Source organism: Salmo salar, unplaced genomic scaffold, assembly GCF_965601325.2.
Source record: "Salmo salar unplaced genomic scaffold, fSalSal1 ptg000335l, whole genome shotgun sequence".
NCBI lineage: Eukaryota > Metazoa > Chordata > Actinopteri > Salmoniformes > Salmonidae > Salmo > Salmo salar.
The window spans coordinates 472,379-597,918 of record NW_027675353.1 but is presented as its reverse complement, the minus strand read 5'-3'; the positions used below and the strand labels follow the sequence as shown (position 1 = coordinate 597,918).

Sequence of the window (125,540 nt, the reverse complement as noted above, 5' to 3'; positions counted from 1 at the left end):
CACTTATGAAATGTCTATGACCTTAAATGTAACATGTAAATCGCAAAATTTATAAAATACTTACTACAACTTAATACTACTCCCTTCAAACCTATCCGCTCATTATAATTCATTAGATTTCGGTAACTGTCTCTTCAATTTAAACTAAACAAGCCATCAAAACGTTTGGTTTATACCTTAAGTCATTTAGCAGACGCTCTTATCCAGAGCGACTTACAAATTGGAAATGGAACTCACAATTATGACTCTATAATATTTCTTATCTACTCATAATAATTCTTAATTTGGTTCACTTACATCGAACAGGTGCTTCACAAAATTAATTTGGTTAAAGCCAATATGCAGATCTTTAGTTATTATAACAATAGGTGTCTGCTTACCTGTTTTTAGTTGTCCGGACTCTTTGTGAAGCACACCGTTCCACGATAGCGATGTCCAATTGGCTGATCAATACTCAGCGAAGTCCCTTTACCAGATCACGTCGGGGTCACCATGTTAGGTCGCGTCAATTCGAATCTGGTATCAGAACAAAATAGTCAGCACATAGTAACTTCTGATTTCTTTGTACTTTAATTAATGCAAACACTTGAAGGGTAAATAGGTGGTTCGTATATACGGGCTCCCTGTAACACCTCGCAGGGCAAAACAGAGAACTGAGTTTCACATCCTTTGCTTTTCATTAAATACTCTGACAGAGATAGTTCCCGCTCACTGCTGGCCTGTCAGAGGGAGGATGAGTGTGGTTTAAACTTACTCATCCTATCGTTGGCGTGCAGGTTGGTCCCAACCTCAAGACGCCTCCTGTTGCCGGGCGTAGTTATTATCTTTGGCAGTCGATTTATCTTGTGACTGCACAATGCACAGTTCTCTAAAACCCCGACACCCCTCTGCATATACATTTCACCCATATCCTGCCCTTATCTTTTAACAAGCTCTTCCACATCCCTGATTTACAGCATCTGCATTCTTTCCATATGACTCAACATCCCATGAGCCCCTTCCTCTCACACAGCAGTATGCTCTTATCATATAGAGTATAAACTTAATATTATAGCATAGCTTCTTTGTTATATTATATAGGTTATGCAAACAAATAGTTGGTCAAACCCTAACACTCACAAGGGGGCATAACGTTACATGTACAATACTATCCCATTTTGGAAACGTTACATGTACAATACTATCCCATTTTGGAAACGTTACATGTACAATACTATCCCATTTTGGAGACGTTACATGGACAATACTATCCCATTTTGGAAACGTTACTTGTACAATACTATCCCATTTTGGAAACGTTACATGTACAATACTATCCCATTTTGGAGACGTTACATGTACAATACTATCCCATTTTGGAAACGTTACATGTTCGCCCCCTTGTGGAGGGAAATTAATATCTTAGATGGTAGCTGTAGATGGGATTCAAATGCATAATGGTATTAATACAGTGTCTAGACTACCTCTTTTGTATGAATGCCCTTCAGAATCCAGACACAGTATTGCCACGCAGCAAAATGTTGCGTATAATCTTTCAAGTCAGCCTGATAAAATATTGAACAATTTGTGTACAAAGATATCTTGAAATGTGATATTAGGGCTGTATGGCAGTACTGTTACTGTATGGCAGTACTGTTACTGTATGGCAGTACTGTTACTGTATGGCAGTACTGTATTGGCTAGTGCTTTCTCCAATATGTTCTTCTATTTTACATTACATTGTATGTTGATGCCATTAATCTTTAAATATTTATTTAATATATGTATATATATATATACATTACGTTTTAATGCTTGTAAGACTGTTCTTTGACACATTTTCTCTTCCTTTGAAATTCTTATAGGACAGAACATGGACACAATGCAATTGGGATCAAGAAGAAGGTACAGATATGTTGTAGGACAGCTGCATTTGAAGTGTACATTTAACCTGCATAGCAGTCAATACAAACTGACATCTATTAGCATACAAATGTGTGCAAATGATCTTTTCAGATCTTCTCAGAAATTAATTACGTCCATGGAATGGATATAGACAAAAATATAATTCAAGGACTATCAGAGGTAGAGAGGCGAGGCAGGGGTGAGGACATCATCCTGCTATTTTGACAGTCCCTGAAGGACAATACAGAAGAGGGATTTGCTCTTATTCCTTCCCTTTCTCTAATGTATTTTCTAGTAAAATTAGCAAGTGTAGTAAGATCATTGCTTTACTTTACTAGGACTGGAGACCACAGCAGCGATTCTGCTCTTGCCCTACCTCTTCAATGAGTGGCCTTTATGTCCGTGACAAGGTATGCCTATGCACCAATCATCTGTTTCTTCATAAACATAGGTGTGCATGCTTATATAAAACTACAGCTGAACATTTGTTATGTTCTTTGTTAATTGTATGTGTATTAATCTTTTCTTACTTTTGTTGACACAGATTTCGCCGCTCTTCACTCCTTTACTGCACATCGGTGGAAATCCATTTCACCATGAGAGTGAAATCCCGCTGGCCTTTGATGGGGAGAACATCCAGGCCCTAGAGGACGTCCCCATGGGACTTGGAGCTCTGCTACGACTGGATTTTTTATTTTCCCTTCAATTTCCCAAAAATGTCAGAAAAACAGTTATGTTAAGTTACTGTGTTCTGGGGATCAGAGAAGTTGGGGTGAAGTTACCAGGGCCGGTCATAAAGATGGAAAACTTCCTAACATAACTAAGTGAATATGATATACACACTAAAGCTGAAAAATCTGTATTTAGCATCAAGTCTACAATATTGTTAGTTGACCTGTGATTCATTTTTTATGTTTTTATTGTACATCATTATTATTTTTTTAAATGTCATGAAAATCACTATACAAAATAAATGTATTATTTATTATGGTCTGACATGTCTGCAGAAATGTTGCAATTTGGTAATGTGTTTTGTTTGGTAAATTGTTTTGTAAATATTTATTCACATTTGTGGTGCCACTAAATAAACAATGAATTATTTAAATCTGTCACGGTTTTCGTCGGTAATGGAGGACCAAAACGCAGCAGGTATGTGTAAGCTCATCTTGACGTTTATTAACTTCCCAAAATAACAAAACAAGTGAACGAACGATATACAGACAGTCTGGCAAGGCACAAGGCTAAACACAGAACAATCTCCCACAAACACACAGACAAACACACCCAACTAATATAGGACTTCCAATCAAAGGCAACACCACACAGCTGCCTTCAATTGGAAGTCCACCCCAATTAACTCTACATAGAAACACACTTACTAGACAACACATAGAAATACATAAACATAAACCAAAAACCCGGAAATACTAAATCAAACACCCTTTTTCCAAAACACCACCCCGGACCACATAAAACAAATACCCTCTGCCACGTCCTGACCAAACTACAATACCAATTAACCCTTATACTGGCCAGGATGTGACAAAATCAATATTGTCAATATTGTTATTATAATATGTTTTTATAATGGAGGGAGGGTGGACAGGGAGTTAAAAAATTAACCCCAAAAGGTTCTTTGAGGAACCATGATAAGGGGTTCTTCAAAGAACTTAGAGGTTCCCACAAAAGGTTCTTCAAATAACTTATAGGGGTTCCCCCACAGTTTCAATTTGAAGAACCCCTACAGGATACTCCAGGAACCTTTACTTTTTAGAGTGTATATTGATAAAAGTCACCTGGTCCGAGAGACATTTACATAGTTACCTTGGCTCACTCTAATTTTATGGAAAAAAGTTTATTCAATAAATCTAGCAACTCCTCTCATACTGGGAAGACCCCCCAGACCTTAAGGGCAGTTTATTTCAAATGTAGTACCCGGATGGAGAAAGTCCAATAAGCGTTTTATAGTTTCATCCAACTGCCCAGACTTTGTAGACTGTTTAATAATGCTTAAACCTCATCTTTATCAAATGATCCATTAAAGATACCAACTCAAAACCTACGTTTGTCTACATATGGGTTGTTTAAATTGTATCTAATTATATTCCCAGTATTACTTCATCAAATCTCTAGTAATCATTATACACACATACAATTCATCATATTTTCATATATTCACAGAATCCATATAAAACGTAAGAAATTCTCAGGTAGTCACGACAACCATTCCATTTGCTTTTTCAAGGACTCTCCAAACATACTCCCAGCAGAACAAAAAATAAACTTTTGTTTCCCAGACAATGACCATGCGATCCTCAACGGTTCTCTAACCTCCCAGAGACCACGGCAAAATCAAGCCTCCCAGGAACTATAGACCTTCCGCTGCTTTCTAAAATATCATCATTTATTATCCACATTTCAATCATCTGATTCAGCATATTTCTATATGTTACTATCCAGACGTCAGATTAAGACTCATTTCCACAACTCTCATATCACAGTCACACAACTCTCATATCAGTCACACAACTCTCATATCACAGTCACACAACGCTCATATCACAGTCACACAACTCTCATATCACAGTCACACAACTCTCATATCACAGTCACACAACTCTCATACCACAGTCACACAACTCTCATATCACAGTCACACAACTCTCATATCACAGTCACACAATGCTATTCCCAAACATACCTAATCAATTAATTGTTTTTCAACAATATTTTAACCTGCAGGAATATTTTCACATTTCTATCTCATGGTTAGTTCCTAGGATAATGTAACTCGTACATTTACATCTTTCAATACTTCTAAAATGGGGTCCAGATATAAAACAATTTTAGGTGCACCTTACTATCTTATACTATATCATAAATGGTCTTAACTAGTAAACACAGATTCTAGTTTTCATCCAGTTCACACAGATAGCTGACTCAGCCTCAGAGCCTCCCTGTTTACACCTCTACACAGGAATACACACTCAGGGCCTACTGACTGGGCCCTGTTTACACCTCCACACAGGAATACACACTCAGAGCCTCCTGACTGGGCCCTGTTTACACCTAGACACAGGAATACACACTCAGAGCCTCCTGACTGGGCCCTGTTTACACCTCCACACAGGAACACACTCAGAGCCTCCTGACTGGGCCCTGTTTACACCTCCACACAGGAATACACACTCAGACCCTCCTGACTGGGCCCTGTTTACACCTCCACACAGGAACACACTCAGAGCCTACTGACTGGGCCCTGTTTACACCTCCACACAGGAATACACACTCAGAGCCTCCTGACTGGGCCCTGTTTACACCTCCACACAGGAATACACACTCAGAGCCTCCTGACTGGGCCCTGTTTACACCTCCACACAGGAATACACACTCAGAGACTCCTGACTGGGCCCTGTTTACACCTCCACACAGGAATACACACTCAGAGCCTACGAGGCTTTTCTAAAAACTCCACTTTGCGTGTTTCACTCACCTCTTTTTTTTTTTTAACTAGGTTTGAGATGTGGTATCCACTATATATACTATACTGATGGTATCCACTATATATACTATACTGATGGTATCCACTATATATACTATACTGATGGTATCCACTATATATACTATACTGATGGTATCCACTATATATACTATACTGATGGTATCCACTATATATACTATACTGATGGTATCCACTATATATACTATACTGATGGTATCCACTATATATACTATACTGATGGTATCCACTATATATACACTATACTGATGGTATCCACTATATATACTATACTGATGGTATCCACTATATATACTATACTGATGGTATCCACTATATATACTATACTGATGGTATCCACTATATATACTATACTGATGGTATCCACTATATATACTATACTGATGGTATCCACTATATATACTATACTGATGGTATCCACTATATATACTATACTGATGGTATCCACTATATATACTATACTGATGGTATCCACTATATATACACTATACTGATGGTATCCACTATATATACTATACTGATGGTATCCACTATATATACTATACTGATGGTATCCACTATATATACTATACTGATGGTATCCACTATATATACTATACTGATGGTATCCACTCGGCTCGCTGCCTCTCAGATCAAAGGTGGGTTCATTTGCTCTGTTCCCGAAGTGTGGTCTCCCTGAGATCCCAAGTTAGAGGGATCCCTGGTGCACCATTTACCCAGGTCACCAGGAGCGGTTTTAACATCCCCAAATGTGGTTAATTTCTTTCATATCAAATGAAGAGACAAACTTGTCACACAAGTCAGAGTTATTCTGAAACTAAATCTTTATTCACATATTAATACAGGAGCAGGTCAATACAACAGACACATATAAAGTGAATCAATTGAGTGTTCTACGAAAATGATGGCTGGTCGACAAATCACCCCCAGATGATTCGTTGAGAGATGAATCACCCCCAGATGATTCGTTGAGAGATGAATCACCACCAGATGATTCGTTGAGAGATGAATCACCCCCAGATGATTCGTTGAGAGATGAATCACCCCCAGATGATTCGTTGAGAGATGAATCACCCCCAGATGATTCGTTGAGAGCCCCGAGACAAAAGTACAAAGGTCTTTTACTGCCAAGATACACCCCTTTCAACCTACATGACGAACAACAGATGTATAGAACGGGTCACAAGGTTAAGATTTGTATGAAAGATACTTATAATTCTCAGCAGACAGTATCTGCTGTAAAAACAGTACTCTTTGTGTAGAGACCAGGGTCTGGCCCTGAGGTCATCTCTCCCTGGTACCATATAGAACAGAAACATTAACTCATGTTCTGGAATGCGGTCTCTTTAGGTTTTATCACCCAAAAGACATTGTAAATCTCCTGTCAGTGTTTTCTCCCAGAGGCCCATCCTCAGTAGAACACAGACACAATAGTTCTAAGAACCCTCTATTCTGTTGCATAAAACAACCATTTGATGCAATAAAAGTATTATAACATAATCTTGCAGTTTTGCTCTCAGTGTCCACTGGAAGTTGACTAGTAACAACAACTGGGAGCTAAAAGACACCCACCATGAGACCCACTAAATCTGCCCAAGAAGAGACAAACAAAAGAAAAACCCACAAGGTGGAGCAACTAAAGGTGTTGACTGGAGCACTCAATTTATTAGGATTGTTAATAAAACGTATTATAGACGTCCATGTGTATAAGCTGCAAGTACATTGAAATTAAATCGTTTTCTTTTCAACTAAAACCAAACTTATATTGTACGTCGGGCATAGTCTTAGTTTCAATTACATTTTGCTAGGTGGGATATCGCCAATGTCACAGTTTTAACGTGTCCAAATCAATAGTCCAAATGCAGAAACAGTTTGTGATAAATTGAAAACGATATCGATGAGTGATGACAAATAAGTGTTGTGTTCCTTTGTTTAGTGACCCCTACATTTAAATGCATCACTCCAAAATGTAGCTGACTGTCTTCTGCAGGTTGTCCTCTAACCAGTGAGGTAAAATATATCTCCCATTTCCATGTGTTTTTTTAGTTATGTTAGTTTCAACAGCACGTACAACCTGATTTCCCCCCTAATGGATATCAGTGATTTATTGCTACTTGTCAAAACAACAGTGTTTTTGGCACAACTAAAAAAAACACATGGAAATGGGAGATATATTTTACCTCACTGGTTAGAGGACAACCTGCAGAAGACAGTCAGCTACATTTTGGAGTGATGCATTTAAATTTAGGGGTCGCTAAACAAAGGAACACAACACTTATTTGTCATAACTCATTGATATCATGCTAAAATCATTTGTGTGACAGAAGGGAGATGAGGTTGCACGTCCTGTTAAAACTAACAGCTCAAAAAGCACACGGAATCTGGGAATAATGTGTACATCCCTGGTTAGAGGACAACTGGTAGAAAACAGCTCGCTACATTTTGAAGTGTTGCATTTTGATTCAAGTGGGTCACCAACATGGTAAGTACTCTTTCAATTCAGAGCCTGGATTTTTCCCAAGGCTAATATCCATATCACGCTGAAATCAATTGAATGGGGCAAACGTTTAGGGTTCTAAATTGTGAAATTCCAAAAAATACTCCTACTACAATGTTAAAAACATTGACATTTTTTCATTGATGTCATGAAACAACTCCTTCATGTATGTATTTTCTGATGTTTGATCAGAGATCTTTTATCAGAGTATCTCTTCCAACATAGATCACAGCTATAAAGTTTCTCTCCTGTGTGTGTTCTCTGGTGTCGAGTCAGAGAGCCAGATGTAGTAAAACTCTTCCCACATTGATTACAGCAAGGTTTCTCTCCTGTGTGTGTTCTCTGGTGTATTGATAGATAGCCAGATGTAGAAAAACTTTTCCCACATTGATTACAGCAAGGTTTCTCTCCTGTGTGTGTTCTCTGGTGTATTGATAGATAGCTAGATGTAGTAAAACTCTTCCCACATTGATTACAGCAAGGTTTCTCTCCTGTGTGTGTTCTCTGGTGTATTGCTAGATAGCTAGATGTAGTAAAACTCTTCCCACATTGATTACAGCAAGGATTCTCTCCTGTGTGTGTTCTCTGGTGTTCAGTCAGAGAGCCAGATGTAGTAAAACTCTTACCACATTGACCACAGATAAAAGGTTTCTCTCCTGTGTGTGTTCTCTGGTGTGATATCAGGTTGCTTGACTGAGTAAAACTCTTCCCACATTGACCACAGCTATAAGGTTTCTCTCCTGTGTGTGTTCTCTGGTGTGATTTCAGTTTGCCTGACTCAGTAAAACTCTTCCCACATTGACCACAGCTATAAGGTTTCTCTCCTGTGTGTATTCTCTGGTGTGATTTCAGTTTGCCTGACTCAGTAAAACTCTTCCCACATTGACCACAGCTATAAGGTTTCTCTCCTGTGTGTGTTCTTTGGTGTACAATAAGATTGCTAGATGAATTATAACTCTTCCCACATTGATCACAGCTATAAGGTTTCTCTCCTGTGTGTGTTCTCTGATGAATTTGAATGCCTGTTGATGAGGTGAATCTCTTCCCACAGTCATTTTAGCGGTGAGTTCTCTTCCCTGTGGGTCTCTGCAGGTGTTTATTGAGGTGTTCTGATCTGGAGAGACTCTTCTCTGCCTCTTCAGCATCATGATGTTGTTGAGGCTCCCCAGAGGATCCACGATAGTCACATCTCTCTCCTGTGTGAACAACAAAGTCAGACAGATGGTTAAAGGCCCACAACAGCGGTAATCCACTGTAAAAGGTGATGCCAACAGCGTTGCCATGATGTTGTACAACAATTGACGTCTGTAATGAACGTTAAAATTACTTGACAATTGTCTTAAAATGAGCAAGAACAGTCATATTTGTCTTGTTTTCACATTAGTAGTAACATCGATGATTGTAGGCTAGAGATAAGTTATTCATGTTGTTGAAACTCTTAAGCACTGTGCCAGATGACTAATTGGTCTCCAATGTAGGGCCCTTTCTGTGTTTCCTAAAATTGTGGCATGAGGGCGATGCACATGCAATTTGATTGCAGAAACTCCTCCCTGCTAATGAGGAAACCACTAGTTATGGATGTAGTATATCTGCCTGGAGCAAAAATGGTGAGCAAAGATTTTAGTTTTTCACAATGTATTCTGAATGTGAATGGGGGAAACTCAGGGGAGTAACCTCCATTACCAGGTTGCTTATGAGTTCATTTCACACTACTTTGGATTATAATTGTAAGGCTCGCTTGAATGTCCTGCTTAATATAATGTTTGCTACAGTATTAAGAACAGCGTTATCCATTTGGGTGTTGTTAACCTGTTGGGGATAGGGGGCAGTATTTGCACGGCCGGATAAAAAAACGTACCCAATTTAATCTGATTATTACTCCTGCCCAGAAACTAGAACATGCATATAATTATTAGCTTTGGATAGAAAACACTCCAAAGTTTCTAAAACTGTTTGAATGGTGTCTGTGAGTATAACAGAACTCATTTGGCAGGCCGAAACCTGAGAAGATTCCAAACAGGAAGCGCTCTCTCTGACCATTTCATGGCCTTCTTTGATCATCTCTAACCAAAACAGGGGATCTCTGGCATGACGTGACATTTTCTAACGCTCCCATAGGCTCTCAGAAGGCGCCAGAAATTTGAATCTTGGCTTTGGAGCCCCAGGCTGAAACACATTAGCGCCTTCAGTAAGTGGTCGATCTGAGAACAATGAGAATGGAGGGGCGTGCAAGGGGCGACTCCATTTTTACTTTCTCTCTCTTTGAGCGTATACAGGGTTTCCCGGTCGGAATATTATCGCTTTTTTACGAGAAAAATCGCATAAAAATTGATTTTAAACAGCGGTTGACATGCTTCGAAGTACGGTAATGGAATATTTAGAATTTTTTTGTCACGAAACGCGTCGGGCGCGTGACCCTTATTTACCTTTCAGATAGTGTCTTGAACGCACGAACAAAACGCCGCTATTTGGATATAACTATGGATTATTTTGAACCAAACCAACATTTGTTATTGAAGTAGAAGTCCTGGGAGTGCATTCTGACGAAGAACAGCAAAGGTAATAACATTTTTCTTATAGTAAATCTGACTTTGGTGAGTGCTAAACTTGCTGGGTGTCAAAATAGCTAGCCTGTGATGGCCGGGCTATGTACTCAGAATATTGCAAAATGTGCTTTCACCGAAAAGCTATTTTAAAATCGGACATAGCGAGTGCATAGAGGAGTTCTGTATCTATAATTCTTAAAATAATTATGTTTTTTGTGAACGTTTATCGTGAGTAATTTAGTAAATTCACCGGAAGTTTGCGGGGGTTATGCTAGTTCTGAACGTCACATGCTAATGTAAAAAGCTGGTTTTTGATATATAAATATGAACTTGATTGAACAAAACATGCATGTATTGTATAACATAATGTCCTAGGGGTGTCATCTGATGAAGATCATCAAAGGTTAGTGCTGCATTTAGCTGTGGTTTGGGTTTATGTGACATTATATGCTAGCTTGAAAAATGGGTGTCTGATTATTTCTGGCTGGGTACTCTGCTGACATAATCTAATGTTAGTCCATAGAGGTTAACTGACTTGTATAGTTAAATAAAGGTTACATTTAAATACATTTAAAAAAAATAGAGTTTCATGACAAACCTTTTTTTACAAATCCGGCAAGGCACCAATTTTGAGAAGGGTTTAAAACAAAGGTTTCAAACCAATTCATGAATGTAATTGAATCTAGGTATGTCTTGCCTTTAATGTAATGACATGAAAAACAATTGGCTGAATATTATACAATGACTTATCAACAGCTCTAATAATTTGCCTCCAAAGGAAATCTACACTGGCAGTTATAGAATATACTATATAGCCTAGAAACCTGGTTAAACTATCATTATGACATCATGGATGAATTCCAGAATATACTATATAGCCTAGAAACCTGGTTAAACTATCATTATGACATCCTGGATGAATAAATTTGAGTGGTTACACTCCTCCTTCCCCCATCCCTCAGCTGTTTACCAAACCAAGCCTCTGGGCAGCCATTTTGTTACTGTTGAAAAAACCCACACAACCCTGCAATTTGCAGTTCATACAATAACAAGCTGTCATTCCACCACTGTTTTGGTTATAAGATGATTATGGGGTTGGAGAAATGTAACTACTTTCAAATTCATAGACAGACCTATGGATGCAAGGACTGACCATCCATGATATCAACATTATAGTTTTAACTAAGTCACAATATGGATGTAGCTATTGCATATTTCCGCTTTAACACCACACATCAGTTCAACAACTGCAGAGTTTGTGCCTCTGTATTTAAGACAGTACTTACTAGTGTTAATCAGGGAACGGTTTCTCAAAACCATCTTATGGCTAAGTTCACCGTTAGAACCATTGGACGCCTTAAGATGCGTTTGGGAAACCGGGCCCAGATGTCCAGTTTCCTCCTTTATCGATGTAACAGTCATCTCCTCCTCATCTTTCACTCCATAAACTGCATCCTCCTCTTCTTTTACTGTAACATCCTCCTCCTCTTTCACTCTGAACGAGTCTTTTTCTTCTTTCACAGTAACGGCCTCACCCTCTACTTCTTGTTTTACTGTGATGTTCTCTTCTTTAGCAGGAGAGTAGCTCAGTGACCGCATGGTTGGGAATGTTAGCTAGCTAGGCTAATGCTAACTTAACCAGCCTGCTAGCTGAATAATAACAACAACACCGTAAATATGAAATTAAATCGGATAACTAACTAGACGACAGAAGAGGGTTTAAAACACAGTGGCTAATATACACTAACGCGTCTAAAGAGCTTTATTGTTCGGCTATTTTGTCTAGCAAGCTACCGTGGTGTCCGACTAACTGTTGCTGCTGTTGAAAGAAGAGTTCCGTCCACTACATTATACGTCACACCAACAGCATCGCGTTAAATTCCCAGACCGCCATCTGCTGACTGGAGTGGGTAACGCAGTTGAGTAAAATGTATATTTTGTCAGACAAAAAGTTAAAGGGTAGGAATAAGGGACATCGCTGGTCATAAAATATTCATTACTTTCTTCAGCAATACTAGGAGAGAGGGGTACCCCTACACAGAACTGAACTGGATCAAAGATGGCGGACAGAAATACTAGGAGAGAGGGATACCCCTACACAGAACTGAACTGGATCAAAGATGGAGGACAGAAATACTAGGAGAGAGGCGTAACCCTACACAGAACTGAACTGGATCAAAGATGGCGGACAGAAATACTAGGAGAGAGGGATACCCCTACACAGAACTGAACTGGATCAAAGATGGAGGACAGAAATACTAGGAGAGAGGGGTACCCCTACACAGAACTGAACTGGATCAAAGATGGAGGACAGAAATACTAGGAGAGAGGGATACCCCTACACAGAACTGAACTGGATCAAAGATGGAGGACAGAAATACTAGGAGAGAGGCGTAACCCTACACAGAACTGAACTGGATCAAAGATGGCGGACAGAAACACTAGGAGAGAGGGGTACCCCTACACAGAACTGAACTGGATCAAAGATGGAGGACAGAAATACTAGGAGAGAGGGGTACCCCTACACAGAACTGAACTGGATCAAAGATGGAGGACAGAAATACTAGGAGAGAGGGATACCCCTACACAGAACTGAACTGGATCAAAGATGGCGGACAGAAATACTAGGAGAGAGGGGAACCCCTACACAGAACTGAACTGGATCAAAGATGGCGGACAGAAATACTAGGATGGAAGCAAATGTAAGGGATTATAACGTCATAACGAATCATGCAGAAACATGTACAGTTGACAGAAATGTTAGTTAATGTAGAGACAAACGATTATGCTTTTTCTTATCATAAAGTTTATTTACGAAAATCGCGATTTAGCCAGCTAGCTGAATAGCTAACATTAGCCAGCTAACGGACTAGCTAACATTAAACAGCTAGCTGACTAGCTAACATTAACCAGCTAGCTGACTAGCTAACATTAACCAGCTAGCTGACTAGCTAACATTAGCCAGCTAGCTGACTAGCTAACATTAACCAGCTAGCTGACTAGCTAACAATAACCAGCTAGCTGACTAGCTAACATTAACCAACTAGCTGACTAGCTAACATTAGCCAGCTAGCTGACTAGCATTATGGGTGTTGTGACATGAGTATGTAATTGTCATTCTGGTTGTTTTAGGGACTCCTGAAACAACCAGCAAACCAGGCGGTCGTTTTGTGAAACAGTGAATGTATAGAATCTAGCCAGCTGAAGAATTTACTGAAAATTGAATGTACAATTGTGTTAGCTTGCCTTGCTGATATTTGCCATGCAGATAGATGAAATAACGTAGCTAGCTATGTTCTTGCTTATTGTGCAGTGGATGATTAAAATACCTGTATGCCTATGGATGTGTAGCTAGCTATCTAGCCGATCTGTGTATGGACCCAAACGTTTGGTATACATATTAGTTCAAAACCTATGAACCTCAGCTATCATAGCCAGTTGTATCAACTTCAAAACAGCCTGAATGACATTAATGAAGCCTATGGATTGAGTAGAATATAATATCATGTTGTGCCAAGGATGCAAGTCGTATATACATGTAGTTATTACCATGCATGAGATCCCCACATTGTAGCCTGTACATTTAACATATTCACTGATCATGTACTCTACCTTGGCAAATAAAGGTGCAGTTTAGGTATGAATGTCTTTGAGATTATTTTTCAGTCATATCCAATACCAGGAGTATCAAATTCCAGTCTTTGAATGACGCTGTGTCTGCATGCATGTATTACAATTATACACTTCAACAGTGTTTACCAATCTTGGTCCTGGGACATCAATGGTTACACATTGTAACTAATAGACTAGAAACAGGATTTAACTAGTTAATTCATATATACAGAAATATAATGTTAAAAAACAGTACACTACACTTCCTATGCATCATGTAAATAGTCTAACACTGGTTCATCTCAACATCTAATGCCCTTCATCTGCATTGATCTGATAAACACAGGATAGGTGGAGTATTTCATCACATTACACTTCATTTCAACCAGTAGAGAATGTGAAACGCTTTATTGAAAAGCTCATTATCCAAGTGTTATAAATACAAGTTTAATCTGTACTTCAATGCACATCTGTTGTGCATTATAAAAACAGAGGAAGAAAGAGGAGGTGGTGAGAGAGGTGTAAAAGACAGAAAGGGAAAGAGGTAAGCACATAGGAGCAGGGAAGGCAGCACATGATTAATGAATCACAGTGCTACATAAATATTCTCTCAGTTCATCACAATTACATAATAGTGTCTCTCGTCGGCACAAAGGTTCTTAAAAGCAGGTGAGGTGGTGATGATGGGACTGGGGGTTGGCATCCTCTCACATCAAAACATATCTGCAGACGAGAGACAGATGGAGAGAAAGAGAGCATGTTTAAACCTTGTTTATATTTTTTATTCTAACATTGTTAGTCATCAATCAGGAGGTGAAATGCAAAACTGACCTGGGATCATTAACTCTGGGACTACTGCATCTCTATCTGTATTTCAATGTAAAGCATCTCTTTAATAATACTTCCTGTATAATATAAACTGACCTTGGATCATTAACTCTGGGACTACTGCATCTCTGTCTGTATTTCAATGTAAAGCATCTCTTTAATAATACTTCCTGTATAATATAAACTGACCTGGGATCATTAACTCTGGGACTACTGCATCTCTATCTGTATTTCAATGTAAAGCATCTCTTTAATAATACTTCCTGTATAATATAAACTGACCTGGGATCATTAACTCTGGGACTACTGCATCTCTATCTGTATTTCAATGTAAAGCATCTCTTTAATAATACTTCCTGTTGACCTGACCAAGTGACCTCTCACCTCTGATCATGCTGTGCCCTCTATGTAGCCAGTTCAGATGCAGGAGGTGTTCGTCGACACAGCTGATATAACCTAGAGGATTTAGGGAGAAGAGGAGAGAGGGATGAAGTGAAGGAGAGAGACTGTTATTGAGAAAATAAGGTCGTAAAAGCGACAGTGTTCAACAGGAATCTGTGTTTGGCCTCACCTGGTGTCCACCCCACACTAAGTGGCTGCAGAGTACTTTATGCTGAAAAACATGAACGGACCCACAAGGATAAACAATACAGCGTAGTTATAGAAATAATGAAGTGTCTTACTATTCTCCATGGTTGGCCCTCTTGCCTATTCTTTGAAGGTGGAAGGAGCCACAGTTATACACCTGAACCTGCTTACTGCACAACACAATCCATCAATCAGATTGATACATGAGTGTGTAGGTGTGGGTTATAGGGTTTCTAATTGTTCTACATTTTTTCAATATGGGTGATTTAAAAATAGTCTGTTTTGTTTTTGCACAGACATCACACCCTTACCTAAACAGCACCCTCACCTGAGAAGTAGAAATCAAAGGGAGAGAAATTGTGAATTGAATAACTGCAGTTGACATAGCTCAGTAAATGGAAGAATACTCTTATTGCAATGTGAATGGCTCTTAAAAGAGCCTTTGGTTGTGCATAGTGACATCTATGGTGTTGTCAGGGAACAGCACCCTCTTTGAAGAAGTAGGAGGTGAAGATCTCCTGCACACGGATTGCCTCTCTTGCTGCGTTGTTTGACCCCATCCTTGAAACATCCTGCAGAGCAGCAGACTCCTCCTCTGGCACACGGCGGCGAGCTGCAGATCCCCTCCTGGTCCTCGTGTCCATCCTCATGAAGTTACGCAGGACACAGGTAGCCTTCACACACCTGAATTCCTCCAGGAGGCAGTCCCAGATGACCCTGGTCACCCAACCTTGCAGTGCCCTACACGGTAACTGTAGGCAATCGTTTTGAAGGAATCTCCAGTTACAAGGTCTCTGTAGGAATATGGAAGACAATGTAATTAGACTGTTACATCACCAGGTCATTGTGGATTACTAAAGTATAATATCCCTGATAACAAATCATGATAACATTGGATTGATAGATGCATGGGCACACATATGTACATGTGTAGCATGTGACAATAACAGGATCATATCAAGGATGGCATCACAAATGAATATATAAATACCACTTGAAGCTTGATGATGAGTTTGAATCATTTGAATCAGCTGTGCAGTGTGAAGGCAAAAACCAAAATGTGCCCCTCTGAGTCCCCAGGACTGAGAACTACTGCTCTTCATTGGGACCTCTTCATATGTAGACTGGCTTTCATAGAGCTCTTTATCTGAGGACAGAAAACCTCACAAGAAACAGACTTCATTATAGTCAAATTACACCACACTGAATATTATGTTACTATTATCTCCGTCCTCACTTCTAGGGACAGGAACTACACAAAAGTACCAGCCCTATCCAGAATAGCCTCCTCTCTCACTGACAGTTGGGGCTGCTATCCTTTCACCCTCCTCCATGGCTGTTCTACATTTGGAGTTTGTTTTTTACAGTGATAAATAGATAGCTGGTCAGATGTGAAGGAGGAGGTTGATCATCAGGAATCAGATGTGAAGGAGGAGGTTGATCATCAGGAGTCAGATATGAAGGAGGAGGTTGATCATCAGGAGTCAGATGTGAAGGAGGAGGTTGATCATCAGCAGTCAGATGTGAAGGAGGAGGTTGATCATCAGGAGTCAGATGTGAAGGAGGAGGTTGATCATCAGGAGTCAGATGTGAAGGAGGAGGTTGATCATCAGGAGTCAGATGTGAAGGAGGAGGTTGATCATCAGGAGTCAGATGTGAAGGAGGAGGTTGATCGTCAGGAGTCAGATGTGAAGGAGGAGGTTGATCATCAGGAGTCAGATGTGAAGGAGGAGGTTGATCATCAGGAGTCAGATGTGAAGGAGGAGGTTGATCATCAGGAGTCAGATGTGAAGGAGGAGGTTCATCATCAGTGAACCTCTAGGATTGTGGCTGGGCTGGTGTTTCCACTTCCAGCTTGGTCATATATTTTGATACATTGAATGTTGATATTGTGAACCTATGTTATATATTTGCACCTCCTGTTTCAGGAAGTGATGTCACTAAGTACTGCCCCAAAACTGTTGGTGTCGTGAGTATTGTTTTGTTTTTTTCTGTGGATGCTTTACTCTTGTTTTTGTGAATTAAAAGAATGAGTATCCACAACTCTGCTGCATTTTGGTCTTCCCTGCAACACCATGACATTTTTTGTGACAAAAGGGTTAAACAAATCAAAATATATTTTATATTTGAGATATTTCAAAGCAGTCACTCCTTGCCTTGATGACAGCTTTGCACACTCTTGGCATTCTCTCAACCAGTTTCATGAGGTAGTCACCTGGAATTAATTTCAGTTAACAGGTGTGCCTAGTGAAATGTTAATTTGAGGAATTTCTTTCTTTCTTAATGCGTTTGAGCCAATCAGTTGTGTTGGGACAAGGTATGGGTGGCTCTCATGAGGATTGCCACAGGAAATGAAGACCCAGAGTTACCTCTGCTGCAGAAGATCTGTTCCTTAGAGTTAACTGCACCTCAGATTGCAGCCCAAATATATGCTTCACAGAGTTCAAGTAACAGACACATATCAACATCAACTGTTCAGAGGAGACTGTGTGAATCAGGCCTTCATGGTCGAATTGCTGCAAAGAATCCACTACTAAAGGACACCAATAAGAAGAAGAGACTTTCTTGGGCCAAGAAACATAAGAAATAGACATTAGACCAGGGAAATTTGTCCTTTGGTCTGATGAGTCCAAATTTGAGATCTTTGATTCTAACCGCCGTGTCTTTGTGAGACGCAGAGTATGTGAACGGATGATCTCCGCGTGTGCGGTTCCCACCGTGAAACATGGAGTTGTGATGGTGTGGGGGTGCTTTGCTGGTGACACTGTCTGTGATTTAGTCAGAGACTGGGTGAATCAGGCCTTCATGGTTGAATTGCTGCATGCAACAAACACTGTTTACAAATAATGTGCTTTTCTTAAAAAAACAAGGCTATTTCTAAGTGACCCCAAACTTTTGAACGGTAGTGGTGTATTGTTACACCATGTAGGAGCAGTATAGACCTAGTCTGTTCATTATATACATCTACATGATGTATTGTTACACCATGTAGGAGCAGTATAGACCTAGTCTGTTCATTATATACATCTACATGATGTATTGTTACACCATGTAGGAGCAGTATAGACCTAGTCTGTTCATTATATACATCTACATGATGTATTGTTACACCATGTAGGAGCAGTATAGACCTAGTCTGTTCATTTTATACATCTACATGATGTATTGTTAGTCCATGTAGGAGCAGTATAGACCTAATCTGTTCATTATATACATCTACATGATGTATTGTTACACCATGTAGGAGCAGTATAGACCTAGTCTGTTCATTATATACATCTACATGATGTATTGTTACACCATGTAGGAGCAGTATAGACCTAGTCTGTTCATTATATACATCTACATGATGTATTGTTAGTCCATGTAGGAGCAGTATAGACCTAGTCTGTTCATTATATACATCTACATGATGTATTGTTACACCATGTAGGAGCAGTATAGACCTACAGTAGCTGGCTACTTATTTATATGTTGTTTGACTGAATGAAACTGCCTTAAATGTGCTGTAGTAAACATTTTTTATTCTCACTAATCAATCACCACATTCCTGTCTTTGTATGTCTCAATAGTATTATTTAATTAAATCCATGTAAAATAATCTTTGTCTGAAAATAAAATCTGATCCTCAACTGCGTTTCCCTCCAGTCAGCAGACGGCGATGTGCGTCTTTCAGGCGATGCTGCAGCGTGACGTATAATCTAGTGGACGGTTCTTCATAAACAGCTCGTCAACCACCTCGGTAGCTTGCTAGCCGACATAGCCGAAAGAATCAAGCTATTTATACGCTTTCGGTCTATATTAGCTACTGTGTTTTAGACACACTTCTGTCGTATCTACTTGTTAACCTATTTAATATTACGTTATTTTTTATTAGTCAGCTATAGTAGCTGACTGGTTAAGTTAGCATTAGCCTAGTCGCTAATGATAGCTAGTTAGCTAACATCCCCGAACATGAGCTCCCTAAACTACTCCCCTCCTGTTAAAGAAGAGGAGGTCTGCTGGACGGAGAAAGAAGCTCTGGGGCTGAACATTGTCGAGAAAGAGGAGAAGGAAGAGGAGGATGTTACAGTAAAACAAGAAGTAGAGGGTGAGGCTGTTACAGTGAAAGAAGAAGAGAAAGACGTTTCAGTTAAACAAGAGGAAGAAGAGGATGATGCTGTTTTTGGAGTGAAGAAGGAAGGAGAGATTACTGTCACATTGAAAGATGAAGATGAAGATGAAGAGGAGGAGACGGGAGATCTGATTAACACCAGTAAGTACCGCCTTCAATTAGTTTTTAACTTTGGATATTCGGAGTTGGCTCGTCAATACCTCTTCAACGGAGGGTCCTGGGATGATGACTGATATGTCTAGAATCAGACGACGTAGAGACAAGCTACCCCTTGTTTTCTCCGTTCCGTTTCCAAAAAGTGACTTAACATATATATTTGAGGAGGGTCTATCTGCTGACCGCAGACTGGGGGGCCACGGCATGTAGTGATTTTAATGTAGTGATGTTTTACTACACACCGTGACCCCCAATAGAGCCATGTGAGAGTTGGGTTGGCTACACCAAAGATTATGGATATACTGACAAGATGTCTCTCCGTCCTGACAAGGGGAGTCGTTGTCCACAAAGCGGCACTGTGGGTTGTCTCGCTCCCGCCTATCCTGTCTTTGGATTGGTGGATACATCTTATTATTGTAATCTATTGTTTATATTCTATGAGGGTTGTTGTCGTCAACCGCCTGTATTCAATGGAGAGAGATGCTAAGCTACTAGCATGAATATGCATAGCGATCTGGAGACAACTCCTATAGTGTTTTTATCAAAGTTGTCGGTATGACACGTGTCCACGTAACAACTTAATCATTACGAAACTTCTGTTAGATCAAGTAAACCTCACGTAGCAAATAAGCCATTCATTTTGTTGTTGACCAAATTCAACACTTTCCACATTGGGTTGATAATTGTTTCCACTTGGATACAACCTACTGTAACCTACTGGCATGACCTAGAGAGATACAACCTACTGTAACCTACTGGCATGACCTAGAGAGTTACAACCTACTGTAACCTACTGGCATGACCTAGAGAGATACAACCTACTGTAACCTACTGGCATGACCTAGAGAGATACAACCTACTGTAACCTACTGGCATGACCTAGAGAGATACAACCTACTGTAACCTACTGGCATGACCTAGAGAGATACAACCTACTGTAACCTACTGGCATGACCTAGAGTTACAACCTACTGTAACCTACTGGCATGACCTAGAGAGATACAACCTACTGTAACCTACTGGCATGACCTAGAGAGATACAACCTACTGTAACCTACTGGCATGACCTAGAGAGATTCAACCTACTGGCATGACCTAGAGAGTTACAACCTACTGTAACCTACTGGCATGACCTAGACAGATACAACCTACTGTAGCCTACTGGCATGACCTAGATATATATATATATATATATAAGCATTTCTAAACTTTTTTTCTCACTTTTATGGGGTATTGTGATGTCTTTATGAGGTATTGTCTGAAAATTGATAATTAAAAAAAAAATCTATTTTATAATAAAAATGTGTAAAAAGGGAAGGGGTCTGAATGCATGTATGTTGTATGTTCTAGGGCAGATTTTAAAAAAATTGTATTTTCTTTCTACCAATTGATTGGTTGAAATGTTATGACGTGTATTTGTTCATATAGACACTCCCCATGTGTTTAATAAAATCAACTGTATGTGCAGAACTTGAACTGAACTGATGCTTCAAGCGTTTGAATAAATAATTAACACACACAAATGACTTGAGGAAGCCAGAGGTCAATATAACCAGAAGAAAATAACCAATTCCCCACCTGCTGCTGGCCTTCGTTAATTCTGACGTTATGCTCCTGAAGTTTCCGGTAAAATAGGCAAACTTTTTCCATTTCCGTTTGAAGTGCCAATTTATCTGACCATTTCTACCGATCTGCGTGCCAGTTATGAACGAGTTACAACACCTGTTTGGCTCCTCCACTTCCTGGGTCGGTGAAGTGTGGTATTAAATTTAAGGATTAAATCATTTAAGGAATATATCCGAGTCTCACGCTCATCACCTGTGGAATGCGGGGCTTCCAGCGAGGTGTGGATTTAATAGTATGTTGTACCTAGCTTCCCTCCTTCAGGGAACAGTAGTTATAGTCATAACATGTGGATTTAATAGTATGTTGTACCTAGTTTCCCTCCTTCAGGGAACAGTAGTTATAGTCATAACGTGTGGATTTAATAGTATGTTGTACCTAGTTTCCCTCCTTCAGGGAACAGTAGTTATAGTCATAACGTTAAGCTTGACATATTATGAACTTTAACTTAAATACTGGATCTTGCTGTGGGACAGTTTTTTTGTATTCAGATCTCTGAAATGCTCTCTAACTACGTAACATTTATATCTCCTTATATTATGCTGGGAAAACAGTTTTCATGGGCACAGAAATCCTAAATCATTTCAGTTTACTAAATCCAATGGTTCTAACCGAGAGTCACCTTAACTTTATTGACAACTCCCAAATGGATACTGTCATTAATGCAGTTCTTAAATAATTACGCATAATACTTAATACTGTAGCTGTTTAGTTACAGTCACATGTTCAACTGTCATCAGCTGATCCAGGAAATAATTTTCTGCATGCCAGTCAAATGTAGTTCTTCATTCATTACACCGGTAAAGACAGTTATGCCGTGCTCCACGTTGGATCCAACATCCCAAACAAATCAATGTTCATAATGTGTTATTGTCTGGTTGATTTACAGTAGGGTCTCGTTAGTCCGTTTGGAAACGGAGATACTTAGCTCATAATGTGTAGAGATCTGTTCCTTGATGGATAGGCTATTGTACAACACACAGAGCTATTTTCCTTTATTCAGGACATTTAGAATGACAACACATTACAGAATAGCCTAGTGGGATTAATCACAAAATTATCTGGTGATCAGGTTATGAATTGTCATGACAATGACATTTTAGTCTCCTTGTTTCACCTAAAATATTAAATGATTTATAGTCCTAGGTCTATGTTGTTGTTAGGTGAAGTTATGGGTCCTACAGTAGGTCTATGTTATTGTTAGGTGAGATTATAGACCATTTTGGCATACACTTAGTGGACAAAACCTCATTGTCAGGCTGATGTCAGGCTGATGGAAAACTAGCCAATGATCATTTTACTGGTTGAAGTCGTTTTTAAATATAAAGTAGTACATTTGACAATAACACAAACATTATATTAAATCAGGACATTCAAACGAGCCTTACAATTATAATCCAAAGTAGTGTCAAATGATAATAATAATCATAATCAACCTGGAAATGGAGGCTTTATTTGCTGTCAGCCTATGAGAACTCCCCTGAGTTTCCCCCACGGTGGTGAATTAGTGAATAGACACAGAGCTTAATGTGAGTTTCCTTGAGTAGCATCCTGATCTAGTGCTGTAATATTCAGAATACATTGTGAAAACTAATCTTTGCTCACCATTTTTTAAATATATATATTTTTTTTCACCCCTTTTTTCTCCCCAATTGGTACTTACAGTCTTGTCTCATCGCTGCAACTCCCATACGGACTCTGGAGAGGCGAAGGTCGAGAGCCATGCGTCCTCCGAAACACAACCCAACCTAGACGCGCTGCTTCTTGACACAATGCCCATCCAACCCGGAAGACAGCAGCACCAATGTGTCGGAGGAAACACCGTACACCTGGCGACCTGGTCAGTGTGCACTGCGCCCGGCCCGCCACAGGAGTCGCTAGTGCGCGATGAGACAAGGATATCCCTGCCGGGCAAAACCTCCCCTAACCCGGACAACGGTGGGCCAATTGTGCGTCGCCCCATGGGCCTCCCGGTCGCGGCCGGCTGCAACAGAGCTTGGACTCGAACCCAGATCTCTAATGGCACAGCTTAGGCCACTTGCTCACCATTTTTGCTCCAGGCAGATATACTACATCCATAACTAGCGGTTTCTGCATTAGCAGGGAGGTGTTTCTGCAATCAAATTGTGTGTGCATCGCCCTTGTCGCAATTTTAGCAAACACAGAAAGGTGCCTATATTTGAGAACAAAAGTGGCCTGGCACACTGCTTAGGAGTTCAACACCTTTTACTTATTTCTGGTTACTACTAATGTGAAAACAAGACTAAATATGACTATTGTTTCTCACTTGACTGTCTTAAGACAATTGTCAAGTCATTTTAACATTCATTACAGACGTCAATTGTTGTACAGTATCATGGCTACGCTGTTGGCATCACCTTTTTCAGTGGATTTCTGCTGTTGTGAGCCTTTAACTATCTGTCTGACTTGTTCACACAGGAGAGAGACGTGACTATCATGGATCCTCTGGGGAGCCTCAACATCATGATGCTAACGAGTCAGAGAAGAGTCTGTCCAGATTCTATCACCTCAAGAAACACCAGCAGAGACCCACAGGGAAGAAATCTATCTGCTGCTCTGACTGTGGAAAACATTGCAAATCTTCATCAGAACTTAAAATACACCAGCGAACACACACAGGAGAGAAATCTCACCACTGTTTTGATTGTGGGAAGAGTTACTTAAGATTAAAAGCACTAAAAGTACACCTGAGAATTCACACTGGAGAGAAACCTTACAGCTGTGATCAATGTGGGAAGAGTTTTACTACATTTAGCTATCTGATTATACACCAGAGAATACATACAGGAGAGAAACCGTACAGCTGTACTGAATGTGGGAAGAGTTTTACTCAGTCAAGCAACCTGTTATCACACCAGAGGATACACACAGGAGAGAAATCTTTTAGTTGTAATCAATGTGTGAAAAGTTTTATTTCATCTAGTTACCTGACTGTACACCAGAGAACACACACAGGAGAGAAACCTTATAGCTGTGATCAATGTGGGAAGACTTATATTTCATCTTGCCATCTGACTAGACACCAGAGAACACACACAGGAGAGAAACCTTATAGCTGTGATCAATGTGGGAAGAGTTTTACTACATCTGGCTCTCTGACTTTACACCAGAGAACACACACAGGAGAGAAATCATAGCTGTGATCAGTGTGACAAGAGATTCTCCGATAAGACATCTGATCAAACATCAGAAAATGCATGAAGGAGTTGTTTCATGATATCAATGATATGTCACAATGTAGAATGTTTTAACATTGTAGTAGGAGTATTTTAATAATGTCACAATGTAGAACCCTAAACGTTTGTCCCCTGTTCTATTGATTTCAACATGATATGGAAATGGAAGAGTTACTATTTATGAGATTTAATAAAAAGTGACTAACAAAAAAAGAGTTGTGTTACACTTACCATGTTGGTGACCCACTGGAATCAAAATGTATCTGTCTGTTTTCTACAAATTGTCCTCTAACCAGTGATGTACACATTATTCCCAGATTCTGTGTGGTTTTTGAGCTGTTAGTTTTAACAGGACATGCAACCTCATCTCCCTCCTCTCGGCACAATTGATTTCAACATGATATCGATGAGTTATGACAAATAAGTGTTGTGTTCCTTTGTTTAGGGACCCCTAAATTTAAATGCATCACTCCAAAATGTAGCTGACTGTCTTCTGCAGGTTGTCCTCTAACCAGTGAGGTAAAAGATATCTCCGTTTCCATGTGTTTTTTGTTTTGTTGTGTTAGTTTCAGGAGCAGATTCAACCTGATTTCCCCCCAAATGGATATTAGATTTGTGTTTAGCTAGTGCGTTGCTATGGATCTTTATTTATTTTGACTGCACGTTTTTCCGTATTGGAGATACATTTTGTTTGGGCTCGTTCCAAGGGGACAAGAGTTCTAGAAGCTAGTGAGTTTTAGGAAGACGAGAGTTCTAGAAGCTAGTGAGTTTTAGGAAGACGAGAGTTCTAGAAGCTAGTGAGTTTTAGGAAGAGGAGAGTTCTAGAAGCTAGTGAGTTTTAGGAAGACGAGAGTTCTAGAAGCTAGTGAGTTTTATGAAGATGAGTGTTCTAGAAGCTAGTGAGTTTTAGGAAGACGAGAGTTCTAGAAGCTAGTGAGTTTTAGGAAGACGAGAGTTCTAGAAGCTAGTGAGTTTTAGGAAGACGAGAGTTCTAGAAGCTAGTGAGTTTTAGGAAGAGGAGAGTTCTAGAAGCTAGTGGGATTTAGGAAGATGAGTGTTCTAGAAGCTAGTGAGTTTTAGGATTCTATAGAAAGAAAAAGGAGAAACAAATAATACTATTGTATATTATTATTTAGAAATACGTGTTTTTTTCTTGTTTTTAATTGTTGACAGCCAGTGATTATATTGTAGAAGGTGAAGCATTGTAGTTGATTTAAAATGTGAAATGGAAGTTGTTTTCTGTTGGTGGTGAGCAAACTTGTCCAACAAAAATATAGGATATATTTGTCTTAAGGGGGAAGGTGTTACAGGCTTTGGTTTTGAGGTTGGACTTTAGGTCTAGCCCGTTAGCACGTTTAGCTCGTTAGCACGTCTAGCTCGTTAGCACGTTTAGCTCGTTAGCACGTCTAGCTCGTTAGCACGTCTAGCTTCGTTAGCCCGTCTAGCTCGTTAGCCCGTCTAGCTCGTTAGCACGTCTAGCTCGTTAGCACGTCTAGCTTCGTTAGCCCGTCTAGCTCGTTAGCCCGTCTGGCTCGTTAGCACGTCTAGCTCGTTAGCACGTCTAGCTCGTTAGCCCGTCTAGCTCGTTAGCACGTCTAGCTCGTTAGCCCGTCTAGCTCGTTAGCACGTAGGACGCACTGATTGGTGTCACCTCGTTAGTCAGTATGTGTTACACCTGTGCTGGCTTGTCCATCTCGTTAGTGGGAAGGTGTTTCACCTGAGCTGGTCCAGGTTCTATTTAAGAGTGTCTGGCCCAGTGCTCCAGTTGTCTTGATACATGTGGAGAGTCAACACCTTTAGTTGCTCCACCTTTTTGGTTTACTTCCTGTCTTTAAGTTTGGTGTGGGTTTTTCTTTTGTTTTCCTCTTCTTGGGCAGATTTAGTGGGTCTCATGGTGGGTGTCTTTTAGGTCCCAGTTGTTGTTACTAGTCAACTTCCAGTGGACACCCCCGTAGTGTCTTTCAGATCCCCTCCTAAAATCAAGTTATATTTTGGGTTGGATATTGCATCCAATTAATATTTTAATCAATGGCATTTCCTTACAATGCTCATTAGTCTTTCAGTTGTTATTATTGTTTTTTATCCTCATATTTGTGTACTAAATATTTCTGATTATTTTCATAGTTTTTTCCTATGAAGCCATTGTGTTGCATCCATGTCTGACATGTGCTGTATAAATAAAGCTTGATTTGATTTGAACATATTGTAAAACAAATTAACCCGATGACTGACCAATCAACAAACTATTGGTCCACCTTAGTATGAAAAACTGTATCAATCCCACTTTTCCAGCCTGCTGAAGGCGTGGTGGAGTGGTAAACACCACCCCCGGCTCTACCAGGGGCTTGAGGTGGTCTCCCACAGCTCTGCTTATGTCATGTTCTGTGGCCTTGCTGTTCCATTTATTGACTGCAACACAGAAATAAACACATTTAGTCATATTATATAAAACACTCAGGGCCGGTTTCACAGACAAGGCTTAAGCTTAGTCCCAGACTAAAATGCTTGTTTGAGCTGTCTTAACTCAAAGCGACTTGCACAGACTTATCTTAAAATAGTCGTAGATTTAGACTTTTCTGGACAAATCAAAGGCGATTGCAAGAGGGAGGATTAGAGCTACTCCAGGACTAAATGGAAGATTAAATGAATCTTTCAAAGAGGCAGGTTTAACTTCTACTTAGTGCTGTTTGTGAGGGAGCCTGGATGATGTGGAATGTCTAAAGGAAGACCAGCATGCACTACAGAGGCCAGACCAGTACTTGTGGATAGGAGGAATCCATTACATTACCTTGAGACCGCTTTCTTATGTACAAAGAAAATGCATTGGAGATAATATCTCTCCTTGAGCCTAGACTTTCCTCTCTGTCTCAAAGAGGAAGGCCTTTACCCAATTCTCTCCAAGTTCTGATCACTGTGAGATTTTTGGCATCTGGAATCTTTCATTGTGAAACTGGTGATTTGTGTCGGTGCCAGTGAAGCAACTGTGTGTTTAATAGTTCACAAAGTCTGCAGGAGGAGTCTTTACATCTAGTTTCCTGATGCTGCTGGCCAAGCCAACTATAAAGTCTGCAGGAGGAGTCTTTACATCTAGTTTCCTGATGCTGCTGGCCAAGCCAACTATAAAGTCTGCAGGAGGAGTCTTTACATCTAGTTTCCTGATGCTGCTGGCCAAGCCAACTATAAAGTCTGCAGGAGGAGTCTTTACATCTAGTTTCCTGATGCTGCTGGCCAAGCCAACTATAAAGTCTGCAGGAGGAGTCTTTACATCTAGTTTCCTGATGCTGCTGGTCAAGCCAACTATAAAGTCTGCAGGAGGAGTCTTTACATCTAGTTTCCTGATGCTGCTGGTCAAGCCAACTATAAAGTCTGCAGGAGGAGTCTTTACATCTAGTTTCCTGATGCTGTTGGCCAAGCCAACTATAAAGTCTGCAGGAGGAGTCTTTACATCTAGTTTCCTGATGCTGCTGGCCAAGCCAACTATAAAGTCTGCAGGAGGAGTCTTTACATCTAGTTTCCTGATGCTGCTGGTCAAGCCAACTATAAAGTCTGCAGGAGGAGTCTTTACATCTAGTTTCCTGATGCTGCTGGCCAAGCCAACTATAAAGTCTGCAGGAGGAGTCTTTACATCTAGTTTCCTGATGCTGCTGGTCAAGCCAACTATAAAGTCTGCAGGAGGAGTCTTTACATCTAGTTTCCTGATGCTGCTGGTCAAGCCAACTATAAAGTCTGCAGGAGGAGTCTTTACATCTAGTTTCCTGATGCTGCTGGTCAAGCCAACTATAAAGTCTGCAGGAGGAGTCTTTACATCTAGTTTCCTGATGCTGCTGGTCAAGCCAACTATAAAGTCTGCAGGAGGAGTCTTTACATCTAGTTTCCTGATGCTGCTGGCCAAGCCAACTATAAAGTGCAATATGAATATCTGAATGTGGGCAGCTCCCAGGAGTGATTGGCTGGTTAGATGGATGTCATGTTCCCATCAAGTGTCCATCAACTCCTGATGCTGCGGGGTACCGTAACCATAACAACTGGTTTTCCATCAACTCCTGATGCTGAGGGGTACCGTAACCATAACAACTGGTTTACCATCAACTCCTGATGCTGAGGGGTACCGTAACCATAACAACTGGTTTACCATCAACTCCTGATGCTGAGGAGTACCGTAACCATAACAACTGGTTTTCCATCAACTCCTGATGCTGCGGAGTACCGTAACCATAACAACTGGTTTTACATCAACTCCTGATGCTGAGGAGTACCGTAACCATAACAACTGGTTTACCATCAACTCCTGATGCGGAGGAGTACCGTAACCATAACAACTGGTTCTCCATCAACTCCTGATGCTGAGGAGTACCGTAACCATAACAACTGGTCAACCATCAATGTTCAGGGTGGATGCTAATCCTCATTTAGAGTTCTCACACATTGTTGCCTGTTGGAAAGGTGCAACTCACCATTGAAGGATTTCCCTCAACTCTTCATTGGTCTCAGTTTCAGAGAGGACAACATAGTGGACTACTAGAGTAACTTTTTATTCACTCCAGACATAAATCCCACAACAGCTGAGCAGCAAAGATACAACAGACCTCATATCCACACGAGAGGGATGGTCCAGCGTGTGTTTGGCGTATGGAAAAATAGATTCCAGTGTTTTCGCAATACACTTGGTTTCAAGCCAAGAAGTTGCTGCAAGGTGATCATTGCTACAGCTGTGCTGCACAACTACCTGAAGCAGCATGGCTGTCCTGATCCTCCCATGATCAGCATCAAGCAGATGTACCCATGACTGTCCTGATCCTCCCATGATCAGCATCAAGCAGATGTACCCATGGCTGTCCTGATCCTCCCATGATCAGCATCAAGCAGATGTTCCCATGACTGTCCTGATCCTCCCATGATCAGCATCAAGCAGATGTACCCATGACTGTCCTGATCCTCCCATGATCAGCATCAAGCAGATGTACCCATGACTGTCCTGATCCTCCCATGATCAGCATCAAGCAGATGTTCCCATGACTGTCCTGATCTTCCCATGATCAGCATCAAGCAGATGTTCCCATGACTGTCCTGATCCTCCCATGATCAGCATCAAGCAGATGTACCCATGGCTGTCCTGATCCTCCCATGATCAGCATCAAGCAGATGTTCCCATGACTGTCCTGATCTTCCCATGATCAGCATCAAGCAGATGTTCCCATGACTGTCCTGATCCTCCCATGATCAGCATCAAGCAGATGTACCCATGACTGTCCTGATCCTCCCATGATCAGCATCAAGCAGATGTACCCATGACTGTCCTGATCCTCCCATGATCAGCATCAAGCAGATGTACCCATGACTGTCCTGATCCTCCCATGATCAGCATCAAGCAGATGTTCCCATGACTGAGGCAGATGTGATTGAGGCAGATGTGTCCATGACTGAGGCAGGCAATGACCAACGAGGACTTGCACAGTTGCACAGGGAGATGCTTCACATTGCAGCACTTCAACTAGATGAGATGCATTTAAATATGGAATGTATTCATTATGGATTATTTTTGCTTTGATAATGTTTGTTCTGTACACAATTCAAATAGTGTGGAGCAAAATGAAATGAGTGACTAAACCAAGGCTGGTTTAAAATGTAGTTTGTGGTGTTTAAAATACTCTCATGAATATCCAATTGACAAAACATGTATTGTTTTACATATCATATTGTTCACCATGGCTGGTCATCACTATTGTCTCATTACTGTCTCTTTATTGGATCATACCTCTCTCTTCCAACTTCATATCCAATTCAACCTGGACAATTCTCATCTCATGTTCTTCCTTCAGATATTTCATTTTATGCTCATGGAATTCTTTGGTTAACGTTTCATGCCTGGTCATCTACTTTGTTCTCTGCTGAAAGGTGGTGGCAGCATCTTCTCTCAGGGATGTTATAGCAGATGTGGAGGGAACACACTCACTGTGTACTGGCTCTTCCAACCTGTTCACATTACACCCTCACTGTGTACTGGCTCTTCCAACCTGTTCACATTCCACCCTCACTGTGTACTGGCTCTTCCAACCTGTTCACATTACACCCTCACTGTGTACTGGCTCTTCCAACCTGTTCACATTACACCCTCACTGTGTACTGGCTCTTCCAACCTGTTGGTCATCATCTGGTATACCATCTAGAGGTTGGTCATCATCCGGTATACCATCCAGAGGTTGGTCATCATCTGGTATACCATCCAGAGGTTGCTGCTGCTCTATTATTCCAGACAGGAAGTCACTCAATTCATCAGTGTTGTCTTGTTTTGGTGGTCCACCACCAGTAGTAAATCTCTCTCTTCTGATCTCTGCTTTCTCTCTTTTTAACGTCAGTTTAAGGTTCTTCCACAAAGTCTATAGAAGGCAGATATAATTTTATAATAGAAATCATGTCACAAAAATATGAATATGAGAAATGTGAAATCCTGATAATAATGCAGATATCTCACCTCTAGTTGTTGTTTCTTCCTGTAATCCTGATAATAATGCAGATATCTCACCTCTAGTTGTTGTAATCCTGATAATAATGCAGATATCTCACCTCTAGTTGTTGTTTCTTCCTGTAATCCTGATAATAATGCAGATATCTCACCTCTAGTTGTTGTTTCTTCCTGTAATCCTGATAATAATGCAGATATCTCACCTCTAGTTGTTGTTTCTTCCTGTAATCCTGATAATAATGCAGATATCTCACCTCTAGTTGTTGTTTCTTCCTGTAATCCTGATAATAATGCAGATATCTCACCTCTAGTTGTTGTAATCCTGATAATAATGCAGATATCTCACCTCTAGTTGTTGTTTCTTCCTGTAATCCTGATAATAATGCAGATATCTCACCTCTAGTTGTTGTTTCTTCTTGTAATCCTGATAATAATGCAGATATCTCACCTCTAGTTGTTGTTTCTTCTTGTAATCCTGATAATAATGCAGATATCTCACCTCTAGTTGTTGTTTCTTCTTGTAATCCTGATAATAATGCAGATATCTCACCTCTAGTTGTTGTTTCTTCCTGTAATCCTGATAATAATGCAGATATCTCACCTCTAGTTGTTGTTTCTTCCTGTAATCCTGATAATAATGCAGATATCTCACCTCTAGTTGTTGTTTCTTCCTGTAATCCTGATAATAATGCAGATATCTCACCTCTAGTTGTTGTTTCTTCCTGTAATCCTGATAATAATGCAGATATCTCACCTCTAGTTGTTGTTTCTTCCTGTAATCCTGATAATAATGCAGATATCTCACCTCTAGTTGTTGTTTCTTCCTGTAATCCTGATAATAATGCAGATATCTCACCTCTAGTTGTTGTTTCTTCCTGTAATCCTGATAATAATGCAGATATCTCACCTCTAGTTGTTGTTTCTTCCTGTAATCCTGATAATAATGCAGATATCTCACCTCTAGTTGTTGTTTCTTCCTGTAATCCTGATAATAATGCAGATATCTCACCTCTAGTTGTTGTTTCTTCTTGTAATCCTGATAATAATGCAGATATCTCACCTGAAGTTGTTTCTTCCTGTAATCCTGATAATAATGCAGATATCTCACCTCTAGTTGTTGTTTCTTCCTGTAATCCTGATAATAATGCAGATATCTCACCTCTAGTTGTTGTAATCCTGATAATAATGCAGATATCTCACCTCTAGTTGTTGTACTCTTCTTGTAATCCTGATAATAATGCAGATATCTCACCTCTAGTTGTTGTTTCTTCCTGTAATCCTGATAATAATGCAGATATCTCACCTCTAGTTGTTGTTTCTTCCTGTAATCCTGATAATAATGCAGATATCTCACCTCTAGTTGTTGTTTCTTCCTGTAATCCTGATAATAATGCAGATATCTCACCTCTAGTTGTTGTTTCTTCTTGTAATCCTGATAATAATGCAGATATCTCACCTGAAGTTGTTTCTTCCTGTAATCCTGATAATAATGCAGATATCTCACCTCTAGTTGTTTCTTCTTGTAATCCTGATAATAATGCAGATATCTCACCTCTAGTTGTTGTTTCTTCCTGTAATCCTGATAATAATGCAGATATCTCACCTCTAGTTGTTGTTTCTTCCTGTAATCCTGATAATAATGCAGATATCTCACCTCTAGTTGTTGTAATCCTGATAATAATGCAGATATCTCACCTCTAGTTGTTGTACTCTTCTTGTAATCCTGATAATAATGCAGATATCTCACCTCTAGTTGTTGTTTCTTCCTGTAATCCTGATAATAATGCAGATATCTCACCTCTAGTTGTTGTTTCATCTTGTAATCCTGATAATAATGCAGATATCTCACCTCTAGTTGTTGTTTCTTCCTGTAATCCTGATAATAATGCAGATATCTCACCTCTAGCTGTTGTTTCTTCCTGTAATCCTGATAATAATGCAGATATCTCACCTCTAGTTGTTGTTTCTTCCTGTAATCCTGATAATAATGCAGATATCTCACCTCTAGTTGTTGTTTCTTCCTGTAATCCTGATAATAATGCAGATATCTCACCTCTAGTTGTTGTTTCTTCCTGTAATCCTGATAATAATGCAGATATCTCACCTCTAGCTGTTGTTTCTTCCTGTAATCCTGATAATAATGCAGATATCTCACCTCTAGCTGTTGTTTCTTCCTGTAATCCTGATAATAATGCAGATATCTCACCTCTAGTTGTTGTTTCTTCCTGTAATCCTGATAATAATGCAGATATCTCACCTCTAGTTGTTGTTTCTTCCTGTAATCCTGATAATAATGCAGATATCTCACCTCTAGTTGTTGTTTCTTCCTGTAATCCTGATAATAATGCAGATATCTCACCTCTAGTTGTTGTTTCTTCCTGTAATCCTGATAATAATGCAGATATCTCACCTCTAGTTGTTGTTTCTTCCTGTAATCCTGATAATAATGCAGATATCTCACCTCTAGTTGTTGTACTCTTCTTGTGGTCACATTTCCATTGAATTCACAGCAAATTGCAGCCCAACCCTCTTGTTCTACTGCTCAGTAGCAGCAGTGTGGTTTTTACCTTCAATAACTGGATGGTTTGACAACATTTGTTTTGGAGCGTTTTTTCATACACACTAAAGTGTTTTTGAACAAATTATTTTTGCCTCTGCCATTGTTTCGTCTCCAGATTCACACCAGTATTGGTGTTTTCTATTCCGGGTTTTAATGAGCACCACTAGACCAACAGCATGTGTTCATACTGAACCTAATCAGGATTAACCCAGGTGTTCATACTGAACCTAATCAGGATTAACCCAGGTGTTCATACTGCACCTAATCAGGATTAACCCAGGTGCTCAGACTGAACCTAATCAGGATTAACCCAGGTGTTCTCATTTAGGCTTACTTACCTTACTCCAGTCTCCGACTAACTAAGCCAAATTTATGCCACGTTCAGGAAAGCTACTTAAATGTCCTAGTTTAACAAGTCCTGGCTGAATCTAAGCCCTGCAGGGTCTGAATGAAACCTAATGTCCAGTGGGATTGGTCTGTTTGATCCAATTGTTTGTTTCAGTTTACAGTTGTTGAATCCTTTGACATATTGTTGATTGCAAAACTTTTCAGTTTCAACAAATGCATTGGGTTGGTTGAAAAGTGGTACTGTTTTGACATAGTGGAAGATATACTGAATTGATACTGTTTTTCATACTAAGATGGACTAAAATATGTGCTCATTGGTTATGCAAGAGGGCCGCAGGTAGCCTAGTGGTTAGAGCTGACAAGGTAAAAATATGTTGTTCTGCCCCTGAACAAGGCAGTTAACCCACTGTTCCCTGGTAGGCAATCATTGTAAATAAGAATTTGTTCTTAACTGACTTGCCTAGTTAAATAAAGGTTAAATAAAATAAAAATACAAATTAAGTCTGTTGATTGGTCAGTCATTGGGTTCCTTTGTTTTGCAATATGTTCAAATCAAGATTTATTTATACAGCACATTTCAGACATGGATGCAACGCAATGGCTTCACAGGAAAAAACAATGAAAATAAACAGAAATATTTACTACACAACAAACAGAAGATTAACAACTGAAAGACTAATGAGCACCCTAAGGAAAATCCATTGATTAAAATATTAACAATTGGATGCAACATCCAACCTTAACGAGATGGACAAGCCAGCACAGGTGTAACACATACTGACTAACGAGGTGACACCAATCAGTGCGTCCTACGTGCTAACGAGCTAGACGTGCTAACGGGCTAGACGTGCTAACGAGCCCTACGTGCTAACAAACTATACGTGCTAGCATCCAACCTCAAAACATAAATGGAAAAACCAAAGCCTGTGCAACACCTTCCCCCTTATGACAACAAATATATCCTATATTTTTGTTGGACAAGTTTGCTTACCATCAACAGAAAACAACTTCTATTTCACATTATAATCAACTACAATGACTTGGTCTTCTACAATATACACATGGTGTCTACTGACTGTCAACAATTAAAAACAAGAAGAAAAAAAACATATTTCTAAATAATAATATACAATCATATAATTTCTATAGAATCCTAAAACTCACTTGCTTCTAGAACTCTCGTCTTCCTAAAACTCACTCGCTTCTAGAACTCTCGTCTTCCTAAAACTCACTAGCTTCTAGAACTCTCGTCTTCCTAAAACCCACTAGCTTCTAGAACTCTCGTCTTCCTAAAACTCACTAGCTTCTAGAACTCTCGTCTTCCTAAAACTCACTCGCTTCTAGAACTCTCGTCTTTCTAAAACTCACTAGCTTCTAGAACTCTCGTCTTCCTAAAACCCACTAGCTTCTAGAACTCTCGTCTTCCTAAAACTCACTAGCTTCTAGAACTCTCGTCTTCCTAAAACTAACTAGCTTCTAGAACTCTCCTCTTCCTAAAACTCACTAGCTTCTAGAACTCTCGTCTTCCTAAAACTCACTCGCTTCTAGAACTCTCGTCTTCCTAAAACACAATAGCTTCTAGAACTCTCGTCGCCTTGGAACGAGCCCAAACAAAACTCACCTCCAATATGGAAAAACGTGCAGTCAAAATAAATTGTGTACCATGGCAACACAATGGCTAAACGCAAAACACAAAACTTTTTGACTGCCAACCCTTGAGACAATCAGCAACCAAGTTGTCCTTAACTCCTGCAATATCTGTAGTAACTTTCCACCTCACTGCGGAGCTTCTCTCTCTTCTCAGGGTTCACTAGATAGGCATGTTGTTGGATCGGGGCCCAGTCCCCAATGTCATGCTCTAGTACATTTGGGTTGGCACATCTGAGAATGAAATCACATGAGAGAACACACTTAGGAGAAAGGCCTTTCCAATGCTCTCAGTGTGGAAAGAGATTTACCCGGTCAGGGAATCTGAATATGCATTTGAGAACACACACAGGGGAGAAGCCTTTCCACTGCTCCCTGTGTGGGAACAGTTTTACCTATTTAGTGACACTGAAAAAGCATGAGTTGACACACACAGGAGAGAAGCCTTTCCAATGCTCCCAATGTGGAAAGAGTTTTACCCAGTTAGTGAACCTGAAAAGGCATGAAGGAACACACACAGGATAGAAGCCTTTCCAATGTTCTCATTGTGGAAAGACATTTTCCCAGTCAGAGGACCTGCAATCACATGAGAGAATAGAGAGGCTGTGTTTTGACATACAGTACCAGTCAAAGGTTTGGACACACCTACTCATTCAAGGATTTTCTTTATTTTTACTGGCAGAGCTTGAGAGGATCTGCTGTGAAGAATAGGAGAAACTCCCCAAATACAGGAGTGCCACACTTGTAGCGTCACACACAAGAAGACTTGAGGCTGTAATCGCTGCCAAATGTACTTCAACAAAGTACTGAGTAAAGGGTCTGAATACTTATGTAAATGTCATATTTTTTTGTGTGTGTAGATTGATGAGGGAAAAAGCTGGTTGAGAGAATGCCAAGAGTGTGCAAAGCTGTCAACAAGGCAAAGCGTGGCTACTTTGAAGAATCTCAAATATAAAATATATTTTGATTTGTTTAACACTTTTTTGGTGACTGCATGATTCCATATGTGTTGTTTCATAGTTTTGATGTCTTCACTGTTGTTCTACAGTGTGGAGAATAGTAAAAATAAAGAAAAACCCTTGACTAGGGTTTGAATGAGTGGGTGTGTCCACACTTTTGACTGGTACTGTATACAGTTGAAGTCAGAAGTTTACATACACTTAGGTTGTAGTCATTAAACCTCATTTTTCAACCACTCCACAAATTTCTTAACAAACTATAGTTTTGGAAAGTCGGTTAGGACATCTACTTTGTGCATGACACAAGTAATTTTTCCAACAATTGTTTACAGATTATTTCACTTATGATTCACTGTATCACAGTTCCAGTGAGTCAGAAGTTTACATACACTAAGTTGACTGTGCCTTTAAACAGCTTGGAAAATGTCAGAAAATGATGTCATGGCTTTAGAAGCATCTGATAGACTAATTGACATCATTTGAGTCAATTGGAGGTGTACCTGTGGATGTATTTCAAGGTCTACCTTCAAACTCAGTGCCTCTAAGCTTGACATCATGAGAAAATCAAAGAAATCAGCCAAGACCTCAGAAGAAAAATATACATTTGTTGTTTTTTCTTCTCAAGACATGATTTTAATTATGAGGTTTGATTGATTGTATTAACCCTTAGATGTTCATTGTAGGATTTGGATATTGGTATTTCAAAATGTAAATACTTTTTTCCAGATGAATAAAATGCATTTCTTGATTTTATCCTTGTGCATTTCTTGATTTTAACCATGAAAACTCTTGAATTTAGTTGCATTTCATTGAGTTAATTTGTGTAGCAGAAATCAAGGTGAAAATGTAATGACTTTGCAACATTTATATCTGAGTAAAAGTGTAAATGAATATTTGTTTAACTGTGTTAGTCACTAGTGAACGTTCATTATACATCTACATCTATTTATTGTTTTTGTAGGAGCAGCATAGACCCAGCTGCTTATTGTTACACCATGTAGGAGCAGTATAGACCCAGCTGCTTATTGTTACACCATGTAGGAGCAGTATAGACCCAGCTGCTTATTGTTACACCATGTAGGAGCAGTATAGACCCAGCTGCTTATTGTTACACCATGTAGGAGCAGTATAGACCCAGCTGCTTATTGTTACACCATGTAGGAGCAGCATAGACCCAGCTGCTTATTATTACACCATGTAGGAGCAGCATAGACCCAGCTGCTTATTGTTACACCATGTAGGAGCAGCATAGACCCAGCTGCGTATTGTTACACCATGTAGGAGCAGTATAGACCCAGCTGCTTATTGTTACACCATGTAGGAGCAGTATAGACCCAGCTGCTTATTGTTACACCATGTAGGAGCAGTATAGACCCAGCTGCTTATTGTTACACCATGTAGGAGCAGTATAGACCCAGCTGCTTATTGTTACACCATGTAGGAGCAGTATAGACCCAGCTGCTTATTGTAACACCATGTAGGAGCAGTATAGAACCAGCTGCTTTTTGTTACACCATGTAGGAGCAGTATAGACCCAGCTGCTTATTGTTACACCATGTAGGAGCAGTATAGACCCAGCTGCTTATTGTTACACCATGTAGGAGCAGTATAGACCCAGCTGCTTATTGTAACACCATGTAGGAGCAGTATAGACCCAGCTGCTTATTGTAACACCATGTAGGAGCAGTATAGACCCAGCTGCTTATTGTAACACCATGTAGGAGCAGTATAGACCCAGCTGCTTATTGTTACACCATGTAGGAGCAGTATAGACCCAGCTGCTTATTGTTACACCATGTAGGAGCAGTATAGACCCAGCTGCTTATTGTTACACCATGTAGGAGCAGTATAGAACCAGCTGCTTATTGTTACACCATGTAGGTGCAGTATAGACCCAGCTGCTTATTGTTACACCATGTAGGAGCAGTATAGACCCAGCTGCTTATTGTTACACCATGTAGGAGCAGTATAGACCCAGCTGCTTATTATTACACCATGTAGGAGCAGTATAGAACCAGCTGCTTATTGTTACACCATGTAGGAGCAGTATAGACCCAGCTGCTTATTGTTACACCATGTAGGAGCAGTATAGAACCAGCTGCTTATTGTTACACCATGTAGGTGCAGTATAGACCCAGCTGCTTATTGTTACACCATGTAGGAGCAGTATAGACCCAGCTGCTTATTGTTACACCATGTAGGAGCAGTATAGACCCAATCTGCTTACTGTTACACCATGTAGGAGCAGTATAGACCCAGCTGCTTATTGTTACACCATGTAGGAGCAGTATAGACCATAAGTCGCTCTGGATAAGAGCGTCTGCTAAATGACAAAAATGTAATGTAAATGTAATGAACCCTGATATTATAAAAGCAGGGCAACAATGTCATTATAATTGTAGCAAAAAATTGTCAGTTGGTTGCATAAATAATTATCACTACTAAATGTTACATGAAATGTAAATATGAAATATTTGATTGCATAGTCATATTTTCAACGTCATTTTGCTAGGTGGGATAGCCCAATGTCAAAACACAGTTTTAACGTGTCCAAATCAATAACTAATATGCAGAAACAGTTTGTGATAAATTGAAAACCTAAACATAAAATGTGCTATGTACACAAACATCTGCCACAATAATCATATTACTTGTATTTTTTAAACAAGCTCCTTATAAACTGCACAAGCACCAGAAACACTGTTGTTTTGACAAGTAGCAATAAATCACTGATATCGATTAGGGGGGAAATCAGGTTGTACGTGCTGTTGAAACTAACACAACTAAAAAAACACATGGAAATGGGAGATATATTTTACCTCACTGATTAGAGGACAACCTGCAGAAGACAGTCAGCTACATTTTGGAGTGATGCATTTCAATTTAGGGGTCACTAAACAAAGGAACACAACACTTATTTGTCATAACTCATCGATATCACGTTGAAATCCATTGTGCCGAGAGGGAGATGAGGTTGCACATCCTGTTAAAACTAACAGCTGTGTACATCACTGGTTAGAGGACAATTTGTAGAAAACAGCCAGATACATTTTGATTCCAGTGGGTCACCAACATGGTAAGTGTAACACAACTCTTTTTTTGTTAGTCACTTTTTATTAAATCTCATAAATAGTAACTCTTCCATTTCAGAGCCTGGATTTTTCCCCTGAGGTTAATATCCATATCATGTTGAAATCAATAGAACAGGGGACAAACGTTTAGGGTTCTACATTGTGACATCACTAAAATACTCCTTCTACAATGTTAAAACATTCTACATTGTGACATTATATCATTGATATCATGAAACAACTCATTCATGTATTTTCTGATGTTTGATCAGATGTCTTTTACCGGAGAATGAGATCAGAGTATCTCTTGTCACACTGATCACAGCTATAAGGTTTCTCTCCTGTGTGTGTTCTCTGGTGTCGAGTCAGACAGCCAGATGTAGTAAAACTCTTCCCACATTGACCACAGCTATAAGGTTTCTCTCCTGTGTGTTTTCTCTGGTGTTGAGTCAGATGGCCAGATGTAGTAAAACTCTTCCCACATTGATGACAGCTATAAGGTTTCTCTCCTGTGTGTGTTCTCTGGTGTGATATGAGGCTGGTTGACCTAGTAAAACTCTTCCCACATTGACCACAGCTAAAAGATTTCTCTCCTGTGTGGATTCTCTGATGAATTTTAATTCCTGATGAAGAGGTGAATCTCTTCCCACAGTCAGAGCAGTGAGTTCCCTTCCCTGTGGATCTCTGCAGGTGTTTCTTGAGGTGTTTTGATCTGGAGAGACAGCCAGATGTAGTAAAATTCATCCGACATTGACCACAGCTATAAGGTTTCTCTCCTGTGTGTGTTCTCTGGTGTAGAGTCAGAGAGCCAGATGTAGTAAAACTCTTCCCACATTGATCACAGCTATAAGGTTTTTCTCCTGTGTGTGTTCTCTGGTGTAATATCAGGTTGTCTGACCGAGTAAAACTCTTCCCACATTGATTACAGCTATAAGATTTCTCTCCTGTGTGTATTCGCTGGTGTCTAGTCAGATGGCAAGATGAAATATAAGTCTTCCCACATTGATCACAGCTATAAGGTTTCTCTCCTGTGTGTATCCTCTGGTGTGATAACAGGTTGCTTGACTGAGTAAAACTCTTCCCACATTGATCACAGCTGTAAGGTTTCTCTCCAGTGTGAATTCTCAGGTGTACTTTTAGTGCTTTTAATCTTAAGTAACTCTTCCCACAATCAAAACAGTGGTGAGATTTCTCTCCTGTGTGTGTTCGCTGGTGTATTTTAAGTTCTGATGAAGATTTGCAATGTTTTCCACAGTCAGAGCAGCAGATAGATGTCTTCCCTGTGGGTCTCTGCTGGTGTTTCTTGAGGTGATAGAATCTGGACAGACTCTTCTCTGACTCGTTAGCATCATGATGTTGAGGCTCCCCAGAGGATCCATGATAGTCACGTCTCTCTCCTGTGTGAACAAGTCAGACAGATAGTTAAAGGCTCACAACAGCAGAAATCCACTGAAAAAGGTGATGCCAACAGCGTAGCCATGATACTGTACAACAATTGACGTCTGTAATGAATGTTAAAATGACTTGACAATTGTCTTAAGACAGTCAAGTGAGCAACAATAGTCATATTTAGTCTTGTTTTCACATTAGTAGTAACTAGAAATAAGTAAAAGGTGTTGAACTCCTAAGCAGTGTGCCAGGCGACTTTTGTTCTCAAATATAGGCACCTTTCTGTGTTTGCTAAAATTGCGACAAGGGCGATGCACACACAATTTGATTGCAGAAACACCTCCCTGCTAATGCAGAAACCGCTAGTTATGGATGTAGTATATCTGCCTGGAGCAAAAATGGTGAGCAAGTGGCCTAAGCTGTGCCATTAGAGATTCTGTGTTCGAGTCCAAGCTCTGTTGCAGCCGGCCGCGACCGGGAGGCCCATGGGGCGACGCACAATTGGCCCACCGTCGTCCGGGTTAGGGGAGGGTTTGCCCGGCAGGGATATCCTTGTCTCATCAAGCACTAGCGACTCCTGTGTCGGGCCGGGCGCAGTGCACACTGACCAGGTCGCCAGGTGTACGGTGTTTCCTCCGACACATTGGTGCTGCTGGCTTCCGGGTTGGATGGGCATTGTGTCAAGAAGCATCGCGGCTAGGCCGTGCAGCACAGCCTTTATGTCATTATTATAGATGACATCCCACACCGTAGCAGCATAGCCTTTATGTCATTATTATAGATGACATCCCACACCGTAGCAGCATAGCCTTTATGTCATTATTATAGATGACACACCGTAGCAGCATAGCCTTTATGTCATTATTATAGATGGTATCCCACACCGTAGCAGCATAGCCTTTATGTCATTATTATAGATGACATCCCACACCGTAGCAGCACAGCCTTTATGTCATTATTATAGATGGTATCCCACACCGTAGCAGCATAGCCTTTATGTCATTATTATAGATGGTATCCCACACCGTAGCAGCATAGCCTTTATGTCATTATTATAGATGGTATCCCACACCGTAGCAGCATAGCCTTTATGTCATTATTATAGATGACATCCCACACCGTAGCAGCATAGCCTTTATGTCATTATTATAGATGACACACCGTAGCAGCATAGCCTTTATGTCATTATTATAGATGGTATCCCACACCGTAGCAGCATAGGCTTTATGTCATTATTATAGATGGTATCCCACACCGTAGCAGCATAGCCTTTATGTCATTATTATAGATGACATCCCACACCGTAGCAGCATAGCCTTTATGTCATTATTATAGATGGTATCCCACACGTAGCAGCATAGCCTTTATGTCATTATTATAGATGACATCCCACACCGTAGCAGCATAGCCTTTATGTCATTATTATAGATGACATCCCACACCGTAGCAGCATAGCCTTTATGTCATTATTATAGATGACATCCCACACCGTAGCACCATAGCCTTTATGTCATTATTATAGATGACATCCCACACCGTAGCAGCATAGCCTTTATGTCATTATTATAGATGGTATCCCACACCGTAGCAGCATAGCCTTTATGTCATTATTATAGATGGTATCCCACACCGTAGCAGCACAGCCTTTATGTCATTATTATAGATGGTATCCCACACCGTAGCAGCATAGCCTTTATGTCATTATTATAGATGGTATCCCACACCGTAGCAGCATAGCCTTTATGTCATTATTATAGATGGTATCCCACACCGTAGCAGCATAGCCTTTATGTCATTATTATAGATGGTATCCCACACCGTAGCAGCATAGCCTTTATGTCATTATTATAGATGGTATCCCACACCGTAGCAGCATAGCCTTTATGTCATTATTATAGATGGTATCCCACACCGTAGCAGCATAGCCTTTATGTCATTATTATAGATGACACACCGTAGCAGCATAGCCTTTATGTCATTATTATAGATGACATCCCACACCGTAGCAGCATAGCCTTTATGTCATTATTATAGATGACATCCCACACCGTAGCAGCATAGCCTTTATGTCATTATTATAGATGACGTCCCACACCGTAGCAGCATAGCCTTTATGTCATTATTATAGATGACATCCCACACCGTAGCAGCATAGCCTTTATGTCATTATTATAGATGGTATCCCACACCGTAGCAGCATAGCCTTTATGTCATTATTATAGATGACATCCCACACCGTAGCAGCATAGCCTTTATGTCATTATTATAGATGACACACCGTAGCAGCATAGCCTTTATGTCATTATTATAGATGGTATCCCACACCGTAGCAGCATAGCCTTTATGTCATTATTATAGATGGTATCCCACACCGTAGCAGCATAGCCTTTATGTCATTATTATAGATGGTATCCCACACCGTAGCAGCATAGCCTTTATGTCATTATTATAGATGGTATCCCACACCGTAGCAGCATAGCCTTTATGTCATTATTATAGATGGTATCCCACACCGTAGCAGCATAGCCTTTATGTCATTATTATAGATGGTATCCCACACCGTAGCAGCATAGCCTTTATGTCATTATTATAGATGGTATCCCACACCGTAGCAGCATAGCCTTTATGTCATTATTATAGATGGTATCCCACACCGTAGCAGCATAGCCTTTATGTCATTATTATAGATGACATCCCACACCGTAGCAGCATAGCCTTTATGTCATTATTATAGATGACATCCCACACCGTAGCAGCATAGCCTTTATGTCATTATTATAGATGGTATCCCACACCGTAGCAGCATAGCCTTTATGTCATTATTATAGATGACGTCCCACACCGTAGCAGCATAGCCTTTATGTCATTATTATAGATGACGTCCCACACCGTAGCAGCATAGCCTTTATGTCATTATTATAGATGGTATCCCACACCGTAGCAGCATAGCCTTTATGTCATTATTATAGATGACATCCCACACCGTAGCAGCATAGCCTTTATGTCATTATTATAGATGGTATCCCACACCGTAGCAGCATAGCCTTTATGTCATTATTATAGATGACATCCCACACCGTAGCAGCACAGCCTTTATGTCATTATTATAGATGACGTCCCACACCGTAGCAGCATAGCCTTTATGTCATTATTATAGATGGTATCCCACACCGTAGCAGCATAGCCTTTATGTCATTATTATAGATGGTATCCCACACCGTAGCAGCATAGCCTTTATGTCATTATTATAGATGGTATCCCACACCGTAGCAGCACAGCCTTTATGTCATTATTATAGATGACGTCCCACACCGTAGCAGCATAGCCTTTATGTCATTATTATAGATGGTATCCCACACCGTAGCAGCATAGCCTTTATGTCATTATTATAGATGGTATCCCACACCGTAGCAGCATAGCCTTTATGTCATTATTATAGATGGTATCCCACACCGTAGCAGCATAGCCTTTATGTCATTATTATAGATGGTATCCCACACCGTAGCAGCATAGCCTTTATGTCATTATTATAGATGATGTCCCACACCGTAGCAGCATAGCCTTTATGTCATTATTATAGATGGTATCCCACACCGTAGCAGCACAGCCTTTATGTCATTATTATAGATGGTATCCCACACCGTAGCAGCATAGCCTTTATGTCATTATTATAGATGACATCCCACACCGTAGCAGCACAGCCTTTATGTCATTATTATAGATGACGTCCCACACCGTAGCAGCACAGCCTTTATGTCATTATTATAGATGGTATCCCACACCGTAGCAGCATAGCCTTTATGTCATTATTATAGATGACATCCCACACCGTAGCAGCATAGCCTTTATGTCATTATTATAGATGGTGTCCCACACCGTAGCAGCATAGCCTTTATGTCATTATTATAGATGGTATCCCACACCGTAGCAGCATAGCCTTTATGTCATTATTATAGATGGTATCCCACACCGTAGCAGCATAGCCTTTATGTCATTATTATAGATGGTATCCCACACCGTAGCAGCATAGCCTTTATGTCATTATTATAGATGGTATCCCACACCGTAGCAGCATAGCCTTTATGTCATTATTATAGATGGTATCCCACACCGTAGCAGCATAGCCTTTATGTCATTATTATAGATGGTATCCCACACCGTAGCAGCATAGCCTTTATGTCATTATTATAGATGACGTCCCACACCGTAGCAGCATAGCCTTTATGTCATTATTATAGATGACATCCCACACCGTAGCAGCATAGCCTTTATGTCATTATTATAGATGACGTCCCACACCGTAGCAGCATAGCCTTTATGTCATTATTATAGATGGTATCCCACACCGTAGCAGCATAGCCTTTATGTCATTATTATAGATGGTATCCCACACCGTAGCAGCATAGCCTTTATGTCATTATTATAGATGGTATCCCACACCGTAGCAGCATAGCCTTTATGTCATTATTATAGATGACATCCCACACCGTAGCAGCATAGCCTTTATGTCATTATTATAGATGACATCCCACACCGTAGCAGCATAGCCTTTATGTCATTATTATAGATGGTATCCCACACCGTAGCAGCATAGCCTTTATGTCATTATTATAGATGGTATCCCACACCGTAGCAGCATAGCCTTTATGTCATTATTATAGATGGTATCCCACACCGTAGCAGCATAGCCTTTATGTCATTATTATAGATGACATCCCACACCGTAGCAGCATAGCCTTTATGTCATTATTATAGATGACATCCCACACCGTAGCAGCATAGCCTTTATGTCATTATTATAGATGACACACCGTAGCAGCATAGCCTTTATGTCATTATTATAGATGACACACCGTAGCAGCATAGCCTTTATGTCATTATTATAGATGGTATCCCACACCGTAGCAGCATAGCCTTTATGTCAATATTATAGATGGTATCCCACACCGTAGCAGCATAGCCTTTATGTCATTATTATAGATGACATCCCACACCGTAGCAGCACAGCCTTTATGTCATTATTATAGATGGTATCCCACACCGTAGCAGCATAGCCTTTATGTCATTATTATAGATGGTATCCCACACCGTAGCAGCATAGCCTTTATGTCATTATTATAGATGGTATCCTACACCGTAGCAGCATAGCCTTTATGTCATTATTATAGATGGTATCCCACACCGTAGCAGCATAGCCTTTATGTCATTATTATAGATGACATCCCACACCGTAGCAGCATAGCCTTTATGTCATTATTATAGATGGTATCCCACACCGTAGCAGCATAGCCTTTATGTCATTATTATAGATGGTATCCCACACCGTAGCAGCATAGCCTTTATGTCATTATTATAGATGGTATCCCACACCGTAGCAGCATAGCCTTTATGTCATTATTATAGATGGTATCCCACACCATAGCAGCATAGCCTTTATGTCATTATTATAGATGACATCCCACACCGTAGCAGCATAGCCTTTATGTCATTATTATAGATGGTATCCCACACCGTAGCAGCATAGCCTTTATGTCATTATTATAGATGACATCCCACACCGTAGCAGCATAGCCTTTATGTCATTATTATAGATGGTATCCCACACCGTAGCAGCATAGCCTTTATGTCATTATTATAGATGGTATCCCACACCGTAGCAGCACAGCCTTTATGTCATTATTATAGATGGTATCCCACACCGTAGCAGCATAGCCTTTATGTCATTATTATAGATGACATCCCACACCGTAGCAGCATAGCCTTTATGTCATTATTATAGATGATGTCCCACACCGTAGCAGCACAGCTTTTATGTCATTATTATAGATGATGTCCCACACCGTAGCAGCACAGCCTTTATGTCATTATTATAGATGGTATCCCACACCGTAGCAGCATAGCCTTTATGTCATTATTATAGATGGTATCCCACACCGTAGCAGCATAGCCTTTATGTCATTATTATAGATGACATCCCACACCGTAGCAGCACAGCCTTTATGTCATTATTATAGATGGTATCCCACACCGTAGCAGCACAGCCTTTATGTCATTATTATAGATGACATCCCACACCGTAGCAGCATAGCCTTTATGTCATTATTATAGATGGTATCCCACACCGTAGCAGCATAGCCTTTATGTCATTATTATAGATGGTATCCCACACCGTAGCAGCATAGCCTTTATATCATTATTATAGATGGTATCCCACACCGTAGCAGCATAGCCTTTATGTCATTATTATAGATGACATCCCACACCGTAGCGGCATAGCCTTTATGTCATTATTATAGATGACATCCCACACCGTAGCAGCATAGCCTTTATGTCATTATTATAGATGGTATCCCACACCGTAGCAGCATAGCCTTTATGTCATTATTATAGATGGTATCCCACACCGTAGCAGCATAGCCTTTATGTCATTATTATAGATGACATCCCACACCGTAGCAGCATAGCCTTTATATCATTATTATAGATGGTATCCCACACCGTAGCAGCACAGCCTTTATGTCATTATTATAGATGACATCCCACACCGTAGCAGCATAGCCTTTATGTCATTATTATAGATGACATCCCACACCGTAGCAGCATAGCCTTTATGTCATTATTATAGATGGTATCCCACACCGTAGCAGCATAGCCTTTATGTCATTATTATAGATGACGTCCCACACCGTAGCAGCATAGCCTTTATGTCATTATTATAGATGGTATCCCACACCGTAGCAGCACAGCCTTTATGTCATTATTATAGATGGTATCCCACACCGTAGCAGCATAGCCTTTATGTCATTATTATAGATGACACACCGTAGCAGCATAGCCTTTATGTCATTATTATAGATGACATCCCACACCGTAGCAGCACAGCCTTTATGTCATTATTATAGATGGTATCCCACACCGTAGCAGCATAGCCTTTATGTCATTATTATAGATGACATCCCACACCGTAGCAGCATAGCCTTTATGTCATTATTATAGATGACATCCCACACCGTAGCAGCATAGCCTTTATGTCATTATTATAGATGGTATCCCACACCGTAGCAGCATAGCCTTTATGTCATTATTATAGATGGTATCCCACACCGTAGCAGCACAGCCTTTATGTCATTATTATAGATGGTATCCCACACCGTAGCAGCATAGCCTTTATGTCATTATTATAGATGGTATCCCACACCGTAGCAGCATAGCCTTTATGTCATTATTATAGATGGTATCCCACACCGTAGCAGCATAGCCTTTATGTCATTATTATAGATGACATCCCACACCGTAGCAGCATAGCCTTTATGTCATTATTATAGATGATGTCCCACACCGTAGCAGCATAGCCTTTATGTCATTATTATAGATGGTATCCCACACCGTAGCAGCATAGCCTTTATGTCATTATTATAGATGGTATCCCACACCGTAGCAGCACAGCCTTTATGTCATTATTATAGATGACATCCCACACCGTAGCAGCATAGCCTTTATGTCATTATTATAGATGGTATCCCACACCGTAGCAGCACAGCCTTTATGTCATTATTATAGATGGTATCCCACACCGTAGCAGCACAGCCTTTATGTCATTATTATAGATGATATACCACACCGTAGCAGCATAGCCTTTATGTCATTATTATAGATGGTATCCCACACCGTAGCAGCATAGCCTTTATGTCATTATTATAGATGGTATCCCACACCGTAGCAGCATAGCCTTTATGTCATTATTATAGATGACATCCCACACCGTAGCAGCATAGCCTTTATGTCATTATTATAGATGGTATCCCACACCGTAGCAGCATAGCCTTTATGTCATTATTATAGATGGTATCCCACACCGTAGCAGCATAGCCTTTATGTCATTATTATAGATGACATCCCACACCGTAGCAGCATAGCCTTTATGTCATTATTATAGATGGTATCCCACACCGTAGCAGCATAGCCTTTATGTCATTATTATAGATGACATCCCACACCGTAGCAGCATAGCCTTTATGTCATTATTATAGATGGTATCCCACACCGTAGCAGCATAGCCTTTATGTCATTATTATAGATGGTATCCCACACCGTAGCAGCATAGCCTTTATGTCATTATTATAGATGGTATCCCACACCGTAGCAGCATAGCCTTTATGTCATTATTATAGATGACATCCCACACCGTAGCAGCATAGCCTTTATGTCATTATTATAGATGACATCCCACACCGTAGCAGCATAGCCTTTATGTCATTATTATAGATGGTATCCCACACCGTAGCAGCATAGCCTTTATGTCATTATTATAGATGACATCCCACACCGTAGCAGCATAGCCTTTATGTCATTATTATAGATGGTATCCCACACCGTAGCAGCATAGCCTTTATGTCATTATTATAGATGACATCCCACACCGTAGCAGCACAGCCTTTATGTCATTATTATAGATGACATCCCACACCGTAGCAGCATAGCCTTTATGTCATTATTATAGATGGTATCCCACACCGTAGCAGCATAGCCTTTATGTCATTATTATAGATGACACACCGTAGCAGCATAGCCTTTATGTCATTATTATAGATGGTATCCCACACCGTAGCAGCATAGCCTTTATGTCATTATTATAGATGGTATCCCACACCGTAGCAGCACAGCCTTTATGTCATTATTATAGATGACATCCCACACCGTAGCAGCATAGCCTTTATGTCATTATTATAGATGACATCCCACACCGTAGCAGCATAGCCTTTATGTCATTATTATAGATGGTATCCCACACCGTAGCAGCATAGCCTTTATGTCATTATTATAGATGACACACCGTAGCAGCATAGCCTTTATGTCATTATTATAGATGGTATCCCACACCGTAGCAGCATAGCCTTTATGTCATTATTATAGATGGTATCCCACACCGTAGCAGCACAGCCTTTATGTCATTATTATAGATGACATCCCACACCGTAGCAGCATAGCCTTTATGTCATTATTATAGATGACATCCCACACCGTAGCAGCATAGCCTTTATGTCATTATTATAGATGACATCCCACACCGTAGCAGCATAGCCTTTATGTCATTATTATAGATGGTATCCCACACCGTAGCAGCATAGCCTTTATGTCATTATTATAGATGGTATCCCACACCGTAGCAGCATAGCCTTTATGTCATTATTATAGATGGTATCCCACACCGTAGCAGCATAGCCTTTATGTCATTATTATAGATGACATCCCACACCGTAGCAGCATAGCCTTTATGTCATTATTATAGATGGTATCCCACACCGTAGCAGCATAGCCTTTATGTCATTATTATAGATGACGTCCCACACCGTAGCAGCATAGCCTTTATGTCATTATTATAGATGGTATCCCACACCGTAGCAGCATAGCCTTTATGTCATTATTATAGATGGTATCCCACACCGTAGCAGCATAGCCTTTATGTCATTATTATAGATGGTATCCCACACCGTAGCAGCACAGCCTTTATGTCATTATTATAGATGACGTCCCACATTGTAGCAGCATAGCCTTTATGTCATTATTATAGATGGTATCCCACACCGTAGCAGCATAGCCTTTATGTCATTATTATAGATGGTATCCCACACCGTAGCAGCATAGCCTTTATGTCATTATTATAGATGGTATCCCACACCGTAGCAGCATAGCCTTTATGTCATTATTATAGATGGTATCCCACACCGTAGCAGCATAGCCTTTATGTCATTATTATAGATGGTATCCCACACCGTAGCAGCATAGCCTTTATGTCATTATTATAGATGACATCCCACACCGTAGCAGCATAGCCTTTATGTCATTATTATAGATGACATCCCACACCGTAGCAGCATAACCTTTATGTCATTATTATAGATGGTATCCCACACCGTAGCAGCATAACCTTTATGTCATTATTATAGATGACATCCCACACCGTAGCAGCATAGCCTTTATGTCATTATTATAGATGACATCCCACACCGTAGCAGCATAGCCTTTATGTCATTATTATAGATGACATCCCACACCGTAGCAGCATAGCCTTTATGTCATTATTATAGATGACATCCCACACCGTAGCAGCATAGCCTTTATGTCATTATTATAGATGATGTCCCACACCGTAGCCTTTATGTCATCTACTAAACCACTGGCCGTGTTCGAGAGCATGAAATCCATGCTGAATTGTGGGTAAATGGACTGGCTGACTGATTTATAAATAATAATGAGTAGTTATTTATGATGTATAGTGATTTGTAGATCAGTCAGTCTGCAGTCGCCTGCAATGTCGAACAAGCCCAATACCAAACCAATCAGGTGGTTGCTTGATCAAATGAAGCTTCAGACGTCATTGATGACGTGCTGCTGATAAAGTGATACAGGCATCGGTACACTGCTTTGAAGTTTACTGCTTAGCGATTTGGACGCAGGCCTCGTAGCTCCGGTATCAAACATAACATCCCTACTGAAAAGTTGTCAAAACAAAAAGTAGCAAGCAGGTTGATTTCCTCTGTCGATTTGAGCCCACAGCAAGAAGGCACCAGAGCCTACCGTGCTAACGGGTTCCCTCTAGATAACCCAATCACACAGTACATGGAAAGGTGTGGTTAACGTTTGTAAGCTTGAGCAATATATCAACCTAGTGTGACCTTCCTGTTCCCGTCCCTCAAGTCAGTGAGTCAACACAGGAAGGAGCAATGGATGGATAGTTCATTTATTTCCAAAGCTGCAATGATGGGACACACACAGTATGGATGAATGATCAGTAGTGACGGGATATAAATAGCACTCCCATAGCAATTCTCCATAAATCTGCCCTATAATATACTAACAAAAAACAATCAAGATGTCTGTCAAAGTTATTGTGATCATATAGTGGATTTAACAGTTCCTAATAATTCCTAATTTACTATAATAAAATAAATACATAGTTTCCATGTGTAATCTCATATTCACAACAGAATAAACTGTCATCCATTTTAGTATCAAAATATATCAAATTAACCTGAAATATTACTCAATGTCCCCCTCTGGTGGTGAAGAAGTATAATCCACCTAAACTAACAGAACCGGGCAGATAAACTGGCTGGTGTTCATGAGTTTATAAAACACATACTTTATACATGTCATAAATTACCTGCATTGATGAGACACACAGTGTGGATGAATGATCAGTAGTCGACAGGATATAAATAGCACTCCTATAGAAGATGCAGTGTGGATGAATGATCAGTAGTGACAGGATATAAATAGCACTCCTAAAGAAGATGCAGTGTGGATGAATGATCAGGATATAAATAGCACTCCTATAGAAGATGCAGTGTGGATGAATGATCAGGATATAAATAGCACTCCTAAAGAAGATGCAGTGAGGATGAATGATCAGGATATAAATAGCACTCCTAAAGAAGATGCAGTGAGGATGAATGAACAGTAATGACAGGTTATAAATAGCACTCCTAAAGAAGATGCAGTGTGGATGAATGATCAGGATATAAATAGCACTCCTATAGAAGATGCAGTGTGGATGAATGATCAGGATATAAATAGCACTCCTATAGAAGATGCAGTGTGGATGAATGATCAGTAGCGACAGGATATAAATAGCACTCCTAAAGAAGATGCAGTGTGGATGAATGATCAGGATATAAATAGCACTCCTAAAGAAGATGCAGTGTGGATGAATGATCAGGATATAAATAGCACTCCTATAGAAGATGTAGTGTGGATGAATGATCAGGATATAAATAGCACTCCTAAAGAAGATGCAGTGTGGATGAATGATCAGGATATAAATAGCACTCCTAAAGAAGATGCAGTGTGGATGAATGATCAGGATATAAATAGCACTCCTAAAGAAGATGCAGTGTGGATGAATGATCAGGATATAAATAGCACTCCTAAAGAAGATGCAGTGTGGATGAATGATCAGGATATAAATAGCACTCCTAAAGAAGATGCAGTGTGGATGAATGATCAGTAGTGACAGGATATAAATAGCATTCTGAATATGATGCATTTTCCAGTTTGCTACCAACTTGAAAGAGGGAACTTTAGCATAAAACCCACATGGAAAACTGAGATTCGGCAAATTACATATAAAGAGAGGCCAAACCAACAACAGAAGTTACTAAAACATAAATTGCTAATTTATGATGTAATAGGTGGATTTTATGATGTAATGTCAACTTTATACATTTCTATCCCAGGACCACTCAATTTCCAATTTCTCCAAAAATCTCCTGTGGGTTACCCAGAATCACATTGGGTTACCCAGAATCACATCCTTTATCACTGACTGTAATGTAAACACACGAACAGCGATTTTAGGTACTGCATCTCAGTGCTAGAGGTGTCACTACAGACCCTGGTTCAAAACTAGGCTATATCATAACAGGCCGGATTGGGAGTCCCATAGGGCAACGCACAGTAGCCCAGCATCGTCTGGGTTAGGGTTTGGCAGGGGTTTGGCCGTCATTGTAAATAAGAATTTGTCCTTAGCTGGTTTGCCTGTTTAAATAAAGGTTAAATACATTTTTTAAAATGTAACTTCATTACACCGTTATACTGGCATACAAACTCGGTAGCATAGAGTTCATAATACATATGACGTTGGGAAATAGTGCATTGTGGGTAGTTTAGAAGATTTCCCGAAATAAGTTAATACATTTGTAATAATGCAAAAACATAACTGTTTGTACTTATAGGTAACCATATCGTGACTACAACTAGCTTACTAGGTCTTTAACCACACTGTGTTGTTACGCTGGTGAGTAAAAACTCATGCTTCCTACACTTTAACTTTTTGTCTGACAATAAAATAATCATTTTACTCAACTGCGTTACCCACTCCAGTCAGCAGATGGCGGTGTGGGAATTTAAGGTAATGCTGTTGGTGTGACGTATAATTTAGTGGACGGAACTCTTCTTTCAACAGCAAACAGTTACTCAGCCACCTCGGTAGCTTGTTAGACAAAATAGCCGAACAATAAAGCTCTTTAGATGCTTTAGTGTATATTAGGCACTGTGTTTTAAACCCACTTCTGTCGTCTAGTTAGTTATCCGTTTTAATTTCATATTTACGGTGTTTTTGTTATTATTCAGCTAGCGGGCTGGTTAAGTTAGCATTAGCCTAGCTAGCTAACATTCCCAACCATGCGGTCACTGAGCTACTCTCCTCCTGTTAAAGAAGAGGAGGTCTGCTGGACGGAGAAAGAAGCTCTCGTCAAAGAGGAGGAGGAAGAGGAGGCTGTTTCAATACAACAAGAAGTAGAGGGTGAGGCTGTTACCGTGAAAGAAGAAGAGAAAGACGTTTCAGTGAAAGAAGAGGAAGACGCGTTCAGAGTGAAAGAGGAGGAGGATGTTACAGTAAAAGAAGAGGAGGAAGAGGAAGAGGAGGATGTTACAGTAAAACAAGAAGTAGAGGGTGAGGATGTTACAGTGAAAGAAGAAGAGAAAGACGTTTCAGTTAAACAAGAGGAAGAAGAGGATGATGCTGTTTTTGGAGTGAAGAAGGAAGGAGAGATTACTGTCACATTGAAAGATGAAGAGGAGGAGAAAGGAGATCTGATTAACACCAGTAAGTACCGCCTTCAATTAGTTTTTAACTTTGGATATTCGGAGTTGGCTCGTCAATACCTCTTCAACGGAGGGTCCTGGGATGATGACTGATATGTCTAGAATCAGACGACGTAGAGACAAGCTACCCCTTGTTTTCTCCGTTCCGTTTCCAAAAAGTGACTTAACATATATATTTGAGGAGGGTCTATCTGCTGACCGCAGACTGGGGGCCACGGCATGTAGTGATTTTAATGTAGTGATGTTTTACTACACACCGTTCCCCCCATTAGAGCCATGTGAGAGTTGGGTTGGCTACACCAAAGATTATGGATATACTGACAAGATGTCTCTCCGTCCTAACAAGGGGAGTCGTTGTCCACAAAGCTGCACTGTGGGTTGTCTGTCTCCCACCTATCCTGTCTTTGGATTGGTGGATACATCTTATTATTGTAATCTATTGTTTATATTCTGAGGGTTGTTGTCGTCAACCGCCTGTATTCAATGGAGAGAGATGCTAAGCTACTAGCATGAATATGCATAGCGATCTGGAGACAACTCCAATAGTGTTTTTATCAAAGTTGTCGATATGTCACGTGTCCACGTAACAACTTAATCATTACGAAACTTCTGTTAGATCAAGTAAACCTCACGTAGAAAATACGCCATTCATTTTGTTATTGACCAAATTCAACACTTTCCACATTGGGTTGATAATTGTTTCCACTTGGATACAACCTACTGTAACCTACTGGCATGACCTAGAGAGATACAACCTACTGTAACCTACTGGCATGACCTAGAGAGTTACAACCTACTGTAACCTACTGGCATGACCTAGAGAGATACAACCTACTGTAACCTACTGGCATGACCTAGAGAGTTACAACCTACTGTAGCCTACTGGCATGACCTAGAGTTACAACCTACTGTAACCTACTGGCATGACCTAGAGAGTTACAACCTACTGTAGCCTACTGGCATGACCTAGAGAGATACAACCTACTGTAGCCTACTGGCATGACCTAGAGAGATACAACCTACTGGCATGACCTAGAGAGTTACAACCTACTGTAACCTACTGGCATGACCTAGAGAGTTACAACCTACTGTAGTCTACTGGCATGACCTAGAGAGTTACAACCTACTGTAACCTACTGGCATGACCTAGAGTTACAACCTACTGTAATGACCTAGAGAGATACAACCTACTGTAACCTACTGGCATGACCTAGAGATACAACCTACTGGCATGACCTAGAGAGATACAACCTACTGTAACATACTGGCATGACCTAGAGAGTTACAACCTACTGTAACCTACTGGCATGACCTAGAGACACAACCTACTGTAACCTACTGGCATGACCTAGAGACACAACCTACTGGCATGATCTAGAGAGATACAACCTACTGTAGCCTACTGGCATGACCTAGAGAGATACAACCTACTGTAACCTACTGGCATGACCTAGAGAGTTACAACCTACTGTAGCCTACTGGCATGACCTAGAGAGATACAACCTACTGTAACCTACTGGCATGACCTAGAGTTACAACCTACTGTAACCTACTGGCATGACCTAGAGAGTTACAACCTACTGTAACCTACTGGCATGACCTAGAGAGTTACAACCTACTTTAACCTACTGGCATGACCTAGAGAGTTACAACCTGCTGTAACCTACTGGCATGACCTAGAGAGTTACAACCTACTGTAACCTACTGGCATGACCTAGAGAGTTAGAACCTTCTGTAACCTACTGGCATGACCTAGAGAGATACAACCTACTGTAACCTACTGGCATGACCTAGAGAGATACAACCTACTGTAACCTACTGGCATGACCTAGAGAGTTACAACCTACTGTAACCTACTGGCATGACCTAGAGAGTTACAACCTACTGTAGCCTACTGGCATGACCTAGAGAGATACAACCTACTGGCATGACCTAGAGAGTTACAACCTACTGTAGCCTACTGGCATGACCTAGAGAGATACAACCTACTGGCATGACCTAGAGAGTTACAACCTACTGTAACCTACTGGCATGACCTAGAGAGTTACAACCTACTGTAGTCTACTGGCATGACCTAGAGAGATACAACCTACTGTAACCTACTGGCATGACCTAGAGATACAACCTACTGGCATGACCTAGAGAGATACAACCTACTGTAACCTACTGGCATGACCTAGAGAGTTACAACCTACTGTAACCTACTGGCATGACCTAGAGACACAACCTACTGTAGCCTACTGGTATGATCTAGAGAGATACAACCTACTGTAGTCTACTGGCATGACCTAGAGAGATACAACCTACTGTAACTTACTGGCATGACCTAGAGAGTTACAACCTACTTTAACCTACTGGCATGACCTAGAGTTACAACCTGCTGTAACCTACTGGCATGACCTAGAGAGTTACAACCTACTGTAACCTACTGGCATGACCTAGAGAGATACAACCTACTGTAACCTACTGGCATGACCTAGAGAGATACAACCTACTGTAACCTACTGGCATGACCTAGAGAGTTACAACCTACTGTAACCTACTGGCATGACCTAGAGAGATACAACCTACTGTAACCTACTGGCATGACCTAGAGAGTTACAACCTACTGTAACCTACTGGCATGACCTAGAGAGTTACAACCTACTGTAACCTACTGGCATGACCTAGAGAGATACAACCTACTGTAACCTACTGGCATGACCTAGAGAGTTACAACCTACTGTAGCCTACTGGCTTGACCTAGAGTTACAACCTGCTGTAACCTACCTGCATGACCTAGAGAGTTCCAACCTACTGTAACCTACTGGCATGACCTAGGGAGATACAACCTTCTGTAACCTACTGGCATGACCTAGATATATATATCTAGGTCATCTAAGCATTTCTAAACTTTTTTTCTAACTTTTATGGGGTATTGTGATGTCTTTATGAGGTATTGTCTGAAAATTGATAATTGAAAAAAATATATATATAATAACCAAATATGTAAAAAGGGAAGGGGTCTGAATGCATGTATGTTGTATGTTCTAGGGCAGATTTAAAAAAAATAGTATTTTCTTTCTACCAATTGATTGGTTGAAATGTTATGACGTGTATTTGTTCATATAGACACACCCCGTGTGTTTAATAAAATCAACTGTATGTGCAGAACTTGAATTGAACTGATGCTTCAAGCGTTTGATTAAATAATTAACACACACAAATGACTTGAGGAAGCCAGAGGTCAATATAACCAGAAGAAAATAACCAATTCCCCACCTGCTGCTGGCCTTCGTTAATTCTGACATTATGCTCCTGAAGTTTCCGGTAAAATAGGCAAACTTTTTCCATTTCCGTTTGAAGTGCCAATTTATCTTACCATTTCTACCGATCTGCATGCCAGTTATGAACGAGTTACAACACCTGTTTGGCTCCTCCACTTCCTGGGTCGGTGAAGTGAGGTATTACATTTAAGGATTAAATCATTTAAGGAATATATCCAAGTCTCACGCTCATCACCTGTGGAATGCGGGGCTTCCAGCGAGGTGTGGATTTAACCTGTTAGGGCTAGGGGGCAGTATTTACACGGCCGGATAAAAAAACGTACCCGATTTAATCTGGTTACTAATCCTATCCAGTAACTAGAATATGCATATACTTATTATATATGGATAGAAAACACCCTAAAGTTTCTAAAACTGTTTGAATGGTGTCTGTGAGTATAACAGAACTCATATGGCAGGCAAAAACCTGAGAGATTCCTTTACAGGAAGTGGCCTGTCTGACCATTTATTGGCTTTCTTTGACATCTCTTCCCAAAACAAAGGATCTCTGCGGTAACGTGACACTTCCCACGGCTCCAATGGGCTCTCAGAGCCCGGGAAAAACCTGAATGACGTAATTCAAAGCCCTGGCTGAAACACACGAGCGCTTTTGCTAAGTGGTCTATCAGAGGACAAAGGGCTTAGGCTCGTGCACTGGCCTCCCCCGTCTTTCTGTTTTTCCCTCTATTTACCGAAACGTAGATTCCCGGTCGGAATATTATCGCTTTTTTACGAGATAAATTGCATAAAAATTGATTTTAAACAGCGGTTGACATGCTTCGAAGTACGGTAATGAAATATTTCGAATTTTTTTGTCACGAAATGCGCCATGCGCGCGACCCTTATTTACCATTTCGGATAGTGTCTAGAACGCACGAACAAAACGCCGCTGTTTGGATATAACGATGGATTATTTGGGACCAAACCTACATTTGTTATTGAAGTAGAAGTCCTGGGAGTGCATTCTGACGAAGAACAGGAAAGGTAATAACATTTTTCTTATAGTAAATCTGATTTTGGTGAAGGCTAAACTTGCCGGGTGTCTAAATAGCTAGCCCGTGATGGCTGGGCTATGTACTTAGAATATTGCAAAATGTGCTTTCACCAAAAAGCTATTTTAAAATCGGACATATCGAGTGCATAGAGGAGTTCTGTATCTATAATTCTTAAAATAATTGTTATGCTTTTTGTGAACGTTTATCGTGAGTAATTTAGTAAATTGTTAGTAAATTCCCCGGAAGTTTGCGGGGGGTATGCTAGTTCTGAACGTCACATGCTAATGTAAAAAGCTGTTTTTTGATATAAATATGAACTTGATTGAACAAAACATGCATGTATTGTATAACATAATGTCCTAGGTGTGTCATCTGATGAAGATCATCAAAGGTTAGTGCTGCATTTAGCTGTCTTCTGGGTTTTTGTGACATTATATGCTAGCTTGAAAAATGGGTGTCTGATTATTTCTGGCTGGGTACTCTGCTGACATAATCTAATGTTTTGCTTTCGTTGTAAAGACTTTTTGAAATCGGACAGTGTGGTTAGATTAACCTGTTGGGTCTAGGGGGCAGCATTTGCACGTCTGGATAAAAAAAATGTACCCGATTTAATCTGGTTACTAATCCTACCCAGTAACTAGAATATGCATATACTTATTATATATGGATAGAAAACACTCTAAAGTTTCCAAAACTGTTTGAATGGTGTCTGTGAGTATAACAGAACTCATTTGGCAGGCAAAACCCTGAGACATTTTCTGACAGGAAGTGGATACCTGATGTGTTGTATTGACTTTAAAGCTATCCCATTGAAAGACACAGGGGTTTAGGAATATTTTGGCACTTCCTATTGCTTCCACTAGATGTCACCAGCCTTTACAAAGTGTTTTGAGTCTTCTGGAGGGAGATCTGACCGAACAAGAGCCATGGAACGGTGATGTCCCATTAGACACCTGGCGCGCTACTTCATGTTGGGTACCCTCGTTCCAATACGTTATAAAAGGCTATGCATTCGTCCACCTTGAATATTATTCATGTTCTGGTTAAAAAAGGCCCTAATGATTTATGCTATACAACGTTTGACATGTTTGAACGAACGGAAATATATTTTTTCCCCTCGTTCATGACGAGAAGTCCGGCTGGCTTACATCATGTGCTAACGAGACGGAGATTTTTGGACATAAATGATGAGCTTTTTTGAACAAAACTACATTCGTTATGGACCTGTGATACCTGGAAGTGACATCTGATGAAGAGAATCAAAGGTAATGGATTATTTACATAGTATTTTCGATTTTAGATCTCCCCAACATGACGTCTAGTCTGTATCGCAACGCGTATTTTTCTGGGCACAGTGCTCAGATTATTGCAAAGTGTGATTTCCCAGTAAGGTTATTTTTAAATCTGGCAAGTTGATTGCGTTCAAAAGATGTAAATCTATAATTCTTTAAATGACAATATAATATTTTAACAATGTTTTCTAATTTTAATTATTTAATTTCTGACGCTGACTTGACTGCCGGTTATTGGAGGGAAACGATTTCCTCAACATCAATGCCATAGTAAAACGCTGTTTTTGTATATAAATATGAACTTGATAGAACTAAAAATGCATGCATTGTCTAACATAATGTCCTAGGAGTGTCATCTGATGGAGATTGTAAAAGGTTAGTGTATCATTTTAGCTGGTTTTATGGTTTTGGTGACCCTGTCTTTGACTTGACAAAACATTACACACAACTCTTGTAAATGTACTGTCCTAACATACTCTAAATTTATGCTTTCGCCGTAAAACCTTTTTGAAATCGTAAAACGTGGTTAGATTAAGGAGATGTTTATCTTTCAAATGGTGTAACATAGTTGTATTTTTGAAAAATTTGAATTTTGACATTTATTTGGATTCAAATTTGCCGCTCTTGAAATGCACCTGCTGTTGATGGAGTGCACCACAGGTGGCACGCTAGCGTCCCACCTAGCCCCAAGAGGTTAACGAGAGTCTTGTCTTTAAAATGCTGTAAAATAGTCATATGTTTGAGAAATTGAAGTAATAGCATTTCTAAGGTATTTGAAAATCGCGCCACAGGATTCAACTGGCTGTTACGTAGGTGGGACGATTTGGTGCCACCTAGCCCAGAGAGGTTAATAGTATGTTGTACCTAGTTTCCCTCCTTCAGGGAACAGTAGTTATAGTCATAACGTGTGGATTTAATAGTATGTTGTACCTAGTTTCCCTCCTTCAGGGAACAGTAGTTATAGTCATAACGTTAAGCTTGTCATATGATGAACTTTAACTTAAATACTGGATCTTGCTGTCGGACAGTTTTTTTGTATTCAGATCGCTGAAATGCTCTCTACCTACGTAACATTTAGTGTCTCCTTATGTTACGCTGGGAAAACAGTTTTCATGGGCACAGAAATCCTAAATCATTTCAGTTTACTAAATCCAATGGTTCTAACCGAGAGTCACCTTAACTTTATTGACAACTCCCAAATGGATACTGTCATTAATGCGGTTCTTAAATAATTATGCATAATACTGTAGCTGTTTAGTTACAGTCACATGTTCAACTATCATCAGCTGATCCAGGAAATCATTTTCTGCATGCCAGTCAAATGTAGTTCTTCATTCATTACACCGGTAAAGACAGTTATGCCGTGCTCCACGTTGGATCCAACATCCCAAACAAATCGATATTTATAATGTGTTGTCTACTTGATTTACAGTAGGGTCTCGTTAGTCCGTTTGGAAACGGAGATACTTAGCTGATAATGTGTAGAGATCTGTTCCTTGATGGATAGGCTATTGTACAACACACAGAGCTATTTTCCTTTATTCAGGACATTTAGAATGACAACACATTACAGAGTAGCCTAGTGGGATTATTCACAAAATTATCTGGTGATCAGGTTATGAATTGTCATGACAAAGACATTTTAGTCTCCTTGTTTCACCTGAAATATTAAATATATAGTCCTAGGTGTATGTTATTGTTAGGTGAACTTATGGGTCCTACAGTAGGTCTATGTTGTTGTTAGGTGAACTTATGGGTCCTACAGTAGGTCTATGTTGTTGTTAGGTGAAGTTATGGGTCCTACAGTAGGTCTATGTTATTGTTAGGTGATGTTATGGGCAAATTTGGCAAATACTTAGTGTACAACCCTCTGTCAGGCTGATGGCAAAGCTAGCCAAAGAGCATTTTACAGGTTTAAGTGTTTATGTATAAAGCAGTTGATTTGCTACAACAACACAAACAGGACATTCAAACAAGCGTTACAATTATAATCCAAAAGTAATGTGAAATGCACTCATAAACAACCTGTAAATGGAGGCTATTTTTGCAGTCAGCCTATGAGAACTCCCCCGAGTTTTCCCCCACGGTGGTGAGTTAGTGAATAGACACAGAACTTAATGTGAGTTTCCTTCAGTAGCACACCTGATAGTGCGCTGTAATATTCAGAATGCCTTGTGAAAAACTAAAATCGTCGCTCACCATTTTTTCTCCAGGCAGAGAGAAAAAACTACATCCATAACTAGTGGTTTCCTCATTACCAGATATACTACATCCATAACTAGTGGTTTCCTCATTACCAGATATACTACATCCATAACTAGTGGATTCCTCATCACCAGATATACTACATCCATAACTAGTGGTTTCCTCATTACCAGATATACTACATCCATAACTAGTGGTTTCCTCATTACCAGATATACTACATCCATAACTAGTGGTTTCCTCATTACCAGATATACTACATCCATAACTAGTGGTTTCCTCATTACCAGATATACTACATCCATAACTAGTGGTTTCCTCATTACCAGATATACTACATCCATAACTAGTGGTTTCCTCATTAGCAGATATACTACATCCATAACTAGTGGTTTCCTCATTACCAGATACACTACATCCATAACTAGTGGTTTCCTCATTACCAGATACACTACATCCATAACTAGTGGTTTCCTCATTACCAGATATACTACATCCATAACTAGTGGTTTCCTCATTACCAGATATACTACATCCATAACTAGTGGTTTCCTCATTACCAGATATACTACATCCATAACTATCGGTTTCCTCATTAGCAGGGAGGTGTTTCTGCAATCAAATTGTGTGCATCGCCCTCGTGCCGCAATTTTAGCAAACACAGAAAGGGGCCAAAATTTGACACCAAAAGTCGTCTGGCACACTGCTTAGGATTTCAACAACTTTAATAACTTATTTCTAGCCTACAAACATCATGTTACTACTAATGTGAAAACAAGACAAAAAAATATGACTATTCTTGCTCATTTTAGGACAATTGTCAAATAATTGTAACATTCATTACTGACTTAAATTGTTTACAACATCATGGCTACGCTGTTGGCATCACCTTTTACAGTGGATTTCCGCTTTTGTGGGCCTTTAACCATCTGTCTGACTTTGTTGTTCACACAGGAGAGAGACAGGACTATCATGGATCCTCTGGGGAGCCTCAACAACCTCATGATGCTGAAGAGGCAGAGAAGAGTCTCTCCACATCAGAACACCTCAAGAAACACCTGCAGAGACGAAGATCTCTCACATGGAAATCTTACTGCAAATCTTCATCGGAACTTAAAATACACCAGCGAGTACACACAGGAGAGAAATCTCACCACTGTTTTGATTGTGGGAAGAGTTACTTAAGATCAAAATCGGCCAAACCCTCCCCTAACCCGGACAACGGTGGGCCAATTGTGTGTCGCCCCATGGGCCTCCCGGTTTCGGCCGGCTGCAACAGAGCTTGGACTCGAACCCAGAATCTCTAATGGCACAGCTTAGGCCACTTGCTCACCATTTTTGCTCCAGGCAGATATACTACATCCATAACTAGCGGTTTCTGCATTAGCAGGGAGGTGTTTCTGCAATCAAATTGTGTGTGCATCGCCCTTGTCGCAATTTTAGCAAACACAGAAAAAGGTGCTTATATTTGAGAACAAAAGTGGCCTGGCACACTGCTTAGGAGTTCAACACCTTTTACTTATTTCTAGTTACTACTAATGTGAAAACAAGACTAAATATGACTATTGTTGCTCACTTGACTGTCTTAAGACAATTGTCAAGTAATTTTAACATTCATTACAGACGTCAATTGTTGTACAGTATCATGGCTACGCTGTTGGCATCACCTTTTTCAGTGGATTTCTGCTGTTGTGAGCCTTTAACTATCTGTCTGACTTGTTCACACAGGAGAGAGACGTGACTATCATGGATCCTCTGGGGAGTCTCAACATCATGATGCTAACAAGTCAGAGAAGAGTCTGTCCAGATTCTATCACCTCAAGAAACACCAGCAGAGACCCACAGGGAAGAAATCTATCTGCTGCTCTGATTGTGGAAAACATTGCAAATCTTCATCAGAACTTAAAATACACCAGCGAACACACACAGGAGAGAAATCTCACCACTGTTTTGATTGTGGGAAGAGTTACTTAAGATTAAAAGCACTAAAAGTACACCTGAGAATTCACACTGGAGAGAAACCTTACAGCTGTGATCAATGTGGGAAGAGTTTTACTACATTTAGCTATCTGACTATACACCAGAGAACACATACAGGAGAGAAATCGTACAGCTGTACTGAATGTGGGAAGAGTTTTACTCAGTCAAGCAACCTGTTATCACACCAGAGGATACACACAGGAGAGAAATCTTTTAGTTGTAATCAATGTGTGAAAAGTTTTATTTCATCTAGTTATCTGACTGTACACCAGAGAACACACACAGGAGAGAAACCTTATAGCTGTGATCAATGTGGGAAGACTTATATTTCATCTTGCCATCTGACTAGACACCAGCGAATACACACAGGAGAGAAACCTTATAGCTGTAATCAATGTGGGAAGAGTTTTACTCGGTCAGACAACCTGATATTACACCAGAGAACACACACAGGAGAGAAACCTTATAGCTGTGATCAATGTGGGAAGAGTTTTACTACATCTGGCTCTCTGACTCTACACCAGAGAACACACACAGGAGAGAAATCATAGCTGTGATCAGTGTGACAAGAGATTCTCCGATAAGACATCTGATCAAACATCAGAAAATACATGAAGGAGTTGTTTCATGATATCAATGAAATCTCACAATGTAGAATGTTTAACATTGTAGAAGGAGTATTTTAATAATGTCACAATGTAGAACCCTAAACGTTTGTCCCCTGTTCTATTGATTTCAACATGATATGGATATTAGCCTCAGGGGGGAAATCCAGGCTCTGAAATGGAAGAGTTACTATTTATGAGATTTAATAAAAAGTGACTAACAAAAAAAGAGTTGTGTTACACTTACCATGTTGGTGACCCACTGGAATCAAAATGTATCTGGCTGTTTTCTACAAATTGTCCTCTAACCAGTGATGTACACATTATTCCCAGATTCTGTGTGGTTTTTGAGCTGTTCGTTTTAACAGGACATGCAACCTCATCTCCCTCCTGTCGTACAATTGATTTCAACATGATATCGATGAGTTATGACAAATAAGTGTTGTGTTCCTTTGTTTACCGACCCCTAAATTTAACTGCATCACTTCAAAATGTAGCTGACTGTCTTCTGCAGGTTGTCCTCTAACCAGTGAGGTGAAAGATATCTCCATTTCCAAGTGTTTTTTTTTTTTGTGTTAGTTTCAGGAGCAGATTCAACCTGATTTCCCCCCAAATGGATATTAGATTTGTGTTTAGCTAGTGCGTTGCTATGGATCTTTATTTATTTTGACTGCACGTTTTTCCGTATTGGAGATACATTTTGTTTGGGCTCGTTCCAAGGGGACAAGAGTTCTAGAAGCTAGTGAGTTTTAGGAAGACGAGAGTTCTAGAAGCTAGTGAGTTTTAGGAAGACGAGAGTTCTAGAAGCTAGTGAGTTTTAGGAAGAGGAGAGTTCTAGAAGCTAGTGAGTTTTAGGAAGATGAGTGTTCTAGAAGCTAGTGAGTTTTAGGATTCTATAGAAAGAAAAAGGAGAAACAAATAATCCTATTGTATATTATTATTTAGAAATACGTGTTTTTTTCTTGTTTTTAATTGTTGACAGCCAGTAGACACCATGTTTATATTGTAGAAGGTGAAGCATTGTAGTTGATTATAATGTGAAATGGAAGTTGTTTTCTGTTGGTGGTGAGCAAACTTTTCCAACAAAAATATAGGATATATTTGTTGTCTTAAAGGGGAAGGTGTTACAGGCTTTGGTTTTTCCATTTATGTTTTGAGGTTGGACTTTAGCACGTCTAGCTCGTTAGCACGTCTAGCTCGTTAGCACGTCTAGCTCGTTAGCCCGTCTCGCTCGTTAGCACGTCTAGCTCGTTAGCACGTCTCGCTCGTTAGCCCGTCTAGCTCGTCAGCCCGTCTAGCTCCGTCAGCACGTCTAGCTCCGTCAGCACGTCTAGCCCGTTAGCACGTCTAGCTCGTTAGCCCGTCTAGCTCGTTAGCACGTAGGACGCACTGATTGGTGTCACCTCGTTAGTCAGTATGTGTTACACCTGTGCTGGCTTGTCCATCTCGTTAGTGGGAAGGTGTTTCACCTGAGCTGGTCCAGGTTCTATTTAAGAGTGTCTGGCCCAGTGCTCCAGTTGTCTTGATACATGTGGAGAGTCAACACCTTTAGTTGCTCCACCTTTTTGGTTTGCTTCCTGTCTTTAAGTTTGGTGTGGGTTTTTCTTTTGTTTTCCTCTTCTTGGGCAGATTTAGTGGGTCTCATGGTGGGTGTCTTTTAGGTCCCAGTTGTTGTTACTAGTCAACTTCCAGTGGACACCCCCATAGTGTCTTTCAGAGCCCCTCCTAAAAAGAAGTTATATTTTGGGTTGGATGTTGCATCATATTGTTGATATTTTAATCAATGGCATTTCCTTACAATGCTCATTAGTCTTTCAGTTGTTATTATTGTTTTTTATCCTCATATTTGTGTACTAAATATTTCTGATTATTTTCATAGTTTTTTCCTGTGAAGCCATTGTGTTGCATCCATGTCTGACGTGCTATATAAATAAAGCTTGATTTGATTTGAACATATTGTAAAACAAATTAACCCAATGACTGACCAATCAACAAACTCTTGGTCCACCTTAGTATGAAAAACTGTATCAATCCCACGTTTCCAGCCTGCTGAAGGCGTGGTGGAGTGGTAAACACCACCCCCGGCTCTACGAGGGGCTTGAGGTGGTCTCCCACAGCTCTGCTTATGTCATGTTCTGTGGCCTTGCTGTTCCATTTATTGACTGTCCCTGCAACACAGAAACACATTTAGTCATATTATATAAAACACTCAATGTAATGGATATGGAGCATCTATGGCCTCAGTTACACCTGGCACCTAAATGTGACTTCTGTCATCCGATCACTCCAAGCTGCAAATATCCTTATTCATGTCACTGTTTGAGGGGAATGTAGAACGTTTACATTCTGTCAGAATGTGTTATTGTTAGACGTCAGGGATCCTATGGAAGGAGAAGGGCCACAGTCTGGAACAAGTCAACAGGACAGCCGTGAGGTGGGGAGGAGAAGGACCACAGTCTGGAACAAGTCAACAGGACAGCCGTGAGGTGGGGAGGAGAAGGGCCACAGTCTGGAACAAGTCAACAGGACAGCCGTGAGGTGGGGAGGAGAAGGACCACAGTCTGGAACAAGTCAACAGGACAGCCGTGAGGTGGGGAGGAGAAGGGCCACAGTCTGGAACAAGTCAACAGGACAGCCGTGAGGTGGGGAGGAGAAGGACCACAGTCTGGAACAAGTCAACAGGACAGCCGTGAGGTGGGGAGGAGAAGGACCACAGTCTGGAACAAGTCAACAGGACAGCCGTGAGGTGGGGAGGAGAAGGACCACAGTCTGGAACAAGTCAACAGGACAGCCGTGAGGTGGGGAGGAGAAGGACCACAGTCTGGAACAAGTCAACAGGACAGCCGTGAGGTGGGGAGGAGAAGGACCACAGTCTGGAACAAGTCAACAGGACAGCCGTGAGGTGGGGAGGAGAAGGACCACAGTCTGGAACAAGTCAACAGGACAGCCGTGAGGTGGGGAGGAGAAGGGCCACAGTCTGGAACAAGTCAACAGGACAGCCGTGAGGTGGGGAGGAGAAGGGCCACAGTCTGGAACAAGTCAACAGGACAGCCGTGAGGTGGGGAGGAGAAGGACCACAGTCTGGAACAAGTCAACAGGACAGCCGTGAGGTGGGGAGGAGAAGGACCACAGTCTGGAACAAGTCAACAGGACAGCCGTGAGGTGGGGAGGAGTGAGGAATTTAGGCTGAGGTCAGGTCAGGTCAAGTGAGGAAGAACTCATGTGACTAAAGTTCTGCCTAGCAACAGAGGTGTAATTCAACATCAGTTCACCGTCTCACCTCATACTGTATTGGAGCTGCAGCAGCTTCTACTAACGTTAGCTTCGTTAACTAACTAACTAAGGACGGTGACCTGTCCAGACCAGATGTTACAACGAACTGAATCGTCAATGGAGGTCTTCCTCTTTATATAGCCTGCTACAGCATGCAATACTATTAACTCACAAGGGGGCATAACGTTACATGTACAATACTATCCCATTTTGGAAACGTTACATGTACAATATTATCCCATTTTGGAAACGTTACATGGACAATACTATCCCATTTTGGAAACGTTACATGTACAATACTATACCATTTTGTAAACGTTACATGGACAATACTATCCCATTTTGGAAACGTTACATGTACAATACTATCCCATTTTGGAAACGTTACATGTACAACACTATCCCATTTTGGAAACGTTACATGTACAATACTATCCCATTTTGGAAACGTTACATGTACAATACTATCCCATTTTGGAAACGTTACATGTACAATACTATCCCATTTTGGAAACGTTACATGTACAATACTATCCGATTTTGGAAACGTTACATGTACAATACTATACCATTTTGGAAACGTTACATGGACAATACTATCCCATTTTGGAAACGTTACATGTACAATACTATCCCATTTTGGAAACGTTACATGTACAATACTATCCGATTTTGGAAACGTTACATGTACAATACTATACCATTTTGGAAACGTTACATGGACAATACTATCCCATTTTGGAAACGTTACATGTACAATACTATCCCATTTTGGAAACGTTACATGTACAATACTATCCCATCTTGGAAACGTTACATGGACAATACTATCCCATTTTGGAAACGTTACATGTACAATACTATCCCATTTTGGAAACGTTACATGTACAATACTATCCCATCTTGGAAACGTTACATGGACAATACTATCCCATTTTGGAAACGTTACATGTACAATACTATCCCATTTTGGAAACGTTACATGTACAATACTATCCCATTTTGGAAACGTTACATGTCCGCCCCCTTGTGGAGGGAAATTGTGTGGGGGCGAAGGCCCATATAAATAACTTAACTGTCTGAGCTAGGCTGTGTGGGGGCGAAGGCCCATATAAATAACTTAACTGTCTGAGCTAGGCTGTGTGGGGGCGAAGGCCCATATAAATAACTTAACTGGCTGAGCTAGGCTGTGTGGGGGGCGAAGGCCCATATAAATAACTTAACTGTCTGAGCTAGGCTGTGTGGGGGCGAAGGCCCATATAAATAACTTAACTGTCTGAGCTAGGCTGTGTGGGGGCGAAGGCCCATATAAATAACTTAACTGGCTGAGCTGGGCTGTGTGGGGGCGAAGGCCCATATAAATAACTTAACTGGCTGAGCTAGGCTGTGTGGGGGTGAAGGCCCATATAAATAATGTAACTGGCTGAGCTAGGCTGTGTGGGGGCGAAGGCCCATATAAATAACTTAACTGTCTGAGCTAGGCTGTGTGGGGGCGAAGGCCCATATAAATAACTTAACTGGCTGAGCTAGGCTGTGTGGGGGCGAAGGCCCATATAAATAACTTAACTGTCTGAGCTAGGCTGTGGGGGGGGCGAAGGCCCATATAAATAACTTAACTGGCTGAGCTAGGCTGTGTGGGGGCGAAGGCCCATATAAATAACTTAACTGTCTGAGCTAGGCTGTGTGGGGGCGACGGCCCATATAAATAATGTAACTGGCTGAGCTAGGCTATGTGGCTTAACAGCATCTTTCACAAGACAACAACATGGCCTAATAAAAGAGGAATTTGTATTTATTTATTAGGCCGACTTACAACTGCAACATGGCCAAAAAGGCAGCATCCTACATAAAACAATAATTTAAAGAAAAACAGGTGATGTCTGTGTCTGAGTGTCTGTAGCCCTGTATCAGGAGTCTGGGATAACCTGAGTGTCTGTAGCCCTGTACCAGAGTGACCATAGTAACCTGAGTGTCTGTAGCCCTGTACCAGAGTGACCAGAGTAACCTGAGTGTCTGTAGCCCTGTATCAGAGTGACCATAGTAACCTGAGTGTCTGTAGCCCTGTATCAGAGTGACCAGAGTAACCTGAGTGTCTGTAGCCCTGTACCAGAGTGACCATAGTAACCTGAGTGTCTGTAGCCCTGTACCAGAGTGACCAGAGTAACCTGAGTGTCTGTAGCCCTGTATCATAGTGACCAGAGTAACCTGAGTGTCTGTAGCCCTGTATCAGAGTGACCAGAGTAACCTGAGTGTCTGTAGCCCTGTACCAGAGTGACCAGAGTAACCTGAGTGTCTGTAGCCCTGTACCAGAGTGACCAGAGTAACCTGAGTGTCTGTAGCCCTGTACCAGAGTGACCAGAGTAACCTGAGTGTCGAGGAACCTCCGTTGTTGCTGGACTTCTTCCGGGAACTAAGGAATTACAACTGAAAACGATGGTGACAAGTTTGGATGCGACAACAGTTAAAAAGGTTAAGTTGTGTTGATGTTTGGCTCTGAATATGTCTCGAAATAATGTATTATAATAAAATAACATACTAATAATGAATAACGAAGACAATGATGGTTTTCTGTGAATATCTTCCATAACGTTACTATAGTTAATGAACGTAAATATTAGAAAGCCGGGTTTGACCGTCGGCGTTGTATGAGCTACAGTACAGTACCGTTAGCTAGCTAGCTAACATTATGTCCTAACTAGGCACAACTAGGTTTGGATTATTTCCTCAACTATATTCTTTCCCATATATTGTATATCGTTTCCATAAAGACAACATGGCTTTACACTCATTAACGTAAGTTTCCAATCTGGAGCAGTTCTCATTTTTGTGATAATGAACTAGCTAACGTTAGCTTCGTTAACTAACTAACTAACTAACTAACTAACAACTAAGGACGGTGACCTGTCCAGACCAGATGTTACAACAAACTGAATCGTCAATGGAGGTCTTCCTGTTTATATAGGCTGCTACAGCATGCAATACTATTAACTCACAAGGGGGCATAACGTGACATGGACAATACTATCCCATTTTGGAAACGTTACATGTACAATACTATCCCATTTTGGAAACGTTACATGTACAATACTATCCCATTTTGGAAACGTTACATGGACAACACTATCCCATTTAGGAAACGTTACATGTACAATACTATCCCATTTTGGAAACGTTACATGTACAATACTATCCCATTTGGGAAACGTTACATGTCCGCCCCCTTGTGGAGGGAAATTAATATCTTAGATGGTAGCTGTAGATGGGATTCAAATGCATAATGGTATTAATACAGTGTCTAGACTACCTCATTTGTATAAATGCCCTTCAGAATCCAAACACAGTATTGCCACGCAGCAAAATGTTGAGTATAATCTTTCAAGTCAGCCTGTCACACAATGCTATTCTCAAACATAACTAATCAATTAGTTGTTTTTCAACAATATTTTAACCTGCAGGAATATTTTCACATTTCTATCTCATGGTTAGTTCCTAGGATAATGCAACTCATACATTTTTCATTACTTGTAAAATGGGGTACAGGTTTAAAATAATTACAGGTTTAGAATAAGTACAGGTTTAAAACAAGTTTCCATAAAGCCAACATGGCTTTACTCTCATTAACGTAAGTTTCCAATCTAGAGCAGTTCTCACTTTTGTGATAATGAACTAGCTAACGTTAACTAACTATTACAGGTTTAAATCAAGTATATGTTTAAAATAATTACAGGTGCACCTTACTAGCTTATACTATATCATAAATGGTCTTAACTAGTAAACACAGATTCTAGTTTTCATTCAGTTCACAGCTGGCTGGGCCCTGTTTACACCTCCAAGGCCCCCCCCCCCCCCCCCCCCCAGGAATACACACTCAGAGCCTACGAGGCTTTTCTAAAAACTCCACTTTGCGTGCTTCGCTCACATTCTTTTCTTTTTAACAACGTTCGAAATGTGGTATCCACTCGGCTCGCTGCCTCTGGAGATGTACTGATGTATATACTATACTGATGGTATCCACTCAGCTCACTGCCTCTCAGATCAAAGGTGGGACCATCTGCTCGTTCCTGAAGTGTGGTCTCCCTGAGATCCCAAGTTAGAGGGATCCCTGGTGCACCATTTACCCAGGTCACCAGGAGCGGTCACCAAGTGAAGATTCACATCCCCAAATGTGGTGATTAATTTCTTTAACATCAAATGAGACAAACTTATCACACAAGTCAGAGTTATACTTAAACTAAATCTTTACTAACTTATTAATAAGGGAGCAGGTCAATACAACACGCAAATATAGGGTGAATCAATTGAGTGCTCTACGATAATGATGGCTGGTCGACGAATCACTCCCAGATGATTCGTTGAGAGATGAATCACCCCCAGATGACTCGTTGAGAACCACGATACAAAAGTACAAAGGTATTTTAAAGCCAAGATACACCCCTTTCAACCTACATGACAAACAACCGATGAATAGAATGGGTCACAAGCTTAAGATTTGTATGAAAGATGCTTCTAATTCTCAGCAGACAGTATCTGCTGTAAAAACAGTACTCTTTGTGTAGAGACCAGGGTCTGGCCCTGGGGTCATCTCTCCCTGGTACCATATAGAACAGAAACATTAACTCATGTTCTGGAATGCAGTCTCTTTAGGTTTAATCACCCAAAAGACATTGTAAATCTCCTGTCAGTGTTTTCTCCCAGAGGCCCATCCTCAGTAGAACACAGACATAATAGTTATAAGAACCCTCTATTCTGTTGCATAAAACAACCATTTGATGCAATAAAAGTATTATAACAAAGTTGCAGTTTTGCTCTCTCAGTGTCCACTGAAAGTTGACTAGTAACAACAACTGGGACCTAAAAGACACCCACCATGAGACCCACTAAATCTGCCCAAGAAGAGGAAAACAAAAGAAAAACCCACACCAAACTTAAAGACAGGAAGCAAACCAAAAAGGTGGAGCAACTAAAGGTGTTGACTCTCCACATGTATCAAGACAACTGGAGCACTGGGCCAGACACTCTTAAATAGAACCTGGACCAGCTCAGGTGAAACACCTTCCCACTAACGAGATGGACAAGCCAGCACAGGTGTAACACATACTGACTAACGAGGTGACACCAATCAGTGCGTCCTACGTGCTAACGAGCTAGACGTGCTGACGGAGCTAGACGTGCTAACGAGCTAGACGGGCTAACGAGCTAGACGGGCTAACGAGCTAGACGTGCTAACGAGCTAGACGGGCTAACGAGCTAGACGGGCTAACGAGCTAGACCTGCTAACGAGCTAGACGTGCTAACGAGGTAGACGTGCTAACGAGGTAGACGTGCTAACGAGCTAGACGTGCTTAACGAGCTAGACGTGCTTAACGAGCTAGACGGGCTAACGAGCTAGACGTGCAAAAATCCAAACATCAAAACATATATGGAAAAATCAAAGACTGTAACACCGTAAGAGAATGCTCACCACCAACAGAAAATAACTTCTATTTCACATTATAATCAACTACAATGCTTCACCTTCACCAATATAAACATGGTGTCTACTGGCTGTCAACAATTAAAAACAAGAAAAAAACGTATTTTTTCCCCACTAGCTTCTAGAACTCTCGTCCCCTTGGAACGAGCCCGAACAAAACTCATCTTTAATACGGAAAAACGTGCAGTCAAAATAAGATCCATGGCAACTCACTGGCTAAACGCAAAACACAAATCTTTTTGACTGTCCAACCTTGAGACAATCAGAAACTAAATTGTCCTCGCCATGGACACAAGCACCAGAAACGCTGTTGTTTTGACAAGTAGCAATAAATCACTGATATCGATTAGGGGGGAAATCAGGTTGTACGTGCTGTTGAAACTAACAGAACTAAAAAAAACACATGGAAATGGGAGATATATTTTACCTCACTGATTAGAGGACAACCTGCAGAAGACAGTCAGCTACATTTTGGAGTGATGCATTTAAATGTAGGGGTCACTAAACAAAGGAACACAACACTTATTTGTCATAACTCATCGATATCATGCTAAAATCATTTGGGTGAGAGGAGGGAGATGAGGTTGCACGTCCTGTTAAACTAACAGCTCAAAAACCACACGGAATCTGGGAATAATGTGTACATCCCTGGTTAGAGGAGAATTTGTAGAAAACAGCTCGCTACATTTTGAAGTGTTGAATTGTGATTCAAGTGGGTCACCAACAAAACTATTTTTGTGTTCGTCACTTTTTGTTAAATCTCATAAATAGTACTCTTCCATTTCAGAGCCTGGATTTTCCCCCTGAGGCTAATATCCATATCATGCTGAAATCAATAGAACAGGGGACAAACGTTTAGGGTTCTACATTGTGACATCATTAAAATACTCCTTCTACAATGTTTAAACATTCTACATTGTGACATTATTTCATTGATATCATGAAACAACTCCTTCATGTAGTTTCTGATGTTTGATCAGATAACTTTTATCAGAGTATGTCTTCCCACATTGAGTACAGCTATAAGGATTATGTCCTGTGTGTGTTCTCTGGTGCAAAGTCAGCTGGCTAGATGTAGTAAAACTCTTCCCACATTGACTACAGTTATAAGGTTTCTCTCCTGTGTGTGTTCTCTGGTGTGTCGTCAGACATCCAGATGTACCAAAACTCTTCCCACATTGATCACATTTAAAATCTTTTCTCTCCTGTGTTCTCTGGTGTACTATCAGGCTGTTTAGCTGATTAAAACTCTTCCCACATTGATTACAGATTTCTCTCCTGTGTGTATTCTCTGATGTGATTTCAGGGTTTGTAGCCGAATAAAACTCTTCCCACATTGATCACAGCCATAAGGTTTCTCTCCTGTGTGTGTTCTCTGGTGTATAGTTAGATAGCTAGATGTAGAAAAACTCTTCCCACATTGACTACAGCTATAAGGTTTATCTCCTGTGTGTGTCCGTTGGTGTACTATCAGGCTGTTTAGCTGAGTAAAACTCTTCCCACATTGACTACAGCTATAAGGTTTCTCTCCTGTGTGTCCCCGCTGGTGTACTATCCGGTTGCTTAGCTGAGTAAAACTCTTCCCACATTGATCACAGCCATAAGGTTTCTCTCCTGTGTGTATTCTCTGATGTGATTTCAGGGTTTGTAGCAGAATAAATCTCTTCCCACATTGATCACAGCCGTAAGGTTTCTCTCCTGTGTGTGTTCTCTGGTGTATTGTTAGATAGCTAGATGTAGTAAAACTCTTCCCACATTGATCACAGCTATAAGATTTCTCTCCTGTGTGAATTATTTTATGTATTTTAAGGTTTGATGAAGAGTTGAATCTCTTCCCACAGTCAGAGCAGCAGTGAGTTCTCTTCCCTGTGGGTCTCTGCTGGTGTTTATTGAGGTGTTCTGATCTGGAGAGACTCTTCTCTGCCTCGTCAGCATCATGATGTTGTTGAGGCTCCACAGAGGATCCACGAAAGTCCCGTCTCTCTCCTGTGTGAACAACAAAGTCAGACAGATGGTTAAAGGCCCACAACAGCAGAAATCCACTATTTATTTGAGGTAAAGGGTGATGTCCAGAGCGTACCCATGAAACTGTACAACAATTGTCATCTGTTAAATTTGAAAATTAAGACAGTCAAGATAGCAACAATAGTCATATTTAGTCTTGTTTTCACATTAGTAGTAACATTGATGATTGTAGGCTAGAAATAAGTTATTCAAGTTGTTGAAACTCTAAGCAGTGTGCCAGACAACTTTTGGTCTCCAATATAGGCCCCTTTCTGTGTTTGCTAAAATTGCAGCACGAGAGCAATGCACACACAATTTGATTGTAGAAACTCCTCCCTGCTAACGAGGAAACCACTAGTTATGGATGTAGTATATCTGGTAATGAGGAAACCACTAGTTATGGATGTAGTATATCTGGTAATGAGGAAACCACTAGTTATGGATGTAGTATATCTGGTAATGAGGAAACCACTAGTTATGGATGTAGTATATCTGGTAATGAGGAAACCACTAGTTATGGATGTAGTATATCTGGTAATGAGGAAACCACTAGTTATGGATGTAGTATATCTGCTAATGAGGAAACCACTAGTTATGGATGTAGTATATCTGGTAATGAGGAAACCACTAGTTATGGATGTAGTATATCTGCTAATGAGGAAACCACTAGTTATGGATGTAGTATATCTGGTAATGAGGAAACCACTAGTTATGGATGTAGTATATCTGCTAATGAGGAAACCACTAGTTATGGATGTAGTATATCTGGTAATGAGGAAACCACTAGTTATGGATGTAGTATATCTGCTAATGAGGAAACCACTAGTTATGGATGTAGTATATCTGGTAATGAGGAAACCACTAGTTATGGATGTAGTATATCTGCTAATGAGGAAACCACTAGTTATGGATGTAGTATATCTGCTAATGAGGAAACCACTAGTTATGGATGTAGTATATCTGCTAATGAGGAAACCACTAGTTATGGATGTAGTATATCTGCTAATGAGGAAACCACTAGTTATGGATGTAGTATATCTGGTAATGAGGAAACCAATAGTTATGGATGTAGTATATCTGGTAATGAGGAAACCACTAGTTATGGATGTAGTATATCTGCTAATGAGGAAACCACTAGTTATGGATGTAGTATATCTGGTAATGAGGAAACCACTAGTTATGGATGTAGTATATCTGGTAATGAGGAAACCACTAGTTATGGATGTAGTATATCTGGTAATGAGGAAACCACTAGTTATGGATGTAGTATATCTGGTAATGAGGAAACCACTAGTTATGGATGTAGTATATCTGCTAATGAGGAAACCACTAGTTATGGATGTAGTATATCTGGTAATGAGGAAACCACTAGTTATGGATGTAGTATATCTGGTAATGAGGAAACCACTAGTTATGGATGTAGTATATCTGGTAATGAGGAAACCACTAGTTATGGATGTAGTATATCTGGTAATGAGGAAACCACTAGTTATGGATGTAGTATATCTGGTAATGAGGAAACCACTAGTTATGGATGTAGTATATCTGCTAATGAGGAAACCACTAGTTATGGATGTAGTATATCTGGTAATGAGGAAACCACTAGTTATGGATGTAGTATATCTGCTAATGAGGAAACCACTAGTTATGGATGTAGTATATCTGCTAATGAGGAAACCACTAGTTATGGATGTAGTATATCTGGTAATGAGGAAACCACTAGTTATGGATGTAGTATATCTGCTAATGAGGAAACCACTAGTTATGGATGTAGTATATCTGCTAATGAGGAAACCACTAGTTATGGATGTAGTATATCTGGTAATGAGGAAACCACTAGTTATGGATGTAGTATATCTGGTAATGAGGAAACCACTAGTTATGGATGTAGTATATCTGGTAATGAGGAAACCACTAGTTATGGATGTAGTATATCTGGTAATGAGGAAACCACTAGTTATGGATGTAGTATATCTGGTAATGAGGAAACCACTAGTTATGGATGTAGTATATCTGGTAATGAGGAAACCACTAGTTATGGATGTAGTATATCTGCTAATGAGGAAACCACTAGTTATGGATGTAGTATATCTGGTAATGAGGAAACCACTAGTTATGGATGTAGTATATCTGCTAATGAGGAAACCACTAGTTATGGATGTAGTATATCTGCTAATGAGGAAACCACTAGTTATGGATGTAGTATATCTGGTAATGAGGAAACCAATAGTTATGGATGTAGTATATCTGGTAATGAGGAAACCACTAGTTATGGATGTAGTATATCTGCTAATGAGGAAACCACTAGTTATGGATGTAGTATATCTGGTAATGAGGAAACCACTAGTTATGGATGTAGTATATCTGGTAATGAGGAAACCACTAGTTATGGATGTAGTATATCTGGTAATGAGGAAACCACTAGTTATGGATGTAGTATATCTGGTAATGAGGAAACCACTAGTTATGGATGTAGTATATCTGCTAATGAGGAAACCACTAGTTATGGATGTAGTATATCTGGTAATGAGGAAACCACTAGTTATGGATGTAGTATATCTGGTAATGAGGAAACCACTAGTTATGGATGTAGTATATCTGGTAATGAGGAAACCACTAGTTATGGATGTAGTATATCTGGTAATGAGGAAACCACTAGTTATGGATGTAGTATATCTGGTAATGAGGAAACCACTAGTTATGGATGTAGTATATCTGGTAATGAGGAAACCACTAGTTATGGATGTAGTATATCTGATAATGAGGAAACCACTAGTTATGGATGTAGTATATCTGGTAATGAGGAAACCACTAGTTATTGATGTAGTATATCTGGTAATGAGGAAACCACTAGTTATGGATGTAGTATATCTGGTAATGAGGAAACCACTAGTTATGGATGTAGTATATCTGCTAATGAGGAAACCACTAGTTATGGATGTAGTATATCTGCTAATGAGGAAACCACTAGTTATGGATGTAGTATATCTGGTAATGAGGAAACCACTAGTTATGGATGTAGTATATATGCCTGGAGCAAAAAATAGTGAGCAAAGATTTTAGTTTTCACAATGTATTCTGAATAATACAGCGCAAGATCAGGAGTGCTACTCAAGGAAACTCACATTAAGCTCTGTGTCTATTCACTACTTCACCACCATGGGGGAAAACTCAGGGGAGTTCTCATAGGCTGACAGTAAAAATAGCCTCCATTTACAGGTTGCTTATGAGTGCATTTCACATTAAATATGGATTATAATTGTAAGACTCGCTTGAATCACCTGCTTAATATGTTTGTGTTATTGTCGCATATCAACTGATTTATACTTAAAAAACACTTCAACCAGTAAAATGCTCTTTGGCTAGCTTTAACATCAGCCTGACAATGAGGGTTTGTACACTAAGTGTTTAACAAATTGGCCCATAACTTCACCTAACAATAACATAGACCAACTGTAAGACCCATAACTTCACCTAACAACATAGACCTACTGTAGGACCCATAACTTCACCTAACAACAACATAGACCTACTTCACCTAAGACTATATATAATTTAATATTTCAGGTGAAACATGGAAACTAAAATGTCTTTGTCATGACATTTCATAACCTGATCACCAGATAATTTTGTGAATAATCCCACTAGGCTACTCTGTAATGTGTTGTCATTCTAAATGTCCTGAATAAAGGAAAATAGCTCTGTGTGTTGTACAATAGCCTATCCATCAAGGAACAGTTCTCTACACATTATGAGCTAAGTATCTCCGTTTCCAAACGGACTAACAAGACCCTACTGTAAATCAAGCAGACAATAACACATTATAAACATCAATTTGTTAGGGATGTTGGATCCAACGTGGAGCACGGCATAACTGTCTTTACCAGAGTAATGAATGAAGAAGCACTTTGGTTGTTGTTGCATGTCGTGATGTTTGTCATGTGACTGTCATTCAGAAAATGATTTCCTGGATCAGCTGATGATAGTTGAACATGTGACTGTAACTAAACAGCTACAGTATTAAGTATTATGTGTAATTATTGAAGAACGACGTTAATGACAGTATCTATTTGGGTGTTGTCAATAAAGTTAAGGTGACTCTCGGTTAGAACCATTGGATTTAGCAAACTCTGAAATTATTTAGGATTTCTGTGCCCATAAAAACTGTTTTGCCAGCGTAACATAAGGAGACACTAAATGTTACGTAGGTAGAGTGCATTTCAGAGATCTGAATACAGAAAAACGTCCTAACAGGACAATAACCTAAACCACAAGGCCAAATCTACACTGGAGGAGCTTACCAAGATGACATTGAATGTTCCTGAGTGGCCTAGTTACAGTTTGGACTTAAATCATCTTGAAAGTCAATGCAAGACTTGAAAACGGCTTTCTAGCAATGATCAACAACCAACTTGACAGAACAGGAAGGATTTTAAAAAGAATAATGAATATTCACATGAAGATCAGTCTCCTATTGGATGACATCACGACTTCCCATCAAGCCAACTCCTTGGAGGCCTTACTATGACATCACTAACTCCTTCTAGTTTGCAGTTGTTAAAAAAACACTATTTTGCTCAAAACATTTATTTGTTTCCCATTAGTGTGTTTATACTTTACTGCATTTATATCACTTTTCAACAGGAAAAGTTAAAAAATCCCTGGAGGACGTCATGAACAATTCATACAGTACAAAAACATATTTGAGTGTAGAATGCCCTTTTAAAAATCACACATTAGTTCAACAACTGCAGAGTTTGTGTCCCTGTTTTATAAGATAGCACTCACTGTATTTACTGGTGTTAATCAGATCAATGTCCCTGTTTTATTAGATAGTACTCACTGTATTTACTGGTGTTAATCAGATCAAGGTCCCTGTTTTATTAGATAGTACTCACTGTATTTACTGGTGTTAATCAGATCAATGTCCCTGTTTTATTAGATAGTACTCACTGTATTTACTGGTGTTAATCAGATCAATGTCCCTGTTTTATTAGATAGTACTCACTGTATTTACTGGTGTTAATCAGATCAATGTCCCTGTTTTATAAGATAGTACTCACTGTATTTACTGGTGTTAATCAGATCAATGTCCCTGTTTTATTAGATAGTACTCACTGTATTTACTGGTGTTAATCAGATCAATGTCCCTGTTTTATTAGATAGTACTCACTGTATTTACTGGTGTTAATCAGATCAATGTCCCTGTTTTATTAGATAGTACTCACTGTATTTACTGGTGTTAACCAGATCAATGTCCCTGTTTTATTAGATAGTACTCACTGTATTTACTGGTGTTAATCAGATCAATGTTCCTGTTTTATTAGATAGTACTCACTGTATTTACTGGTATTAACCAGATCAATGTCCCTGTTTTATTAGATAGTACTCACTGTATTTACTGGTGTTAATCAGATCAATGTCCCTGTTTTATTAGATAGTACTCACTGTATTTACTGGTGTTAATCAGATCAATGTTCCTGTTTTATTAGATAGTACTCACTGTATTTACTAGTGTTAATCAGTTCTCCAGTCTTCTCTTCTTCGTCCTCCTCTAATGTGACAGTAATCTCCCCCTCTTCATCTTTCACTCCAAAAACTGCATCTTCCTCCTTTTCTTTCACAGTAACATCCTCCTCCTCTTTCACTCTGAAGGCGTCTTCCTCTTCTTTCACTGTAACGTCTTTCTCTTCTTCTTTCACTGTAACAGCCTCACCCTCTACTTGTTTTTGTATTGTAACAGCCTCCTCTTCCTCCTCCTCTTTCACGAGAGCTTCTTTCTCAGTCCAACAGACCTCTTCTTTAGCAGGAGGAGAGTAGATTAGTGAACTCATGGTCGGGGATGTTAGCTAGCTAGGCTAGTGCTAACTTAACCAGCCAGCTAGTTGACTTACAACGTAAATATTAAATTAAATGGGGTAGCTAGTTGTTTCCACATAAGTATGTTTAAATCATAGTGACAAATAAACCACGAAATTGTCCAAAGAACTTGAATGTTCAGACTTTGTCAGCTAGCGAGCTACCGAGGTGGCTGCAATTGTTGAAGAGTTCCGTCCACTAGATTTTACGTCACACTAGAAACATCGCCTGAAAGACACATATCGCCATCTGCTGTCTGGAGGGAGGAAACGCAGTTGAGGAGGGAAAACTATTTTTATTCTTCATTGAATTATAATATTATAAAGCAGTTTAGGGAAACGTTTTTTTCTCTCCATTAAATATTAATATTATATCAACACGTCCAAAGAGCAACAAGTGTTATTTGATTAGTTCAGATTTTCTATGAGAATTTTAAACAAACTTAACCTCTACTCCACATCTGTATTTCTGATTCGGTCAAATAACTAGATATCAAAATAAGCACCTAGTTATTGATACCCTTGATAATGATGAGCTAAAATTACTGTATGAAATAAATAAATAAACTTTACCCACAACCAGGATATTTTAGCCCAAAACCTGGTTACCTCTCTGCTAGGAGGCTGAGACTTGGCCATAAGAGGATCTTCCAGCAAGACACATCAACATCCACAAAGAAATGGTTAATTGGGCACAAAATCAACATTTTCAATGGCCATCTCAGTCTTTGGACTTGAACTCCATTGAAAACCTGTGGTTTGAATTGAACAGGGCAGTCCATAAGACAGACTAAATAAATCAAGGACCTGGAGAGATTCTGTATGGAGGAAGGGTCTAAGATCCCACCCAATGTGTTCTCTAATCTCATAAAACATTTCAGTGTCGTTATTCTCCCAAGGGGAAGGTGCTGGAGTATTGAAAACATGGGTGGCAATAATTCAGACCCCTACCTTTTGAGAATTACATTTTAAACTAAATCTCTTTCTCTGAGCAATTGTATTAGTATAAAATAATATAATTTCTTTATTTTTTACATACAATATAGCTCAGTATTTTAATTATTTATTTAATAGAGTCGTTTATCTCATCTTTATCAAGGGTGTCAACAATTTTGTCCCCCACTGACCTCCATACTGCTGCTACATGGTGTAACAATACATCATGTAGATGTATATAATGAACAGACTAGGTCTATACTGCTCCTACATGGTGTAACAATACATCATGTAGATGTATATAATGAACAGACTAGGTCTATACTGCTCCTACATGGTGTAACAATACATCATGTAGATGTATATAATGAACAGACTAGGTCTATAATGCTCCTACATGGTGTAACAATACATCATGTAGATATATATAATGAACAGACTAGGTCTATACTGCTCCTACATGGTGTAACAATACATCATGTAGATGTATATAATGAACAGACTAGGTCTATACTGCTGCTACATGGTGTAACAATACATCATGTAGATGTATATAATGAACAGACTAGGTCTATACTGCTGCTACGTGGTGTAACAATACATCATGTAGATGTATATAATGAACAGACTAGGTCTATACCACTCCTACATGGTGTAACAATACATCATGTAGATGTATATAATGAACAGACTAGGACTATACTGCTCCTACATGGTGTAACAATACATCATGTAGATATATATAATGAACAGACTAGGTCTATACTGCTCCTACATGGTGTAACAATACATCATGTAGATGTATATAATGAACAGACTAGGTCTATACTGCTCCTACATGGTGTAACAATACATCATGTAGATGTATATAATGAACAGACTAGGTCTATAATGCTCCTACATGGTGTAACAATACATCATGTAGATATATATAATGAACAGACTAGGTCTATACTGCTGCTACATGGTGTAACAATACATCATGTAGATGTATATAATGAACAGACTAGGTCTATACTGCTCCTACATGGTGTAACAATACATCATGTAGATATATATAATGAACAGACTAGGTCTATACTGCTCCTACACGGTGTAACAATACATCATGTAGATGTATACTACCGTTCAAAAGTTTGGGGTCACTTAGAAATGTCCTTGTTTTTGAAAGAAAAGCACATTTTTGTAGACAGTGTGGTGGCTTTCTTGTTCTTTAACAAAGCTTTTGTAAACAGTGTTTTTGAATGCAGCAATTCAACCATGAAGGCCTGATTCAAGCAGTCTCTGAACAGTTGATGTTGATATGTGTCTGTTACTTGAACTCTGTGAAGCATTTATTTGGGCTGCAATCTGAGGTGCAGTTAACTCTAATGAACGTATCTTCTGCAGCAGAGGGAACTCTGGGTCTTCCTTTCCTGTGGCAATCCTCATGAGAGCCACCCATACCTTGTCACAACACAACTGATTGGCTCAAATGCATTAAGATGGAAAGAAATTCCACAATTAACATTTAACAAGGCACACCTGTTAATTGAAATGAATTCCAGGTGACCACCTCATGAAGCTGGTTGAGAGAATGCCAAGAGTGTGCAAAGCTGTCATCAAGGCAAAGGGTGACTGCTTTAAAATATCTCAAATATAAAATACATTTTGATTTGTTTAACCCTTTTTTGCTTACTACATGATTCCATATGTGTTATTTCATAGTTTTGATGTCTTCATTATTATTCTACAATGTAGAAAATAGTAAAAATAAAAACCCTTGAATGAGTAGGTGTGTCCAAACCCTTGAATGGTACTGTATGTAAATGTGATATTTCAGTTGATGTTTTTGTTACATTTGAAACATTTATAAAAACCAGTTTTTGCTTTGTCATTATGGGGTATTGTGATGTCATTCTGGGGTATTGTCATGTCATTATGGGCTATTGTGATGTCATTATGGGCTATTGTGATGTCATTATGGGGTATTGTGTGTAGATTGAGGGTAAAATATTGATTTAATTCATTTTCGAATAACGGAGCAAAATGTGGAAAAAGTGAAGGGGTCTGAATACTTTCCGACTGCACTGTATATATAGGGGCAGTACTTAGTGACATCACTTCCTGAAACAGGAGGTACAAATATATAACATAGGTTCACAATATCAACATTCAATGTATCAAAATATATGACCAAGCTGGAAGTGTAAACGCCAGCCCAGCCACAATCCTAGAGGTTCACTGATGATCAACCTCCTCCTTCACATCTGACTCCTGATGATCAACCTCCTCCTTCACATCTGACTCCTGATGATCAACCTCCTCCTTCACATCTGACTCCTGATGATCAACCTCCTCCTTCACATCTGACTCCAGTGATCAATCCAGAGCATCTTCGTTTTGGGGGGAATCCCGATAGAGGACGTAATCCAATAGGCCGTCATCACCACCACCGCCCACTAGTTAATTGTCATTCAGGTTATCAATGGGAAGAGCATTAGCAATATGTCCTGTCTGGTAACTTGTCTCGTTCAAAGGATTTACATTGGCAGGTGCACAGGGAGAAACCCCATTAAAACACTTTTGGAAGTCTTTAACTGTATCAAAGTCTGTTGCCTGTGATGTTGGGACAGATGATAGTCCCTTATTATACAAGAGACAAAATCCCCTAATTCTACAGCACAACGGCAGAGTCATGTCTTCAGTGTAAAACTAACAATGACTCAATAATCCTTCTGGGAATGTGATGATGTCATAAAGTTATGGGAGGAGTTAGAAAGTTGTCTGTCAGAAGTACAGGATTATAATGTAAACTTACTTTTAATCCGTCTGTCTGCATATTTCAAGACATGGCATTTGAGGGTGCAGTGAGATACCCCCAGAGTTGGACGATACTTTTCTCGTCAATCATCCTAAATATTATACTTAATTAAAACCTGGAAATCAACCAATCCTCTGTTGTTAATTCAATAGAAAGGTATAATGCTTTATTATCTAAAAGATGAAAGTGACGGAGAGAAATAAAATGGTGCTGATTCGGGCGCTGGAGATGGGGGTGTTCTAGTGGGTCTGGGCAGGTGTGATGTAGTTAATGGAGATGGAGGTGTGTTCTAGTGGGTCTGGGCAGGTGTGATGTAGTTAATGGAGATGGAGGTGTGTTCTAGTGGACAGGTGTGATGTAGTTAATGGAGATGGAGGTGTGTTCTAGTGGGTCTGGACAGGTGTGATGTAGTTAATGGAGATGGAGGTGTGTTCTAGTGGGTCTGGGCAGGTGTGATGTAGTTAATGGAGATGGAGATGTGTTCTAGTGGGTCTGGACAGGTGTGATGTAGTTAATGGAGATGGAGGTGTGTTCTAGTGGACAGGTGTGATGTAGTTAATGGAGATGGAGGTGTGTTCTAGTGGGTCTGGGCAGGTGTGATGTAGTTAATGGAGATGGAGATGTGTTCTAGTGGACAGGTGTGATGTAGTTAATGGAGATGGAGATGTGTTCTAGTGGGTCTGGACAGGTGTGATGTAGTTAATGGAGATGGAGGTGTGTTCTAGTGGACAGGTGTGATGTAGTTAATGGAGATGGAGATGTGTTCTAGTGGACAGGTGTGATGTAGTTAATGGAGATGGAGATGTGTTCTAGTGGACAGGTGTGATGTAGTTAATGGAGATGGAGGTGTGTTCTAGTGGACAGGTGTGATGTAGTTAATGGAGATGGAGATGTGTTCTAGTGGACAGGTGTGATGTAGTTAATGGAGATGGAGATGTGTTCTAGTGGACAGGTGTGATGTAGTTAATGGAGATGGAGATGTGTTCTAGTGGACAGGTGTGATGTAGTTAATGGAGATGGAGGTGTGTTCTAGTGGGTCTGGGCAGGTGTGATGTAGTTAATGGAGATGGAGGTGTGTTCTAGTGGGTCTGGACAGGTGTGATGTAGTTAATGGAGATGGGGGTGTGTTCTAGTGGACAGGTGTGATGTAGTTAATGGAGATGGAGATGTGTTCTAGTGGACAGGTGTGATGTAGTTAATGGAGATGGAGGTGTGTTCTAGTGGACAGGTGTGATGTAGTTAATGGAGATGGAGATGTGTTCTAGTGGGTCTGGGCAGGTGTGATGTAGTTAATGGAGATGGAGGTGTGTTCTAGTGGACAGGTGTGATGTAGTTAATGGAGATGGAGGTGTGTTCTAGTGGGTCTGGGCAGGTGTGATGTAGTTAATGGAGATGGAGATGTGTTCTAGTGGACAGGTGTGATGTAGTTAATGGAGATGGAGGTGTGTTCTAGTGGGTCTGGGCAGGTGTGATGTAGTTAATGGAGATGGAGGTGTGTTCTAGTGGACAGGTGTGATGTAGTTAATGGAGATGGAGGTGTGTTCTAGTGGACAGGTGTGATGTAGTTAATGGAGATGGAGGTGTGTTCTAGTGGGTCTGGGCAGGTGTGATGTAGTTAATAGAGATGGAGGTGTGTTCTAGTGGGTCTGGACAGGTGTGATGTAGTTAATGGAGATGGAGGTGTGTTCTAGTGGACAGGTGTGATGTAGTTAATGGAGATGGAGGTGTGTTCTAGTGGACAGTTGTGATGTAGTTAATGGAGATGGAGATGTGTTCTAGTGGACAGGTGTGATGTAGTTAATGGAGATGGAGGTGTGTTCTAGTGGACAGGTGTGATGTAGTTAATGGAGATGGAGGTGTGTTCTAGTGGACAGGTGTGATGTAGTTAATGGAGATGGAGGTGTGTTCTAGTGGGTCTGGACAGGTGTGATGTAGTTAATGGAGATGGAGGTGTGTTCTAGTGGGTCTGGGCAGGTGTGATGTAGTTAATGGAGATGGAGGTGTGTTCTAGTGGGTCTGGACAGGTGTGATGTAGTTAATGGAGATGGAGGTGTGTTCTAGTGGACAGGTGTGATGTAGTTAATGGAGATGGAGGTGTGTTCTAGTGGGTCTGGGCAGGTGTGATGTAGTTAATGGAGATGGAGATGTGTTCTAGTGGACAGGTGTGATGTAGTTAATGGAGATGTGTTCTAGTGGACAGGTGTGATGTAGTTAATGGAGATGGAGATGTGTTCTAGTGGACAGGTGTGATGTAGTTAATGGAGATGGGGGTGTGTTCTAGTGGGTCTGGGCAGGTGTGATGTAGTTAATGGAGATGGAGATGTGTTTAACGTTTGCAAGCTTGAGCTAGATATCAACCTAGTGTGACCTTCCTGTTCCCGTCCCTCAAGTCAGTGAGTCAACACAGGAAGGAGCAATGGATGGACAGTTCATTTATTTCCAAAGCTGCAATGATGGGACACACACAGTATGGATGAATGATCAGTAGTGATGGGATATAAATAGCACTCCCATAGCAATTCTCCATAAATCTGCCCTATAATATACTAACAAAAAACAATCAAGATGTCTGTCAAAGTTATTATGATCATATAGTGGATTTAACAGTTCCTAATAATTCCTAATTTACTATAATAAAATAAATACATAGTTTCCATGTGTAATCTCATATTCACTACATCAGAATAAACTGTCATCCATTTTAGTATCAAAATATATCAAATTAACCTGGAATATTACTCAACGTCCCCCTCTGGTGGTGAAGAAGTATAATCCACCTAAACTAACAGAACCGGGCTGATAAACTGGCTGGTGTTCATGAGTTTATAAAACACATACTTTATACATGTCATAAATTACCTGCATTGATGAGACACACAGTGTGGATGAATGATCAGTAGTGACAGGATATAAATAGCACTCCTAAAGAAGATGCAGTGTGGATGAATGATCAGGATATAAATAGCACTCCTAAAGAAGATGCAGTGTGGATGAATGATCAGGATATAAATAGCACTCCTAAAGAAGATGCAGTGTGGATGAATGATCAGTAGTGACAGGATATAAATATCACTCCTAAAGAAGATGCAGTGTGGATGAATGATCAGGATATAAATAGCTCTCCTAAAGAAGATGCAGTGTGGATGAATGATCAGGATATAAATATCACTCCTAAAGAAGATGCAGTGTGGATGAATGATCAGATTGATGATGTCAACAACTACAGACCAGTATCCCTTCTTTCTTTTCTCTCCAAAACTCTTGAACGTGCCGTCCTTGGCCAGCTCTCCTGCTATCTCTCTCAGAATGACCTTCTTGATCCTAATCAGTCAGGTTTCAAGACTGGGCATTCAACTGAGACTGCTCTTCTCTGTGTCACGGAGGCTCTCCGCACTGCTAAAGCTAACTCTCTCTCCTCTGCTCTCATCCTTCTAGACCTATCTGCTGCCTTTGATACCGTGAACCATCAGATCCTCCTCTCCACCCTCTCCGAGCTGGGCATCTCCGGCACCGCGCACGCTTGGATTGCGTCCTACCTGACAGGTCGCTCCTACCAGGTGGCGTGGCGAGAATCTGTCTCCGCACCATGCGCTCTCACCACTGGTGTCCCCCAGGGCTCTGTTCTAGGCCCTCTCCTATTCTCGCTATACACCAAGTCACTTGGCTCTGTCATATCCTCACATGGTCTCTCCTATCATTGCTATGCAGACGACACACAATTAATCTTCTCCTTTCCCCCTTCTGATAACCAGGCGGCGAATCGCATCTCTGCATGTCTGTCAGACATATCAGTGTGGATGACGGATCACCAGCTCAAGCTGAACCTCGGCAAGACGGAGCTGCTCTTCCTCCCGGGGAAGGACTGCCCCTTCCATGATCTCGCCATCACGGTTGACAACTCCCTTGTGTCCTCCTCCCAGAGTGCTAAGAACCTTGGCGTGATCCTGGACAACACCCTGTCGTTCTCCACTAACATCAAGGCGGTGACCCGATCCTGTAGGTTCATGCTCTACAACATTCGCAGAGTACGACCCTGCCTCACACAGGAAGCGGCGCAGGTCCTAATCCAGGCACTTGTCATCTCCCGTCTGGATTACTGCAACTCGCTGTTGGCTGGGCTCCCTGCCTGTGCCATTAAACCCCTACAACTCATCCAGAACGCCGCAGCCCGTCTGGTGTTCAACCTTCCCAAGTTCTCTCACGTCACCCCGCTCCTCCGCTCTCTCCACTGGCTTCCAGTTGAAGCTCGCATCTGCTACAAGACCATGGTGATTGCCTACGGAGCTGTGAAGGGAACGGCACCTCCATACCTTCAGGCTCTGATCAGGCCCTACACCCAAACATGGGCACTGCGTTCATCCACCACTGGCCTGCTGGCCCCCCTACCTCTGAGGAAGCACAGTTCCCGCTCAGCCCAGTCAAAACTGTTCGCTGCTCTGGCACCCCAATGGTGGAACAAGCTCCCTCACGACGCCAGGACAGCGGAGTCAATCACCACCTTCCGGAGACACCTGAAACCCCACCTCTTTAAGGAATACCTAGGATAGGATAAAGTAATCCTTCTAACCCCCCCCCCCCCCCCCCCTTAAAAGATTTAGATGCACTATTGTAAAGTGGTTGTTCCACTGGATATCATAAGGTGAATGCACCATTTTGTAAGTCGCTCTGGATAAGAGCGTCTGCTAAATGACTTAAATGTAAATGTAATCAGGATATAAATAGCTCTCCTAAAGAAGATGCAGTGTGGATGAATGATCAGGATATAAATAGCACTCCTATAGAAGATGCAGTGTGGATGAATGATCAGTAGTGACAGGATATAAATAGCACTCCTGAAGAAGATGCATTTTCCAGTTTGCTACCAACTTGATAGAGGGAACTTTAGCATAAAACCCACATGGAAAACTGAGATTCGGCAAATAACATATAAAGAGAGGCCAAACCAACAACAGAAGTTACTAAAACATAAATTGCTAATTTATGATGTAAAAGGTGGATTTTATGATGTAATGTCAACTTTATACATTTGTATCCCAGGACCACTCAATTTCCAATTTCTCCAGAAATCTGCTGTGGGTTACCCAGAATCACATTGGGTTACCCAGAATAACATCCTTTATCACTGACTGTAATGTAAACACACGAGCAGCGATCTAAGGTACTGCATCTCAGTGCTAGAGGCGTCACTACAGACCCTGGTTCAAAACTAGGCTGTATCATAACAGGCCGTGATAGGGAGTCCCATAGGGCAGCGCACAGTGGCCCAGCATCGTCTGGGTTAGGGTTTGGCCGGGGTTTGGCCGTCATTGTAAATAATAATTTGTCCTTAGCAGGCTTTCCTGGTTAAATAAAGGTTAAATACATTTTTTAAATGTAACTGCATTACACCGTTACACTGGCATACAAACTCGGTAGCATAGAGTTGATCATCCATATGACGTTAAGAAATAGTGCATTGTGGGTAGTTTAGAAGATTTCCATAAATAAGTGAATAAATATGTAATAACACAAAAACATAACTGTTTGTACTTATAGGTAACCATATCGTGACTACAACTAGGCTACTAAGTCTTTAACCACACTGTGTTGTTACACTGGTGAGTAAAAACTTATGCTTCCTACAATTAAACTTGTCTGAAACTAAAATAAACATTTTACTCTACTGCGTTACCCACTCCAGTCAGCAGATGGCGGTCTGGGAATTTAAGGCGATGCTGTTGGTGTGACGTATAATCTAGTGGACGGAACGCTTCTTTCAACAGCAACAACAGTTATTCACAAGCAGGCTTTAATGTGCTGGGCTTTGTTGTATAAACACAACTTTTCACCTCATAAATGTTTTATTTGGAACAATGGGTCAATATTACATAGAAATAAGATGTTATTTAACCATAAATGGTTCTCGAAAAACATTGTTCTTGTCAGCCAATTGGTTAATAACAGTGGGAATCTATTTACACGGAGAGAATTTATGGAAATATACAACTTTGAGGTTTCAAGCAAGGAATATGACACTGTTATTAAAGCTATACCTAGTGGGATAAAAACTTTACTTCAGAATAATGCATATTTTGGAATATCTCCGATTGTAAGCGATATTCAGTTGAAGGGCATTGGTCTACTAGATACGAAATTCAACAATCGTTTAATAAGGGATATTTTCTACAGGAAGTCTATTCCCTCTGCGATATTTTGTTGGGCTTCATCGTTTGATGTAAACTGGCGCCGTGCTTGGCTCACTCCACACAGATTTATGGTGACCAATAAAGTAAAGGAGATCTCCTTTAAGATAATCCATAGATGCTATCCGTGTAATAGCTTGATCTCTAAATATATATTTGACGTTACCAGTGAATGCAGTTTTTGTGAACTAGAAACTGAATCTATTGAACACTTATTCTGTAATTGTTTATATAGTGAAGTGTTTTGGACTGATGTAAAACTATATCTTAGCCGCAAATTGCATACAACCATTGATATTACTAAGTTTGACATATTATTTTACTACACTGATTCCACAATTGAACGTGAGTATGTCATAAATCTCTTTCTTTTATTAGGAAAATCTTTCATCCACAAATCAAAATTTATGAAGAAAAAGCCCCTTTTCTTAATTTTTTTATCTGATTTGGAACAGTACGTAGAATCTTTAAAACGTATACAAAACAATATGTCAAAAAAATGTATTCGATATATGTCTGTATTTGATTTGATATAATAGTTTTTTTTAATTTTTTCTCTAATTTCTTTGGATTCCCTCTGGCTGTTATGTTATGTTATGTTTATGTTTTGCATGTTACTATTATTTACAGCTAGTTAAATAAAGATTTGTGCAATCTAAAAAAAAAAAAAAAAAAGAATAATAAAAAATTAAAAAATTAAAAAAACCCTCTCTCCTAGTTTCTGTCCACCATCTTTGATCCAGTTCAGTTCTGTGTAGGGATACCCCTCTCTCCTAGTATTTCTGTCCTCCATCTTTGATCCAGTTCAGTTCTGTGTAGGGATACCCCTCTCTCCTAGTATTTCTGTCCTCCATCTTTGATCCAGTTCAGTTCTGTGTAGGGATACCCCTCTCTCCTAGTATTTCTGTCCACCATCTTTGATCCAGTTCAGTTCTGTGTAGGGGTACCCCTCTCTCCTAGTATTTCTGTCCACCATCTTTGATCCAGTTCAGTTCTGTGTAGGGGTACCCCTCTCTCCTAGTATTTCTGTCCTCCATCTTTGATCCAGTTCAGTTCTGTGTAGGGATACCCCTCTCTCCTAGTATTTCTGTCCTCCATCTTTGATCCAGTTCAGTTCTGTGTAGGGATACCCCTCTCTCCTAGTATTTCTGTCCACCATCTTTGATCCAGTTCAGTTCTGTGTAGGGGTACCCCTCTCTCCTAGTATTTCTGTCCACCATCTTTGATCCAGTTCAGTTCTGTGTAGGGGTACCCCTCTCTCCTAGTATTTCTGTCCACCATCTTTGATCCAGTTCAGTTCTGTGTAGGGGTACCCCTCTCTCCTAGTATTTCTGTCCACCATCTTTGATCCAGTTCAGTTCTGTGTAGGGGTACCCCTCTCTCCTAGTATTTCTGTCCGCCATCTTTGATCCAGTTCATTTCTGTGTACATTTTACATTTTAGTCATTTAGCAGACGCTCTTATCCAGAGCGACTTACAGTAGTGAATGCATACATTTCATACATTTTTTATTAATTTTTTCTGTGCTGGCCCCCCGTGGGAATCAACCCACAACCCTGGTGTTGCAAACACCATGCTCTACCAACTGAGATACAGGGAAGGCCAAGTCAGGGGGGTACCCCTCTCTCCTAGTATTTCTGTCCTCCATCTTAGATCCAGTTCAGTTCTGTGTAGGGGTACCCCTCTCTCCTAGTATTTCTGTCCGCCATCTTAGATCCAGTTCAGTTCTGTGTAGGGGTACCCCTCTCTCCTAGTATTTCTGTCCGCCATCTTTGATCCAGTTCAGTTCTGTGTAGGGGTACCCCTCTCTCCTAGTATTGCTGAAGAAAGTCTAACAGTCACTAGTGCAGCAGCAGCCTCCCCTGGTCCTAGTGTCGACCCGGTAAGATGTTTAAGATGCGATGGAACGGTTGACGACAAAATATAAATCACAGAAAAAATATATTGACTGATATTGATTTATTTAGGGGGGGGGGGGGCTAATGAATATTTTAGGACCAGCAATGTTCCTTATTCCTACCCTTTAACTTTTTGTCTGACAAAATTAACATTTTACTCAACTGCGTTACCCACTCCAGTCAGCAGATGGCGGTCTGGGAATTTCAGGCGATGCTGTTGGTGTGACGTATAATGTAGTGGACGGAACGCTTCTTTCAACAGCAACAACAGTTAGTCAGACACCACGGTAGCTTGCTAGACAAAATAGCCGAACCGATAAAGCTCTTTAGACGCGTTAGTGTATATTAGCCACTGTGTTTTAAACCCACTTCTGTCGTCTAGTTACTTATCCGGTTTAATTTCATATTTACGGTGTTGTTGTTATTATTCAGCTAGCGGGCTGGTTAAGTTAGCATTAGCCTAGCTAGCTAACATCTCCGACCATGCGGTCACTGAGCTACTCTCCTGCTAATGAAGAGGACATCACAGTAAAACAAGAAGTAGAGGGTGAGGCCGTTACTGTGAAAGAAGAAAAAGACGCGTTCAGAGTGAAAGAGGAGGAGGATGTTACAGTAAAAGAAGAGGAGGATGCAGTTTATGGAGTGAAAGAGGAAGAGGGGGAGATGACTGTTACATCGATAGAGGAGGAAACTGGACATCTGGGCCCGGTTTCCCAAACGCATCTTAAGGCGTCCAATGGTTCTAACGGTGAACTTAGCCATAAGATGGTTTTGAGAAACCGTTCCCTGATTAACACTAGTAAGTACTGTCTTAAATACAGAGGCACAAACTCTGCAGTTGTTGAACTTATGTGTGGTGTTAAAGCGGAAATATTCAACAGCTACATCCATATTTAGACTTTTAAAATTATTTATTTATAACCATTGATTCTTGAAGAATATAACACATGCCTCATGAGCTTAGTTCAACTGTTGTACCCCATCAGAACCCCCAAAGAAACTTTTTTTACTCCAATGTTTAGAAACAATGTAATCAACACTGTATAGCCTCAACATGGTTAAAACTATAATGTTGACATCATGGATGGTCAGTCCTTGCATCCATAGGTCTGTCTATGAATTTGAGAGTAGTTACATTTCTCCAACCCCATAATCATCTTATAACCAAAACAGTGGTGGAATTACAGCTTTGTTATTGTATGAACTGCAGATTGGTTGATTGATTGTGTGGCTTTTTTAAAGGGGCAACCTAGTTTTAAAACAGAAACAAAATGGCTGCCCAGAGGCTTGGTTTGGTAAACAGCTGAGGGATGGGGAAAGGAGAAATGTAACCACTCTCAAATTCATAGGGACCTCGTCAAGAAGTTCAGACATCTTGGCGTAACAGTTATAAGGTGTTGGCTTGACAGTCACTGGACCCAGGTTTGAGTTCAGCTCAGGGCCTCCCCCTGAATTCACTACACTATGAATACAAGGACTGGCCATCCATGAGGTCATAATGATAGTTTAACCAGGTTTCTAGGCTATATAGTATATTCTAGAATTCATCCATGATGTTATAATGATAGTTTACCCTGTTTGGGATAGGGGGCAGTATTTTCACGTCCGGATAAAAAACGTACCCGATTTAATCTGGTTACTACTCCTGCCCAGAAACTAGAATATGCATATAATTAGTAGATTTGGATAGAAAACACTCTAAAGGTTCTAAAACTGTTTGAATGGTGTCTGTGAGTATAACAGAACTCATATGGCAGGCAAAAACCTGAGAAGATTCCATACAGGAAGGCCCTGTCTGATAATTTGTTGTCCTTCTGCATCTCTATCGACATTACAGCATCTGTGCTGTAACGTGACACTTTCTAAGGCTTCCATTTGCTCTCTAAAGCCACCAGAAAGTGGAATGGGGTGTCTGCTGTCTCTGGGCAAAGTACAGCAGCTCTGTTTGTGATCAGTCAGCCTGGGGACAGTGAGACTGAGATGCGCGTTCACGAGAATTCAATTTTTTTTTCTTTCAGCCTTTGAATGAATACAACGTTGCCCGGTTGTAATATTATCGCTATTTTACGAGAAAAGTAGCATAAAAATAGATTTTAAACAGCGTTTGATATGTCACAAAAACCAAAACCACAGCTAAATGCAGTACTAACCTTTGATAATCTTCATCAGATGACACTCCTAGGACATTATGTTATACAATACATGCATGTTTTGTTCAATCAAGTTCATATTTATATCAAAAACCAGCTTTTTACATTAGCATGTAAAAAGCCCATAGAGGTTAACCTCTATGGGCTAGGTGGGACGAATTCGTCCCACCTACGTAACAGCCACTGGCAGCCTGTGGCGCGATTTTCAAAACGTTAAAAATCCTATTACTTCAATTTCTCAAACATATGACTATTTTACAGCTATTTAAAGACAAGACTCTCGTTAATCTAACCACATTGTCCGATTTCAAAAAGGCTTTACAACGAAAGCAAAACATTAGATTATGTCAGCAGAGTACCAAGCCAGAAATAATCAGACACCCATTTTTCAAGCCAGCATATAATGTCACCAAAACCCAGAAGACAGCTAAATGCAGCACTCACCTTTGATGATCTTCATCAGATGACAACCCTAGGACAATATGTTATACAATACATGCATGTTTTGTTCAATCAAGTTCATATTTATATCAAAAACCAGCTTTTTACATTAGCATGTGACGTTCAGAACTAGCATACCCCCCGCAAACTTCCGGGGAATTCGCTAACATTTTACTAAATTACTCACGATAAACGTTCACAAAAAGCATAACAATTATTTTAAGAATTATAGATACAGACCTCCTCTATGCACTCGATATGTCCGATTTTAAAATAGCTTTTTGGTGAAAGCACATTTTGCAATATTCTAAGTACATAGCCCAGGCATCACGGGCTCGCTATTTAGACACCCGGCAAGTTTAGCACTCACCATAATCATATTTACTATTATAAAAGTTTGATTACCTTTTGTTGTCTTCGTCAGAATGCACACCCAGGACTGCTACTTCAATAACAAATGTTGGTTTGGTCCAAAATAATCCATCGTTATATCCGAATAGCGGCGTTTTGTTCGTGCGTTCCAGACACTATCCGAAATAGTAAAGAAGTGTCGCGCGCATGGCGCAATTCGTGACAATAAAATTCTAAATATTCCATTACCGTACTTCGAAGCATGTCAACCGCTGTTTAAAATCAATTTTTACGACATTTTTCTCGTAGAAAAGCGATAATATTCCGACAGGGAATCTCCTTTTCGGCAAACAGAGGAAAAAATCCCAAAGGCGGGGGCGGTCGGGTCACGCGCCTAAGCCCAGTGTCCCTTGATCGGCCACTTGAGAAAGGCGATAATGTGTTTCAGCCTGGGGCTGGAATGACGACATTCTGTTTTTTCCCGGGCTCTGAGCGCCTATGGACGACGTGGGAAGTGTCACGTTAGAGCAGAGATCCTTAGTAAATGATAGAGATGGAAAAGAAGTTCAAGAAATGGTCAGACAGGCCACTTCCTGTAAAGGAATCTCTCAGGTTTTGACCTGCCATTTGAGTTCTGTTATACTCACAGACACCATTCAAACAGTTTTAGAAAATGTAGGGTGTTTTCTATCCATATGTAATAAGTATATGCATATTCTAGTTACTGGGTAGGAGTGGTAACTAGATTAAATCGGGTATGTTTTTTATCCAGCCGTGTCAATACTGCCCCCTAGCCCTAACAGGTTAACTTCGGCGATGTCATTTTCAAAATAGCCTCCAACACTCTACTCAGCAAACTGGATGCAGTCTATCACAGTGCCATCCGTTTTGTCACCAATGCCCCATATACCACCCACCACTGCGACCTGTACGCTCTCGTCGGCTGGCCCTCGCTACATATTCGTCGCCAAACCCACTGGCTCCAGGTCATCTATAAGTCTTTGCTATGTAAAGCTCCGCCTTAACTCAGCTCACTGGTCACCATAGCAACACCCACCCATAGCACACGCTCCAGGAGGTATATCTCACTGGTCATCCCCAAAGCCAACACCTACTTTGGCCGCATTTCCTTCCAGTTCTCTGCTGCCAATGACTGGAACGAATTGCAAAAATCGCTGAAGTTGGAGACATGTATCTCCCTCACTAACTTTAAGCATCAGCTATCTGAGCAGTTTACCGATCGCTGCAGCTGTACACAGCCCATCTATAAATAGCCCATCCAACTGCCTACCTCATCCCCATGTTTTTATTTACTTTTTTGCTCTTTTGCACACCAGTATTTCTACTTGCACATCATCATCTGCACATCTATCTCTCCAGTGTTAATTTGCTAAATTGTAATTACTTCACTACTATGGCCTATTTATTGCCTTACCTCCGTACTCCATTTGCACACATTGTATGTAGATTTTTCTATTGTGTTATTGACTGTACGTTTTGTTTTCCCCACGTGTAACTCTGTTGTTTTTTTGTCGCACTGCTTTGCTTTATCTTGGCCAGGTCACAGTTGTAAATGAGAACTTGTTCTCAACTGGCCTACCTGGTTAAATAAATAAATAAAATCTTAACTTTATTGACAACACCCAAATGGATACTGTCATTAACGCAGTTCTTCAATAATTACACATAATTCTTAATGCTTTAGCAAGCATTATATTAAACAGGACATTCAAATATCCTTACAATTATAATCCAAAGTAGTGTGAAATGAACTCATCATCAACCTGGAAATGGAGGTTACTCCCCTGAGTTTTCCCCGTTCACATTCAGAATACATTGTGAAAAACTAAAATCTTTGCTCACCATTTTTGCTCCAGGCGGATATAGTACATCCATAACTATCGGTTTCCTCATTAGCAGGGAGGAGTTTCTGCAATCAAATATTGGAGACCAAAAGTCGTCTGGCACACTGCTTAGAGTTTCAACAACATGAATAACTTATTTCTAGCCTACAATCTTAGATGTTACTACTAATGTGAAAATAAGACAAAATATGAATGTTCTTGCTCATTTTAAGACAATTGTTAAATCATGTTAACATTCATTACAGACGTCAATTGTTGTATAACATCATGGCTCCGCTGTTGGCATCACCTTTTACAGTGGATTTCTGCTGTTGTGGGCCTTTAAATCATCTGTCTGACTTTGTTGTTCACACAGGAGAGATACCTCACTATCTTGGATCCTCTGGGGAGCCTCAACAACCTCATGATGCTGACGAGGCAGAGAAGAGTCTCTCCAGATCAGAACTCCTCAAGAAACACCTGCAGAGATCCACAGGGAAGAGAACTCACTGCTGCTCTGACTGTGGGAAGAGATTCACCTCATCAGGCATTAAAATTCATCAGATAATTCACACAGGGGAGAAACCTTATAGCTGTACTCAATGTGGGAAGAGTTTTGTTCAATCTGGCCAGCTGACATTACACCAAAGAACACACACAGGAGAGAAATCTTATATCTGTGATCAGTGTGGGAAGCGTTTTGGTCGATCTGGAGGTTTGACAGTGCACCAGAGAACACACACAGGAGAGAAACCTTATAGCTGTGATCAATGTGGGAAGAGTTTTAGTAGGTCTGGCTCTCTGACAGTGCACCAGAGAATACACACAGGAGAGAAACCTTTTAGCTGTAATCAATGTGGGAAGAGTTTTGGTCGATCTGGAGAGCTGACAGTACACAAGAGAACACAGACAGGAGAGAAATCTTATAGCTGTGACCAGAGATAATCTGATAAAAGACCTCTGATCAAATATCAGAAAATACATGAAGGAGTTGTTAAATGATATCAATATATTTTAATGATGTCACAATGTAGAACCCTAAACGTTTGTCCCCTGTTCTATTGATTTCAACATGATATGGATATTAGCCTCAGGGGGAAAATCCAGGCTCCGAATTGGAGGATTACTATTTATGTGATTTAACAAAAAGTGACTAACAAAAAAAGAGCTGTGTTACATTTACAGCATTGGTGACCCACTTGAATCAAAATGTAGCGAGCTGTTTTCTACAAATTGTCCTCTAACCAGGGATGTACACATTATTCCCAGATTCCGTGTGGTTTTGGAGCTGTTAGTTTTAACAGGACGTGCAACCTCATCTCCCTCCTCTCGCGCAATTGATTTCAACATGATATCGATGAGTTATGACATCGATGAGTTATGACAAGTAAGTGTTCCTTTGTTTAGCGACCCCTAAATTTAAATGTATCATTCCAAAATGTAGCTGACTGTCTTCTGCAGGTTGTCCTCTAACCAGTGAGGTAAAAGATATCTCCCATTTCCATGTGTTTTTTTAGTTGTGTTAGTTTCAACAGCACGTACAACCTGATTTCCCCCCTAATCGATATCAGTGATTTATTGCTACTTGTCAAAACAACAGTGTTTCTGGTGCTTGTGCAGTTTATAAGGTGCTTGTTTAAAAAAATTACAAGTAATATGATTATTGTGGCAGATGTTTGTGTATATAGCACATGTTATGTTTAGGTTTTCAATTCATCCCAAACTGTTTCTGCATATTGGTTATTGATTTGGACACGTTAAAACTGTGTTTTGACATTGGGGCTATTTCATATTTTCATTTCATGTAACATTTAGTAATCATAATTATTTGTGCAACCAACTGACAATTTTTTGGTACAATTATATTGACATTGCTGCCCTGCTTTTAGAATATCAGGGTTCATTCTCAGATGTGCCAACCCAAATGTACTAGAGCATGACATTGGGGACTGGGCCCCGATCCAACAACATGCCTATCTAGTGAACCCTGAGAAGAGAGAGAAGCTCCGCAGTGAGGTGGAAAGTTACTACGGATATTGCAGGAGTTTCCTCTTGAAATCAGACATGTCCGTGGTGAGGACAACTTGGTTGCTGATTGTCTCAAGGGTGGGCAGTCAAAAAGATTTGTGTTTTGCGTTTAGCCAGTGTGTTACCATGGATCACATATTATTTGTATGTTTTTGAAACTGCACTGTTGGTTAGGGGCTCGTAAGTCAGCATTTCACTGTTAGGTCTGTTGTATTCGGCGCAGTACAATTTGATTTGAGTTTTGTTATACGGCATGTTTTTCCGTATTTGAGATGATTTTTGTTTGGGCTCGTTCCAAGGGGACGAGAGTTCTAGAAGCTAGTGAGTTTTAGGAAGACGAGAGTTCTAGGAAGACGAGAGTTCTAGAAGCTAGTGAGTTTTAGGAAGACGAGTGTTCTAGAAGCTAGTGAGTTTTAGGAAGACGAGTGTTCTAGAAGCTAGTGAGTTTTAGGAAGACGAGAGTTCTAGAAGCTAGTGAGTTTTAGGATTCTATAGACAGAAAAAGGAGAAAAAAATAGTACTATTGTATATTATTATTTAGAAATACGTGTTTTTTTCTTGTTTTTAATTGTTGAAAGCCAGTAGACACCATGTTTATATTGGTGAAGGTGAAGCATTGTAGTTGATTATGTGAAATGGAAGTTGTTTTCTTTTGGTGGTGAGCAAACTTTTCTCAGATACTGTTGCCCTCTTACATTCTGCATAGAAATTATCCCCAGCATCCTATCTGAATGTTTGGCTGTTCCTTTTCAGTTGAAAGATGGTGCAACAACAATAGAAACCAGAAAACGTATGTTTGTTTCCTTGTATTTTCTTCTACCAGATCTATTGTGTTATATTCTCCTACATTCAATTCACATTTCCACAAACTTCAGAGTGTTTCCTCTCAAATGAAACCAAGAAAATGCATATCCTTGCTACTGGGCCTGAGCTACAGACAGTTAGATTTGGGTATGTCTTTAGGCGGAAATTAAGAGAAGTGGGGGGGTAGCCCTAACGGGTTTAAGACTCATTTCCACAGTCACACAATGCTATTCCCAAACATACCTAATCAATTAGTTGTTTTTCAACAATATTTTAACCTGCAGGAATATTTCCACATTTCTATCTAATGGTTAGTTCCTAGGATAATGCAACTCATACATTTACATCTTTCAATACTTCTAAAATGGTGTCCAGGTTTAAAAAAATTACAGGTGCACCATACTATACCATAAATGGTCTTAACTAGTAAACACAGATTCTAGTTTTCATCCAGTTCATAGATAGCTGACAGCCTCAGAGCCTACTGACTGGGCCCTGTTTACACCTCCACACAGGAATACACACTCTTTTCTAAAAACTCCACTTTGCCTGTTTCGCTCACCTCTTTCTTAAAACTACATTTGAGATGTGGTATCCACTCGGCTGGCTGCCTCTCAGAACAAAGGTGGGTCCATTTGCCCCGTTCCCGCAGTGTGGTCTCCCTGAGATCCCTCGTGCATCATTTACCCAGGTCACCAGGAGCGGTCACCAAGTCAAGATTCACATCCCCAAATGTGGTTGTTATTTTCTTTAATATCAATTGAGGAGAGACAAACTTATCACAAGTCAGAGTTATTCTTAAACTAAATCTTTATTCACTTATAAGGGAGCAGGTCAATATAACGTACACATATAAAGTGAATCAATTGAGTGCCCTACAATAATGATGGCTGGTGGACCCAGGGGACAAAAGTACAAAGGTCTTTTATAGCCCTTTCAACCTACATGACCAACAACAGATGTATAGAACGGGTCACAAGGTTAAGATTTGTATGAAAGATACTTATAATTCTCAGCAGACAGTATCTGCTGTAAAAACAGTACTCTTTGTGTAGAGACCAGGGTCTGGCCCTGAGGTCATCTCTCCCTGGTACCATATAGAACAGAAACATTAACTCATGCTCTGGAATGCAGTCTCTAGGTTTTATCACCCAAAAGACATTGTAAATCTCCTGTCAGTGTTTTCTCCCAGAGGCCCATCCTCAGTAGAACACAGACACAATAGTTATAAGAACCCTCTATTCTGTTGCATAAAACAACCATTTGATGCAATAAAAGTATTATAACATAATCATGTAGTTTTGCTCACAGTGTCCACTGGAAGTTGACTAGTAACAAGAACTGGGACCTAAAAGACACCCACCATGAGACCCACTAAATCTGCCCAAGAAGAGACAAACAAAAGAAAAACCCACAAGGTGGAGCAACTAAAGGTGTTGACTGGAGCACTCAATTTATTAGGATTGTTAATAAAACGTATTATAGACGTCCATGTGTATAAGCTGCAAGTACATTGAAATTAAATAGTTTTCTTTTCAACTAAAAACAAACTTATATTGTACGTCGGGCATAGTCTTAGTTTCAATTACATTTTGCTAGGTGGGATATCCCCAATGTCACAGTTTTAACGTGTCCAAATCAATAGTCCAAATGCAGAAACAGTTTGTGATAAATTGAAAACGATATCGATGAGTGATGACAAATAAGTGTTGTGTTCCTTTGTTTTTTAGTTATGTTAGTTTCAACATCACGTACAACCTGATTTCCCCCCTAATCGTTATCATTGATTTATTGCTACTTGTCAAAACAACAGCGTTTTTGGCACAACTAAAAAAAACACATGGAAATGGGAGATATATTTTTCCTCACTGATTAGAGGACAACCTGCAGAAGACAGTCAGCTACATTTTGGAGTGATGCATTTAAATGTAGGGGTCACTAAACAAAGGAACACAACACTTATTTGTCATAACTCATCGATATCATGCTAAAATCATCAACCTGGTAAAATGAACAGCTCAAAAAGCACACGGAATCTGGGAATAATGTGTACATCCCAGGTTAGAGGACAATTTGTAGAAAACAGCTAGCTACATTTTGAAGTGATGCATTTTGATTCAAGTGGGTCACCAACATGGTAAGTACTCTTTCAATTCAGAGCCTGGATTTTTCCCAAGGCTAATATCCATATCACGCTGAAATCAATTGAATGGGGCAAACGTTTAGGGTTCTAAATTGTGAAATTCCAAAAAATACTCCTACTACAATGTTAAAAACATTGACATTTTTTCATTGATATCATGAAACAATTCCTTCATGTATTTTCTGATGTTTGATCAGAGATCTTTTATCAGAGTATCTCTTCCAACATAGATCACAGCTATAAAGTTTCTCTCCTGTGTGTGTTCTCTGGTGTCGAGTCAGAGAGCCAGATGTAGTAAAACTCTTCCCACATTGATTACAGCAAGGTTTCTCTCCTGTGTGTGTTCTCTGGTGTATTGATAGATAGCCAGATGTAGAAAAACTCTTCCCACATTGATTACAGCAAGGTTTCTCTCCTGTGTGTGTTCTCTGGTGTATTGATAGATAGCCAGATGTAGAAAAACTCTTCCCACATTGATTACAGCAAGGTTTCTCTCCTGTGTGTGTTCTCTGGTGTATTGATAGATAGCTAGATGTAGTAAAACTCTTCCCACATTGATTACAGCAAGGATTCTCTCCTGTGTGTGTTCTCTGGTGTTCAGTCAGAGAGCCAGATGTAGTAAAACTCTTACCACATTGACCACAGATAAAAGGTTTCTCTCCAGTGTGTGTTCTCTGGTGTGATATCAGGTTGCTTGACTGAGTAAAACTCTTCCCACATTGACCACAGCTATAAGGTTTCTCTCCTGTGTGTGTTCTCTGGTGTGATATCAGGTTGCTTGACTGAGTAAAACTCTTCCCACATTGACCACAGCTATAAGGTTTCTCTCCTGTGTGTGTTCTCTGGTGTGATTTCAGTTTGCCTGACTCAGTAAAACTCTTCCCACATTGACCACAGCTATAAGGTTTCTCTCCTGTGTGTGTTCTTTGGTGTACAATAAGATTGCTAGATGAATTATAACTCTTCCCACATTGATCACAGCTATAAGATTTCTCTCCTGTGTGTGTTCTTTGGTGTACAATAAGATGGCTAGATTTACCAAAACTCTTCCCACATTGATCACAGCCGTAAGGTTTCTCTCCTGTGTGTGTTCTCTGATGAATTTGAATGCCTGTTGATGAGGTGAATCTCTTCCCACAGTCAGAGCAGCAGTGAGTTCTCTTCCCTGTGGGTCTCTGCAGGTGTTTCTTGAGGTGTTCTGATCTGGAGAGACTCTTCTCTGCCTCTTCAGCATCAAGAGGTTGTTGAGGCTCCCCAGAGGATCCACGATAGTCACGTCTCTCTCCTGTGTGAACAACAAAGTCAGACAGATGATTAAAGGCCCACAACAGCAGAAATCCACTGTAAAAGGTGATGCCAACAGCGTTGCCATGATGTTGTACAACAATTGACGTCTGTAATGAATGTTAAAATTACTTGACAATTGTCTTAAAATGAGCAAGAACAGTCATATTTGTCTTGTTTTCACATTAGTAGTAACATCGATGATTGTAGGCTAGAGATAAGTTATTCATGTTGTTGAAACTCTTAAGCACTGTGCCAGATGACTAATTGGTCTCCAATGTAGGGCCCTTTCTGTGTTTCCTAAAATTGTGGCATGAGGGCGATGCACATGCAATTTGATTGTAGAAACTCCTCCCTGCTAATGAGGAAACCGATAGTTATGGATGTACTATATCTGATTAGAGCAAAGATTTTAGTTTTTCACAATGTATTCTGAATGTGAATGGGGGAGACTCAGGGGAGTAACCTCCATTTCCAGGTTGCTAATGAGTTCATTTCACACTACTTTGGATTAGAATTGTAAGGCTCGCTTGAATGTCCTGCTTAATATAATGTTTGCTACAGTATTAAGAACAGCGTTATCCATTTGGGTGTTGTTAACCTGTTGGGGATAGGGGGCAGTATTTGCACGGCCGGATAAAAAACGTACCCAATTTAATCTGATTATTACTCCTGCCCAGAAACTAGAACATGCATATAATTATTAGCTTTGGATAGAAAACACTCCAAAGTTTCCAAAACTGTTTGAATGGTGTCTGTGAGTATAACAGAACTCATTTGGCAGGCCAAAACCTGAGAAGATTTCAAACAGGAAGCGCTCTCTCTGACCATTTCATGGCCTTCTTTGATCATCTCTAACCAAAACAGGGGATCTCTGGCATGACGTGACATTTTCTAACGCTCCCATAGGCTCTCAGAAGGCGCCAGAAATTTGAATCTTGGCTTTGGAGCCCCAGGCTGAAACACATTAGCGCCTTCAGTAAGTGGTCGATCTGAGAACAATGAGAATGGAGGGGCGTGCACGGGCCAACTCCATTTTTACTTTCTCTCTCTTTGAGCGTATACAGGGTTTCCCGGTCAGAATATTATCGCTTTTTTACGAGAAAAATCGCATAAAAATTGATTTTAAACAGCGGTTGACATGCTTCGAAGTACGGTAATGGAATATTTAGAATTTTTTTGTCACGAAACGCGTCGGGCGCGTGACCCTTATTTACCTTTCAGATAGTGTCTTGAACGCACGAACAAAACGCCGCTATTTGGATATAACTATGGATTATTTTGAACCAAACCAACATTTGTTATTGAAGAAGAAGTCCTGGGAGTGCATTCTGACGAAGAACAGCAAAGGTAATAACATTTTTCTTATAGTAAATCTGACTTTGGTGAGTGCTAAACTTGCTGGGTGTCAAAATAGCTAGCCTGTGATGGCCGGGCTATGTACTCAGAATATTGCAAAATGTGCTTTCACCGAAAAGCTATTTTAAAATCGGACATAGCGAGTGCATAGAGGAGTTCTGTATCTATAATTATTAAAATAATTATGTTTTTTGTGAACGTTTATCGTGAGTAATTTAGTAAATTCACCGGAAGTTTGCGGGGGTTATGCTAGTTCTGAACGTCACATGCTAATGTAAAAAGCTGGTTTTTGATATATAAATATGAACTTGATTGAACAAAACATGCATGTATTGTATAACATAATGTCCTAGGGGTGTCATCTGATGAAGATCATCAAAGGTTAGTGCTGCATTTAGCTGTGGTTTGGGTTTATGTGACATTATATGCTAGCTTGAAAAATGGGTGTCTGATTATTTCTGGCTGGGTACTCTGCTGACATAATCTAATGTTAGTCCATAGAGGTTAACTGACTTGTATAGTTAAATAAAGGTTACATTTAAATACATTTAAAAAATAGAGTTTCATGACAAACCATTTTTTACAAATCCGGCAAGGCACCAATTTTGAGAAGGGTTTAAAACAAAGGTTTCAAACCAATTCATGAATGTAATTGAATCTAGGTATGTCTTGCCTTTAATGTAATGACATGAAAAACGATTGGCTGAATATTATACAAACGACTTATCAACAGCTCTAATAATTTGCCTCCAAAGGAAATCTACACTGGCAGTTATATAATATACTATATAGCCTAGAAACCTGGTTAAACTATCATTATGACATCATGGATGAATTCTAGAATATACTATATAGCCTAGAAACCTGGTTAAACTATCATTGTGACATCATGGATGAATTCTAGAATATACTATATAGCCTAGAAACCTGGTTAAACTATCATTATGACATCATGGATGAATTCCAGAATATACTATATAGCCTAGAAACCTGGTTAAACTATCATTATGACATCATGGATGAATTCTAGAATATACTATATATCCTAGAAACCTGGTTAAACTATCATTATGACATCATGGATGAATTCTATAATATACTATATAGCCTAGAAACCTGGTTAAACTATCATTATGACATCATGGATGAATTCTAGAATATACTATATAGCCTAGAAACCTGGTTAAACTATCATTATGACATCATGGATGAATTCTAGAATATACTATATATCCTAGAAACCTGGTTAAACTATCATTATGACATCATGGATGAATTCTAGAATATACTATATAGCCTAGAAACCTGGTTAAACTATCATTATGACATCATGGATGAATTCTAGAATATACTATATAGCCTAGAAACCTGGTTAAACTATCATTATGACATCATGGATGAATTCTAGAATATACTATATATCCTAGAAACCTGGTTAAACTATCATTATGACATCCTGGATGAATAAATTTGAGTGGTTACACTCCTCCTTCCCCCATCCCTCAGCTGTTTACCAAACCAAGCCTCTGGGCAGCCATTTTGTTACTGTTGAAATAACCCACACAACCCATCAATCTGCAGTTCATACAATAACAAAGCTGTCATTCCACCACTGTTTTGGTTATAAGATGATTATGGGGTTGGAGAAATGTAACTACTCTCAAATTCATAGACTGACCTATGGATGCAAGGACTGACCATCCATGATATCAACATTATAGTTTTAACTATGTTGAGGCTATACAGTGTTGGTTTACATTTCTAAACATTGGAGTAAAAAAAAGCTTATTTGGGGTTCTGATGGGGTACAACAGTTGAACTAAGCTCATGAGGCATGTGTTATATTCTTCAACAATCAATGGCTATAAATTAATAATTTAAAAGTCACAATATGGATGTAGCTATTGCATATTTCCGCTTTAACACCACACATCAGTTCAACAACTGCAGAGTTTGTGCCTCTGTTTTTAAGACAGTACTTACTAGTGTTAATCAGGGAACGGTTTCTCAAAACCATCTTATGGCTAAGTTCACCGTTAGAACCATTGGACGCCTTAAGATGCGTTTGGGAAACCGGGCCCAGATGTCCAGTTTCCTCCTCTATCGATGTAACAGTCATCTCCCCCTCTTCCTCTTTCACTCCATAAACTGCATCCTCCTCTTCTTTTACTGTAACATCCTCCTCCTCTTTCACTCTGAACGCGTCTTTTTCTTCTTTCACAGTAACGGCCTCACCCTCTACTTCTTGTTTTACTGTGATGTCCTCTTCTTTAGCAGGAGAGTAGCTCAGTGAGCGCATGGTCGGAGATGTTAGCTAGCTAGGCTAATGCTAACTTAACCAGCCCGCTAGCTGAATAATAATAACAACACCGTAAATATGAAATTAAATCGGATAACTAACTAGACGACAGAAGTGGGTTTAAAACACAGTGGCTAATATACACTAACGCGTCTAAAGATCTTTATCGGTTCGGCTATTTTGTCTAGCAAGCTACCGTGGTGTCTGACGAACTGTTGCTTCTGTTGAAAGAAGAGTTCCGTCCACTACATTATACGTCACACCAACAGCATCGCGTTAAATCCCCAGACCGCCATCTGCTGACTGGAGTGGGTAACGCAGTTGAGTAAAATGTTTATTTTGTCAGACAAAATATTAAAGGGTAGGAATAAGGAACATCGCTGGTCCTAAAATATTCATTAGCCCCCCCCCCCCCCTAAATAAATCAATATCAGTCAATATATTTTTTCTGTGACTTTTTTTTTTTTCGTCAACCGTTCCATCGCATCTTAAACTTCTAGTCCCTGGGCAGGTTATTAAAAACAATTACAATATAGACAATCATTGAACAGTGAGCACACGCAGAGCAACATAGGACAAGCAAGACATAGCATAAAGACAGAGCAACATAGGACAAGCAAGACATAGCATACAGACAGAGTAACATAGATGTAGCATACAGACAGAGCAACATAGAACAAAAAGCAACAAGACAAAATCCATAAAAACAACAGTGTTTCCACACCTCACAAGCTCCAGACAACAGACAACATGGAAAGTGGGATTATGTTAGGGATTATGTTCACAAGTCTGATTGACCTTTAGCCATGTCTTCATGCAATTTGTGAAAGTGTGATATGTGGTGCAGTTATGTGTGTCTGATGGCAGTGTATTCCAGACATGGGACGCTCTCACAGAGAAAGCAGATTTACTAAAGGTGCTTTTCCTTAAGGGAACTATACAGTCACCTCTCGTGGCAGACCTTGTGGATCTGCTGCCATAGGTTTGGGTTTTCTGTTTAACAAAAATACTGAGTGGAGGGGGAGCCAGGCCATTTAGGATCTTGAATACAAGACATGCGTCGGTGTATTGCACAAGATCTTCCCAACTCAGGAGCTCATGCTTTCTGAGGATGTAACAGGTATGATTTCATCCATCTCAAGGCATCGGGGGAAAAGTTGAACTTGGACAATTTTGTGATGAGAATCTCATGGTTAACAGTATCGAAAGCCTTCCTTAGGTCCAGAAACACAGCCCCGACAACGCCCCCTTTGTCCATCTTGGACTTCACATTTTCCAGAAGAAAGAAGTTAAAGCAGAAGAAAGCAGTTATGTTATAAATACAAGTTTAATCTGTACTTCAATGCACATCTGTTGTGCATTATAAAAACAGAGGAAGAAAGAGGAGGTGGTGAGAGAGGTGTAAAAGACAGAAAGGGAAAGAGGTAAGCACATAGGAGCAGGGAAGGCAGCACATGATTAATGAATCACAGTGCTACATAAATATTCTCTCAGTTCATCACAATTACATAATAGTGTCTCTCGTCGGCCCAAAGGTTCTTAAAAGCAGGTGAGGTGGTGATGATGGGACTGGGGGTTGGCATCCTCTCACATCAAAACATATCTGCAGACGAGAGACAGATGGAGAGAGAGAGCATGTTTAAACCTTGTGTTTTTATTTTTTTATTCTAACATTGTTAGTCATCAATCAGGAGGTGAAATGCACAACTGACCTGGGATCATTAACTCTGAGACTACTGCATCTCTGTCTGTATTTCAATGTAAAGCATCTCTTTAATAATACTTCGTGTATAATATAAACTGACCTGGGATCATTAACTCTGGGACTACTGCATCTCTGTCTGTATTTCAATGTAAAGCATCTCTTTAATAATACTTCCTGTATAATATAAACTGACCTGGGATCATTAACTCTGGGACTACTGCATCTCTATCTGTATTTCAATGTAAAGCATCTCTTTAATAATACTTCCTGTATAATATAAACTGACCTTGGATCATTAACTCTGGGACTACTGCATCTCTATCTGTATTTCAATGTAAAGCATCTCTTTAATAATACTTCCTGTTGACCTGACCAGGTGACTTCTCACCTCTGATCTTGCTGTGCCCTCTATGTAGCCAGTTCAGATGCAGGAGGGGTTCGTCGACACAGCTGATATAACCTAGAGGATTTAGGGAGAAGAGGAGAGAGGGATGAAGTGAAGGAGAGAGACTGTTATTGAGAAAATAAGGTAGTTAAAGCGACAGTGTTCAACAGGAATCTCTGTGTGGCCTCACCTGGTGTCCACACCACACTAAGTGGCTGCAGAGTACTTTATGCTGAAAAACATGAACGGACCAACAAGGACAAACAATACAGCGTAGTTATAGAAATAATGAAGTGTCTTACTATTCTCCATGGTTGGCCCTCTTGCCTATTCTTTGAAGGTGGAAGGAGCCACAGTTATACACCTGAACCTGCTTACTGCACAACACAATCCATCCATCAGATTGATACGTGAGTGTGTAGGTGTGGGTTATAAGGGTGTCTAATTGTTCTACATTTTTTCAATATGGGTGATTTAAAATAGCCTGTTTTGTTTTTGCACAGATATCACACCCTTACCTAAACAGCACCCTCACCTGAGAAGTAGAAATCAAAGGGAGAGAAACTGTGAATTGAATAACTGCAGTTGACATAGCTCAGTAAATAGAAGAATACTCTTATTGCAATGTGAATGGCTCTTAAAAGAGCCTTTGGTTGTGCATAGTGACGTCTATGGTGTTGCCAGGGAACAGCACCCTCTTTGAAGAAGTAGGAGGTGAAGATCTCCTGCACACGGATTGCCTCTCTTGCTGCGTTGTTGGACCCCATCCTTGAAACATCCTGCAGAGCAGCAGACTCCTCCTCTGGCACACGGCGGCGAGCTGCAGATCCCCTCCTGGTCCTCGTGTCCATCCTCATGAAGTTACGCAGGACACAGGTAGCCTTCACACACCTGAATTCCTCCAGGAGGCAGTCCCAGATGACCCTGGTCACCCAGCCTTGCAGTGCCCTACACGGTAACTGTAGGCAATCGTTTTGAAGGAATCTCCAGTTACAAGGTATCTGTAGGAATATGGAAGACAATGTAATTACTAGACTGTTACATCACCAGGTCATTGTGGATTACTAAAGTATAATATCCCTGATAACAAATCATGATAACATTGGATTGATAGATGCATGGGCACACATATGTACATGTGTAGCATGTGACAATAACAGAATCATATCAAGGATGGCATCACAAATGAATACATAAATACCACTTGAAGCTTGATAATGAGTTTGAATCATTTGAATCAGCTGTGCAGTGTGAAGTCAAAAACCAAAATGTGCCCCTCTTTGAGTCCCCAGGACTGAGAACCACTGCTCTTCATTGGGACCTCTTCATATGTAGACTGGCTTTCATAGAGCTCTTTATCTGAGGACAGAAAACCTCACAAGAAACAGACTTCATTATAGTCAAATTACACCACACGGAATATTATGTTACTATTATCTCCGTCCTCACTTCTAGGGACAGGAACTACACAAAAGTACCTGCCCTATCCAGAATAGCCTCCTCTCTCACTGACAGTTGGGGCTGCTATCCTTTCACCCTCCTCCATGGCTGTTAGCTAGCTACCTACAAATGCATGTGGAGTTTGTTTTTTACAGTGATAAATAGATAGCTGGTCAGATGTGAAGGAGGAGGTTGATCATCAGGAGTCAGATGTGAAGGAGGAGGTTGATCATCAGCAGTCAGATGTGAAGGAGGAGGTTGATCATCAGGAGTCAGATGTGAAGGAGGAGGTTGATCATCAGCAGTCAGATGTGAAGGAGGAGGTTGATCATCAGGAGTCAGATGTGAAGGAGGAGGTTGATCATCAGGAGTCAGATGTGAAGGAGGAGGTTGATCATCAGGAGTCAGATGTGAAGGAGGAGGTTGATCATCAGGAGTCAGATGTGAAGGAGGAGGTTGATCATCAGGAGTCAGATGTGAAGGAGGAGGTTGATCATCAGGAGTCAGATGTGAAGGAGGAGGTTGATCGTCAGGAGTCAGATGTGAAGGAGGAGGTTGATCATCAGTGAACCTCTAGGATTGTGGCTGAGCTGGCGTTTACACTTCCAGCTTGGTCATATATTTTGATACATTGAATGTTGATATTGTGAACCTATGTTATATATTTGTACCTCCTGTTTCAGGAAGGGATGTCACTAAGTACTGCCCCTATATATACAGTGCAGTCGGAAAGTATTCAGACCCCTTCACTTTTTCCACATTTTGCTCCGTTATTCGAAAATGAATTAAATCAATATTTTACCCTCAATCTACACACAATACCCCATAATGACATCACAATAGCCCATAATGACATCACAATAGCCCATAATGACATCACAATACCCCAGAATGACATCACAATACCCCATAATGACAAAGCAAAAACAGGTTTTTATAAATGTTTCAAATGTAACAAAAACATCAACTGAAATATCACATTTACATACAGTACCAGTCAAAAGTTTATACACATCTACTCATTCAATGGTTTTTCTTTATTTTTACTATTCTGTACATTGTAGAGTATTAGTGAAGACATCAAAACTATGAAATAACACATATGGAATCATGTAGTAAGCAAAAAAGGATTAAACAAATCAAAATGTATTTTATATTTGAGATATTTTAAAGCAGTCACCCTTTGCCTTGATGACAGCTTTGCACACTCTTGGCATTCTCTCAACCAGCTTCATGAGGTGGTCACCTGGAATTCATTTCAATTAACAGGTGTTAAATGTTAATTTGTGGAATTTCTTTCCATCTTAATGCATTTGAGCCAATCAGTTGTGTTGTGACAAGGTATGGGTTGCTCTCATGAGGACCGCCACAGGAAAGGAAGACCCAGAGTTCCCTCTGCTGCGGAAGATACGTTCATTAGAGTTAACTGCACCTCAGATTGCAGCCCAAATAAATGCTTCACAGAGTTCAAGTAACAGACACATCTCAACATCAACTGTTCAGAGGAGACTGTGTGTTCAGAGACTTCATGAATCAGGCCTTCATGGTTGAATTGCTGCATGCAACAAACACTGTTTACAAAAGCTTTGTTAAAGAACAAGAAGGCCCGCACACTGTTTACAAATGTATTGTTACACCATGTAGGAGCAGTATAGACCTAGTCTGTTCATTATATACATCTACATGATGTATTGTTACACCATGTAGCAGCAGTATAGACCTAGTCTGTTCATTATATACATCTACATGATGTATTGTTACACCATGTAGGAGCAGTATAGACCTAGTCTGTTCATTATATACATCTACATGATGTATTGTTACACCATGTAGGAGCAGTATAGACCTAGTCTGTTCATTATATACATCTACATGATGTATTGTTACACCATGTAGCAGCAGTATAGACCTAGTCTGTTCATTATATACATCTACATGATGTATTGTTACACCATGTAGGAGCAGTATAGACCTAGTCTGTTCATTATATACATCTACATGATGTATTGTTACACCATGTAGCAGCAGTATAGACCTAGTCTGTTCATTATATACATCTACATGATGTATTGTTACACCATGTAGGAGCAGTATAGACCTAGTCTGTTCATTATATACATCTACATGATGTATTGTTACACCATGTAGGAGCAGTATAGACCTAGTCTGTTCATTATATACATCTACATGATGTATTGTTACACCATGTAGGAGCAGTATAGACCTAGTCTGTTCATTATATACATCTACATGATGTATTGTTAGTCCATGTAGGAGCAGTATAGACCTAGTCTGTTCATTATATACATCTACATGATGTATTGTTACACCATGTAGCAGCAGTATAGAACTAGTCTGTTCATTATATACATCTACATGATGTATTGTTCCACCATGTAGGAGCAGTATAGACCTAGTCTGTTCATTATATACATCTACATGATGTATTGTTAGTCCATGTAGGAGCAGTATAGACCTAGTCTGTTCATTATATACATCTACATGATGTATTGTTACACCATGTAGGAGCAGTATAGACCTAGTCTGTTCATTATATACATCTACATGATGTATTGTTACACCATGTAGCAGCAGTATAGACCTAGTCTGTTCATTATATACATCTACATGATGTATTGTTACACCATGTAGGAGCAGTATAGACCTAGTCTGTTCATTATATACATCTACATGATGTATTGTTACACCATGTAGGAGCAGTATAGACCTAGTCTGTTCATTATATACATCTACATGATGTATTGTTACACCATGTAGGAGCAGTATAGACCTAGTCTGTTCATTATATACATCTACATGATGTATTGTTACACCATGTAGGAGCAGTATAGACCTAGTCTGTTCATTATATACATCTACATGATGTATTGTTACACCATGTAGGAGCAGTATAGACCTAGTCTGTTCATTATATACATCTACATGATGTATTGTTACACCATGTAGGAGCAGTATAGACCTAGTCTGTTCATTATATATATCTACATGATGTATTGTTACACCACGTAGGAGCAGTATAGACCTAGTCTGTTCATTATATATATCTACATGATGTATTGTTACACCATGTAGGAGCAGTATAGACCTAGTCTGTTCATTATATACATCTGCATGATGTATTGTTACACCTTGTAGGAGCAGTATAGACCTAGAATGTTAATTATATACATCTACATGATGTATTGTTACACCAAAAAAGAAAGGGAAATTATATTATTTTATACTAATACAATTGCTCAGAGAAAGAGATTTAGTTTAACATGTAATTCTCAAAATGTAGGGGTCTGAATTATTGCCACCCATGTTTTCAATACTCCAGCACCCTCCCCTTGGGAGGATAACGACACTGAAATGTTTTATGAGATTAGAGAACACATTGGGTGGGACCTTAGACCATTCCTCCATACAGAATCTCTCCAGGTCTTTGTTTAATTTAGTCTGTCTTATGGACTGCCCTGTTCAATTCAAACCACAGGTTTTCAATGGAGTTCAAGTCCGAAGACTGAGATGGCCATTGAAAATGTTGATTTTGTGCCCAATTAACCATTTCTTTGTGGATGTTGATGTGTCTTGCTGGAAGATCCTCTTATGGCCAAGTCTCAGCCTCCTAGCAGAGAGGTAACCAGGTTTTGGGCTAAAATATCCTGGTAGTGGGTAAAGTTAATTTATTTATTTCATACAGTAATTTTAGCTCATCTTTATCAAGGGTATCAATAACTAGGTGCTTATTTTGATATCTAGTTATTTGACCGAATCAGAAATACAGATGTGGAGGAGATGTAGAGTTTGTTTTAAATTCTCATTAAAAAAATCTGAACTAATCAAACAACACTTGTTGCTCTTTGTACGTGTTGATATAATATTCATATTTAATGGAGAGAAAAAAACGTTTCCCTAAACTGCTTTATAATATTATAATTCAATGAAGAATAAAAATAGTTTTCCCTCCTCAACTGCGTTTCCTCCCTCCAGACAGCAGATGGCGATATGTGTCTTTCAGGCGATGTTTCTAGTGTGACGTATAATTTAGTGGACGGAACGCTTCTTCAACAACTGCAGCCACCTCGGTAGCTCGCTAGCCGACAAAGTCGGAACATTCAAGTTCTTTAGACAATTTCGTGGTTTATTTGCTACTATGATTTAAACATACTTATGTGGAAACAACTTGCTACCCCATTTAATTTAATATTTACGTTGTAAGTCAACTAGCTGGCTGGTTAAGTTAGCATTAGCCTAGCTAGCTAACATCCCCGACCATGAGTTCACTAAGCTACTCTCCTCCTGCTAAAGAAGAGGAGGTCTGCTGGACGGAGAAAGAAGCTCTCGTGAAAGAGGAGGAGGAAGAGGAGGCTGTTACAATACAAAAACAAGTAGAGGGTGAGGCTGTTACCGTGAAAAAAGAAGAGAAAGACGTTACAGTGAAAGAAGAGGAAGACGCCTTCAGAGTGAAAGAGGAGGAGGATGTTACTGTGAAAGAAAAGGAGGAAGATGCAGTTTTTGGAGTGAAAGATGAAGAGGGGGAGATTACTGTCACATTAGAGGAGGACGAAGAAGAGAAGACTGGAGAACTGATTAACACCAGTAAATACAGTGAGTACTATCTAATAAAACAGGGACATTGATCTGATTAACACCAGTAAATACAGTGAGTACTATCTTATAAAACAGGGACATTGATCTGATTAACACCAGTAAATACAGTGAGTACTATCTAATAAAACAGGGACATTGATCTGATTAACACCAGTAAATACAGTGAGTACTATCTTATAAAACAGCGACATTGATCTGATTAACACCAGTAAATACAGTGAGTACTATCTAATAAAACAGGGACATTGATCTGATTAACACCAGTAAATACAGTGAGTACTATCTTATAAAACAGGGACATTGATCTGGTTAACACCAGTAAATACAGTGAGTACTATCTAATAAAACAGGGACATTGTTCTGGTTAACACCAGTAAATACAGTGAGTACTATCTTATAAAACAGGGACACAAACTCTGCAGTTGTTGAACTAATGTGTGATTTTTAAAAGGGCATTCTACACTTGAATATGTTTTTGTACTGTATGAATTGTTCATGACGTCCTCCAGGGATTTTTAAACTTTTCCTGTTGAAAAGTGATATATAAATACAGTAAATTATAAACACACTAAAGGGAAACAAGTAAATGTTTTGAGCAAAATAGTTTTTTTTAGACAACTGCAAACTAGACGGAGTGAGTGATGTCATAGTAAGGCCTCCAAGGAGTTGGCTTGATGGGAAGTCGTGATGTCATCCAATAGGAGGCTGATCTTCATGTGAATATTCATTATTCTTTTTAAAATCCTTCCTGTTCTGTCAAGTATGTTGTTGATCATTGCTAGAAAGCCGTTTTCAAGTCTTGCCATTGACTTTCAAGATGATTTAAGTCCAAACTGTAACTAGGCCACTCAGGAACATTCAATGTCATCTTGGTAAGCTCCTCCAGTGTAGATTTGGCCTTGTGGTTTAGGTTATTGTCCTGTTAGGACGGTTTTTTGTATTCAGATCTCTGAAATGCTCTCTACCTACGTAACATTTAGTGTCTCCTTGTGTTACGCTGGGAAAACAGTTTGCATGGGCACAGAAATACTAAATAATTTCAGAGTTTGCTAAATCCAATGGTAAAAACCGAGTCACCTTAACTTTATTGACAACACCCAAATGGATACTGTCATTAATGCGGTTCTTCAATAATTACACATAATACTTAATACTGTAGCTGTTTAGTTACAGTCACATGTTCAACTATCATCAGCTGATCCAGGAAATCATTTTCTGAATGACAGTCACATGACAAACATCACGACATGCAACAACAACCAAAGTGCTTCTTCATTCATTACTCTGGTAAAGACAGTTATGCTGTGCTGCACATTGGATCCAACATCCCTAACAAATTCATGTTTATAATGTGTTATTGTCTGGTTGATGTACTGTAGGGTCTCGTTAGTCTGTCTGGACACAGAGATACTTTGCTCATAATGTGTAGAGAACTGTTCCTTGATGGATAGGCTATTGTACAACACACAGAGCTATTTTCCTATATTCAGGACATTTAGAATGACAACACATTACAGAGTAGCCTAGTGGGATTATTCACAAAATTATCTGGTGATCAGGTTATGAAATGTCATGACAGACATTTTAGTTTCCATGTTTCACCTGAAATATTAAATGATTTATAGTCCTAGGTCTATGTTATTGTTAGTTGAAGTTATGGGTCCTACAGTAGGTCTACGTTATTGTTAGGTGAAGTTATGGGTCCTACAGTAGGTCTATGTTATTGTGAGGTGAAGTTATGGGTCCTACAGTAGGTCTATGTTATTGTTAGGTGAAGTTATGGGTCCTACAGTAGGTCTATGTTATTGTTAGGTGAAGTTATGGGTCCTACAGTAGGTCTATGTTATTGTTAGGTGAAGTTATGAGCCAATTTGTTAAACACTTGGTGTACAAACCCTCATTGTCAGGCTGATGGAAAAGCTAGCCAAAGAGCATTTTACTGGTTGAAGTGTTTTTTAAGTATAAAGCAGTTGATTTGCGACAATAACACAAACATATTAAGCAGGAGATTCAAGCGAGCCTTACAATTATAATCCAAAAGTAATGTGAAATGCACTCATAAGCAACCTGCAAATGGAGGCTATTTTTGCTGTCAACCTATGAGAACTCCCCTGTGTTTTCCCCCACGGTGGTGAATTAGTGAATAGACACAGAGCTTAATGTGAGTTTCCTTGAGTAGCACTCCTGATCTTGTCCTGATAGTGTGCTGTAATATTCAGAATACAAGGACGAGGACCAGCTGCCTCCAATTGGAGATCAACCCCAAAAACAACAACATAGAAATAGAAAAACTAGAACTTAAACATAGACATAGAAAACCACCCAAAAACACCCCCTGTCACGCTCTACTATAGAAAATGACATCTTACAAGGGTCAGGACGTGACAACTACATCCATAACTAGTGGTTTCCTCATTACCAGATATACTACATCCATAACTAGTGGTTTCCTCATTACCAGATATACTACATCCAAAACTAGTGGTTTCCTCATTACCAGATATACTACATCCATAACTAGGGGTTTCCTCATTAGCAGATATACTACATCCATAACTAGTGGTTTCCTCATTACCAGATATACTACATCCATAACTAGTGGTTTCCTCATTAGCAGATATACTACATCCATAACTAGTTGTTTCCTCATTACCAGATATACTACATCCATAACTAGTGGTTTCCTCATTACCAGATATACTACATCCATAACTAGTGGTTTCCTCATTACCAGATATACTACATCCATAACTAGTGGTTTCCTCATTACCAGATATACTACATCCATAACTAGTGGTTTCCTCATTACCAGATATACTACATCCATAACTAGTGGTTTCCTCATTACCAGATATACTACATCCAAAACTAGTGGTTTCCTCATGACCAGATATACTACATCCATAACTAGTGGTTTCTTCATTACCAGATATACTACATCCATAACTAGTGGTTTCCTCATTACCAGATATACTACATCCATAACTAGTGGTTTCCTCATTACCAGATATACTACATCCATAACTAGTGGTTTCCTCATTACCAGATATACTACATCCATAACTAGTGGTTTCCTCATTACCAGATATACTACATCCATAACTAGTGGTTTCCTCATTACCAGATATACTACATCCATAACTAGCGGTTTCCTCATTACCAGATATACTACATCCATAACTAGTGGTTTCCTCATTAGCAGATATACTACATCCATAACTAGTGGTTTCCTCATTACCAGATATACTACATCCATAACTAGCGGTTTCCTCATTAGCAGGGAGGAGTTTCTGCAACCAAATTGTGTCGCCCTTATAGTCCAAACACAGAAAGGGGCAGAATATTGGAGACCAAAAGTCGTCTGGCACACTGCTTAGAGTTTCAACAACATGAATAACTTATTTCTAGCCTACAATCATCGATGTTACTACTAATGTGAAAATAAGACAAAATATGACTGTTCTTGCTCATTTTAAGACAATTGTTAAATCATGTTAACATTCATTACAGACGACAATTGTTGTATAACATCATGGCAACGCTGTTGGCATCACCTTTTACAGTGGATTACCGCTGTTGTGGGCCTTTAAATCATCTGTCTGACTTTGTTGTTCACACAGGAGAGAGACGTGACTATCGTGGATCCTCTGGGGAGCCTCAACAACATCATGATGCTGACGAGGCAGAGAAGAGTCTCTCCACATCAGAACACCTCAAGAAACACCTGCAAAGACCCACAGGGAAGAGAACTCACTGCTGCTCTGACTGTGGGAAGAGATTCACCTCATCAACAGGCATTAAAATTCATCAGAGAACACACACAGGAGAGAAACCATATAGCTGTGATCAATGTGGGAAGAGTTTTACTGAGTCTGGGGGTCTGATATTACACCAGAGAAGACACACAGGAGAGAAACCTTATAGCTGTGATCAATGTGGGAAGAGTTTTGGTCAATCTAGCAATCTGACAGTGCACCAGAGAACACACACAGGAGAGAAACCATATAGCTGTGATCAATGTGGGAAGAGTTTTACTGAGTCTGGGGGTCTGATATTACACCAGAGAAGACACACAGGAGAGAAACCTTATAGCTGTGATCAATGTGGGAAGAGTTTTGGTCAATCTAGCAATCTGACAGTGCACCAGAGAACACACACAGGAGAGAAACCATATAGCTGTGATCAATGTGGGAAGAGTTTTGGTAAATCTAGCAATCTGACATCACACCAGAGAACACACACAGGAGAGAAATCATATAGCTGTGATCAGTGTGGGAAGAGTTTTACTGAGTCTGGGGGTCTGATATTACACCAGAGAAGACACACAGGAGAGAAACCTTATAGCTGTGATCAATGTGGGAAGAGTTTTGGTCAATCTAGCAATCTGACAGTGCACCAGAGAATACACACAGGAGAGAAATCCTATAGCTGTGATCAATGTGGGAAGAGTTTTGGTAGATCTGGCCAGCTGACAGTGCACCAGAGAATACACACAGGAGAGAAACCTTATAGCTGTGATCAATGTGGGAAGAGATTTGGTCAATCTGGCCATCTGACATCACACAAGAGAACACACACAGGAGAGAAATCTTATAGCTGTGATCAATGTGGGAAGAGTTTTGCTGATTCTGGCTCTCTGACTCAACACCAGAGAACACACACAGGAGAGAAACCTCATAGCTGTGACCAGAGATAATCTGATAAAAGATCTCTGATCAAATATCAGAAAATACATACATGAAGGAGTTGTTTCATGATATCAATGAATTAATGTCACAATGTAGAATGTTTTAACATTGTAGAAGGAGTATTTTAATAATGTCACAATGTAGAACCCTAAACGTTTGTCCCCTGTTCTATTGATTTCAACATTATATGGATATTAGCCTCAGAGGGAAAATCCAGGCTCTGAAATGGAAGAGTACTATTTATGAGATTTAACAAAAAGTGACTAACAAAAAAAGAGTTGTGTTACACTTACCATGTTGGTGACCCACTGGAATCAAAATGCAACACTTCAAAATGTAGCCAGCTGTTTTCTACCAGTTGTCCTCTAACCAGGGATGTACACATTATTCCCAGATTCTGTGTGGTTTTTGAGCTGTTAGTTTTAACAGGACGTGCAACTTCATCTCCCTCCTGTCACACAAATGATTTTAGCATGATATCGATGAGTTATGACAAATAAGTGTTGTGTTCCTTTGTTTAGCGACCCCTAAATTTAAATGCATCACTCCAAAATGTAGCTGACTGTCTTCTGCAGGTTGTCCTCTAACCAGTGAGGTAAAATATATCTCCCATTTCCATGTGTTTTTTTAGTTGTGTTAGTTTCAACAGCACGTACAACCTGATTTCCCCCCAAATGGATATCAGTGATTTATTGCTACTTATCAAAACAACAGTGTTTCTGGTGCTTGTGCAGTTTATAAGAAGCTTGTTTAATAAAAATACAAGTAATATGATTATTGTGGCAGATGTTTGTGTATATAGCACATTTTATGTTTAGATTTTCAATTCATCCCAAACTGTTTCTGCATTTTGGTTTTTGATATGGACACGCCCACCAGACATTATTTCCTAAAGGACTTAATGATGAAATGCCTATGTATTTTATGTTGTGATTCTGAACTTGAATTGTTTTCCTATTTAAGATAAATCTGATGCTTTTCGTACGATGTACCCAATGATTAATGAAAACTTGTCCTCATTGTGGTTTTATTTAATGCGTCTTATTTATACACTGTAGTGTTTGTGAAATGCTTGTTATGTTTGGTAGCACTTATTTATTTGTCCTTTGCCTCCAACCCCTTTCCATGCATGGAAAATATCCCACCCAGCAAAATGTAATTGAAAAGATGTTGAAAATAAGACTATGCCCAACATCCAATACACATTCAGTTTTAGTTGAAAGTGAAAGTTGAGAAGATGTAGTTTTTTTCATTGACTTGAAAACAACTTAAATTCAACGTCCTTGCAGCCTATACACATTGACTCAGTATAATAAATTGGTCTATAATCAATTGTATTAACAATCCTACATCACTCCAGCATTTATTGACAACATTCAAATTCTAATTGTCTTTATTCCACTACTGAAGAAGCATGACTCAAATCACCTCATATTTCAAACATTCAGCCTGACAAAAGATACATGTTTTATTATTCCATGCCTCACCATTAAGTTAATTATTGCCAATACATATTAACAAAGGGGTGTACATTTGGTTTGATATTTCATATTTACAATTAATGTAACATTTAGTAATCAATGATTTATGCAACCAACTGACAATTTTTGGGTACAATTATATTGACGTAATATCAGGGATAATTTTATAATGTAATTTTATAATATCAGGGATCATTCTCAGATGTGCCAACCCAAATGTACTAGAGCATGACATTGGGGACTGGGCCCCGATCCAACAACATGCCTATCTAGTGAACCCTGAAAAGAGAGAGAAGCTCCGCAGTGAGGTGTGGAAAGTTACTATGGATATTGCAGGAGTTTCCTCTTGAAATCAGACATGTCTGTGGTGAGGACAACTTGGTTGCTGATTGTCTCAAGGTGGGCAGTCAAAAATGTTTTGTGTTTAGCCATTGCGTTGCCATGGATCCCAATTTATTTTGACTGCACGTTTTTCCGTATTGGAGATGAGTTTTGTTTGGGCTCGTTCCAAGGAAGACGAGAGTTCTAGAAGCTAGTGAGTTTTAGGAAGACGAGAGTTCTAGAAGCTAGTGAGTTTTAGGAAGATGAGAGTTCTAGAAGCTAGAATTTTAGGATTCTATAGAAAGAAAAAGGATTAAAAAAATTATACGTGTAATAAATAATTATTATTTTGTTTTCTTGTTTTTATTTGTTGATTGTATATTATTATTTAGAAATACGTGTTTTTTCTTGTTTTTAATTGTTGACAGCCAGTAGACACCATGTTTATATTGTAGAAGGTGAAGCATTGTAGATGATTAAGTGAAATGGAAGTTGTAGAGATACTCTGAATGATCGGCTATGAAAAGCCAACTGACATTTACTCCTGAGGTGCTGACCTGTTGCACCCTCGACAACCACTGTGATTATTATAATTTGACCCTGCTGGTCATCTATGAACATTTGAACATCTTGGCCATGTTGTGTTCTAATCTCCACCCGGCACAGCCAGAAGAGGACTGGCCACCCCTCATAGCCTGGTTCCTCTCTACCCGGCACAGCCAGAAGAGGACTGGCCACCCCTCATAGCCTGGTTCCTCTCTACCCAGTACAGCCAGAAGAGGACTGGCCACCCCTCATAGCCTGGTTCCTCTCTAGGTTTCTTCCTAGGTTCTGGCCTTTCTAGGGAGTTTTTCCTAGCCACCGTGCTTTTACACCTGCATTGCTTGCTGTTTGGGGTTTTAGGCTGGGTTTCTGTACAGCACTTTGAGATATCAGCTGATGTAAGAAGGGCTTTATAAATACATTTGATTTGATTGATTGATTGATTGATTGATTGATTGTACAACTGAATGCATTCAACTGAAATGTGTCTTGGGTACATATTGGTGTCGCCTGGTTAGTCAGTATGTGTTACACCTGTGCTGGCTTGTCCATCTCGTTAGTGGGAAGGTGTTTCACCTGAGCTGGTCCAGGTTCTATTTAAGAGTGTCTGGCCCAGTGCTCCAGTTGTCTTGATACATGTGGAGAGTCAACACCTTTAGTTGCTCCACCTTTTTGGTTTGCTTCCTGTCTTTAAGTTCGATGTGGATATGTCTTTTGTTTGCCTCTTCTTGGGCAGATTTAGTGGTTCTCATGGTGGGTGTCTTTTAGGTCCCAGTTGTTGTTACTAGTCAACTTTCAGTGGACACCCCCATAGTGTCTTTCAGAGCCCCTCCTAAAAAACAAGCTTATATTTTGGGTTGGATGTTGCATCCAATTAATATTTTAATCAATGGATTTTCCTTAGAATGCTAATCTGTCTTTCAGTTGTTAATCTTATGTTTGTTGTGGTAAATATTTCTGTTTATTTTCATTTAATTTTTTTCCTGTGAAGCATCCATGTCTGAAATGTGCTGTATAAATAAAGCTTGATTTGAACATATTGCAAAAGAAATTAACCCAATGACTGACAATCAACAGACTCTTGTAAAACCAATACGTATCTTGGTCCATCTTATTATGAAAACAGTATAAATTCATTATATCTCCCACTATGTCAAAATAGTGCTGGTATGTACATTTAGTATCACTTTTCAACCAACCCAGTGCATTTGTTGAAGATAAATGTTTAATTCAACAATACGTCAAAGGATTCAACTACTGGAAACTGAAACAAACAAATGGATCAACCAGATCAATCCCACTTTTCCAGCCTGCTGAAGGCGTGGTGGAGTGGTAAACACCACCCCCGGCTCTACCAGGGGCTTGAGGTGGTCTCCCACAGCTCTGCTTATGTCATGTTCTGTGGCCTTGCTGTTCCATTTCTTGACTGCCCCTGCAACACAGAAACACATTTAGTCATATTATAACACTCAAAGTAATGGATATGGAGCATCTATGGCCTCAGTTACACCTGGCACCTAAATGTGACTTCTGATCACTCCAAGCTGCATTAGGTTCAGATCTACCAGGATGGGCCTTTGACATAGTCTGGATGCAGTCAGGCCACTGAATATGCATAAGCAATGTAAAGAGATGGGGTGAATGAGGGGAAAAGTACAGTTGACACAAATGACCTTCATAATATCAAAGAACAAATGTGTGTCTGAGGGGAAATGAACTTTCATACAGCCAAAAGGGGTGAGAAATTACACCAATATCAGTGGAGAATTTGCACTAATGTAAATAAACATAGACGATGGAACATATTCCCTTTAGCTGACGTGATGAACCGCTAAGGGGACATAAATATTTACCATCTAAACCATGTGTGACCTCTCACCTCTCTGGCTGTAGAAGTGTTCTTCCTAACCAGTTCCTCAACAGCTCTCTGACTGAGCTCCACCCTCACTGGGTCTTCAGAGGAGAGGAAGGCTGAGGAGGGATGGAAGGATGAATGGATCAGTCAGTCAATAAAGTGTAGAGCTGCTGTCTGACAAAATCACTATTTTAGTAGTTCATTAAAGTAAATAAGGCTTTATGACTGCTGAATACCAACTATCAATCACTTAGATCATGTATTTTCAGGTAGAGATACATCCTTGGGACGTCCCTAGCCCGTTGAAGTTGACATTTAAAATGGTTAAGGTAGGGGTTAAGGTTAGGGTTTAGGGTAGGGATGTCCCAAGGATCCCAGATAGCATTGAC

At 40.0% G+C, this 125,540-nt stretch overlaps 3 protein-coding genes across 3 annotated transcripts; 2 read left to right on the top strand and 1 right to left on the bottom strand.

Annotated features, from left to right (window-relative positions):
• Window positions 1-7,659: 7,659 nt before the first annotated feature.
• LOC145875774 (uncharacterized) lies at window positions 7,660-108,391 on the bottom strand. The gene is made up of 3 exons (XM_082971588.1): window positions 108,383-108,391; window positions 39,985-40,219; window positions 7,660-8,923 (listed from the first exon to the last, which is right to left on the bottom strand). Exons 1-3 carry the CDS (start codon window positions 108,389-108,391, stop codon window positions 8,064-8,066), a joined length of 1,104 nt encoding a protein of 367 aa, XP_082827714.1. The 3' UTR covers window positions 7,660-8,063.
• On the top strand, window positions 19,134-25,407 carry LOC145875758 (uncharacterized). The gene is made up of 2 exons (XM_082971578.1): window positions 19,134-19,730; window positions 23,808-25,407. Exons 1-2 carry the CDS (start codon window positions 19,430-19,432, stop codon window positions 24,524-24,526), a joined length of 1,020 nt encoding a protein of 339 aa, XP_082827704.1. The 5' UTR covers window positions 19,134-19,429; the 3' UTR covers window positions 24,527-25,407.
• A 4,786-nt stretch (window positions 108,392-113,177) lies between the features above and the next one.
• Window positions 113,178-121,919, top strand: LOC145875773 (uncharacterized). The gene is made up of 2 exons (XM_082971587.1): window positions 113,178-113,195; window positions 119,919-121,919. Exons 1-2 carry the CDS (start codon window positions 113,178-113,180, stop codon window positions 120,957-120,959), a joined length of 1,059 nt encoding a protein of 352 aa, XP_082827713.1. The 3' UTR covers window positions 120,960-121,919.
• The last annotated feature ends 3,621 nt before the right edge of the window (window positions 121,920-125,540 follow it).

Excerpts from the sequence above, each read along its gene's own strand:
- LOC145875758 (XM_082971578.1), top strand. The coding sequence starts at position 19,430 with ATGAGCTCCCTAAACTACTCCCCTCCTGTTAAAGAAGAGGAGGTCTGC. Across the intron at positions 19,731-23,807 it reads GGGAGATCTGATTAACACCA|GAGAGAGACGTGACTATCAT; the intron begins GTAAGTACCGCC and ends TTGTTCACACAG.
- LOC145875774 (XM_082971588.1), bottom strand. Across the intron at positions 8,924-39,984 it reads GAGTTTTACTACATCTGGCT|GCATTCAAATTCATCAGAGA; the intron begins GTCTGACTCGAC and ends CCTCATCAACAG.